Source organism: Hypanus sabinus, chromosome 6 (genome assembly GCF_030144855.1).
Source record: "Hypanus sabinus isolate sHypSab1 chromosome 6, sHypSab1.hap1, whole genome shotgun sequence".
Lineage (NCBI taxonomy): Eukaryota > Metazoa > Chordata > Chondrichthyes > Myliobatiformes > Dasyatidae > Hypanus > Hypanus sabinus.
In genome coordinates this window covers 55,543,607-55,687,785 of record NC_082711.1, presented here as the reverse complement: position 1 = coordinate 55,687,785, position 144,179 = coordinate 55,543,607, and the positions used below count along the sequence as shown (strand labels likewise).

General features: G+C 40.7%; 1 protein-coding gene across 1 annotated transcript; it reads left to right on the top strand.

Annotated features, from left to right (window-relative positions):
• The first annotated feature begins 32,665 nt into the window (after nucleotides 1-32,665).
• On the top strand, nucleotides 32,666-107,744 carry LOC132395152 (alpha-N-acetylneuraminide alpha-2,8-sialyltransferase-like). The gene is made up of 6 exons (XM_059971451.1): nucleotides 32,666-32,946; nucleotides 46,135-46,221; nucleotides 55,063-55,207; nucleotides 71,598-71,710; nucleotides 78,592-78,681; nucleotides 106,949-107,744. The coding sequence occupies exons 1-6, from the start codon at nucleotides 32,666-32,668 to the stop codon at nucleotides 107,418-107,420; spliced, it is 1,188 nt and encodes a 395-aa protein (XP_059827434.1). The 3' UTR covers nucleotides 107,421-107,744.
• The last annotated feature ends 36,435 nt before the right edge of the window (nucleotides 107,745-144,179 follow it).

The following is a 144,179-nucleotide window of genomic DNA, read 5'->3' as shown; positions in this document are numbered from 1 at the left end:
CATCTTCATCATCTGGTTGCATCATCATCTAGTATGGAGAGGCCATTATGTAGGATCAGAAAAGCTGCAGGAAACTGTAAACTCAGCCAGCTCCATCATGGGCACTAGCACACTGCTCACAGCATCAAGGACACCTTCAAAAGGTGATGCCTCAAAAAGATATTATCCATCATTAAGGACCCCTGTCAGCCAAGACATTGCATCTTCTCATTGCTAGCAACAAGAAGGAGGTACAGTTGCTTAAAGACATACACACAATGTTTCAGGAACAGTCTTCGCCATCTGATTTCTGAATGGACAATGAATCCTCTCTCTATCTGCACTACATAGAAACACAGAAAACCTACAGCACAATGCAGGCCCCTTGACCCACAAATTTGTACCGAATATGTCCCCACCTTAGAAATTACTAGGCTTACCTATAGACCTCTACTTTACTAAGTTCCTTGTACCTATCTGAATGTCTCTTAATAGACCCTATCGCATCTGTCTGCACCACCGTTGCTGCAGCGCATTCCACACACTCACCACTCTGATTAAAAACATTAACCCTGACATCTGCACCGTATACTTGTGTCCTCTTGTGGCAACCATTTCAGCCCTGGGAAAAAGCCTCTGACTATCCACACCATCAATGCATCTCTTCTTCTTCTTCACCTCTATGCTGCAGGGACAGGCAGCGCAGACTGAATTGTAAAAATTCATATTTGGCATCTTTAAGATGACTGTTTTAGTGGTAGTAGTGAGGTTAGGAGTCTCTTATGATACTGCCATCTAGCGCAGTGGTCTACATGAAGCAATACGGGATACTTGGAAGACACTCAGAGGTGCTCGATATGATAAAAAGATTATTAAAACAAGGAAAGAACAGACATTCAATCACAAAGTATAGAGCGCTGTTTGACCAGTGATGAGATTAGTTGGCAGTTGGAGAATGACAGTTGTTTATCATTGTTTAAATAAACACAGCCCCCTGTTAGCTGCAACTGTCCAGAACATACTGAGCTTAGTGAAGACAGGAACTGTAACAGAAGGACACGAGGTTACTATGAGAGCCAACCTCACCATCATGATGTGGATGCCCTCGGAGGATTCTGTTCTCAGAATGGGGAGGTCATCATAAACCTCTCTTGTAAAGTAGAAGTGGTACATTGCAAAACAAGCAAAGCCCAGAGGGAGTCAGCAAGTCACATGTCTGTGGATAGGTGTATAGAGACGATCGAACCTCCTATTCTAGTGCCTCCCTCCCTGTTACATGGGGCATGCCATAACACAGCTGCCTGAAGAAAACATTACATCTCATTTACTGATGGCTCCAGTCACTGGAAATCCAGTGCGGAGGGGTGGAAAACTGTTGTATTTCACTCAATCACAGAAATAACATTATAACCGCAGGTGCAGAGGAGAAATTGCCAGGAGAAACCATTTGTCTATGTTAGAAGGGGGACTGGCCCAGCCCAGTATGGCAGATTGGTCATGTCGGACCCTTGCCAGAGCAGCAATGATTTAAATACTTGCTCTCTATGATGGACACCTATTCTGGTCCTCTGGTGTTAATTTCTTGGACAAAAGGTGATCAGGGTCTTACTTTGAAGGGACTTCAGAAGTTAATATTTTGCTGAGGGCACCAAGTGATTATGGGTCTAATTTCTCAACATGACTGGACTGCCCAAGAAGGCATTCATTGAGTGTATCACATATTCTATTTGTCAGAATAGAATCATGACTAATGGAATGGACTATTGAAATAACAAATTTGCTTATTATCACCAATTCACAATTTACTGGGTTGTGTTACCCCTTGTACAATCTTGTACAACAGCGCCTCCACTTAAATTTGCAGATGTTTGACATGTCATCAAAAACTGCTATAGGTCTGTGGTGGAAAGTGTGCTGACTGGCTGCATTATGGACTGGTATGGGAACACCAATGCAATTGTGCAGAAAGTCCTACAAAATGTAATTGATTCAACCTTGTACATCACGGATAAAACCCTCCCAACTACTGAGCACATCTACATAAAGCATTGCCAAAGTTCATCAAATATCTTCACCACCCAGGCCGTGCTCATTTCTTGCTGCTGCCTTCAGGTAGAAGGTGCAGGTATCTCAGGACTCACACCACTAAGTTCAAGAACAGTTACTATCCCTCAACCATCAGAGTCTAGAACAAAAGGATATCTACACTCACTTATGTACTCTGTTATATTGTTATTTCAAGCTTGTTACTTATTGCTAATAATTTATATCTGCATTTGCACAGTTTGTTTACAATTCACAGTTCCTGATGTATAGATTGTTTACAGTTTACAGTTACTATGGTATAGATTTGCTCAATATGCCACAGAAAAAATTTCTCAGGGTTATATGTGGTGACATGTACATACATTCAAACAAACAGTGAAATGCAATGTTTGTGCTGAAACACATCAGCAAGGATTGGGCTCTGCAGCTCACAAGTATTGCCAGGCTTCCAACGCCAACACAGCAAGTGCACAACTCTTCAATCTGAACTGATGATCTTTGGAATGTGGGAGGAAACCAGAGCACCCAGAGGAATCCCAAGCAGTCACAGGGAGAACATGCAAATTCTTCACAGATAGCAGCTAGAATTGAACCTCAATCCTACAGATAGCACTCTAACAGTTCTATGCTAATCATTTTGCTATAATGCTACTCTATTCTATACAACTCACTGTGATTTCATAAAGTTATTGGTTTCCATGCACCATAATCATCCCTTGATAGTTTTAGTAGCCAATTTCTTTATGTGTAAGTCAAATTGCTGGCTTCTTTCCATGCAGAATGATCTTGAATTGATTGTGAAATGTTAATATTCCTTATCAAGCGTAACTATCACTAAATTCTCTCTGCAAGGGTATGACTAAAGATAATTGATGTTTACACCTGCCGAACTGGCAGAAGTTGTTGGACTAGAAACATTCTGTTTTAGAAAATTATCATGAACAGACGTGTGAAAACATGGCAGATGGCTTAAGGAGATATGTCAAATCATCCACCTTGAGACACAGAACACAAAACAGTTACTTACTTGGAAATGTTTGACTTTAAATGTACCTTGGTGTCCTTGTACAAACACTATTAAAAGTTAATGTGAAGATACAGCAAACAATCTGAAAAGCAAATTGTATGCTGGTCTTTATTACTCGGTAATTTGAGTACAGGACCAATGTTGTCTTACTACATTTATAAAGGGCTTTGTTGATTCCACATCTGAAATATGATTTACAGTTTTAGTCACATGCCTTTAAAAGGGATGTACTTGCTGTGGACGGTGTGCAGTTAATATTCATTGAACTTAATTTTCTTGTTGCTGTACGAGGAGTGATTGCACAGATTAAGCTTTTTTTCTCCAGAGTTTAAAAGAATGAGAGAAGAATTATTTGAAGACTAAAATATTCCTACAGAACCAGACAGGCTGGGTGGAGTGACAGCATTTCCACAGGCTGAGTAAACAAATATTAATCCTATGACCAATATGAGTAGAAATTTTTTAATTTGCTGATTGTTTATCATTATCTAGGGCTTTGGAGCCTCAATCATCAACGTTACTCAAAAGAATAGATTTCTGAACATTAACAGATCTGGGGATAAGGTGTGAGAATGGAGCTGAGGAAGATAGTCTGCCATGATGTGTAGTGGTGCTGCCTCTGATGGTCAGACAACCAACTTCCGGTTCTTTGCTTATGTTCCCATGCTCTCTTGACATTCCATGCCATTTGCATCACAGAATATCCCATCAGCAACATAATACTAATCATACAGTTCACCATTGACCAGATATTTACTCGGATCAACTAGAATTGGAGTATCCTTTGCCCACCTCCATATAAATTAACCAGAACTTGAATTGCCAAGAGCTGTGCATTAGTGCTGCCAAAAGATTTTACTAAATGGGAAACAAACCGTTTTCTATGATAAAATACTTTGAGGTTATGTTGTTACAGTAACCTTAAGACAATAGCTGATAGCCTTCCCTTTCTCACTGTCCCTGCCTGCTACAAGATGAACATTTGCCTGCGCAAGACATTAATTCATGAATGACTCCAATGATAAGTAAGGATTCCATTCCATACAGCAGTGCTTCAGTAGCTACAATTTAATACTTTTAAGATAAAAATCTTCATCAACAATAAAAGTAGCTATAAACACTAGACATTGCATACCTTTCTTTGATCTAAAGCTAGGTTTTCCACTGCTTTTAGTCTGCCACGGTGTACAACTGTACTTCAACACTCCTCTCCTTTTCTGCTAGTATCGGAACTAGTTCTGAATACTACTGAATAGAACTGACGAAGGGTCTCGGCCTGAAACGTCGACAGTGCTTCTCCTTATAGATGCTGCCTGGCCTGCAGTGTTCCACCAGCATTTTGTGTGTTATCTGAACCAGTTGTTTGATTCAGTTTTCATGCAATAGTCATAATTTAAAATTACATTCCAGATGTTGAAACACAATTCCTGTTGTTTCATGAACCTACTCTTTGTTGTTGAATGAAGTTATTGAGCTGAAACGCTATATGTACATATGAGATAAAACTGCATCAGAAGATAGTGCCACAATAAAAGCACCTAACACAGGACATAACAGATTGGAATAAACAGATAGTTGACTGGCTAACAGGAAACAGACATTACATGGGGACTTTCCTGCTTGATAAAGCGTGACAAGTGATGATAATCTATTTAAACAGCTTGGATGAAGGAATGAAAGGTATGCTTGTTAAATATGCTGTTGGCATTAAGTAACAGAGTAAATTGTGAAGTGGATGAAAGGAGCCTACTAAGAAATACAGGTTCAGTAAATAAATATTTGGCAAGTACTGTATATTATAGAATAATGTGAATTTGTACATTCTGGTATTATCTAAGATGAAAGAGTTTGCAGAGTTCCAAGATGTAGAAGGATCAAAATGTCCCGGTGCATAATTTGAAACAGACTATAACATGAAAAGAAAGTAATTATGAAGACTAACACTATTTCATTATTTATTTCCTGATAACTAATAAATAAATTAGGGAGGTTATTTTTCCATCATATGGGGCATTGTTGTGATCATATCTGCAGTATAGTATAAGACATATTTAAAGAAGGATGTTAATGTATTTATAACCATATAACCATACAACAATTACAGCCCTTCTAGTCCATGCCAAACACGTACTCACACCTAGTCCCACTGGCCCGCACTCAGCCCATAACCCTCTATTCCTTTCCTGTCCATATACCTATCCAATTTTACTTTAAATGACAATACTGAATCTGCCGCTACCACTTCTACTGGAAGCTCGTTCCACACGGCTACCACTCTCTGAGTAAAGGAATTCCCCCTCATGTTACTCCTAAACTTTTGCCCTCTAACTCTCAACTCATCTCCTCTTGTTTGAATCTCCCCTACTCTCAATGGAAAAAGCCTGTCCACGTCAACTCGATCTATCCCTCTCATTATTTTAAATACCTCTATCAAGTCCCCCCTCAACCTTCTACACTCCAAAGAATAAAGACCTAACTTGTTCAACCATTCCCTGTAACTTAGGTGCTGAAACCCAGGTAATCTTCTCTGTACTCTATCTATTTTGTTGACATCTTTCCTATAATTTGGCGACCAGAACTGTACACAATACTCCAAATTCGGCCTTACCATTGCCTTGTACAATTTTAACATTACACCCCAACACCTATAATGCTCTGATTTATAAAGGCCAGCATATCAAAAGCTTTCTTCACCACCCTGTCCACATGAGATTCCACCTTTAGGGACCTATACACAATTTTTCCTGGATCATTCTGTTCTACTGTATTCTTCAATGCCCTATCATTTACCATGTATGTCCTATTTAGATTATTCCTATCAAAACGTAGCACCTCACACTTAGCAGCATTAAACTCCATCTGCCATCATTCAGCCCAGTCTTCTAACTGGCCTAAATCTCTCTGCAAGCTTTGAAAACCTACTTCATTATTCTCAACACCACCTACTTTTGTATCAGCTGCATACTCACTAATCCAATTTACCACCCCATCATCCAGATCATTAATGTATATGACAAACAACATTGGACCTAGTACACACCCCTGAGGCACACCTCTAGTCACTGGCCTCCAACCTGACAAACAGTTATCCACCATTACTCTCTGGCATCTCCCATCCAGCCACTGTTGAATCCATTTTACTACTTCAATATTAATACCTAATGATTGAACCTTCCTAACTAACCTTCCGTGCGGAACCTTGTCAAAGACCTTACTGAAGTTCGTATAGACTACATCCACTGCTTTACCCTCGTCAACTTTCCTCGCAACCTCTTCAAAAAATTCAATGATTTGTCAAACATGACCTTCCACGCACAAGTCCATGCTGACTGTTTCTAATCAGACCCTGTCTATCCAGATAATTATATATTACCATTTCTAAGAATACTTTCCATTAATTTACCCACCACTGACAGCAAACTGACAGGCCTATAATTGCTAGGCTAACTCTTAGAGCCCTTTTTAAACAATGGAACCACATGAGTAATATGCTAATCCTTCGGCACCATCCCTGTTTCTAATGACATTAGAAATATTTCTGTCAGAGCCCCTGCTATTTCTACACTAACTTCCCCCAAGGTCCCAGGGAATATCCTGTCAGGACCTGGAGATTTATCTACTTTTATATTCCTTGATAACACCAGTACTTCCTCCTCTTTAATTGTCATTGTTTGCCTAACTTCCCTACTTGTTTCCCTTAACTTACACAATTCAATATCCTTCTCTTTAGAGAATACTGAAGAAAAGAAATTGTTCAAAATCTCCCCCATCTCTTTCGGCTCCACATGTAGCTGTCCACTCTGATTCTCTAAGGGACCGATTTTATCCCTCACTATCCTTTTGCTATTAATATAACTGTAGAAACCCTTTGGATTTATTTTCACCTTACTTGCCAAAGCAACCTTGTATCTTCTTTTAGCTTTTCTAATTTCTTTCTTAAGATTCCTTTTACATTCTTTATATTCCTCGAGCAATTCCTTTACTCCATGCTGCCTATATCTATTGTAGACATCCCACTTTTTCTGAACCAAGTTTCCAATATCCCTTGAAAACCATGGCTCTCTCAAACTTTTAACCTTTCCTTTCAACTTAACAGGAACATAAAGATTCTGTACCCTCAAAATTTCACCTTTAAATGACCTCCATTTCTCTATTTCATCCTTCCCATCAAACAAATTGTCCCAATCCACTCCTTCTAAATCCTTTTGCATCTCCTCAAAGTTAGCCTTACTCCACTCAAAAATCTCAACCCTGGGTCCAGTCCTATCCTTCTCCATAATTATATTGAAACTAATGACATTATGATCACTGGACCTTAAGTGCTCCCCAGCACATATCTCCATCACCTGACCTATTTCATTCCCTAACAGAAGATCCAAAACTGCCCCTTCTCTAGTCAGTACCTCTATATATGCTGCAAAAAACTATCCTGTACACATTTTACAAACTCCAAACCCTCCATCACTTTTACAGTATGGGCTTCCCAGTCTTTGTGTGGAAAATTAAAATCTGCCACAATCACAACCCTGTGCTTACTACAAATATCTGCAATCTCATCGCAAGATGAGTAAATAGTTCATTTGATGATTATATATCATTGTCTCAGTCGTCAACTTCACAGGTTCAAAGAACCAATTTCTCGTTCCTTGTTTATGTTGCTGTGCTCTCTTAACATTCCATGGCATTTGTATCACAGAATTTCCCATCATAATAGTGCTCATGTGTTCACCATTGACCAGAATTTACTCGAATCATCTAGAACTGGAGTACACTTTGCCCACCTCCATTTAAATTAACCAGAACTTGAATTGCCAAGAGCTGTGCATTAGTGCTGCCAAAAGATTTTACTAAGTGGAAAACAAACCCTATTCTTTGATAAAAATACTTTGAGCTTATGTGTTTACAGTAACCTTAAGACAGTAGCTGACACTAGGATCACCCTCCCTTTCTCACTGACCCTGTCTACTGCAATATGAACATTTGCCTACCCAAAATGTTAATTCATGAATGACTACAATGATAGGTAAGGATTCCTTTCCATACAGCAGTGTTTCAGTAGCTGCCATTGTATACTTTTAAGATAAAAATACTGATTAACTGTAGAGGTAGCCATAAACATGAGACATTGTATATCTTTCTTTGATCGAAAGCTAGATCTTCCACTGCTTCTAGTCTGCCACTGTATACAACAGTACTTCAACACTCTTCTCCTTTTCTGCTAGTATCTAAACTAGTTGTTTGATTCAGTTTTCATGCAATAGTTATAATTTTAAATTACATTCCAGATTGTTTAAATACTATTCCTGTTTTTTCATGAACCTACTCTTTGTTGTTGAACAAAGATATTGAGCTGAAATGCTATATGTACACATGAGATAAAACTGCATCAAAAGATAGTGCCACAATAAAAATACCTCACACAGACCATAACAGATTGGAATAAACAGATAGTTGACTAGCTAACAGGAAACAGCCATTCCATAGAGAATTTCCTGCTTGTAAAAACGTGACAAGTGATGATATTCTATGTAAATAGCTTGGATAAAGGAGTGAAAGGTACACTTATTAAATATGCTCATGGTACTAAGTAGCAGAGTAAATTGTGAAGAGGAGGAATGGAGACTACTAAGAAATATAGGTTTAGTGAATAAATATTTGATGAATACTGTATATTATAGGATAATGCGAACTTGTACATTTTGGTATTATCTAAGAGGTAAGAGATTGCAGAGTTCCAAGGTGTAGAAGGATCAAAATGTCCCAGTGCATAATTTGAAACAGACTATAAAATGAAAAGAAACTAAATAGGAAAACTAACACAATTTCATTATTTATTTCCTGATAACTCTAATAAGTAAATTAGGGAGGTTATGCTTCCGTCATATGGGGCATTGTTGTGATCAAATCTGCAGTATTGTATACAACATATTTATAGATGGATGTTAATGTAGTTGAACTAGTTAAGGTCCTTGACTAATACCACAGGGAGAGCTTGTTGCTTTTTGAGGAAAGCTTGGACAGGTTAGGCTCATACTTCATGTATTCACTGGAATTTAAATTAGATATTTCAGTCAAATCTCTCTGAAGCCCTCGATTTCAAGTTGCAAATAAAGTTTAGTGTAGAGAAATTTGAGGTGAAGCCTTTTTTGGATGAAGAAGGAATAGCATTCTTAAAGGGATACAAGGGCAGAGGGTCCTTTGGATGTGGGTCAACTCATTCTAGAAAGAATATGGAAGCACTGCAGAGAGTCTGCGGGAGATTTCTCTGCATGGTTCTTGGAATAAGGGATGCATTTCTGGGACGTAACTGTTTGGCAGGTCATGCAGAACCAAAGTAAAGAGAAAAGACTCAATGTTTTTAATTATGAACCCTTGATCAGATCAGGAAAAGTGAGAAGATAATTAGTAACTGACTTTTTTTCCACAGATGCTGACTACTGTTTCCAGAATTTTCTGTCTTAATTTCAGATTTCCAACATCTCCAAAATTTTAACCAAAGGTATTGTCTGGGATAAGACCAAATTTGTCAAGGCAACCATCATCTTATAAATTGGCATTTAAAAATAGGAACAAAAATACTATATAGTCAGAATGACACATAAAATATTGAAATAAAGTCACAGGTACATCTTCGTAAAAGTCACCTGGAAATGTTAAGTTCAGAACTAAGTCCTTAGGATTGTGATATCCTTAATTGGAAAATGAGATGCTGCTTCTCAAACTCACATTATGCATCACTGGAACAATGTAGAAGTCCTACAGTCTGCATTTGATGTCTCCACAACAGAAGGAGCAAATGTAATAAGTTCAACTTGAAAAAATACAAAATAATTGTTGCTTCATATTTGAGGACTGTTAATATCCATGGATGAGGTATAGAGGAAGAGTTTTATCTCCAGCATTTGGGAAAAATGCTGTGAGAAGTGGAATAGTTTGGTAAATTGGAAAAATGAATTATGTTGTGAATCCTCTGCAGTATACAAGATCTTTAAAAATGCAGTGGATCTTACACTGACTCTTAATTCATGCATACTCGAGTAAACTATCACCCACCTTTGGAAGTAGATCGACAACATCTTCTGTTATTTTAAAAATTCTTCAAGGTTCTGCTCTATAAATGATATTTATACCCTATCATGAATGGTCCTGAATGGCAATAAAATTTTGACTTTCATTGCAGCATTTCTGCAGCTGTGACCTGGAAGAGAAAACATTGAATCACAGAAGCAAACAGCACACCAGGCCCTCTTGACCCACCTCACCCAGGCCAACTATTCATCACTCAGTGTGTAAAAATACCCCTCAGTTCTCATTTCAATGCCTTTCCTCTCACTTTGAATCTGTGCTCTCTGGTTCAATACTTTTCTCCTCTGGGAAAAAGTACTCATGATGATTTATTCTATCTATATCAACCATGATGCCTGTCTCTACTAATTGTTAGACCTATATCCAACCCCTCGACTTTCTTTTTTACAGCTGCGCAGAAACATTTTTACATGGTCTAAAAACTGCACAGCATTTTAATAAAACATTATATAAAAGAATGTTCCAGCTACGTGGCAACAAACGCTATGTGTGGAGGAGCATTTCAGTGACTGCCTGGCTGCACACCCCTGCATCTTAGGGGGAATAGTGCCTGTATTCCTTTCCACCTTTCTTATCTAAGTATCTACATCAATCCATGTAACTGTCCAAATGCCTCATAATGATTGTAGCAGTATCTACCTTATTCAGTTTCTCTGGCTGCTCATCTGAAATATTCAGCAAACTCTACATGAAAAATTTAGCTCTCAGATCCCCTTTAAATTCCTCCCCACTTCCTTTAAACCCTTGCCTTCTAGTACTAGTATTGCCTGCCCTGGGAAAATTAGTCTACTTACACCTATGCCCCTCGTAATTTGATAAACCTCTATAAGATTACCCCCACAATCACTTATATTCCAGTGAGAATAAACTAAATCTGTCCAACCACTCATTTCAACTACAGACTTACATTACAGACACCATCAGGTCTACCACTTCCACACTGACTCACGTGCCACCACATCTTTACTGTAGCCTATTGAACAGAATTGTATATACTACACTATGTGTGCTCTCACTAACATTTTGCACAACTGCAACTTGATATCATTACATGTGCAATGTTGCACTATTTTCTGTTCACAATTTTCCATTTGGCAACACCATCACTTTTGGTCAGGAAATTACAGACTCCATTTCCAGTCAAGATTTCAGTCAAAACTAAGGTAACCCACTCATTGCAATGGGTGCTGGGATATTCACTATCAGATCTCTGTCTTGTGAATGCGTTGTTTCAATGTATAAGTTACAGGAACCAGTTTCCTGAGTACTTTTGATACTGGTTCCTGCTGTTCATTTTCCCCCTAATCTTGGTGTCAACCACAAATCTGCTGATCCAACTAAGCATGTTATCATCCAAATCATTTGGCAATTGGCTGGACTGTTTATTCTGCACTTCCTCGTGCAGATCTGGTTTCAGGATGTCTATGTGAGACAGCACTGCAGCTATTTGGTTTGTCATTGCACAGAGTTCCAATACTCAAAAAGCAAATTATCTACCTTGTGCTGTAGAGAGATCTTCTCCATGTCCATATCTTTAATGGATTTTCTGAAGGTTTGGATTAAACTTTTAGCTAAAGCCTTCTTTACTGGGTGGTGAGGAGATGACTTGAAATGCTTGATGCCATTTTTCCTCATTAATAGTCTGAACTTTTCTGACATATTGATCCACCATCAATAACTCTCAGAGATGGGAGGCAAAAGATAGGCTTTTATTAGCTGCAAACGTGGCCACAACATCTTGGAGACTGAGGGAGGAGCTGTGCCTTCAATCGCCTTTATACAGGGGTCTGTGGGAGGAGCCACAGGAGCAGTCAGCAGAGGGGCGTGTCCAGACAGGTATACATGGTTTACCACACATACATTGTTGTCATACTTTGTGGTTGATCTCAGTGGTATGACCTCCAGCCTCTTCAATGACCAGCTGCAGCAATCAGAAACATGGAGTCCATGAATGGCCCAGCAAAGTCAATAAGTACTCTTTGCCATGGTGAAAATGGCCTCTCTCACGGGGTTAATGGTGCCAGTTGGTGTGCACTTTGATCTTTTTGGAATCCTGAACAACTTTAGTTCAAGTCTTTAATCTGTCCATCTATTCCTGGCCACCACACGTAACACTGGGAGAGACTCTTCATCTTGACTGTATCCAGGTGTCCTTCACCCAGATTCTCTAACACTCTGATGCGCAGTTTTGAAGAAACCAGAACACAAGATCCACACAACAGTGTTCTTTGACATATTGACAGTTGGTCTTGCCTCATCGAGAACTATGGAAATATAGGATTACCATGAGCTGGCCATCTTTGCATGGTGATGTCATAGACTTTTAACACTGTCAGGTTATTCTTTGTTTCTATCGGTATTTCAGAATTTGTTTCCAGCAACGAGTCCACCTGTATGAAACACTTCTGCTGGCTCACAGTATAAAGACTTTTCCTCTTCAGTTCCCAGCAGTGGAAGACATGACAAGCTGTCAGCATTGCTGTCTTCTTTGGTACTATTAAGTCATAAAAGTGGGCTCCTAGGAACAGTGGCCAATGTTGTAACTGGGTAGCAGACATTACTGAAGTTCCCTTCCTGATATTGGAAATGAACAAAAGGGTCTGGAGAGGAGTCACTAGTGTAAGCTTTTGTCCATAGAGGTACCGGTGGAACTTCTTTATTCCCCATAACAAACTAAGGGACTCTCAGTCGACCTGTGTGTAGTTGTGTTGGTAATAGTTTACAATACCCAAGTATGACCTGAGTTGTGACACAGTTCCAGACTTCATGCTTGTAGTGCTACTTCAATCTTCTCTTGTGACATATGTAAGCCATCTTTGCTCATGACATGTCAACAATATGAGATTTCATTCTTGCAAAATGCACATTTCACTTTCTTTGCACGAAGACCATACTCACTGAGCCTGATAAGCACTTTACCAAGGTTCTGGAGATGCTCTTCATCATTCTTTCAAGTTACAATAACATCATCAAGGTAACGTTATGTTCCTGGGATATCTTGGAGCACTTGATCCATTGCTCTTTGTCAAGTTGCTGATGTGATGCTAAAGACTATATGATTACCCTGTGAGTGTTGATTGTGAGGAACTTCCTGCGTGACTCCTCAATCTTCATTTGCAGTTAGGCTTGTGACAATTCAATCTTTGAAGACCTCTCCCTGCCTGACAAAGATACAAAAATGTCTTCTACTTGTGGCAGGGTATGCTGCAAAGTATACAGTACTAGGTTTGATGCTCACTTTGAAATCTACAGATATGCAAACGGCTCTGGTTGTCCCTTCCTTGATCACTGGGACAATGGACATAGCCCAATCGCTGCACTCAACCTTTTTAATTAGAGACACTTCCAAGCTCATGATCCACTTAAGAATATAGTGCATAAGACTCTGGACACTCTTTATGGAATCTTGAGGTTGCTAATTTATTTAATTTAATTCTGGCCTTCATGCCTTTGAGTTTACCTATACCCTTCTCATGAGCACTAAGCAGCTGTGACAGTCTCTGTTTAGTGCTATCATTTGAGCTGCACTTGCTGGTTAATGGCATATTGAGAGCTTTGATTGTGTACCAATCTAGTTGCATTTTTCTAAACCATTTATGTCCAAAAAGTGTTGCCCCTCCATTTTTTAACACTGCTTTGTTTGGCCTCCATGTGTCATACTCACTTCCAGTTTGTCATTGGGAGACACTTTTTAGCTGCGTAGATCTTTAGCATCACCAAGGTCTCCTATAATGGTAGTTTGGAAAACAATTTGTTGTTGATAGTCTCTGAAATTATAGACAAAGCTAACCCTATGTCCAGTTCCATTTTCATTTTTACACCAGACTCATTTATTGTGACCTATAAGATTTTGTGTTCTGCTTCAGTCATATTATGTAGTTCCAGACACTCTTTCAACCTTTTTTACATCTTTTCTGCAGTTGGGTGACCAAAACTGCACACAATGCTCCAAATTAAGCCTCATTAACATCTTATACAACTTCAATGTAACATACCATCTCCTGTATTAAAAAGTTTAATTTATGAAGGCCAATAAGTCAAAAGCTTTCTTTATGACCCTATCTATTATATTTGCCAATAAGACAACTATTTTGACTCCCGGTTAAGACGGCAATGGTTTAGTATCTAAAAGCTATCGCTCTGTTTCATTTCTTATCTCCGCACTCCTTCTCTCCCTTTTTTTTCACTCCAAATTGTTAAATTCTTTATTTTCCCTTCTGCCTGTGAATAAGCCTGTTTTACAATTGCTTCAAAGGCCACCAAAACAGGGAAAAAATAAGTTCCTGCGGCTGGCCCCTCGGGCGAAAACATTATCTTGATTTTGGAGCTGCACCAACAGGAGCTTATAGCTGAATTTCAGTCTTCTATCAGTTCAGTGAATTTGAAATTGGATTACATTAAGTCCATAGTGGAGGGTCATGCCCAATGCTTATCACATCTCAAGCCTGCCACAGATGAGTTAGATTTTAAAGAGCTGGAAACCACTTGTTCTGACTTAAGAGATCAAAACAGCAAGCAGATGTCAAAATCTATGTAATTTCGGCTTCCCAGAGTCAATTGAATGTGGATCTCCCACTGCATTTTTTCACTACTCTGCCAAATCAGGTTATTGGGAATGATAAACTTTCGACTTCGCCTGAGATTGACAGAGCTCTTCGCACCTCAGGCCTTATGCAGGAGGCGGGGAGTAGGCCACGTCCGGTAATAGTTTGTTTTCATCGCTACCAGATTAAAGATCTTCTGATTAAGGAAGCCCATAGAAAACGGAAGTTAGAATACAAAGGTCAAGTAATTTGTGTTGTTGAAGACTATGCTCCCCATGTTCTGAGTTTGTGAGCTGAGTTTAAAGGAATAATGAAAGAATTATATAATCGCGGAATCAGGCCTTCCCTTTGATTTTCAGCTCACCTCCTGAATAATTCTTACTAGCGGAGGCAAAAAGTGTTTTAACTCAGCTTCAGAAGCTCAGAGGTTTATCAATGGCCTCCCTGTGGCTTTGATTCCCTCAGATTCAATTTGATTACTTATATTGGTGGAGAAGTACCTTTTTTCTCTCTTTTTTTCCCTGACCTTTCTTTCTTTGTCTGTAATTTTTTTTTCATAGTTTCTCGGGAGTAGGTTATTGGATAAAATCTATTTACTTGTTTTTATATATTTTTTTCTCTTAAACACTAGTTCACACCTTTTTTTGATTATTACCTTGAGATAAGCTTAACAAATTTTGGTGGAATGGTTTTTCGTTTTATTATGTATAACTTTAGTTTGTAGTGCTTAAAATTCTCTTCTTTTTTAAGTGATAAAAATGGAGTTGATGACAATGTTAAGAGATGGGAAGTCGGTTTATGGGGTAATTTTTTTCTGCTGTTGTTTTTCCGTAGCTCTCTTGCTGGGGGGTGGGGTGTTGTTGGGAGGGAACTCTAACACCAATTCTATTCATAGAACCTTTAGACATTTATATTATTCAGGACATATTTCTGTCCTGTTTCTCTTGTTTTATGCCTTTGCCCCTGAGCTGTTACTCAAATTTTTGACAATGCTTATGCCAACTATTCTCTATCTTTTTTTAAGGAACAGCTAGTCCGTTGAATTTTGTAAGCTGGAATGTTAAGGGATTGAACCATCCTGTTAAAAGAAGGAAGGTGTTTTCACATCTTAAACAGCTAATGCAGGAATTGCTTTTTTGCAAGAAAATCACATTCATAGTTCTGATAACTCTCATCTCATGTCTACATGGGTGGGCAGCAATTCCTTTCTATGTTTCAGGCTAAAGATGGGGGGTTTTCAATTCTTATCAATCAAAATGTTCCCTTTGAGCTTCTTAACAAAGTATATGAGTCAAATTATCATTTTATTATTGTCTCTGGGAAATTATACAACACACTGGTCATCTTGGCTCACTTATATGCTCCCAATTTGAACGATGTGGAGTTTTTTGATTGTTTCTTCTCTTTATTGCCAGAGCTGAATTCATATTCCCTCATATTGGGTAGTGATTTTAATTGTTCATTAGATCCAGTTTTGGATTGATCATCCTCTATTCCTAGACTACCAAGCAAATCTGCATTATCAATTCAGTCTTTCCTTTCTAATTATGGTATTTCTGATGTATGGCGTTTTCTCCATTCAAATGAGAGAGATTATTCTTTTCTTCATGTGTCCATTATACTTTCACTAGAATTGATTATTTTTAATTGATAATCTGCTGATTCCATCTGTTCGCTCTTGTGACTATCGGAGTTTCAGGATATCTATAAGAGACAGCACTGCAGCCATTTGGTTTGTCATTGCACGAACAGAGTTCTAATACTCAAAAATCAAATTATCTACTTTGTGTTGTAGAGAAATCACCTCCTTGTTCATATCTTTAATGGATTTTCTGAAGGTTTGGATTAAACTTTTAGCTAAAGCCTTCTTTGCTGGGTGGTGAGGAGATGACTTGAAATGCTTGATGCCCTTTTTCCTCGTTAATAGTCTGAACTCTCCTGACATATATTGTGGTCTGTTGTCACTCACAATTTGTTCAGGTAAGCCATCTTTGGAGAAGATAGTCCTCATTGTGGAAACAGTCTTTTCTGAGGTGGTTGACCTCATTGGTATGACCTCCAGCCTCTCAATGACCAGATGCAGCAATCAGAAACATGGAGTCCATGAATGGCCCAGCAAAGTCAATAAGTACTCTTTGCCATGGTGAAAATGGCCACTCTCACGGGGTTAATGGTGCCAGTCAGTGTGCACTTTGATCTTTTTGGAATCCTGAATAGCTTTAGGTCAAGTCTTTAATTTGTCTGTCTATTCCCGGCCACGACTGGTAACACTGGGAGAGACTCTTCATCTTGACTGTATCCAGGTGTCCTTCACCCAGATTCTCTAACACTCTGGCGCGCATGGGAAATGGGAACATTACCTTGAATCATTCTGAAATCAATGATGCATTCCAGAATTACTATTCTCGTCTCTATATTTCTGAATATCTAAATGATAATATTTCTGTGGAGCATTTCTTAAATAGTTTAAATATTCCTACGCTTTCTCCTAATCTTGAAACAAAACTGAATGAACCATTATCACTCGAGGAAATATCCTCAGCTATTTCTGTACTGTAGTCTAGTAAATCTCCTGGATCTGATGGGTTCTCTGCAGAATGCTGTGAATCATTTTCCTCTCTGCTTTCGCCTCAACTAATGTTAGTTTTAACCGGCTCGTTTAAACATAGTAAATTGCCAGCATCATTTATTGATGCATGTATCATTCTTCTAGCAAAAAAAGGTAAAGATCCAACAGAGTGCTCTTCGTATAGGCTGATTTCTTTGCTAAATGTTGATGTTAAAATTTTGGCAAAAGTTTTTGGTCATAGATTGGAGAACATTTACCCTTAATTATCTCTGAAGATTAAACAGGTTTTATTAAAAATCATCTCCTTTTTTTAATATGTGGTGTCTATGTAACATCTTATACTTACTATCAGCTGGGATTCCTGAACGTGTTATTTCCCTAGATGCGGAGAAAGCATTTGGTTGTGTGGAGTGGAATTATCTTTTTGCAGTTTTAGGAAAATTTTATTTTGGACAGAATTTTATCACGTGGATTAAATTGTTATATTCACACCCCACTGCTTCTGTCTGGACTAATTCTCATCAATCCCAATTTTTCAACTTTAAAAGTGGCACCCGGCAAGGGTGCCCTTTAAGTCCCTTACTTTTCGATTTGGCCATAGAGCCATTCACAATTGAGTTTCATTGTTGTGCTGAATCGATGGGGATTTGAAAGGGGGTGTTGAGCACAAAGTCTCTCTTTATGCTGATGATCTTTTACTTTTTATATCAAACCTGACTACCTCCTTATCCCCAATGTTTTCAACACGTACAGCATCCGCAGTGTACTTTGTGTTTACCCCAATGTTTTCACTCCTCAATAAATTTAGTCAGCTTCCCAGATTCAAACTTAATTTACATAAGAGCAGAGAAGCACAAATATTAGAATTTGAAAACCTCCCTTTTAAAATAGTAAATAATCAATTTACTTACCTTTGCCTTACAGTAACAAGGAGCTATAAGCATTTTTTGGAGAAAATTTCACAAATCTTTAAAATCATATAAAACAGAGTTTCTCTGTCTCTGATAGGTCAAATTAATGTTGTTAAAATGTATATCCTTCCTAAATTATTATACTTATTTCAATCTTTACCAACTTTTATTTTTAAAGCTTTTTTTGACTCATTGGATTCTATTATTTCACCCTATCCGTGGAAGGGCAAACATCCCAGACTAAATAAAGCTCACCTTCAAAAACCTAAAAGTGTAGATGATATGGCCTTGCCCAATTTTTGTATATACTACTGGGTAGCCAACATACGGTATCTTATCTTTTGGTTATACTTTTATCATCAGTCGGACTGCACAATACAGGTGGCAATGAAGTTGATCACCAATAAGAATCACTCCATCTCTGCACTTCCTTGCCATTTGCCTAAATTAATTGTTAATCCAGTTATTAGACAAACTCTGAGAATATGGGCTCAGTTTAGAAAATATAATGGGCTTCATGGTTTTTCTCTCTCTAATCCTATTCTACATAATCATCCTTTTCAGCCTTCTGTGCAGGATTTAACATTTCTAGACTGGCACAGAAAGGGCATTAGGTGCTTTGAAGATTTTTTCATAGACAAGCGCTTTGTAACTTTTGAACAACTGTCTGTAAAGTTTGACCTACCCAACACTCATTTTTTAGATGTCTCCCCATTAGATATTTTATCAACCCTTTAATACCAAACTTTCCTGAGGTACCTGATAAAAATGCTGTGGAATTGTTTCTTCCTATGAACCCATTGGGTAAAGGTTTAATGTTTACTATTCGAGATATGTTATCGATGTTGAGGTGAGTCCCCTTTGATAAAATTAAAACTGCTTGGGAGCATGATTTATGTCATCTTCTGTCCAACGAGGTTTGGAATTCAATTCTCAAGTCAGTTAATTCAACTTCTCCATGTTCTTGTTACTGTCTTTTACAGTTCAAGTTTATACACAAGGCTCATATTGTCTAAAACTAAATTATCGTGGTTCTATCCTGATATTAGACCCCATTGCAATAAGCGTAAAGTGGGCGAGGCTTCCCTTATTCATATGTATTGGGCTTGTCCTAGTTTGGAGAAATTCTGGAGAGTTATTTTAACTTTATCTCATATACTTAATTGCTACTTGGAACCTAACACTCTGATAGTTCTTTCTGAAACCTCGGGAGATGTTGACATCTATCTGACGCTGACTAAGCATCGTAAATTTTCTTTCGCCTCTCTTTTGGCCAGACATGCAGTCCTTCTTAGGTGGAGAGATGCCACCCACTCATGCTCAATGGCTCTGAGACATTATGACCTGCTTAGACCTTGAAAGGATCCATTACTCACTTCTTAATTCAGACATAAAGTTCCAAAAGGTGTGGGGATCTTTTCTTCAATATTTTCATAATTGCCATTTAGATTAAGGGTGCATCCCTCATTTTTCTCTTTTGCACTTAAATCCCTTACTTCCAGCTTCTTTCGGTTAAGATTTATGTTTCTTTTTTTGTGTGTAACCATATTATAGTTAAGGTAGAAGGCAATATACCTTATTTTTATAATTTCAGCTCTGTGGTGATAAAAGTTCTGATTAACATTTTATATATCATAAGGTTGGTTTGGAGTTGGATAATGGGAGGGTGTGGTGGTATCTAACTTTATATGATTCCACTATGGGTGCTTTTTCTTAATTGTTATGAACTGTACATTCGATACCTTTGTTTTGCACTCTATTAACCACTTTTACTGTTTTTTTGTTTTGTCGCATTTTAGAAACTCATAAAAATTAATTTTAAAAAAGACAACTATTATGGCAGAATTTCAGATGGTGGCAAGGAGGCATACAGAAGTGAGTTAGATAAGCTGGATGAGTGGTGATGCAACAACAATCTTGCACTCAAAGTCAAAACGGGGAAGTCAAGTGAATGCACTCTAGCCCTCATTGAGGGATTAGCAGTGGAAAGGGGAGGATATTCCTGGGAGTCAACATCATCTGTCTGGATCATCATCTAGTATGAAGAGATCAATTACATAGGATCAAAAAAAGCTGTAGAAAATTGTAAACTCAGCCAGCTCCATCATGGGCACTAGCACCCTGCTCACAGCATCAAGGAGACCTTCAAAAGGTGATGCCTCAAAAAGGTCAATTCAAGTCAAGTCAAGTCAAGTCACTTTTTATTGTCATTTCAACCATAACTGCTGGTGCAGTACACAGTAAAAACTAGACACCGTTTTCAGGACCATGGTGCTACATAGTCAGAGTAGAAATAGGAGGATATTTCAGATGAATACGTGACTTGAAAAATGGTGCAAGAGGGAGGGATTCAAATTTCTGGGGCATTGGAACCAGTTCTGGGGGAGGTGGGAGCTGTTTAAACAGGACAGTCTGCACCTGGGCTGGACTGGAACCAATGCCCTAGGGGGAGCGTTTGCTACCGCTGTTCAGGAGGATTTAAATTAATGTCTGTCATTATAGGATCATGACTAATGGAACGGGTTATTGAAGTAACAAATGTGTCTGTTAACATCAATTCACAATTTACTGGGCTGTACTACCTCTTGTATAAACATGTATGACAACATCTCTAATTAAATCTGCAGTGGTTTGACCTGTCATTAAAAACATTGGCAATCTGCCATAGTTCTGTAGTGGAAAATATGTTGACTGGCTGAATTTTGGCCTGGTATGGGACCACCAATGCCTTTGAGCAGAAAATCTTAGAAAAGTTAATTGGTTCAGCCCTGTAAATCATGGGTAAAACCCTCCCAACTACTAACCACATCTACTACAGCACAGTGTAGGCCCTTCTGCCCTCGATGTTATGCCGACCCATATTTTCCTCATAAAAAAAGTACTAAACCCACGCTACCCTGTAACACTCTATACTTTTCATCTATGTGCCTATCCAAGAGGTTCTTAAATACTCCTAATGTTTTAGCCTCCACCACCATTCCTGGCAAGTCATTCCTGTCACCCACAGCCCTCTGTAAAAAAAACTTATTCCTGATGTCTCCACTATACTTCCCTCCCTTAACTTTGTACACATGCCCTCTGATGTTGGCTATTTGTGTCCTGGGAAATAAGTGCTGGCTCTCCACCCCATCTATGCCTTTCATAATCTTGTAGACCTTGATCAAGTCCACTCTCATCCTTCTATGTTCCAAAGAGAAAAGTCCCAGCTCTGCTAACCTTGCCTCATAAGACTTGTTTTCCAATCCAGGCAATACCCTGGTATATCTCCTCTGCACCATCTCCATAGCTTCCACATCCTTCCTATTATGAGGTGACCAGAACTGAATACAATACTCTAAGTGTGGTCTCACCAGAGATTTGTAGAGTTGCAACATGACCTCTGTACTCTTGAACTCAATCTCCCTAGTAACGAAGCCTAGCACCCCTTAGGCCTTCTTAACTATCCTGTCAACCTGTGCAGCCATCTTGAGGGATGTATGGATTTGAACCCCAAGGCTCCTCTGTTCATCCACACTCTTAAGTATCTGACCATCAACCCTGTACTCAACCTTCAGGTTTGTCCTTCAAAAATGCATCACCTCATACTTATCTGGATTGAAGTCCATCTGCTACTTTTCTGCCCAACTCTGCATCCTGTCTATATCCTCTTGTAACCTTCAACAACCTACAGCTCCATCCACAACTTCTCCGATCTTTGTGTCATCTGCAAGCTTATTCACCCATCCTTCCACCTCTTCATCCAGGTCATTTATAAAAATCACAAAGAGCAGGGGTCCCAGGACAGATCCTTGCAGCACTCCACTAGTCACTGATCTCCAGGCAGAATACTTTCCTTCCACTACTAGCCTCTGCTTCCTTCTTGTAAGCCAATTTTTAATCCAAACAGCAGAGGTTCCATTGATCCCATGCCACATGACTTTCCGGATGAGTCTCTCATGGGGGACCTTGTCAAATGCCTTGCTAAATTCCATGCCTTGCACATGGATGAAAAACAAATGCCTTGCTAAAATCTACATCTACCACCCTACCTCATCAATTTCTTTTGTTATCTCTTCAAAAAACTCCGTTAGGCTCACGAGGCATGACCTTCCTTTCACAAAGCCATGTTGACTATCCGTGGGTAGGCTGTACTTCTCCAAATACTCATAGATCCTATCCTTAAGAATCCTTCCAATAGTTTGCAGACCACCTATGTAAGACCCACCTACGTGGGTCTATAGTTCCCAGGATTATCCCTATTATCTTTTTTAAACAAGGGAACTACATTTGCCATTCTGCAATCCCCCAGCACCTCCGCTGCTGCCAAAATATGATTCAAAGATCATAGCTACTGCTCCAGTGATCTTTTCTCTCACTTCCCACAACAATCTGGGGTATATCACTGATGCATCATCAATAACTCTCGGAGACATGAGGCAAGATATAGGCTTTTATTAGCTGGAAGAGAGCAGTCAGCAACAAGAGATCCCCACACAACATCCTGGAGACTGAAGGAGGAGCCGTGCCTCCAATCGCCTTTATACCGGGGTCTGTGGGAGGAGCCGCAGGAGCAGTCAGCGGGGGGGGGGGGGGGGGCGTGTCCAGACAGGTGTATGTAGTTCACCACAATCACATCCTGCCCTGGGGACTTGTCAATCTTGATGTTTTTAAGAAGATCCAAGACTCCAGCACACAGGCTTGTTCTGTTTTGACCTCACCCTGATCAAGGTCCTTTTCACTTGTGAATACTGAAGCAAAGTATTCATTTCGGACCTCCTCAACTTCCAGGCATATGTTGCCTTCTTAATTCTTTAGCAGCCTAACCTTCATTCTTGCCATCCTTCTGTTTCTTACAAAACCATAGAACGCCTTGGGGATCTCCTTAATCCTACATGCCAAAGCCTTCTCATGCTTCCTTTGAGCTCTCCTAAGTCCTTTCTTAAGCTCCTTCCTGGCTACCCTATATTTCTCATGAGCCCCTCCTTATTACTGCTTCTTAAATCTAACATATGCTTCCTTCTTCTTCTTGTCGAGTTGCCTCATGTGTTTTGTCAGCCAATGGTCCCTTTTCCTATCATTTTTCCCTTGTCTCAGTGGGGTAAAACCTATCCTGAATGCAGCCCAGTGGTCCCTAAACTTCCTCTACATTACTTCTGTGTTTTCACCCTTGAACATCTGTTTCCAATTTACTCTCGCTAGTTCCTGCCTCATCCCTTCATAGTTATCCCTTCCCCAGTTGTACTTTTCTATTTTGTCTGTATTTATCCTTTTTCATAGCAATGCTGAAGCTAAGGGAGTTGTGGGCACTCTCACCAAAATGCTCCGCCACCAAGAGGTCTGTCACCTGACCAGGTTCATTACCCAGAACTAGATCCAGTATAGCCTCTCCTCTCATCGGCCGGTCCACATACTGTGTCAGGAATCCTTCTTGAACACACCTGACAAATTTAGCCCAATCTACCCCCTTGCAGTCAAGAGGTGCCAGTCAATGTGCGGGAAGTTAAAATCACCCATAACTACAACCCTGTAATTCCTGCACCATTCTAAAATCTGCCTGCTTATCTGCACCCCGATGTCCCGAGGGCTATTTGGGGTCTACAGACTACTCCCAGCAGAGTGATTGATCCCTTCCTATTTCTGACTCCCACCCAACCCATCTCAGTGGACAATCCCTCTGCAGTGTCCTCGCTTTCTATAGCTGTGATATTATCCCTGACCAATAATGCTACTCCCCTCCTTTTCTACCTCCCATCCTATTCCTTTTAAGACACCTAAACCCCGGTACCTGCATCAGCCAATCCTGCCCTTCCTCCAGCCAACTTTCAGTAATGGCTACAACATCATAGTTCCACATACTGATCCATGCTCTGAGTTCATCCCCTTTATTCCTAATACTCCAAACATTGAAATAAACACATCTCAATTTATTTAACTGGCTACATTTATGTTTTGTTCCCTGCCTGCCCTTCCTCAACAACTCAGAACATCATCATGCCTTTGTCCTTCTATCCTAATCTCTGCACTCACATTCTGATTCTCACCCCCCACCAAACTCGTTTCACCGCTTTCCAACAGCTCTAGCAAACCTGCCCGCCAATATATTGATACCTTTCCAGTTCAGTTGCAGTCCATCCTTTTTGTACAGGTCAGACCTTCCCCAAAAGAGATCCCAAAGATCGAGAAATCTGAATCCCTGCCCCCTGCACCAACTCTTCCACCAACCAATCATCTGTCATAACTTCCTGTTCCTACCCCCTCTGTCTCATGGCACAGGCAGCAATCCCAAGATTACCACCCTTGAGGTCCTGCTTTTTTATTTATTTCCTAACTCCCCATCTTCCTTCTTCAGGAGCCCATCCCTACTCCTATCTATGTCATTGGTCCCCACTTGTACCATGACATCTGGCTGCTCATCCTCTCTCCTGAGAATACTGAGAACTCGATCCAAGATATCACAGACCCTGGCAGCAGGGAGGCAACAAACCATCCGGGATTCTTGATCTCTCTCACAGAATGTCTTTATTGTCCCCATAACTATCGAATCCCTTGTCACTACTGTTCTCCACTTTTCCCTCCCTCCTTTCTGAGCTGAGGGTCCAGTCTCGGTGCCAGAGATGCGACCACTACAATTTGTCCCTGGTAGGTCATCCCCACCAACAGTATCCAAAATAGTATACTTATTGTTGATTGGAACTGCCATAGGGGTGCACAGCTCTTACTGTCTACTCCCCTTCCCTCTCCTGACAGTCACCCAGTTACCTGTCTCTTGACTTTTAGGGGTGACTGTCTCTCTGAAACTTTGATTTATTACTGCTTCTACCTCCCGAATGAACTGAAGTTCATCCAGCTCCAGCTCCAGTTCCCTAACTTGGTTTGAAAAAGAGTTGCAGCTGGGTGCAACTTTTGCAGCTGTAGTCATCAGAGACATTTGTGCTGTCCCTGACTTCCCACATCTTACAATCGGAGCACTGGACTGCCCTGTCTACTGACTCCATAATCAACTCCTAAGTTAATTAAATTAATTAAAGAGACTTAACCGGCCTTACCTCACTGGGAGCAAGCTCGTCCTCCACCTCTTCTCGCCGAAGCCTCTTGAGCCAAAGCCTCAAACCTCCACTCCTTTACTGGCCCACTCACTCACTTACCTTCCTTTTGTTATTAGGGTTGCCACACATTGAGTCAAACAGAAGCACAGATAGTACAAGTGAATTATTTATCAAGTCTTCCAATCACTCACAAGTCTGTTTCTCTTCCCAACAGTCATCGATAAAGTAAACCATGTCCCCAGTGAAAAGCAGCTGAATTATAGTCTTAGATTAATATAGCAAAGAATCAGGCCCCTTATATCAACTGCTCCACAGCATCCATCCCACTAGTCCCAGTTACCCATGACTGGTGCTTAACACTCTAAGCTCTTCCTCTCCATGTACCTAACCAAATGCCTCTTAAATGATGATAATGTACCTGCATCAACCAACTCCTCTAGTAGCTCACTAACCTTGATGTGGAGAAGTTATCTCCCAGGTCTCTTTCAGATCTCTTCTCTTATGCCTGTGCCCTTTAGATTTATGTTGTGGTAGTTATTAGGTTAATCCTATGCCACAGAGTTAGTTGCTCCCACATGGGATAAGTTCATATACTGCACAAGTGGCATTATCAATACGGTTTATTTGAATAGACTGTGTGCTGCTGGCATTCTCGTATGCTCTACACTCTCTCTCATTAATGAACACAACAGTTTGAACTCCCCAACGCTGGGATAAAGCCTATTACCATCCATTTAAAGATTTATTTAAAGATACACTGCGGAGTAGGAGCTTCAAACTGTGTCACCCAGCAACCACGGACTCAACCCTAGCCAAATCACAGGACAATTAACATATAACTGTTATGTCTTTAGATTGTGGGAGAAAACCAGAGCAGCTGGTGAAAACACAAGGATGCACAGCTCCCTACAGATGGTGTCAGAATTGAACTCTGAACTCCCACACCCAAGCTGTAATGGTATTGAACTAACTGCTACACCACTGTAGCACCCCAATAAAATTATCCATATCACTCAAAATTTCCTAAACTTTGAGGTCACCCCTCATTCCCTGACACTCCACAGAATAGAAACCAATTTCTCCCTATAACTCTGGTCCTCTGGTCTAGGCAACCTCGTCATAAATCTCTACAGATATATCATGGAGAGCATTCTGACTGACTACATCTCATATGGTATGGGGGAGGGGTGGGGAGGGGTGCCGGCTAATGCGCAGGATCGAAAAAAGCTGCCGAGGGTTGTAAAGTAGTTAGCTCCATCATGGTCTCTAACCTCCGTTGTATCCAGGGCATCTTCAAGGAGTGATACCTCAAAAAAGCACACCCATCATTAAGGACCCTCATCATCCAGGTCATGCCTTATTCTCTTTGCCTACATCAGTAAGGAGGTGCAGAAGGCTAAGGACACACACTCAATGACGCAAGAACAGCTTCTTCCCCTGTGCACTCGATTTCTGAATGGACATTCAACCCATAAACTCCACCTACTTTTTAATTTCTATTTTGCATGGCTTATTTAATTTAACTATTTAATATACTGTGTGTGTGTGTATATATATATCTTACTATAATTCATATGTTCCTTATTATTATGCACGGATCGTACTGCTGCCATAAAGATATCAAATTTCATGGAATATGGCAGAGATCTTAAACCTGATTCTGGTTCTGAAATCTCTCCGCATCCTGTAGCTTTGCAATGTCCTTCCTCCAAAAGAATGATCAAAACAGTTCACAATACTCCATGTAACCTCAGCAAAGATTTATCTAACTGCAACATAATGTCCCCAACTCCTAAGCTTGTTGTCTTGATAGATTAAAACCGACATGTCTATTTGTGCAGCCACTTTGATTCTCTTTCCTACTCGACACTGCCCCGCCATTTCCATCTAGGTTCTACCCTGATTTAACTGTCTAAAATGCATCAGCTCACACTTACTTAGATAAAAATCCATTTGCCAATCCGTAACCCGTCTTGCTAATTGCTCAAGATCTCTTTGCAATACATTGCAACCTGCTTTCTCTACCGATGTAAGGTTTTCGAATGAACAACCCGTAGGCGTGTACAATTGAAGGCTTTGTAGGAGGTGGGTGGAACCACTCGCTGAAACACACTCGGTGAATTTTATCACTATCGTGAAAGGCGAGCGAAGTGAAACTGTTATTGGCGTCTAGAGAATCACCAAAGCAAACTTGGGTTTAGAATCTCTTTCTCAGACATTTGAAAGATAAACCATGCGAAATATATTATATTTCTTTATTCTACTAGTTCTATTTTGCTTCTGCTGCATTGCCTGGATGGAACGAGAGAAGACTAACTACTTAAGGTATGAATTCCAATATTTGAGGATATTTTATTGTTGTTGAAAGCCTCACGTGAATAGTTTGAAAGTAAAGTCCAGTACATAAATGCATTAAGTAATTTGGCTTGACCGCTCTGTTTCTCTACAAAGTAGTTGTTTTCTCTAATCCCCTCAAATCTTTTCATTCATCCCAATATTCAAGATGAGTTTTCAGAATACAATGTAGGGATAGCTTTTGCTGTCGATAAAAAGCTGTGGGAATTGGGGTGTTGGGTTGGACGACCCGCATCCATTTTAAACGTACACAAATATGTGTGCAATGTCAGAAGGCAGCAGAGGTTGGTAAAAAAAAAACTTAATGACTGGCTAAAAGACCGATACAAGACTAAACGAGCTAGAAATATGAATTGAACTGCCTTTATTACTTACATCCTACACGGTGAGAATAAGAATAGAATGAGGCGGAGGATAAATGCGTGGCTGAGAGATTGGAGCAGGGGTCGGGGATTCAGATTTCTGGATCATTCTGACCTCTTTTGGGGCAGGTGTGACCTGTACAAAAAGGACAGGTTGCACTTGAGTCCCAGCGGGACCAATATCCTGTCTGGGAAGTTTGCTAAGGCTACTGGGGAGAGTTTAAACTAGAATTGTTGGGGGTGGGAACCGAACTGCAGAGACTGGGGAAGAGGTGGTTAGCTCACAAATAGAGAAAGCTTGTAGACAATGCGAGAGGGAGGATAGGCAGATGACAGAGAAGGGGCGCGTTCAGACCGAAGGCTTGAGATGTGTCTATTTTAATGCGAAGAGTGCTGTGAACAAAGCGGATGAGCTTAGAGCGTGGATCAGCTCTTGGAGCTGTGGTTTTGTAGCCTTTACAGAGAATTGGATGGCTCAGGGACAGGAATGGTTACTTCAGGTGCAGCGTTTTAGATGTTTCAGCTAGGATCTGGAGGGAGGCAAAAGAGGTGGGGGCGTGGCACTGTTGATCAGCGACACTGTTACGGCTGCAGAAAAGGCGGACGACATGGAGGGATTGTCTACATAGTCTCTGTGGGTGGAGGTTAGGAACAGGAAGGGTAATTTCTGGGTATTTTTTATAGGCTGCCCTATGGTAACAAGGATATCGAGGAGGAGATAAGGAAACGGATCCTGGAAAGGAGTAAGAATAACAGAGTTGTCGTGATGGGAAATTTTAATTTCCCAAATATCGATTAGCGTCTCCCTAGAGTGAGGGATTTAGATGGGGTGGAGTTTGTTAGGTGTGTTCAGGAAGGTTTCTTGTGTTACGTACCCCATAACTGGGTGTCCGACCAGCAGAGATAGAAGTTTCCGTTGGAGTTTTGTGGTACTATATTTAAAGGTGTTTATTAATAAATTAAGCAAAACCATATCAATAATGCAAATATACATATAACACAAGGTAGCAGTAATAAACCTAAAAGTGTAGGAATAATAATAACAATCAATAATAAACAAGCTCTATCGATGTCTAGGGGTAAAGGAATTGTCATAGAATATAAAGTTCAGTTCAGTTCATGAGTGCTGAGTGCTTGTTATGTTGTAATCGTTGGAGAGAGAGAGAGAGCCAGATGTAACAGCTACAGCAGCCAAACCTTCCTTTGCTTTCTTAATCCATCGTATTGTTGTGGTCATTCAGTTATGACCCCTCTGGTCTTCAGCCAGACCGTTCTTCTATAGTGGACTCGTCACCCTGGCATGAGTGAACACACACACACAAGTCCCCACTGGCCCTGCTGTAACACTGAGTTTTACTGACCGATCTCCTGGTTCGGTCTCTGAAAGTCCCACCTTTCTGTGGGTTCCAACACTCAATCAGTGCCCACTGGCGTGTCTAGAGGGTGTCTCTCCAGACCTGTCTTTTTATCCCTACTAACGGGGTCTCAGCTATCCATCAATTCTGAATGACTGTGTCCATCAAATCAGGCCACTCCTGCAGTCCACTGAGGAATGTTATTGAGCAAACTATTGTCCTTGCAGTGAAACAGTAGGTAATTCAAAAGGAGTCACAATACAGTTAATCAGCAAACTCCCTCTCTCTCTTATCTGTCACAGATGTTCTTGCCTGTTTTTCATCTCTTTCTCATGGCCAGCATAGCAACAGTAATAGTTCATGGTTCCCGGGGGTGGGGGGATGGTTAACTCTTTACCCCATTGTCCATCAGGTCTGTTCATCACTCATGACACTTGACACAGTATGTAGATAAGCCGACAAGAGGAGAGGTTGCACTTGATCTGGTATTGGGAAATGAACCTGGTCAGGCGTCACATCTCTCAGTGGGACATCATTTTGCAGATGCTGATCATAATTCTATCTCCTTTACAATAGTATTATAGAGAGATAGGCATAGACAAGTTCGTAAAACATTCCCTTGGAGTAAGGGAATCAGACAGAAAATTGTAGGCTTAAATTGGAAACAGATGTTCTGAAGGAATAGTACGGAAGAAATGTGGCAAATATTCAGGGGATATTTGTGCAGAATTCTGTACAGGTACTTTCCAATCAGACAGGGATATTATGGTAGGGTACAGGAACCGTGGTGTACAAAGTCTGTAATAAATCTAGTCAAGAAGTAAAGAAAAGCTTTCAAAAGGTTCAGAGAGCTAGGTAATGTTAGAGATCTAGAAGATTATAAAGCTACTAGGAAGGAGCTTAATAAGGTAATTAGGAGAGCCAGAAGGGGCCATGAGAAGGCCTTGGTGGGCAGGATTAAGGAAGACCCCAAGGCATTCTACAAGTATGTGAAGAGGAAGGGGATAAGACGTGAAAAAATAGGTGCTATCAAGTGTGACAGTGGGAAAATTTGTATGGAACTGGAGGAAATAGCAGAGGTACTTAATGAATACTTTACTTCAGTATTCACTATGGAAAATAATCATAGTGATTGTAGTGATCACTTGCAGCAAATTGAAAAACTTCATGTAGATATTAAGTAAGAGGATGTGCTGGAGCTTTTGGAAAGTATCAAGTGGGATAAGTTGCCAGGACCAGATGAAATGTACCCCAGGCTACTGTGGGAGGTGAGGGAGGATATTGCTGAGCCTGTAACAATGATCTCTGCATCATCAGTGGGGACGGGAGAGGTCCCAGAGGATTGGAGGGTTGCGGATGTTGTTCCTTTATTCAAGAAAGAGAGTAGAGATAGCCCAGAAAATTATAGACCACTGAGTCTTACCCTCAGTGGTTGCTAAGTTGATGGACAAGATCCTGAGAGGCAGGATTTATGAACATTTTGGAGAGGTATAATATGATTAGGAGTAGTCAGCATGGCTTTGTCAAGGGGAGGTCGTGCCTTATGAGCCTGCATAAATTTTTTGAGGATCTGACTAAACACATTGATGAAGGAAGAGCAGTAGGTGTAGTCTATATGGTTTACAAGGTTGACATAGCTGGAGGAGATAATGAGGATAAGCTCTCACTACCTATAAAGTGCTTCCATATGGCTTGCGTCTCAAATAGTCTCTGTCAACCAAGTCCAGCTCCTGGCCTTCATGTGGCGGAACTGTTCTTACCAATGGGAGAAGTGGCAATGCCGGGTCTCTGGCGCCTCAAAACCAGATGCTTTGGGCGGATGAGGCTCATTAGTCCTGGTCGACTGCCCACCTAGGGGAAGGAAAACTCTGATTTTTAAACCTCCGCTGCCTTGCGGCCACACCCAATCTTAAGAAAAGCTATGGGAGTAAACCCTGAGAAGAAATGCGGAGCCGGAGTACCGTAGGTGGTTAATAGGGAGGAATTCATCAATTTATTGTCTGGCAACTCCTGCAGCCGAAGAGGCCATCATGTGTAACGATCTTCATGCCAGTGGATCCTGACCTCCGAGGCCGAGAGAGTGTGACTGTCTCCGTGCTAAGGCTTTTTCACTATAATATCTTTCATGCACAGGTCCTTGTGTTGTGCATCTTTGTCTTCTTTCTCTCTTCAAAAGTCTTTCGACGATGGGAGAGCAGCGAACCAACAGGTGGAGGTGACCACTGATTTGCAGTTGCAAACCTGCAACTAGGCGGCCCTTGGACAGATGGTCATTCTCCTCTGAACCCAGGGCAGTAGGGGAGTCCAGCACCATCTTTGGTGACTGGGCAGCTCTTTTTAGGATAGCGGTGCCCACCCTGTAATCAGGAAGGTGCCTAGAAAAGGTGGCCTAAACATCGTCTGCCTTAGATCATCTGGCCAGTTAACCGCGACTGACGGATCACCCAATCATTGTGGTTGAAATCAAAATCAAAAGAAAAAGATTCTCTGTCTAGGAGCATGGAACGTTCGCACCTTAATGGATAAGGAAAACACTGCAAGAACCAAAAAGAGAACAGCTCTCATTGGTAAAGAACCCTGATCGAAACCAGGGTTGCAGATGAGGGATCCATCACTGGGCTTGCCAGCGGCTACGACTTCTTCTGGAGGGGAAGGATGCAGAATGAAGACAGAATCTACGGAGTGGGCTTCACCATAAGGAGTACCCTGATGAAACAGCTCCCCGACCTGCCTGTTGGCATTTGCGAAAGTTTGATGAATCTGCGTCTGCCCCTCAGCCAAAGCCGACATGCAACTATCATTAGTGCCTATGCCCCCACCCTGACCAGCCCTACTGAAGCCATAGAGCAGTTTTACGCTGTCCTGCGCTCAGTGCCGGCCGGTGATAAGCTGATCTTCCTGGGAGATTCTGATGCCCAAGTCGACCAAGACCATGATCAGTGGAGTGGAGTACTTGGCAGGCACGAAGTCAGGAAGATGAACAGCAATGGCCTTCTGCTTCTCAGCAAATGTGAAGAGCATTGCCTCATTATCACGAACGGTGTTCAGAATGGCCAACAAATTCAAGACAAAATGGATGCACACTAGATCCAAACAATGGCATTTGATCGATTATGTCATTGTCCGTCAACGTGACATCTGAGACGTAGTCATCATACGAGCCATGCGAGGAGCAGAGTGTTGGACAGACCACAAACTCCTCTGCACCACCCTCAAGCTACACATTGTTTAATCTCATAAAATGCGTCCAAAGGAAGTACGGCCATCCTTTAACACCTCCAAACTTCAGCATCCTCCATGACTACGTGAATTTCAAAATACTCTTAATCAGAAACTATCAACAAACCAGCCACTCACGGGTAACCCAATCCAGAAATGGAGCCACTTCAAAAATGCTATAACAGAAATGGCAGAATCAACCCTAGGCCGCAGAAAGTGCACCCACCAAGATTGGTTCAATGAGAATAGCACCACCATCAATGACCTACTCACCAAGAAGAACAAGGCATTCAAAGAATGGCAGGATGACCCGAGCTCCACCTGCAAAACGGACAGATACAAGTCCTATCAGGCACTTGCTCAAAGGGAAATCCATATAATACGCGACACATCGTGGAATAAGAAGGCGGATGAGGTTCAGCACTATGCTGCCACAAACGACACCAAGCAGTTCTTCAACGCCATCAAGTCTGTCTTTGGTCCCTCAAAGTCAAGCATAACTCCTCTGCTTTCTGCAGATGGATCCTCGCTTATCAAGGACAAAAAGGGCATTAACAACAGTCAGCTCCTTAATCGCCCTCTACTGTCACCCAGTTCGACCAGATTCCCCAGAGCCCAGTCCATGAGCACCTGACAATCAGCCTCGGTAAAACAAAGGTCCTCCTGCAGCCTGCACCTAATAGTGTCCCGCCATAGCCATGCATTGCCATCGATGACACACAACTACAGAACATTGACAACTTCAAATACCTGGGGAGTACCAGCTCCAGCAACAGTGCCCTTGATAAAGAAATCACGTCAAGGATCCAGAAAGCAAGCCAGGCACTCAGAAGGCTCTGGGTCAAAGTTCTGCAGCACAAAGACATTCTCCTCTAGACTAAACTAAAGGTTTACAATGCTGTTGTGGTCTCATCACTTCTATATAGCTGTGAAACCTGGACATTGTATCCAAGACATGTCAAACAGCTTGAACAATTCCATAATCGTACTCTGCGATCAATCACGCAATCCTCTGGCAAGACCGTATCTCCAACCTGACAGTCCTGGACCGAGCTAATTCCACAAGCATTGAACCCAAGGTTTTGAAGGCTCAGCTCAGATGGACTGGCCATGTGATCCACATGGATAAGTCCAGAATGCCGTGTCAGTTGTTCTACGGAGAATTGGAGCAGGGCAACTGTGCCCAAGGTCACCCAAGGAAGAGATACAAGGACAACCTCAAGTCAAACCTTAAGTGGGCCAAACTTCAGCCCCAAGATCTCGAACACACTGCTGCTGATCGGTCCAAGTGGCGCAATCTATGCTCCAAGGCAGCAAACAACTTCCAAGCCAACTGGCGCATGCAGCGCTTCAAGGCGAGTCAAGATAGACACAGGAAGGCGTCCGCTCCTGCGCCTCAACAGGCGGTGTTTCTTGCCTCATCTGCAACCATTTCAAACTTTGTCCTCAGAAGTCCTATGCGTGCCCACAAACGTTAACTACACAACACATTTGTCTTCCTCAGACTTCGAGAGACTACTATTAAATGGATTTCAGCAAGGCATTTGATAAGGTACCCCATGCAAGGCTTACTAAGAAAGTAAGGAGGCATGGGATCCAAGAGGTCATTGCTTTGTGGATCCAGAACTGGCTTGCCCACAGAAAGCAAAGAGTGGTTGTAGATGGGTCATATTCTACATGGAGGCCTGTCACCAGTGGAGTGCCACAGGGATATGTTCTGGGACCCGTACACTTCGTGATTTTGATAAATGACCTGGATGAGGAAGTGGTGGGATGGGTTAGTAAGTTTGCTGATGACATAAATATTGGAGGTGTTGTGGATAGTGTGGAGGGCTGTCAGAGGTTACAGTGGGACATTGATAGGATGCAAAACTGGTCTGAGAAGTGGCAGATGGAGTTCAACCCAGATAAGTGTGATGTGGTTCATTTTGGTAGGTCAAATATAATGGCAGAATATAGTATAGTAAGATTCTTGGCAGTGTGAAGGATCAGAGGGATCTTGGGGTCTGTCCATAGGATGCTCAAAGCTGCTGTGCAGGTTTACTCTGTGGTTAAGAAGGCATATAGTGTATTGGCTTTCATCAATCATGGAATTGAATTTAGGAGCTGAGAGGTAACGTTGTAGCGTTATAAGGCCCTGGTCAGACTCCACTTGGAGTACTGTGCTCAGTTCTGGTCACCTCACTACTGGAAGGATGTGGAAGCCATAGAAAGGGTGCAGAGGAGATTTACAAGGATGTTGCCTGGATTGGGGAGCATGCCTTATGAGAATAAGTTGGGAACCTCAGCCTTTTCTCCTTTGAGTGAAGGAGAATGAGAGGTGACCTGATAGAGTTGTATAAGATGATCAGAGGCATTGATTGTGCGGGTAGTCAGAGGCTTTTTCCTGGGGCTGAAATGGTTGCCACACGAGGACACAGGTTTAAGGTGCTGGGGAGCAGGTACAGAGGAGATGTCAGGGGGTATGTTTTTTTTTACACAGAGAGTGGTGAATGCATGGAATGGGCTGCCAGCAATGGTGGTGGAGGCAGATACGATAGGGTCTTTTAAGAGACTTTTAAGGGGGACATGTTTGGCACAGGTTTGTGGGCCGAAGGGCCTGTATTCAGCCATAGGTTTTCTATCTCTCTCTGTTTCTACTGTCACATACACACAACCCTGCAAAAGTATCAGCAGCAATAGAACACACCTGGAGTCTGGTTTTGCCATTAACAAATCACTATTTTATTAGTAACTTAAAACAGGTAAATCAAGAGTTAACTGTGTTATGCACATATAGGTGTAAATAAAGTTCCCAAACTTATTCAAGCTCAGGTGGCAAGAGTTACAGTCTTATGATGGTATGTAAGAAAAGTTCAGTTCAAATGCACAGGTTAATTAATGCCAGATATTTGTAATTCAAAGGCGAGTGTTGTGAGAAGGTAATTTTGTCGATATTCCACAGATTCCATGACAGCAATACAAACTAACATTAGCAGTAGGTTTTATCTCTGAAGTTGGTCAATCCACACATGAAGTATCACCAATAGTGATCTTCAACGAATATCCTTTCAACACGTGGTACCATATTCAGCTACGGGACATCTCAAAGTGGTAGTAACAGGATGCTCAAACAGAATCCACATATGGATGATCACCAACAGTAGCTTATCACAAAGGGGACCATCTTCAAGGGAACCACCACCCAGGCAAGGGTCGAAACACTGGTAGATTCCACAAGGTTACCCCAATTACACAACACGATAGACACTTATCCAGTCCCATGACATACGAAATAACTCCAACCTTGATTTGCCACAGGAGTGCCTTTCTTCAGTGAATTACCACACCCAGACAAAGGGTAAACACACATGTGGTATTCACAAAGGTTTTCCCCCTCACCAGAGAACCTTCCCCTGTGGATTAACTAAGTGACAATCACACTTTCATATTCGAATGGAATCAAACTCACCCTCACGGACTACTTAGAGAGAGAATCCAAACAGTGATCTCTTTGTCACTAGGTTTCTTCTCTTTCAATCCTTCCTCTCCTCTCTGCAAACTTCTTCTAGTTGCAACAAACTTGTACACACACACACACACACACAATACATAATGAAGCACCAAAAAATTCAAGATAAATGTAGAAAATGATGAGAAAAACCAGAAACAATCCAACACATTACAGGATCCTGTAGCAGTTTAACACAATTTGATGTATTTACACAGGCACTATCAAATGTCGAACCTCATTCATTTAAAGCTTGTTTTAAAATACAAACTCATTAACGAAGTCACACCTTACTATAGGTACAAACCTGATTCAGCTTTAGAGTCAGAATGCCACATATTATATTATGGCTGATCAGTTATTACAGATAGGACAATCCATAACAACCATCTGTTTTAATAATACAGGATAAACAAGCAAGAACAACTTTTTTAATAGATATAGCCATTCCAAACACACGTAACTTACAGAAATCAATAAGTGAAAACACCAGGATTATGCCGAATTAAATGCAGAAATTAAAAGACTTTGGAAAACAAACAGTGTATACATTGTCTCAGTAGCAATATCTACAACTGGTGTCATCCCAAAGGCATGACACAATAGCATTAAACAATTAGGACTACACAGTAATATCTAAGTAAATCTTCAGAAAGCCACAATAGTTAACACTGCTAGAATAGTCTGGAAGTTCAGAGTAATTGACAAATGAGTGTCCTTGGATATGCTGTACCTTAGGTTTTACCAGCTTGAGCTGAGAAAAAGTAAAAATGATAATAATAAAATGGAAGGAGACGGAAGGCAGCAGAAATAGCAGAACATTTGTTGAAGATGTATTAGCAGGACACTCAGAACTATTGAATGATGAACAGTCCTGATGAAAAGTCTCTGTGGAAATGTCCACCTTTTATTCCTCTTCATGGATTATGCCTGACCTGCTGAGTTCCTCTACATAATAATCCGTATATATCAATGATCCTTTTCATGCTTTTGTAAAAGAATAATTTTAAAGGAATTATTTGAAGATGTAACTACACAATGGATAAAGGGGAACTTTTTCATGTACAAAGAATGTCAGTAGACGTTCAATAGGTGCTGCATCAAAGGTTAATATGGAAAGAAAAAAACTAATCTAGAATCATGGAATGCTTAGGCTACAGAAAACGACCATCATTTCCATAATGTCTATGCTGGTTCTTACCACAGCACTCCACCACCACTATTCTTTAGCCTTGCAAACTCATCTTCACCATAGACAGCACTTAAGATTTCCTTTTGGAAGTGGATAATGAAGCCTACTTCCACCACATTTATATTCCAGATTTCAGGCACACATTAAAAAGTATTTCCTTATTTTGCCTTCAACTTTGTTCCCTTGCTTTGAGTTGGTGGACTGGATAAATCATGGATTCATCTTCAAGTCTGAATACATCACAGTTGTCACTGATTTCATTAAGACTTGTCTGGCTGAGTGTGTGCCTGTGAGAACATGCTGTACACACCCAAATCAAAAGCCTTGAATGAACCAGGGGATTCTTAGTTCACTGAGGGCTAGATCTGCAGCATTCATATCTGGTGATCCAATACTATACAAAGAGCCCAGGTATGACTTATGGGTGTCATGGTCCCTTCTGGCAATCCCCCACCTTGCTATTTATCTCAGGAATTGGGCCTCAATCCCCTCATTTAGTTTCCAATCATTCCCAGGTTCCACTAACTACACACACCTGTTTTTCATCAGAAAATGCAGGATAAAGACCCTGTGATCACAACAAGGAGCTGCTAGTTCTTTGGTTGACTCCGATGTGAGTAACCTCATTTCATGTTTCTTAGGGCTGCCAGTTCTAAGTCTGGCATCACTCCTGGATACTGATTCCACGCTTGCTACATCAATAACGCCTCCCAACTCTATCTCCGTGCCTGTATGCTGCACTTGGTTTCATCCACTGCCACGCTCATGTAACAATGGGGGCACCTTCAAGAGAGAAAGAACAATTACAATTGAGTTTAGAGGCAGAATCAGATGCATGCCAACTCTGTCAGTGTTTGCAGGCCATTACGTCTTACAAAGCAAACCCTAACATCATAAATGGCAGTGATGCTTCACTCCTAGATGAGCTCAAAGCCTTTTATGCACCCTTTGAAAAGGAGAATAAAACTACAGCTATGAGGACCCCTGCAGCACCTAGTGACCCTGTGGTCACTGTCTAGGAGGCTGATGGCAGAACGTCTTTAAGAGGGTGAACCCTTGCAAGGTGACAGCTCCGATGTTATACCTGGTAGGGCTCAATACAATAGGTCTACAGTGAATGTGCTCTCAATAGCTCTTCTCAGAGCCTTGAATCACTTGGATAATACTAATATGTACATCAGGCTGTTGTACACTTACTACAACTCAGTGTTTAACACAATCATTCCTATAGTTCTGATCATAAAGCTTCAAAACCAGGGTCTCTGTACTTCCCTCTGCAACTGGATCTTTCACTTCCACACCAGAAGACCACAGTCTGTGTGGATCAGAAATAACATCTCCACCTCACTGACAATCAATGCTAGTGCACCTCAAGGAAGCACAGTTTGTGCACTGCTCTACTCTCTCTACACCCATAGCTCTGTGGCTAGACATAGCTCAAACACCATCTATAAATTCGTTGATGGGCCAATTCTTGGCAGAACTTCAGATGATGGTGAGAAGGCATGCAAGAGAGGGACAGATCAGCCAGTTGCAGCCAAAACCTTGCACTTATTGTCAGTAAGACCAAAAAAACTGATTGTGGACTTCAGAAAGGGTAAGGCAAGGGAACACACACCAATCTGCCTCAAGGGATCAGAAGTAGAAACAGTGAACAATTTCAAGTTCCTGGGTGTCAACGTCTCTGAGGATCTATCCAGGTCCCAACAGATTGATGCAGTTACAAAGAAAGCATGACAGTGGCTATATTTCATTTGGAGTTTGAGGAGACTTGGTTGTCATCAAAGTCACTCACAAATTTCCATAGATCTACTGTGGAGAGCATTCTAACTGGCTGCATCACCATCTGGTATGTAGATGATGGGATTGTTGCCACTGTACAGGATCAAAATATAGCTGCAGAAATTTGTAAATTCAGTCAACTCCATCATGGGCACTAGTGTCCCCAACATCCAGGACACGTTCATGGAATGATGTCTCAGAAAGGTGGCATCCATCATTAAGGATCTCCATCACCAACGACATTGCTACCATCAGGACCTCAAAGGTTCAGGAACCTGAAGACTCACACTTAACATTTACAGGAATTGCTTCTTCTCTTCTGCCATCACATTTCTGTATGGACATTGAAGCCACGAACAATATCTCACAACTTTGTTTTCTCTCTTTTTGCACTGCTTATTTAATTTTAACTTAAATATACATATACTTCTTACTGTAATTTACAAGTTCTACGATTATGTACTGCATTGTACTGCTGCCACAAAATACCAAATTTCACAACATATGCCAATGGTATTAAGCTTGTTTCTGGTTTGATTCTGATTCTCATTTCATAATTTTTCATAAACTGTGGCATCTAGGTGTTTACCACTCTACAAAAGGGAGCAGCCTCTTCATGTCCACACTGTTTTCACCTCAAAAGTTTCAGTAGGTACATTTAATGTCAGGGAAATGTATACAATATATGAGGGGTGATTGATAAGTTTGTGGCCTGAGTTTGTGGTAAAAGGAGTCAATTTTAGAAAACCTAGCACATGTATTTTTCAACATAGTCCCCTGTTACATTTACACATTTAGTCCAGTGGTTGTGGAGCATGTGGATCCCTTCTTAGTAGAAGTTGGCGTCTTGGACCTCCAGAAGTGGTCGACAGCATGGGGTGATTGATAAGTTTGTGGCCTAAGGTAGAAGGAAATGAGTTATACAGCTCTTGTTACATGCAAGTGCAGTTCAACTCTTTGAGTGATTATGCAGAAAGGTTGAAGTTAATAACTCATCTCCTGAAATACTTTTTCTTTGCAACCATCCACGAAAACAGAGCAGTGCCCCATGGAATGAACGACAGTTAAATTTTGGAACCCCAAAGTCCCCCCACTTCCCCCTAACACACATAACCAGCAGCAAAGCAATGATCCCCCCTCCCCACCAACAAAAATAAGCATTGATACCCCTCACTGGGCACTCAAGTGTGCAGCAAAGCATCAATAAAGGCACAGACTTGTACTATCCCAAAGACTACTCGTTCACCTGGTATATTTGACATAGCACAGTCTCTCTCTCTCTCTGTCTCTCTCTCCCCCTCACTCTCCCCCTTCTCCCCCCTCCTCTCCTCACTCTCTCCACTAAGGTAAAAGAGGTATCTCTGTTTCACAGTGAGGGGGGGGGTGACATAACAAAAAACTCATTAATTTATGACATTAAAAGTCTGTTGTGTCAATTTTTCCGAGCTCTGTGCCCAAAGAACTTGGATCTCTGGGCACACAGCCAGTAGTCAGCTTGCTGCTTTCGATCTTCCATCTCCCAGGACACATCGATTTCCTGCAGAGGCACCAACCTTCGATCCACCTGCCTCCAGAGCCACAAGATCCCAAAATTACGAAAGCAAGCTAATCTTCTAGGCTGCATCCTTAGCATATGGAATAGTGTCCAGACTTGAGACCCTGAGAGTGGGTCCCATTCCCGCAAAGAACCAAAGTCACCATGTAACTCCAGGTCAGGGTCTTCAAAAGAACCTTCAAAAGATAGAAATAGAGTTGTTTCTGAAGATGCAAGCAAAGGAGTTGCCACTATTGACCCTCCTAAGCTCCTTCTCATCTAACCCTCTTGAATTCAGAGGTCTCGATCTACATTAGGAAAGTCAAAGTCACCCACTATGACAAAACTGTTGTTTTTGCACCTTCCTCTAATCTGCCTGAATATCTGTCCCTCGGTGTTCTGATGGCTACTTGGTGGGGAAGTGGGTGTATAAATAACCTCATCAAAGTAAAGTGACAGAATAATTCTCTCAGAGTGCAACTGTGATATTGTTTCTGACTGGTAGTATATCTGCTCTCCCTCTTCCCTCTCTGTCCCTTCTGAAACATTGAAAGCCAGGATCATTAACTGTATCAAATGTTGATTCATATCAGTGACAGTAAATAACCATTATTCAGAAGAGGTAAGAATTGATATCTTATCCAATGATGTTCAGGATTTGCATGATTATGTCTAGATATTTTTAACATGAATGAGCACCAGATGAGCATCATTGTTAATTTACTAGTCTGTTATTCCATGCCTTGGACAACTAAACCAGCAATCCATGTTTTCACCTGGAAACCTAGTTCTTTATAAATATTGCAAATAAAATTAGTGTTTACTGAGTATAATTGCAATTAGATTCAACATTAATGTCCATAATAATGTAAAATATAATCCTAAAAGCCCTGGATGTCGGCGTTTTATTGTTTGACTATCTTTATCTTTCTTAACTGGATTTTTGTAGAATCGCAAAACAGATGAGAAAGCATCAACAGAAGCATATTTCACCAGAATGTATGGAACTGAGTAAAATCTTGACTCTTAAACCAAACAGGTAACAGTTTTTATTCTGTAAAATTTGCTATCTGTGACACGGACGTGGTGGGAAAACGAACCCAAGTGCAGGACTCCGACGTGGAGGCAGGAGCAGGAGGCAGAATCTCCGTAGCGGGAGTAGAATTGGGACTAGGCCGAGTCAAGACCTGGCAGACTTAGTTTACGAAGAGATACAGGGTTGAAGACTTGGAGCAAGGTCTCTCTCTCCCTCTCCCTCTGTGCCATTCCACAGGTGTCAGTGCTAGGTCCATTACTATTTGTTATCTAGTAGCGGTGATTTAGATGAAAATATACGAGGTATGCAGAACAAGATTTCAGATTACACTAAAACTGATGGTGTTATTGACAGTGAAGATAGTTACTAGGAATATAGAGCTGCTGATCAGCTGGGTAAGTGGGCTGAGAAATGTGAAAAGGAGTTTGATTGATAAGCATGAGGATTTGGACCTTGGAAAGATAGATCAAGTTAGGGCATTCACAGTCAACAGTTGGGCCCTAAGGAGCATAATTGAACTAAGACAACCAGGAATACAAGTTCATGGTTCCCAGAAAGAAGTCAATTTAGATACCATTGAAATAAACTCAAAGCCCCCTTAATTTCTACATCCTTAATAGGAGTATCCAATATCAAAAGATCATCAGATGATAATCTTGGAAAATTTAATTTCCCAAGAAAATCAGACATGGTATTATGATCTTGAGGAAATTCAGATTGATACAGGGAGGTATAGAAGTCTTGAAATGCCTTATTTATCTCATCATGATTAACTGTCAGATTCCCATTCTGCTGACCAATCTTAGTGATTTGACGTTTAACCAAAGCATTCTTCAATTGACTAGCTAACAGTTTACCAGATTTATCACTATGTATGTAAAAATCAGATTTAGATTTCATTAATTGATTTTCAATCGAGGATGTAAGTAATAAACTATGTTCCATTTGAAGTTCAACTCTTTGTTTGTAAAGCTCCTTACTAGGAGCAATCGAATATTTCTTATCAATCTCTTTAATTTTATCAATCAATAAGAGAGTTTCCATCTTAGTACGTTTCCTCAAACCAACAGAATAAGAAATAATCTGTCCACGTATATACGCTTTAAAAGTGTTTAGAAACTAAATCGGTATCAGCTTATGCTCTGGGTTCTATTTTAGGGACTTCTCTCCCTTTTGCTCTTTCTAAATTACCGAAACAAATTGACAACCCGATAGTTAAACATACTTTGCATATATGGTTTCAATTTCGGAGATTTTTTGGGTTGACACAATTCGTTTTAAATAGTCCTATTGTATCTAATTGTTTTTTTCACCCTTCCATTATAGATCAAGCTTTTTCGGCTAGGGAAACTAAGGGATTACTAAGATTTTCTGATTTATTTTTAGATATTTGTTTCATGTCTTTTGAGCAATTATCCAACAAATATAACTTACCTAGATTTCATTTTTTTAGATATTTACAGATTAGACATTTTTTAAGTTCTGTACTCTCTACGTTTCCAAATTTTTTGCCTTCAGATATTTTGGAGAGTTTATTTGAATTAGACCCTTTTCAAAAAGGGCTTATTTCAAAACTTTATAATATAATTATGAAGATACGTTCAGAGCCTCTTTATAAGACTAAAAAGGATTGGGAAAGAGAGAGTCTTAGTATTTCTAGTGAGAATTGGGATAGAATTCTTCAATTAGTTAATACATCATCGTTATGTGCCAAACATTCATTAATACAATTTAAGGTCGTACATAGGGCCCATATGTCCAAGGATAAATTAGCTCATTTTTACTCTCATATTAGTCCTATTTGTGATAGATGTCATTCTGAAATTACGTCTTTAACTCATATGTTTTGGTCTTGTTCATTTTTGGAGAAATATTGGAAAGATATTTTTGATATTATTTCTGCGGTTTTGAATATCGATTTACAACCTCATCCTATTACCGCAATTTTTGGTTTACCAATCTTAGACTCACTGCATTTATCTTCTTCTGCCCGTCGAATAATTGCATTTCTAACTCTGACGGCTAGAAGATCTATATTGTTGAATTGGAAAGAAATTAGTCCTCCCACTGTATTTAATTGGTTCTCTCAAACTATGTTATGTTTAAATTTAGAAAAAATTAGAAGTGGTACTTTTGAGACTTCTATTAAATTTGAAAAGTTATGGAGACCATTTATTCAACATTTTCATATGATGTAATATGACCCTGTGCCAAGTACATTTGATTTCCTAGCTTTTAGCTTATGTATTTTGAGAGGACCGGAAGTGACGGCATTGATGAATACTTATTTTTGTGAGATATTATAAACAGCCCCCTTTTTTTTCTCTCTTTTTTTGCTTCTTTTTTCTTCTATATTAGTTATTAGTTATTAGATTAGATTAGCTAGTTTGGCATTATATTTTTTTTGTTTTTTTTCTTTCTTTTTTCTGTTTTCTTTATATCTTATATTATGAAATATTTAGACTTACTATGTTCATACATATATTTTATGGCTTATGTTTTGGTAAACTCTTTTATATTGTAACTATTATGTATGTTTTTTTCATATGTAATGGAATTTATATGTTGGTAATTTCTTTATCAATATATCATTTGTATTCTGTCCATATTACTAATATTAATAAAAAGATTTAGAAAGAAATAAATAAACTCAAAGACATTGCTCAGTGGGACCCCATGTAAGTTTGTTCTCAATGCTCTTGTTGCTATTGTTCATCACACATCTTTGAGTAACACCATGATATCTAGTCTATAATATTGTGATGTGTATGGAGACGGCTGACTATACCAATATGGGCTTGAAAGTTTCTTTCACACAGATGATCAAAATGTGTGAATGCTGGAAGAACTCAGCATCTATGGATGGCAAAAATAGTTGACCCTTCATCAGAATTGAAACATTGACTGTTTTTTCCCCTCCATAGATGCTGCCTGACCTGTTGAGTTTCTCTGTGTGTTACCCAAGATTGCCCAGCATCTGCAGAATCTCTTGAGTCATGTATGTCATGAAGGCCTATGGACGATCTTGGCAAATTATGGTTGCCTCAAAAGATCTATCATAATTGTCTGACAACTCCACACTAATAAGAGAAGGAAGAATACACAGTACAATAACTTGACAGCAGTTGTGGACCACAGCTATGCATTAAATGGAGACAGTCACTACTTTGTGAGAGTCGGAATTCTCACTATCATCTACATACTGATTAACTAGTTGTCAATTCCCCCCTTCTATACAACAGTACAGTTACCCTTTAGGGCTTTATTCCATAGAATGTAGAAGATTGAGAGGAGATTTGTTAGAGGTATGCAAAATTATAGATAGAGTAACTTCCACCAGGCTTTATCGACTGGGGTTGGGTGAGACTACAGCTAGTGGTCATGTGTTAAGGGTGAAAGGTGAAATGTTCAAGGAGAACATGAGGGAAAACTTCATCACTCAGACAGTGGTGAGAGTGTGGAATGAACCGACAGCGCAAGAGGTACATTTCAGCATTTAAGTGAAATTTTAACAGGTACATGGATGAGAGGGCTACGGAAGACTATAGCCCAGCTGTAAGTCAATGGGATTGATGGGCCAAAGGCTTATTTCTGTGGTGTGGAGTTTTATGACACTATGACTCTACAGCAATCATGCAAGGTGGTGTTTTCTAGAATCGGTTCATGTTGTGTGAGTTATAAGTTGTAACGCAGCAAATATTGAAGAAATTCCTGTTCTTCTGTCTTCTAAAATCCAGCTGCTCACTAGCATGAGGCAACTCACTTACAATAAAACCAGACTGTAAAAATGAGTGAGGGCTGCAGACCGAGATACATTTCTGGAGATCAGAGGAGGATGGCCAGCAGAAAGGAAAATGAGCCCGTGTGTAACATGTACACATGCAGAAATCATCTTAAATAACAATTTAAAAAATATATATTCTATAGAAATATATGCATTATAACAAAAGGAATGCAAAAACATTGAAGTTAAAGATCACATTGCTGCTGAAAATACATTTTGAATATGAATTGCCTGAATTCTTCTTAAATAGCAACTAAACACAGATAACTCTAATATTTTGCAAATAATCTGCCAGTAACCATGCATGAGTTTTTGAGAAGGATGCAATTCAATTAATAGGACCTCTCAGCACATATTCTTGGAGTCCACTAGATCGTAGCACTTGATCACGGACAGCTATTTCAATGGGAAATCTGGCAGGATTAAATGGCAGTGCAATTCTGAGGGCTATGTGGCCTACTCTTGCTAATATTTTCCGATGTTTCATGTGTTTTGAGCAGATGCTAAGGTGTGTTTGACTGAGTTTAACGATCTTTTTGGTTTATATGATAGTAACGTCAAGATGCAATCAAAGCAACACTTTGTAAAGCTGCTAGGGGTGAGCCAGGACAGATACCAATGAAACTCCTCCACCACTTCTGGGCAAAGGAGCATTCATCAGGAGGTAAATGGCAAGCCTGTCCATATCACAGACTACATGGCAGCTTGCATTCATGGAAAATGCATGTTAAAATCCATCCTTTGGGATATACCTGTATTTCACTTGTACACTGAGTTTTAAATAATGCATGAGTTTTCCTTTGTATTTACCTCTTCATTATTTGATTTATGATCTTAGGTTAACTGAAGATGATTTTATCAAACTGTTCAAGAAGGTTCAGAATTGCGGATGGGTGAAAAATTCTACGGAGCACAGAATGATCCGGTAATTTTCTAGTGTTAAAGATCAGCAATTTATAAGAATTATAGCATTGCTGATACTTAGATTAAGATCAAGAAAAATATTGTAAAGGAATAGTAGCAAAATTCTTCAAAACCATCATGCCAGGAGGCCAGTTCCCTCGAGATCGAGGTTTCCATTAGCTGTGCTCTTTGACCATGTTTTTCACTGGTGGGGTTATCCATAAAAATGCTGATCTTTTAATTTCTAAACATCATGGCGTGAAGTGGAAGGTGCCTCTAAGCAGTTTCTTTTTTTTAGTTTGTAGGCTGCAGTGAGTAGAGTGCCCCAGACAATAGTTCTTGGCCCTCAGTTATTTATGATTTGGATGATGAGGCAAAACATAAGGTCTCCTGGTTGCTGATGATACAAAAATAAGATAGAAAGGCTTGGTGTAATCAGCTTGCCATGACCCTGCAATGGACTACAGATAGAGCGGACAAAAACTTGGCAAACAAAATTCATTGTGGGGAATTGTGAGGTTACGTACTCCAGAAGGATAAATAGAAAGGGAGATGACGATCTGAATGGAAAGTGATGACAAATGAGGCGTTCGGTTTTGCAAAGTTGACTAGACTGGGAGAGACTGTGCTATGTTCAACTGTAGCCCCAGTCCAACATGAAATGGTTCATCCCATTTTATTCTTGCTTTTTTGACATAGCATTTCTGGTACAACTAAATGGCTAAGGTGGCCATTGGGCCCATTGGGTCTGGGCTATCTCCTTGCGCAAAACAACATCAATTGTCACATTGCCTGTCATCTTATAGCTGTTGTATTGTAACTTACTACCTCTCACATGTACAGTGACTCTTCTGATACTGTTTCACACCTACATGTGTGAAAGAAAAATGTATAGAAGTCTGTTAACATTGCAGAATGCATGTGGGATGTGGGGAAAAAGATGGAACAAGGGCAGAATCAAATCTGTGACCCTAGCACTGTGAGGCCGCAGCACTAACTACTGCCTTGCCATGCCGAGATAAAGCTATTGCTCAGTCTGCAGGAACTCTTTGGCCAGATTGGGAAAGGATGGCAGAATTCCTCACCAAAAATGGGTTTCTGTAGGATTTTAATAACAGCCCAACAGTTCTGTGGCTGTCATTATTAATGCCTAGTTTTGTTCTTTAAATTCCAGATTATTTAACTGCTTTTGTGAATATTCAACAGCTACTGCAAGTTTTTAATAGGGCTTCATTTGTACAAGATTATCAACCTAAACTTTGCACCTCCGAATTATCCATGGAATCCAGGAAGTTTACACAAGAATCACACTGGGAACAGTAAAGAGATAAATCAGGTTTTGGGTTGCAAAATTTATTTACTGTACTCCTGATTCATGAGTAGTATCATTTACATCTGTTGACAACACCAACGTTTATAATGCCTATTAAATAATCTGTGAAATCTAATCGGTGTTGTAATGTGAGAAAAATACCAGCTTTTGTGTAGAGCAATATAAAATTAACTAAGAAAATCAGATGTGACAAGAGATTAGGAAGGTATTTTGTATGTAAGCCTTCTTGGTGAAAGATTTTGAGTACCAATAGAAGCAGATACCCTAATACTGATTAACACTTCCTGAGTACAAAAGGTTTTGACGGGTGGAATTTGTTAGCTGTGTCCAGAATCTTGACACAATATGCAAGCAAGCCAATGAGAGGAGAATCTACACTGAATCTAGTACTAGGCAGTGAACCTAGTCAGGTGACAGATTCGTTGGCGGGTGAGCATTTTGAAGACAGTGACCACGACACCCGGACTTTTAACATAGCCTTGGACAGGGATAGGAAAAAACAGTATGGGAAAGTACTTAAATGGTGGAGGTGGAATTACGAATCCACTGGGCAGGAACTTGTGACCGCAAGTTAGGATCAGATATTGTCAGGGAACTGGACAACAGAAATGCGGAGGTTGTTTAAGGAGTACTTGCAAGGGTTTCTGGACAGGGAAAGGCTGGTAGGGTGGAGGAACCATGGTTGATAAAAGATGTGGAGTCTCAAGTCAAGAGGAAGAATGTCTTGAACCTTGAGCTCACTTAAGGTTTAGTAAGCAATATTTGGACAGGGTTTTACAGAGTTACAAGGTGTTGCACGAGCGAGGCGGCGGACTAACCCAAGTGCAGAACACAGGCGCGGAGGCAGAGCTGGGAGGCGTTTTAAATGTAGCAAGCGTGGAATCGGTATCCAGGAGCGACGCTAGACTTAGAACTGGCAGTTCTAAGATCCATGAAACAAGGTTAATCACACAGGAGTTGACCAATCAACAGTTGTGATCACAGGGTTTTTATACTGTATTTGCTGATGGGAAGCAGGTGTGTGTAGTTAATGGAACCTGGGAATGATTGGAAACTAAACGAGGGGACTGAGGCCCATGTCCTGAGGTAATTAGCCAGGTGGGCAATTGCCAGAAGGGACCATGACAGTACCCTTCCCTCAACGGGAGCCTGCCAGCGATCCTCAAGGCCTGTCTGGATGGACCCGATGAAAATCCTGGATGAGGGAAGGGTCTAGATTAAAGGAGTGGGGGACGCAGGAATGCTCTTCTGGACCATACCTTTTCCAATCTACCAGGTATTGGAAACCCCTGCCCCTACGGCGCACATCCAGTAGTCTTCAGACGGTGTATGCCGGATGGTTGTTGGTGATACAGGCAGTTGGGGAAGTCGCAGCCAGGGGACACAAGGGGCTCACATAAACTGGCTTTAACTGGGAAATGTGAAAAGTCAGGTGGATGTGCATAGATCTTGACAGTTTTAGGTGGACCGCTGTGGGATTGATAACCCTTTCAACCTTGAATGGCCCAGGACGCGAGGGGCGAGTTTCCTATGCTCGTTCTGGAGCAGGATGTCCTTGAAGGAAAGCCACATCATCTGTCCTGGTTGGTACTTGGGCACCGGAGTTTGGTGTCGGTCAGCTATCTTCTTATTGTATTTTGCTGATCTGAGTAGGGTCGTGTGTGTCTCCTCCCAAACCTTCAGGCTCTGATTGATATGGTCCTGAACTGACGGTACTGCAATCTCCTCTTCTTGCATGAGGAACAGCGGGTGTTGGTACTCCAGGGAGCACTCGAATGGAGGCCCTCCAATGGCCGAGCTCACCAGGGAGTTGTGGGCGTGCTCAACCCACGGGAGGTGGTCGCTCCAGGTGGATGGGTTGTTTACCGTCACACAACGTAGCGTCACCTCCAGTTCTTGGCTGACCCGGTCCGTCTGCCCGTTCGTCTGGGGGTGGAAGCCCGATGACAGGCTGACTGATGCACCTCAGGATTGACAGAAGATGAATTGGGGACCACAATCAGAGATGATGTCTGCAGGGATTTCGTGGAGGCAGATGACGTGGTGGACGAGACGATCTGCAGTTTCTTGAGAGGAAGGGAGTTTAGGGGGGGCTATGAAGTGCACTGCCTTGGAGAACCGGTCTACCATGGTGAGTAAGGTGGTGTTCCCATGTGAAGGAGGTAGACCGGTGACAAAGTCTAGGGTGATGTGCTATCAGGGACAACCAGGGACAGGTAGAGGATGAAGTAACTCCACAGGTGGTTGATGAGAGGCTTTTCCCCGGGCACAGATGGAACATGCCAAGACATAGGAATGTGTATCCACCTCCATGGACGGCCACCAAAAGTGTTTTTCCAGGAGCGCTAGGGTTCGATCACTCCCGGGGTGGCAGGTGAACTGAGACATGTGCCCCATTGGAGAACCTGAGACCTGATGGAAACGGGCACATACAGGTGATCGCTGGGTCCATTGCCAGGGTCGGGGTCATCCCATTGGGCTTCTTTTACTTTTGACTCGATCTCCCAAGTGGGGGTGGCAGCCACGCAGGATGGTGGGGGGACAGTCCCTGGGCTGGAAGTGTCCTCCTTGGAGTCAAATTGGCAGGAGAGAGCATCTGGCCTCCCGTTCATGGACCCTGGATGGTATCAGATGGAAGACTTGAACCGTCCAAAACAAAATAACACCCAATGGGCCGGAGTTCAAACATTTGGCAGTCTGAATATACCCCAGGTTTTTATGATCAGTCTGTATCACAAACAGTTGTTCTGGCCCTTCGAGCCAGTGCCTCCATTCTTCCAATACTAGTTTGACCGCCAGGTGTTCCCGATTCCCCATGTCGTAATTCTGCTTGGTGGGGGATAGTCGGCGAGAATAGAAGGTGCAGGGGTGAAGCTTTCCGTCCGAACTTGACTGCTTGGGACAGGACTGCTCCTATCCCAGAGTCAGAGGCGTCCCCCTCGATAATGAATTGACGGGCTGGGTCCGGATGGACCAGGATGGGAACGGTGCTGAAATGCTTCTTTAGGTCGATAAATGCCGAGTCAGCTTCGGAGTCCCAACAGAAGGGGGTCGTAAGCGAGGTAAGCCGGGTATTGGGGACCGCAACTCGTCTGTAGTCTCTGATAAATTGGTGGTAGAAGTTTGCAAACCCCAGAAATCATTGAAGTTGTTTGCTGGTCATGGGCCTAGGCCATTCTTCCACTGCTTGGATTTTCTCGGGGTCTGCTCTCACCTGCCTGTTCTCCATGATATAACCCAGGAAGCTGACTGAAGGAACATGGAACTCACATTTCTCTGCCTTCACAAATAATTGGTTTTCGCACAGTCTCTGGAGGACTTGACGGATATGGTGAATGTGTTCTTGGGGGTGCTAGAAAAATATGAGGATATCAACGAGGTAAACGAATACAAACAGATTAAAGTCCCTCACTATGTCATTAACGAGGGCTTGAAAAACTGTGGGAGCACTGGTGAGGCTAACGGCATGACCAAATATTCGAAGTGGTGTATTAAAGGTCATCTTCCACTTGTCCCCTTCCCTCACCCTGACTAGATGGTACACGTTCCGAAAGTCCAGCTTTGAGAAAATGGTGGCTCCATGCAGTGTTTCAAAAGCCGAACTAATGAGGGGTAAAGGGTACTTATTCTTAACCGTTATACTGTTTAGGCCTCTAATCAATACAAGGACGAAGTGACCCAGCCTTCTTTTCTACAGAGAAGAAACTGGTGCCTACCGGTGAAGATGAAGGTCTGATAATGCACTCGTGGCGAGTGACTCACCGATGTACTTCTCCATGGCCTCTCTCTCTGGTCGGGATCGGTTAAAAAGATGACTAGTGGGTAGCGAGGCCCCGGGGAGAAGGTCGATGGCACAATCATATGGGTGGTGCGGAGGCAGGGAAAGAGCCTGTTGTTCACTGAATACCGGTCCCAGGTCATGGTAATTGTTGGGGACTTGGGACAAATCGAGGGGTTCCGGGACAGGCAGAATCGTGGTAGCTTCCCTGGGAGATGGGGCTGACTGCAGACAGTTGGTGTAGCAAGACTGGCTCCACTTGGCTATCCCTCTGGTAGACCAGTTGATGTGGGGATTGTTTTGGGTCAGCCAGCCATGGATGCTCTAGAACTACCAGGGCTTAAGGTGAACTAATAAGACTGAATCGTACCTCCTCCCGATGGTTGCCTGATAGGATCAAGGTCAGGGACGGCGTACAGTGGGTCCTCCAAGCAGGCAGTTTTCTGACCAGGACTTGGGCCTCCGGGGAGTAGTTAGAGGCTTGTGAGTTATTCCACCCTGGGAGGCATTGTCTTCGTTCAGTGGATTGCCCTCAGCACCGGAATCCACCAGAGAGATTAGAGACAGAGACTGTCGCTGGTAATTTACGGTAGCCAGGATCAGCATCCATGTCTGGGGGGGGGGGGGGGTGGCGGGTGGCTGAAGGGATTATCATCTGGCTCACCTGGTGCCCTCCCTTTTGGCCGCTGAGGGCAGGTATCCCGGAAGTGCCCTGGCTGGCCACAATAGCAACAATCCCCAGCTCTCCACCTCTGAAATCGATCCGCTGGGGAGAGCCAGTTCAGTCCCAGCTGCATTGGTTCCTCCCCCCAGGGTGGTGGGGAAGGTCAGAGCAGGACTTACACTTGGAGTGGCTGGGGAAGAGAGGCTGTATGGGACTGATAAGGTGGATCATGGGCTTCCCCGAGGAACGGGGCGACTGGTTCTTCTCTCAGCAGCTCTTGAAGTCGATTATCTAATCTAGTGGCTAGCAAGATCAGAGAGTCCAGACAGCCCGTGTCATCCCTCGCTGCCAGTTCATCCTTCATCTTCTCCGAGAGACCCAGTCGAACCACCTCTCGCAGGGCCTCATCATTCCACCCTGAGTCTGCGGCTAAGGTTTGGAACTCGATGGAATACCTTGCTACGCTTCACAAACTCTGACAAAGAGTCAGCAAGCATTTAGCGGCGTCCTTACTGTTCGAAGACCTTCCCCATTTCTGGTCTGTTATCCCATATTGCGTTTGCCCAAGCCAAGGCATCCCCTCGTAAGAGCCCCATGATATACGCAATCTTGGGTTTATCTGAAGTGCAGGTATGTGGCTGTAGCTCACAGACCAGAGAGCATTGTAACAGGGAAGCCCAACAATGCCCCTAGGTCCCCGGCACAGGGGTTGGGCTCAGGGTTGTATGGGTCACGAGGGGACTGTGTTGCTGATCCCAGGGGCAACGCCATCCCGGGCGGTGCAGTCTGGGTGGTTGGGATCCTTGGCGAGGACAGAGAAAGGGAAGCCGAAACTTGATCCGCCTGCTCACTGAACTTCCATACATTAATGCAGAGTGTCCAAAGGTCTTCCTTTACCTCCGTAAGTAGTTGGTCATGGGCACCCAGTAGGACTGGTGAGGGCCTGTTGTATGGTATCCTTATCCACTGGGTTTCTTTATGGCCAGTTCATTCTGTTGCAAGAACGAGGCTGAGGATGAACCCAAGTGCAGGACACAGGTGCTGAGGCAGAGTCGGGAGGTGTTCTTGATGTAGTGAACGTGGAATCGGTATCCAGGAGCGATGCTAGACATAGAAATGGCTTTCCTAAGAACCACAAAACAAGGTTACTCACACCAGAGTCAATCAAGGAACTGGCAGCTTGGTATAAAAACAGGATTTTTATACTGCATTTGCTGATGGAAAGCAGGTGTGTGTAGTTAGTGAAACCTGGGAATGATTGGAAAATGAGGGGATTGAGGCCCAATTCCTGAGGTGAATAGCTAGGTGGGGGATTGCTAGAAGGAACCTTGACACAAGGTACCTAGGAAGGAGTTTAGTAATGGATATAGGAAAGCTAGAAGGGCACATGAGTAGCTCTTGACAAGTAGGATTAAAGAAAACCCCAAGGTGTTCTCCACACTTGTGAATTACAGGAGGATGAGTAAAATGAGGGTAAGATCGATCAGAGATAGAAGAGGAAACATGCCCCTAGAGTCCGAGGAGTTGGGGTGGGGCGTTCTTATAAAATACTTCAGTGTTCACCATGAGAGGGACCTTGATGTTTGTGGGAACAGCGTAAAACAGTCTGATATGCCTGAATACATCAACATTAAGAAAGAGGATGTGCTGGAACTTTTGAAAAGCATTCTGATAATGAAGTGCTCAGGGCTAGATGGGATGCACTCCAGGTTCCTACGAAAAGCAAGGGAACCTTTGGCAATTATCTTTGAATCCTTACTGGCAAAAAGAGTAGTTCCAGATGATCGGAGGATGGTTAATGTCATTTCTTTATTCAAGAAAGGGGTTAGGGATAACCCTAGGAATTATAGACCAGTAAGTCTCACATCAGTAGTGGGTCAGTTATGAAGAAGATTCTTGGAGACCAGATTTACGAGCACTTAGAGAAGCATAGTCTGATTTGGGAGAGTCAGCATGAGTTTTGAGAGGCAGGTTATATCTCATAACCTTGAATGAATTCTTTGGCGGTATAAAAAATGCATTGATGAAGGCAGAACAGTAGATGTAATGGACTTGACAAGGTTCCTGGTAAGCTCATTCAGAAAATCAGGAGGCATTGGCTGTTTGGACTCAGAATTGGCTTTCCTATAGAAGCAGAGGGAGATTGTAGGTGGAGCATATTCTGTCTGGACATGGATGACTAGCAGTCATCCATAGGGATCTATTGAATGATCTCTTCTCTTTATGATTCTTACAGTATAATTGACTTGAATGAGGATATGGAAGGGTAGTTTAGTAATTTTTCAGATGACATGAAGGTTGGTAATGTTGTAGACATTGAAGGTTGAAACAGGACATTGATAGGATACAGAAGTGGAAGATGGAGTTTAATGTGGAAAATGTGAAGTGATTCATTTTGGGTGGCCGAATTTGAAGGCAGAACACCCAAAATGCTAAAGGAACTCAGGTCAGGCAGCATCTATGGAGAGGAATAAACAGTTGATGTTTTGGGCCAAGTCTCTTCATCAGGACTTGAAAAGAAGGGGGAAGAACTAGAATAAGAAGGTGAGGGTATGGGAAAGAGTACAAGCTGGCAGATGATAGGTGAAGCTAGGGGTGGGGAGAAGTAGTTTGGTAGCAGGGGGGGGGGCGTAGGGAGAGTGAGAAGGTGGAAGGTGATAGGAGGAAAAGGTAAAGGGCTGAAGAAGGTATCGGATAAGAGAGGAGAGAGTACCATGGAAGAACAGGAAGGAGGAGGGGCACCAGAGGGGGCTGAGAAGAGGAGAAGAGGGGAGCAAGAATGGAGAATGGAAAAAGAGAGAAGAGGAGAAATTACCGGGAAAAATTAATGTTTATGTTGTCGGGTTAGCGGCTACCCAGACAAAAATGAAGACACCTGTTTAGTGTACTGGGATGAAGGATGATTATGTTGGTCAAGACTTTAGGTATATCTAAGGCTACACTTCCTCAATAGTGTCTCTTGGTTCTGAAAATCGCTGTCTTGATCCCTTATTAAAAAGGTCACCTAGAGCCTCCTGAATGAGTAGTGATGAATCAGCTAAATATAAGATACTCAACAGTCATTGTCACAAAATGTTTTGCCTTCCAGATCACAGCTACAGAAATGCTGCAATGCATCAAAAAATTTCATTATTACACAACTCAACACTCCACTGGGTACAAAGATTGGTTATGCAATAGGATCCAAAAACAAATTTACAATTACCAAAGACGTCTTTGACCTGATTCCGAAGGTAAGTTTTGGATTGCTCAGATGTGCATGGAGGCTGTGGATAAGTTAAGTTTGAGGAGCAGGTAAAAAAGATATATTCATGGTACCTAATGTTGCACAACATAATTCAATTAAAATATTTTTATCCTTTCATTTCTGATTATTTGTGTCAAATTTGGTGACTGTTGCAATTTGAGTTGTTACTTCTGTTGTGATTCTTGCCATTGTCTCTGATAATTTCCCAGCATGATATATGCAATTTTTCCACGAATACCCAGATAAGTTAGACCTCCCAAGTCTACAGAATGACTTTGGTCTGATAATCTCCAAAACAATTATATATAATATATCCTCTCAGAATTTGGCCTGGGAAAATGCATGACCTCAATCTTGTTTGGATTTGTTGAGGAGAACAAGGTAGGGTCCAATATGGAAATGCTTCAGCTAGAATAGGATCTACTACTGATCAGTATCTCTAGTAGAGCAAGGAACCAGAACAATGAAACACTCACTTGCAGCATCACAGATATGTTAAAACAATACACAAAATATAAATTAAACATAAATTATGCAAGGTAGTGAAAAGAAAAGGAAAAGATTATGCCAAAGGAAGTTCGATATTGTCATTTAAAGTAAAATTGGATAGGTATATAGGCAGGAAAGAAATGGAGGTTTATGGGCTGAGGTCGGTGGGACTAGGTGAGAGTAAACATTCGGCACAGACCAGAAGGGCTGAGATGGCCTGTTTCCATGTTGTAATTGTTATATGGTTATAAATATTTCTTTTCTTAACTTACCTCTTAAATAACTAATTAAATCATGTTTAATTATCATTAGAAAAGCATATATAGATACAGCTGAGCAAGACAGTATTCCTCTAGTACCATGGTGTAAAACATTCAAAATAGCAAGAAAACTTAAAAATAGAGAGTAACATAATTCAAAATAGTGAGTAAAGAAACACTTTCACTCAAAAAAAACATACATATATATAGTCCAAAACTCTGAACAACAATGTCTGACAGTTGATGGTACAGTCTCCTATGACAGATGCAAGCAATCCAGCCTGTTATTCCACCGCTCAGACACGGGAGACCAGCTCTGGTGGGAGAGGCCAGTCCCCATTCGATTGAAGACGACACCCTGTAACACTTCCGCATCTCTCACCTGATTTGCAGCAGCAGGCAAGCCTCAGGTTTGAGGCTGGAGGCTAGATCCTGATGGACACTTGGAATTGGCCTGCCACAGAAGGCAGAGGGTAGTAGTAGATGGAGCATATTCTTCCTAGAGATCCATGACTAGCGAAGTTCCATAGAGATCTGTTCTGGGACCCATGTTTTTTGTTATTCTTGGAAATTACTTAGATAAGGAATTGGAAGGGTTGGTTATTAAGTTTGCAGATGACATGAAGGTTGGTGGTATTGTAGATAATGTAAAAGTTTGTCAAAGGTTATATTGTGACATTATTACATAAAGCCAGAAGACATAGGAGCAGAAGTAGGCTATTCAGCCCTTTGAGTCTGCTCTGCCATTCAATCATGGGCTGCTCTAATACTTCCAGTCATCCCCACTCCCCTGCCTTCTCCCCATACCCTTTGATGCCCAGGCTAATCAGGAACCTATCTATCTCTGCCTTAGATTCACCCAATGACTTGGCCTCCAAGTCACTCATGGCAACAAATTCCACAGATTTACCACTCTCTGACTAAGGTAATTCTTTCACACCTAAATGGATGGCCTTCAATCCTGAAATCGTGCCCTAGACTCCCCTACTATGGGAAATAACTTTGCCAAATCTAATCTGTTCAGGCCTTTTAACACTTGCAATCTTTCTATCAGAACCCCCTCATTCTTCTGAACTCCAGGGAATACAGACCAAGAGCTGCCAGATATTCCTCATAGGGTAAACCTTTCATTCCTGGAATTGTTCTCGTGAATCTTCTCTGAACCCTTTCCAATGGCAGTATATGCTTTATAAAATAAGAAGACCAAAACTGCACCAAGTGTGGCCTCACCGGTTTCTTATAGAGCCTCAACATCACATCCCTACCATTATATTCTATCCCTCTAGAAATTAATGCCAATAATTCATTCACTTTCTTCACCACCGACTCAACCTGGTGGTTAACCTTTAGGGTATCCTACACAAGGGCTCTCAAGTCCCTTTGCATCTCTGCATTTTGAATTCTCTCCCCATCTAAATAATAGTCTGCCCATTTATTTCTTCCACCAAAGTGCATCAACATATACTTTCCAACATTGTATTTCATTTGCCACTTCATTCCCCATTCCCCTAAACTATCTAAATCTCTCTGCAGGCTATCTGCTTCCTCAACACTACCCACTCCTCCACCTATCTTAGTATCAGCTGCAAATTTAGCCAGAAACCCATTAATCCCGCAGTCCAAATCATTGACATACATCGTAAAAAATAGCGGTCCCAACACCAACCACTGTGGAACTCCACTGGTAACCAGTAGTCAGCCAGAATAGGATCCCTTTATTCCTACTCTCTGTTTTCTGCCAATCAGCCAATGCTCCGCCCATGCTAGTAACTTCACAGAAGTTCCATGGGCTGTTATCCTTATCTTGCTAAGCAGCCTCATGTGCGACATCTTGTCAAAGCCCTTCTGAAAATCTAAGTACACCACATCTACTGCATCTCCTTTGTCTACCTTGCTTATAATTTCCTCAAAAAGTTGCAGTAGGGTAGTTAGGCAGGATTTCCCTTTCAGGAAACTATGCTGGTTTTGGCCTATTTTGTCATGTGCCTCCAGGTACTCCATAATCTCATCCCTAACAATTGATTCCAACAATTTCCCAACCACTGATGTCAGGCTAACAGGTCTATAGTTTCCTTTCTGCTGCCTCCCACCATTCTTAAATAGCGGAGTATCTTCTGCAATTTTCCAATCAACCGGTAAAATGCCAGAATCTATTGATTCCGGACAGATCATTGTTAGTGCTTCTGCAATCCCTCCAGCCACTACCCTCCAAACCTGAGGGTGCAGTCCTTCAGGTCCAGGAGATTTATTCACCCTTAGACTATTAAGCTGAGAACACTTTCTCGGTCAAAACTTTCACTGCACATTCTTCATTTCCCTGACACTCTTGAATGTCTGGTATACTGCAGATGTATTCCACTGTGAAGACTGGTGCAAAATACACATTCAGTTCCTCTGCCATCTCTGCGTCACTCATTACAATATCCCCAGCGTCCTTTTCTGTTGGTGATATATCTACCCTCAGCTCTCTTTTACACTCTACATGCTTAAAAAAGCTTTTAGTATCTCCTTTGATATTAGTCCCCAGCTTCCTTTCATAATTCATCTTCTTTCCTAATGAACTTCTTAGTTTCCATTTAAAATGTTTTAATAGCTTCCCAGTCCTCTATTTCCCACTAGCTTTGGCTTCCTTCCCCCCCCCCCCCCCCCACCCCGCTCTTTTGCTTTACTTTAGGAGGATTACAAGAGGAGAGCTTGCATCCTCTGCCACCAACCTCATAGTTCACTTACCCCACACTGCTCATTCTTACCTCATACCCAAGATCCACAAATCTGACTCTTCAGGTCAGCTCGTTGTTTCTGCTTGCTTCTGCCCCACTGAACGCATGTCTGAATATCTCAACTCTGTCATGTTGCCCTTGGTTCAGTCCCTTCCCACTTACACCTATGACACTTCATATACTCTTGATCCATTTAAGTACCTTCGGTTCCCTGCCCCTGATCACCTAATTTCCAGTTCTTATACACCTCTATCCCCCATCAGTCTAAGATAAACATGCACCTGCCACTTTATGTCAACATGTCAATCTTCAGGTCATACTACACAAGGACTGGTGTTAATATTATTTTGTGACTGTACAGTATGTGCTGGTTCATAACTATATGTGCTGTGCTTAACTATATACTGTATCTGTGTATGGCTGAATGATAATAACTTTGAAGTTGAAATTGAACTTGAAGGTATAGCCAATGGCACCTGCATCGGTTCTAGCTATGTCTGCTCTTTCGTTGGTGCGTGGAACAGTCCATATTCCAAGCCTTTCCTGACAATGCTTCCCAACTCTTTCTACACTATATTAATGACTTGTCAAAAGCACAAGTTCTGGAGTGGCATGTCTGAAGATGCTGAGCTTGTCATCGACTTTGGATCCAACTTGTTTGGATCAAAGACCAACACAATTGAAGGATGGTGCTGGGGGCCAGCCCACAAATGTGAGCCCACTTCCTGTTGCAAACATTGCATGTTCTCTTTAATAATATATTTTGTTATATCTACCTGATACGTTTTATAAACGTACTGACTCTCACTGCTATCTTGACTATACCTCTTCCCCAATCTGTCACTTGTAAAAATGTTGTTCTCTTTTCTTAGTTCCTCTGTCTCCATTGTATCAATTCCCAGCATAAGGCTTTCCTTTCAGAACATCAGAGTTGTCTTCCTTCTTCAAAGAATGGGGTTTCCCTTCCTCTACCAATGGTGTTGCCCTCACCCACATCTCACCCCAGGGCAGCATTGGCAATATAATTTTTAGGCAATTGGAAGAAAGCATAGGAGAAATGTTATTTTTTTGCACAGGTTGTGGTAAGTGCAACTCTAATTTTCAGTAAAGGAAACTAAAGGATATACAACAAATATGGGGGGATCTGAGGGGGATTGCTTACACCCAGAGAATAGTGAGTACCCAAAGTACAATGCCAGAGAGAGTGGTGGAAGCAAAGTTCTCAACAGTATTTGAGATGACATGTAACCATTTCAACTGATGTTACTATCTGAGTTGCCTAGGCATTGAATGATACATGCCAAATCTTAGAAGATTCAGTTAATGCTGATGGGTGCTTACTGTTTGGCATGGATCTGACGGGGTGCAAAGCCTGGCTCCATGCCCTATGGTATGCTTCTGTGACCCCTAATATTACCAAGTTGTGGTTTGAAAATGTTTCTTATACATACAAATATTTTGAACTGCACACAAAATCTGTGAGATAAAGAAATGAATTGTTCATCCTGTTGAAACGTACATGCAACAGAATAAAAGAACCAGCAGCAACAGAATACACCTGGAGTCTGGTTTTGATGCTAAAAACTACTATTTATTAGTAACTACTTAATATAGTAACGTAGACCAGGTAAATCGAAAGTTAGCAGGTTTATGCACATATATGTGTGTAAATATAATTCCCAAACCCATTCAAGCTCGAGAGGTAGGATTTAAAGTCTTATGATGGTAATGTAAGAAAGGTCAGTTCAACGCATGGAACTGGTGGGGCGCAGAGATGGGGAGGAAAATAGGAGAAAAGTGAATAAACTCAGGCAGAGACACTGTGGAAAACTGGTTAAGGCAACTGGTCAACCGTCGTTGGTCTTCCGTAGTCGGAGTCTGAATCCACTCTCGAGTTAACCAAACAGAGCTAATCACAAAGGGTACCATCTTCAAGGGTACCACCCAGGCAAGGGTAAATATATCAGTAGCCTCCACAGGGTCAGCCCTTCTACACACCATGATAGCCATTGATCGATCCTCAACCCGCCCTTGTGGGCACTCGCAAGTTTCACCCAGTGACTTTTCTGTCCCTGGCTTCCTTTTCGTTGACCAGTCACCTTAACTCTGTGTCTCTGTGAGAGAGTCATCTGACCTTGCTTAAACAAGCACGCTCATGAAGCATCTGTAAACATCAATTATTCATCATATAACTCCACCTCTCTTTGACCATAGCAACCCAGAAGCAGGCAGCAGTACTGTAACCAGTTTCTCTCTCTCTTTTAAAGGCACAGTCCATGTCCATCACACCTCCCTCTAAAAGGGAAAATTTTTATCAAGGAACAAAATTTTTAACTGTAGATTACAGAGTGTAAAGCAATACATATGTAACTACCAGATAACACATTACAGAAGTGTATACAAACTTTAATTTAACACCTGGATAAACAATCTGCGATAATGTTATCAGTACCTTTTACATGTTTTATTACCATGCCATATTCCTGCAAAATCAGATTCCGGTTTAGTAACACTGTGTTCTTGTCCTTGATCTTACTCAAAAACACCGACGGATTTTGATGAGTGTAAATCATAAGTGGTTTGTGTGCAGGACAAAGGTAGACATCAAAATGTTTCAAGGCCAAAATGAGTGACAATAACACTTTCTCGATGGTGGAATATTTCTTCTGATGTTCATTAAATTTCCTTGAAAAGTAAGCTACAGGATGTTCAACTTCATCATCATCTTTTTGTAACAGAACTACCGCAGCAGCTTTGTCACTGGCATCCACAGCTATCGAAAATGGCTTTGTAAAATCAGGTGCTCTGAGCACAGATTGTTAACATAGAATAGTTTTCAATCGATCAAATGACTTCTGACATGGTTCAGTACACACAAACTTTTTGCCCTTCTTTAGTTGATTAGTTAGGAGAAGGGCAATATCAGTAAAGTTTTTACAAAACCTATGGTAATATCCAACCATTCCCAAAAATCTTCTTAAAGCCTCCTTACCCATCGGCACCTCAGCAATTGCCTGAACCTTGGCCTGAACAGGAACCAATTGGCCTTTACCTACTACGTGGCCAAGAAAGGTAACAGTGGCATGGCCAAATTCACTCTTAGTAAGGTTTTCAGTAAGGTTGGCCTTGGAAAACCTGTCAATCAGTTTTTCTACTGCTGAGATATGTCCCTCCCATGTGTCACTCTTTACAACTAAATCAACAATTTTGGCAACCATATTTTCTAACCCTCAAATCACAGAATTAATCATTTTTTTGGAATGTTCCCGGAGCACTTTTCATTCCAAAGGGTAAAACGTTATACTCATACAGTCCAGAAGGTGTTATGAATGCAGAGATTTCTCTGGCTCTTTCTGTCAATGGAACACACCAGTGCCCTTTTAACAGGTCAATCTTCGTAAGGAATTTAGCCTTTCCAACCTTACCCCAATACAATCATCCACCCAAGGGAAAGGGTAATCATCTGTCTTTGTCACTGCATTTATCTTCCTGTAATCGGTACAAAATCTCACACTACTGTCAGGCTTGGGGACGAGAACACAAGTGGAGGCACAATCAGATGTTGACGGCCTAAAAATAACATTTTCCAGCATGTATTCAATCTCTTGCTCAGCGAATTTACTCTTTTCTAAATTCATCCAGTAAGGGTGCTGCTTAATTGTGTCAACTAGACCTACATCCATATTATGCAGAGTGGCAGTTGTTTGTATGGGTACATTGGGAAATAAATCCTCATACTCAAGTAGTAATCTTTTCAATTGTTGTTGCTGCTCCTGCTCCAGATGGCTTAATTTGGTATCAATGTTTTCCAAAATAACAGAATTTCTGAGCTGCACTGAGACTATGTTTGGCTTGTTAAAGTTTTCTGAAATGTCAATTACCCCTTTCTCAGAATCTCCAGTTTCATATGTTCTCACAACAATACTGACAGGTGCTGTTTCTGAGTCATAATAATGTTTTATCATATTGATGTGTATTAGAGTGGGCTTTCTATGGTCAGGTGTTTTAATAACATAATTCAAAGAGTCATTTTTAGAGATTATTTGGTATGGCCCACTAAAATTTGCTTGAAGTGGATTGGTCAATATTGGAAACAGCACCAGTACTTTGTCTCCCATGTGATATGTCTGCTCTCAAGCTTGTTTATCATACCAGACCTTCATTTTATTTTGAGAACTTTGTAGATTCTGTTTTGCAAGATTACATACCCTGTTGAGTCTATCCTTGAATTCCAAAACATAACTCAACAAGCTGATATCATCACCTTCTCATCAGACCACTGTTCTCTGAGCAACGTCAAAGGTCCTCTCGGTCTGTACCCAAATACGAGTTAAAATGGACTGAGCCCCAACAATTCCTGCACTGAGTCCCTTACGACAAACAGGAGCAAATGTACCCCCTCATCCCAGTCTATTCATTTCTCAACACAGTATGCCTTAAACATTGTTTCAAGGGTAGAATGAAATCTTTTTACAGCTCCCTGGGATTCCAGGTGATATGCAGATGATGTAAATGTTTAGCTCCCATTTCATAAACTATCTGCTGGAATACTCCTGAGGTAAAATTACTACCTTGGTCAGATTGTATCTCTTTGGACAGACCAACCAAAGTAGAAAAAAACCTAATCAGGTGCTTTCACCACAGTTTTAGCCTTAATATTCATGAGAGGGATTGCTTCAAGGAACCTAGACACCATGCACATAATGGTCGACAAATACTGATGGCCAACTGCAATTTTTGGCATTGGGCCAACACAATCCACTAGGATTCAGGAATAAGTTTCTCTAAAAGCAGGTATTGGCTGAAGTGGGGTCGCTGGGATGGCGTGGTTAGGTTTTCCCACAACTTGACAAGTATGACAGGTCCTGCACAAGGTCACAACATCTTTCCTTAAATTAGGCCAGTAAAATTCCTCCATAATCCTGTTCACAATCTTCTTCATCCCAAAGTGTCCACCTAAAGGCATGTTATGAGCCAAAGTTAAAATCTCTGTCCTATGGACTTTAGGAACTACAACTTGGAGAATTGCCCATTCCTCACTCACAGGTACAGTAGGTGGACTTCACTTCCTCATCAATACTCCATCCTTGACATAATACCCTATTGGCACTTTCTTAATCTCATCATCTGAGACAGCTGTTTCTTTTAAAGCTTCAATATCAGAATCTCAATTCTGTTCTGCTATAGACTCCTTCCCAGATAAAGATAAACTTTCTCTTCAGACTTACTACCTACATCCTGTTGAAACATAGAGGATAGAAAAGTCTCTGATAAATCATCATAACCTGAACCCCAATTTTGACTATAATGGGCATCAGAATCAAACCGCCCAAAACTGTCTGCTTCGACAGACCTTTTATTCATATATTGGGTTACTGCGCAGTTGGGATAAATATCAGAATCCACATATGGATCGTTAGTGACAGGTTTGCTTGTTAGCTGCATTGCTGGAAAAGCTTCACCACCTGCAAGGTCATTGCCCAACAACAAAGAAACATTCTTCAGCGGTAATTCAGGTTGTACCCCTATCTTAACCTGTCCTGATACCAATCTGGACTTCAAAATCACCTTATGTAGAGGCAAGGAAACAGTCCCTTTCCCAATACCTCTAACAATATTGACTTCACCAGTTTTTGTCACGTCACCAAACACTAGAACACTGTCCAATATAAGGGACTGAGAAGCCCCAGTATCTCGAAAGGCCCAGGTTGACCCCTCCTTTATGGACACAAACCCATCTGATATGAAACAGTTGACTCCCTTCTTAACTCATTCAGACCCCTTTGTCCTTAGTGGTGTCTCAACAAACTGAAAAGAGGCATTCTGGACTGCCTCCTTTTCCTTTTCACTTCTCTTCTTCAGAATGGAACAATTAGTCATCATATGACCCAGTTTCTTACAATAACAAGAAGTAAGAATGGAAGATTTCTCCCTTGACTGCTTCACTTCATCCTTACTTTTGTCACTAGTTCCCTATTTAATTCCTGTCTTACACTGTGGGTTACCCTGCTACTCTCTTGGAAGCTCTTATTCAGGGTAAACTTAACCTTGTGGGTTACAGCAAACTCATCTGCTAATGTAACAGACTCCTGTAAAGTGGTAGCATCATTTTCATCTAAATATGTCTTTATCTCATAGGGATACAACTTTTTGAATTCTGCAATCACAAACAACTCTTTCAAGCTGTTAAAATCATCTTTTATATTTTTAGAGGTGCACCAGCAATCAAAATGCACAAACTTTTCATAAGCAAATTCCACATGTCTGGTTCACAGATTTCCTCAAATTCCTAAACCTTTGTCAGTAAGCTTCCGGTATCAACTCATAAGCCTTGAGTACAGCCTCTTTCAGTAAGTCATAATCAGCTGCCACTTCAAGTGAGGGGGCCGAAAATGCTTGTTGGGCTTTACCCTTAAATACACTTTGTAACAAAACAGATATGTTGTCTTTTGGCCACTTTTAATTTTGAGCCACTTTTTTAAAATGCAGGAAATATTTATCAACTTCTGTTTGCTTGAATGGATGTACCAATTTAACTTCTCGGCTGGCACTAAACCTATTACTAGGGTCTAACAGTAGAAATCCTTGCTGCAATCTATCTATTTTTTTCAGCTCAAACTGCCACATTTTATCTGCCTCCTCAGCCTTGAGCTGTTTTAGTTGCAACTCATGTGTTCTTTGCCTATCCTCAGCCTCCATCTTGATTTTTTCTACCTGAAGCTGAAGCTCAGCCTTTGTAGGTTTACTTTTAGCAAACATTTCCAACACATCTCCCACAAACACTTTACTGGATACATAATACTCTTCTATTAATGTCTCAATATGAGCCATCCTCATTTCAGTGTTCACCTTATGTTTTAACTTTTGAGCAATTTCCAACAACCCAGCCCTCATAGCATCATCCAATACTTCAGAGGTGGGCTTTGCCAGAAATCTATCAACCTCCATTGCTACCGATTTTCTACTCAAAGAAATGAAAAGGGGTTTCCCCAAACCGATCGATCATTAATCAATGAATAAATTCTATTTTGTTTATCTCCCAAATGAGCCCCCAGTATTTTACATACACGCAACGGTTTGAATGAACTGGGAGCAATAGAATACACTTGGAATCTGGTTTTGATGCTAAAAACAATTATTTATTAGTCATTACTTAACATAGTAACTTAAACCAATCATGTCAAAAGTTAGCAGTGTTATTCATATATATGTGTGTAAATATCATTCCCAAACTCGTTCAAGCTCAAGTGGCAAGATTTAAAGTCTTACGACGGTAATGTAAGAAAGTTCAGTTCAATGCACGAAGTTGCTGGGGGAAATAGGTATCTGTAAACCAAGGTGAAATCCACAATAGGAGAAAAATGGATAAACAGGTGCCGTTGTTCTTCCGTCGTCAGACTCTGAGTCCACTCTCAAGTTAATCAAATGTAGCTTATCACAAAGGGTACAATCTTCGAGGGAAAACTACCACCTAGGCAAGGGTAAACACACCAGTAGCCTCCATTGGCTCAGCCCTTCTACACAACGTGATAGCCACTGTTAGATTTCCCTGAACGATCCTCAACCCACCCTTGTGCGCACTCGAAAGTTTCACCTAGTGACTTTTCTGTCATTTTCGTTGACCAGTCACCTTAACCGGTATTCCACTCTGTCTCACTGCGAGAGAGTCATCTAACCTTGCTTAAATTAAACATGTGACGAAGCATCTGTAAACATGAATTGTCCATCATATAACTCCTCCTCTCTATCACCATAGCAACCCACAAGCAGGCAGCAGTACTGTAACCAGTTTCTCTCTCTCTTTTAAAGGCACTGTCCATGTCTGTCACACTGTTATCAATTTTTTGGTACAAAATAAACATTATCAAACCCATTTTTTGGCCTCCCCACATCAAGTATATATATATTAATGCCTATTAAGATAATCAATGGGATTTTTAAATTCAACAGATCCTGAATGCATATTCTCAGCAGGCCAAGTGGCATCTGTTGAAATAGCAATAACCTATATATTTCCAACTGCTTAGAACTGAGAAAGTGAGAAAACAAGAAAGATTGGAAAGGACTATGGGAATATATGAAGAGAATTCCAGATTTGCTACAGTGATTAGCAGTGAAGAAAGCCATTAATAGTTTAATGACAACAGTAGAAAAAGTACAAACAAAGTAACACGGAACCTATTAATTTAAATCTGTCATGTGTACACAAGCATATAAAATATTTTAGCTTTTTTTCTATTCTGATGCCCTTATCAATCAGTCAACTAAATGACTTTGTTTACAGCTTATCCCTTTGTCTTTAACCTGTCCTCTTTATCCCTTGCCCATCATCACTACAACATAAAGCGAAGAATGTTTATTCTTATAGATCTGACAAACTGGTTTGTAACTTGAAATATCACCTGTTTCTCCTTCCTCCGAAGCAGTCTCACTCTCTAATGATACCAACATGTTATTATCCTCACTGTATTCAGATGCTCTTCCCATTTTTACCCTGTAAATTATTTTCAATTATCTTTTGAAAGCACTAATCAATTGTGTTTATTCTTAAAGAAAATGAGTTCCAAATTGCAGTATATATTTTTTTGAAATCTCTTCCTCCATGCTTCTATTGTCCTTTATAAATCTGTTCTCTGTCCTCACACTAATAGCAAATGGAAATATGTTCCCCTTCCTATTAGTCTATTCTATCCTGCCTGCACCCATCTTGTACGCACTTAAGGAATCTCCTCTCCCTCTTTACTGCTTTGACTTCTGTGATCCTGTCTTGTAATTGACATCCTTCAATTGTGTCATCATTCTTGTAATTCCCTTCTGTGCTCGCTTCAGATCCTTCACTTTCTTTCTAAAACTGTACAGTCAGAAGGTACAGAAACAGGCCCCTCGGCCCACTACATCTGTGCCAACCTTTGGTTCGATGCGCTCCATATCTTGGTAATTAATAGAATTTAGGACAGTACAGTACATAGCCAGGTCCTTCAGCCCATGTTGTCACTGCTGGCCGTGATGACAAGTTAAATTGCATATTTGCCTTCACATGATCTATATGCCATTCAGATGTTGTGAGAGTATTTTTCTCCACCTCCCTCCAAGCAGTGCATTTCAGATTCCAACTGCACTCCTGCACTCCAGGTATGAAAATTCCAATTAATTCAGCATCAGAATCAGAATCAAAATTAGAACTAGGTTTATTATCACCAAAGAATAGGTACACAACACTGGAAGAACTCAGCAGGTCAGGCAGCATCCGTGAGAAAAGAGTAGCCAATGTTTCGGGCCGAGACCCTTCATCAGGAAAGATGTCCTGATGAAGGGTCTCGGCCCAAAACGTTGGCTACTCTTTTCTCATGGATGCTGCCTGACTTGCTGAGTTCTTCCAGCGTTGTGCCTATTCTTTGATCCACAGCATCTGCAGCTATATTTTTGTGTTATCACCAACATGTGTTGTGAAATTTGTTAACTTAGCAGCAACAGTTCAGTTCAATGCATAATATAGAAGAAGAAGAAAAATAATAATAATAATAATAATAATAAATAAGTAAATCAATTACAGTAAATGTATATGAATAGATTAGAAACTGCAAAGAGCAGAAATAATATGTATTTAAAAAGTGAGGTAGTGTCCAAGGGTTCAATGTTCATTTAGGAATTGGATGGCAGAGGGGAAGAAGCTGTTCCTGAATCGCTGAGTGTGTGCCTTCAGGCTTCTGTACCTCCTGCCTGATGGTAACAGTGAGAAAAGGGCATGCCCTGGGTGCTGGACGTCCTTAATAATGGACGCTGCCTTTCTGAGGTACCGCTCCTTGAAGATGTCCTGGTTACTTGGTAGGCTAGTACCCAAGATGGAGCTGACTAAATTTACAATCCTCTGCAGCTTCTTTCAGTCCTGTGCAGCAGCCCCCCTCCCTCCATTCCAGACAGTGATACAGCCTGTCAGAACACTCTCCACAGTACACCTGTAGTAGTTTTTAAGTGTACTTGTTAATATACCAAATCTCTTCAAACTCCTAATGAAGTATAGTCGCTGTCTTGCCTTCTTAATAACTGCATCGATATGTTGGAACCAGGTTAGGTCCTCAGAGATCTTCACACTCAGGAACTTGAAACTGCTCACTCTCTCCACTTCTGATCCCACTGTCAGGATTAGAGTGTGTTCCTGCTTCTTACCCTTCCTGAAGTCCACAATCAATTCTTTCATCTTACTGATGTTAAGTGCAAGGTTGTTGCTGCAACACCGCTCCACTAGATGGCATATCTCACTCCTGAGGAGACTGAGGTCCTTTAACATCTGCCGGACGATACTGAGGATGTTCTATGAGTCTGTGGTGGCCAGTGCTATCATGTTTGCTGTTGTGTGCTGGGGCAGCAGGCTGAGGGTAGCAGACACCAACAGAATCAACAAACTGGGGGTGGAACTGGACTCTGACGGTGGTGTCTGAAAAGAGGATGCTGTCCAAGTTGCATGCCATCTTGGACAATGTCTCCCATCCACGCCATAATGTACTGGTTAGGCACAGGAGTACATTCAGCCAGAGACTCATTCCACCGAGATGCAACACTGAGCATCATAGGAAGTCATTCCGGCCTGTGGCCATCAAACTTTACAACTCCTTCCTTGGAGTGTCAGGCACCCTGAGCCAATAGACTGGTCCTGGACTAATTTCCAGTTGGCATTATTTATCTATTATTATTTTATTATTTATGGTTTGATATTGCTATATTTCTACACTATTCTTGGTTGGTGAGACTGTTAAGAATCCCAATTTCCCTCGGGATCAATAAAGTATGTCTGTCTGTCTATTTTCAGTGAACAGCATCCTGACGTTGGTGTTTATGTTGTCCAGGTGGTCTGTGGTGGTGTGAAGAGCCATTGAGATTGCCCTATTGTGGTGATAGGTGATAGGCAGGAGCTCAGTCTAGTCATCACCAACCTCTCAAAGCATTTCATCATTGTCGATGTGAGTGCTACTGGGCGATAGTCATTAAAGCAGCTCACATTGTTCTTCTTAGGCCCTGGTGTAATTGTTGCCTTTTTGAAGCAAGTGGGAACTTCCGTCCATAGCAGTGAAAGTTTGAAAATGTCCTTGAATACTACAGCTAGTTGTTTGGCACAAGTTTTCAGAGCCTTACCTGGCACTCAGTTGGTCCTTCCACCTTGCGAGGGTTCACCCTCTTTAAGGACAGCCTAACATGGGCCTCTGAGACAGATATCACAGGGTCACCGGGTGCAGCAATGAACTTCATAGCTGTTGTTATATTCTCCCTTTCAAAGCGGGCATAGAAGCCGCTGAGTTCATCTGGTAGTGAGGCATCCATCCTCCTTTCCACCTAATCTGCCTTAGTCTTCTATGCCAGGTTCAAGAGCCCCAGTGAGATACAGCACCTCAGCTTCCATCTGTGTATGTTGTAGCTTTCTGGGTTATAGAGCAAGAAACAATCTGGCGGAGGAACTCAGCAGGTTGAGCAGCATTTTTGGGAGGAAGTGAGTTGTTGACATTTTGGGTGCTGCTGATTGATCTGATCTTTCTCTACCATACAATTAAAATCATGCATCATACTTTGTTTATGCATAATTTATCTCTCAATTTTATCCTTATGTAACCCTCTGTCCAAACTTGCTCATTAACTAACTTGGCTGACAGCCATGTGAATCAGCGGTGAGAGGGCCACGTTTCATAAGCAGAATGTCTAGGGTCAGTATGATTTGGGTTTAATGAAACAGGAAAGTAAGGATGTTCTGATTAAAGAACATTAATAGTAGCAAAAGCTGTGTAAATACTCTCCTATACACAATCATCATTTGCCAGGAAATGGAAGATTGGAGAATGGCATCAAATTACAAAGCAAGTATATTTACCAAATTTTTAATGTTAGCAAACAGTTACAGAAAAAGAAAATAAATTTAAAAGGTCCCATTAAGGTTAAACCAGTTCAATATGCACATAAACGTTGGATCTCATTTTTGGAGTAGTTGGGTATTGTTTTACTTATGCGATGAACCCACATTCTGTGTGAAGGACTCCACCCATAGTTTGAATTCACCTCGATGACAATCTTGAATGAACGGGCTACCTCAGGAGCATTGGCTCTTCCTCCTTTAAACCATTCATCTGCACAATACACTTCTTCAAGTGGGATTCTCCAAGCATCTTTGCTTGTGCTCTCCTCTGCACCTCCTCAGAAAAGACCCCAAACCAAACTACTGTCCTTCAGAAATCTGACCATCCCAACGCTCTGGAATGACCCAAAAAATGCTCCGTATCTTTAACTGAAGGCAAAACAACAGTGTATGAATCTCACTAACAGGACACACAGTATTTGCAGAAAATTACTAAAATAAAAAAAATACCTCACAGCACAGCAGTAGAAATCTTAACCAGAGTTTTACACCTACTTTCCTAAGTTTGTGTGTTTTGTGTACGACTGTGCTTTACACCCTGGTTTGTAGAAACATTGCCTCATTTCACAGTATACACGTATAGAGTTAAATGACAATAAACTTGATTTGACTGAAATTGTGCATCAGGACTGAGAATGAGGAGGGCAAGCTGGCCAGAATGGATGTGGTGAGAAAGGAGTCTGGGATTCATTATCTGAAGAGCAATGTAAAATGGTAGGCATGTTTGCCATGCAGGGTAGGAGAGAAGTGTTGAGTTGGGAAATACGGTATGTGAATGATAGACTGAGGCAGAGGGAGATGGAGAGAAAAAGAGGGGGGAAGGAGAGAGAGAGAAAGAGAGAGGAAATGAAAAACAGGTAGAGAAGGCAGTGGGAGGGAAGAATGAAGATTGAGTATGGTTACTGCAGAGAGATTTGCATAAACAGAGATGACTCACAGCATTGGGCTCCAATAAATAGTTCTGAATGTAGCTTAATTTTCTAATTGAATGATGTTTATTTTGTTCAGACAGATCCGTTTAAAGATCACAAACTTAAATATTGCTCAGTTGTTGGAAATGCTGGAGTTCTAATTAACAGCAGCTGTGGAGCTGAAATCAATCAGGCCGACTTTGTATTCAGGTAAGATAAGAAAGAATGGAAAAAATATAGATATCTCAGAGGTTTCCACAGCCAAAGAAATATACTTAGCCATTCTCAGTGTAGGAGCCACTTTGATAACAATACACATCCACAAGCTATTATTATGTGATAATTCCTTCATAATCTGGTTTGTCAGAGTCAGATTCATAAATCATGGAATCAGGCCCTTTGGCCCAAAGAGTCCATGATGACCTTCAAGCACCTATTTACACAAACCCCACTTTTCAAGAAGGGAGGGAAGGAGAAAACGGAGAACTATCGCCCTGTTAGCCTAACGTCAGTCGTGGGGAAGATGCTTGAGTCCATTATTAAGGACGAAATAGTGGCACATCTTGATGGCAGTAATAGGATTAGGCCGAGCCAGCATGGATTTACCAAGGGCAAATCATGCTTGACTAATCTGTTGGAGTTTTTTGAGGGTGTAACAAGGATGTTAGACGAGGGCAAGCCAGTGGATGTTGTGTACCTAGATTTTCAGAAGGCATTCAATAAGGTGCCACATAGGAGATTGGTGAGTGAAATCAGAGCTCATGGCATTGGGGGCAGGGTTTCAACATGGATAGAAAACTGGTTGGCAGATAGAAAGCAAAGGGTAGCAGTGAATGGGTGTTTCTCGGACTGGCTGGAAGTGACTAGTGTGGTACCACAGGGCTCTGTATTGGGACCACAGCTCTTTACGATTTATGTCAACGATTTAGATGAGGGCATTGAAAACTATATCAGCAAGTTTGCTGACGATACTAAACTGGGTGGCAGTGTGACATGCGAAGAGGACGTTAGGAGAATACAGGGAGACTTGGATAGGCTGGGTGAGTGGGCAGATACTTGGCAGATGTCATTCAATGTGAATAAATGTGAAGTTATCCACTTTGGAAGCAGGAACAAGAGGGCAGAGTATTGTCTGAACGGTGTAGGGTTAGGTAAGGGAAAAATGCAAAGAGACCTAGGAGTCCTAGTTCATCAGTCAATGAAGCTGAATGAGCAAGTGCAACAGGCAGTGAAGAGGGCAAATGGAATGTTGGCCTTTATTACAAGGGGAATTGAGTACAAGAGCAAGGATGTCCTTTTGCATTTGTACAGGGCCCTGGTGAGACCACACCTGGAATATTGTGTACAGTTTTGGTCTCCAGGTTTAAGGAAGGACATTCTGGCAATTGAGGAAGTGCAGCGTAGATTCACTAGGTTGATTCCTGGGATGGCAGAGCTGTCTTACGCAGAGAGATTGGAGAGATTGGGCTTGTACACGCTGGAATTGAGGAGATTGAGAGGGGATCTGATTGAAACGTTTAAGATAATTAAAGGATTTGATAGGATTGAGGCAGGAAATATGTTTCAGATGTTGGGAGAGTCCAGTACCAGAGGGCATGGATTGAGAATAAGAGGTCAGTTATTTAAAACAGAGTTGAGGAAGAACTTCTTCTCCCAGAGAGTTGTGGAGGTGTGGAATGCACTGCCTCGGAAGACGGTGGAGGCCAATTCTCTGGATGCTTTCAAGAAGGAGCTAGATAGATATCTGATGGATAGGGTAATCAAGAGATATGGGGACAAGGCAGGGACTGGGTATTGATAGTGAATGATCAGCCATGATCTCAGAATGGCGGTGCAGACTCGAGGGGCCGAATGGTCTACTTCTGCACCTATTGTCTATTCTCCCAAACTTTCCCCTACATTGTACCACTTGTGACTGCCAGAATCTGGATCAGAGATAAAGGCTCTAGATGAAGATTCTCTACCGGAAGCATCAACTGTCCATTCCCCTGCACAGATGCTGCCTGACCCACTCAGTTTGACCAGCAATTTGTTTCTTCTTCATTTGGCTTGTTCATGGGATAAATTTAGACCTGGGATCTTCAGAAAAGATTGAATGAGATCACCTATATCTCTCCTCCTTGGTTATTGGGCATGGTGGTTGTTTAAAGAGTTCTTGTCATTTTCACCTTAAAGAACATGAACAGTTTATTCAAAAGAACGTACATCTTGCTTGGTTTTGTACCAGATTTTTTGTATTAAAGTTTCCAGAATAGGAAATGCTTCAATCCAAAACCTTCCAATCCAATCCATATCAATGCAGCTATTAAGAAGGCAAGACAGTGGCTCTATTTCATTAGGAGCTTGAGGAGATTTGGTATGTTACCAAAAACACTCATAATTTCTACAGATGTACTGCAGAGAGCATTCTAACTGGCTGCATAACCTTCTGGTGTGAGTGGGTCGGGGGCAGGGGGTGAGTGTTTGCTATGTTGAAGTAAGCTGCAGACAGTTGTAACATTATCAGCTCCATCATGGGCACCAGACTCTGTAGTATTCAGGGCATCTTCAAGGAGTGGTGGCTCATAAAGGTGGCATTATTCAGGCCATCTTCAAGGAACAGTGGCTCATTAAGATGCCATCCTTTTTTAAGGACCTCCACCAATCAGGACATGCCCTCTTCTCATTGCTACCATCAGAAAGGAGATACAGAAGTCTTAAGGCACACACTCAACAATTCAGAAACAGCTTCTTCGCCACTGCCATCTGATTTCTGAATGGACATTGAGTCGATAAACACTCCCTCACATCTTTTTTTATTTGCTATTTTTGCACTGCTTATTTAATTTAATTATTTAACCTATATTTACTGTAATTTAGAGTTTACTTTTTTCTCTCTCTGTTGCCTTGCATAGCATTGGACTGTTGCCATGAAGTTAACAAATTTCACAACAAATGCCAAGGATATAAAACCTGATTCTGATTCTGATTCTGATTAAGTAAGAGAGGAATCCCTCAGAAATTCTTAGTTGAACAAAAGAGTTTCACATCAATGGATGAATGGTAATTATAGGCAGAGCCTCATTCCTAGACTTTAAAGTGGAAAAGACAACAGGTTTAAGTGATTTTCTAGAACTGATCATTTCTGATAAATAGGTGGAAATTAATAAGCAGATGCCTTCTGACCAACAGAGCACTGAATAGAAAGCTTTTTGTAAAGTAATGAATCCTAGAGATTCATTGACCTAATGACAGGTTAACAACATTCCTGCATCTCATTAGGTACAATTCTGGACTAATCCCATTTTCCATTGCTTAGCTTATAGCTTTCTGTGTCCTGGCATTGTGGTTTATTCCTTTAGGCAGTGTATTCCAGATTCCCACATCCTCAAGGTGAAAACATTTTCGGTTATTTCCCTTCTTAACTTCTTAACACTTACTTTAAACTTGTACCCTCCAGTTTTATACATCTCTGCTCTGGGGAATTATTTGTGAATAAATTCCATCTATGCTCCTCAATCATGTCCTGTCTCATTCTCCTCCATTCCAAGGAATATAAACCCAGCCTATATCCTGGTGATTCTCTTTGCACACTGTGATTCTATGCTTCAATTATACACTTTGTTAATTACGTTTTGATGTACCTTGCAATTAATACAGTAAGTAATATTTTATAGACAAGCAACTGGTTCAAAATATTGTAAATGTATTCCAAACAGTATAACAGCATAATTGCATATATGAAGCTTTATAGTTGGTGTCACTGGCAAGGCCACAGATGCTTTACAAAGCAGCTATAATGATGCACACTCACCATGTGCAGAATGTACTGGTGATGGGCAAATTAATTTCCTAAACATACTGGATGTCATAAGGAGATATATCTTTGGCAGGGAACATATCATTGAGAGAATAATCCTGTAATATTGAAAAAAAATAAACAAGAACACCCAGGAATTTATATGATGCAGAATTATAGATCTGTATGAAATTACACTACAAATGGTCAATGACCACTTTTTAGGCTGATAAGTAGTAACATAGAAAACCTACAGAACAATGCAGGCCATTCTGCCCACAAAGTTGTGCCGAAAGTGTCCCTACCTTAGGAATTACTAGGCTTAAATATTGCCCTCTATTTTTCTAAGCTCCATGTATGTATCTAAAAGTCTCTTAAGAGACCTTATCGTATCCACCTCCACCACTGTTGCCGACAGCTCATTCCACACACTCGCCAGACTCTGAGTAAAAAATGTACCGCTGACATCTCCTCTATACCTACTCACCAGCACCTAAACCTGTGTCCTCTTTTGGCAACCATTTCAGCCCTGGGAAAAGCCTCTGACTATCCACACAATCAACCCCCTCATCATCTTATACACCTCTGTAATGTCACCTCTCATTCTCTGTCGCTCCAAGGAGAAAAGACCGAGTTCACTCAACCTATTCTCATAAGGCATTCTCCCCAATCCAGGCAACATCCTTGTAAATCTCCTCTGCACCCATTCTATGGCTTCCACATCCTTCCTGTAGTGATGCGACCAGAGTTCAGCACAGTACTCCAAGTGGGTTCTGATCACGGTCCTATATAGCTGCAACATTACCCCTCGGCTCCTAAATTCAATTTCAAGATTGCTGAAGGCCAATACACTGGACGCCTTCTTAACCACAGAGTCAAACTGTGCAGTTGCTTTGAGCATTCTATGGACTCGGGCCCCAAGATCCCTGTGATCGTCCACACTGCCAAGAGTCTTACCATTAATACTATATTCTGCCATCATATTTCATCTACCAAAATGAACCTCTTCCGGTTTATCTGGATGGAACTCCATCTGCCACTTCTCAGCCCAGTTTTGCATCCTAGCAATGTCCCGCTGTAACCTCTGACAGCCCTCCACACTATTCTCAACACCTGCAAGCCTTTCTGTCATCAGTAAACATACGAACCCATTCCTACACCTCAGCATCCAGGTCATTTATGAAAATCATGAAGAGTAAGGGTCCCAGAACAGATCCCTGAGGCACTCCACTGGTGACCAACTTCCATGCAGAATATGACCATTCTACAACCACTATTTGCCTTCTGTGGGCAAACCAGTTCTGGATCCACAAAGCAATGTCCCCTTGGATCTCATGTCTCCTTACTCTCTCAATAAGCCTTGCATGGGGTATCTTATCAAATGCCTTGCTGAAATCCAAATGCACTACATCTACTGCTCTCCCTTTATCAATGTGTTTAGTCACTTCCTCAAAAAATTCAATTAGGCTCGTAAGGCATGATCTGCCCTTGACAAAGCCATGCTGACTACTCCTAATCATGTTATACCTCTCCAAATGTTCATAAATCTGGCCTCTCAGGATCTTCTCCATCAACTTAGCAACCACTGAGGTAAGACTCACTGGTCTATAATTTCCTGGTCTATCTCTTCTCCGTTTCTTGAATAAAGAAACAACATCCGCAACCCTCCAATACTCTGGAACCTCTCCCATCCCCATTGATGATGTAAAGATCATCACCAGAGGCTCAGCAATCTCCTCCCTCACCTCCCATAGTAGCCTGGGGTACCTCTCATCCAGTCCCGGTGAGTTATCCAACTTGATGCTTTCCAAAAGCTCCAGCACATCCTCTTTATCCTCTACATCCTCAAGTATTTCAGTCTGCTCCAAGTCATCACTACAATCACCAAGATCCTTTTCCCTAGTGAATACTGAAATAAAGTATTCATTAAGTACCTCTGCTATTTCCTCCAGTTCCATACACACTTTCCCACTGTCACCCTTGATAGGTCCTATTCTTTCATGTCTTATCCTCTTGTTCTTCACATACTTATAGAATGCCCTGGGATTTTCCTTAATCCTGTCTGCCAAGGCCTTCTCATGGCCCCTTCCAGCTCTCCTAATTTCCTTCCTAAGCTCCATCCTATTAGCCTTATAATCTTCTAGATCTCTAACAATACCTAGCTCTCTGAACCTTTAGTAAGCTTTTCTTTTCTTCTTGACAAGATTTATTACAGCCTTTGCACACCATGGTTCTTGTACCCTACCATAACTGCCGTGTCTCATTGGTACGTGCCTGTGCAGAACTCCACACAAATATCCCCTGAATGTTTGCCACACTTCTTCCATACTTTTCCCTGAGAACATCAGTTTTCAATTTAAGCTTCCAATTTCCTGCCTGAAAGATTTCCCATTTCCCATTACTCCAATTAAACACATTTCTAACTTGTGTGTTCCCATTTCTCTCTAATGCTATTGTAAAGGAGATAGAATTATGATGACCATCTCCAAAATGCTTTCCCACTGAGAGATCTGACACCTGACCAGGTTCATTTCCCAATACCAAACCAAGTACAGCCTCTCTTCTTGTAAGCTTATCTACATATTGTGTTAAGAAACGTTCCTACACGCACCTAACAGACTCCACCCCATCTAAACCTTTGCTCTAGGGAGATGCCAATCAATATTTGGGAAATTAAATCTCCCATCACAACAACACTGTTTTTATTACGCCTTTCCATGATCTGTTTCCCTACCTGTTCCTCGATATCCCTGTTACTATTGGGCTGCCAATAAATAACACCCAGTAAAGTTATTGACACATTTCTGTTCCTAACCTCCATCCACAGAGACTTCGTAGACAAACCATCCAAGGCATTCACCTTTTCTGCAGCCATGACTCTATCTCTGATCAACAGTGCCACACCACACCTCTTTTGCCTCCCACCCTGTCCTTTATGAAACACCTAAAACCCGGCACTTGAAATAACCATTCCTGACTCTGAGCCATCCAAGTCTCTGTAATGGCCACCACATCATGGCTCCAAGTACTGATCCATGCTCTAAGCCTATCTGCTTTGTCCACAACACTCCTTGAGTTAAAATAGACACATCTCAAACCTTCAGTCTGAGCACGTCCCTTCTCTATCACCTGCCTATCCTCCCTCTCACACTGTCTGCAAATTTTCTCTATTTGTGAGCCAACCTCCTCTTCAGAAGTAATGCTAAGTTTTGTGCATTTACTGCTTTTCATTAGTGTTTATCATTAGAGTAATGATTATGTTTTTATTGTGCTGTATTAAATGGAAAAGATATTTGTATAAATTTATTTGCAGATCCAATATTCCACCAATCAAGAATTATAAAGATGATGTGGGAACCAAAACAGACATGGTGACATTAAACCCAAGTATTCTTAGAAACAGGTGATTATGTATAAATATATAAAACTAAACCAAAAGTAGATATAGAGAGAAGGATAATGTTAAGAATATTGAATGAGGAAAACAGGTTTAGTAAATAACTATATGATGTATTTTTCAACAATGCATTTTCAGCAATCTTACAAATTTTCTTTCACTCTTTGCCAGCTGGGATTTTCCTCTTTATTTTTGAGTGCTGGAACTTCCATTGCCTAAACCCCTCTGATCCCGATTTAGTTGAGTTCTGCCTCATTCACAGGCAGCTTTACATCGGGTGACCCATCTTGAAGAGAAGGTCACCTGTGATATGATGAACCATGACCGGTTGCGGCTGGGAATTGCTGCTATATTTAAAGCAGTCAAAAGATTCTCCAAGGGGACCTGAGAATTGGAAATTATTTGAATTTACTCTTCTCACCACCAAACGTTTTGTGAACTAATAATTTATTTGAGCAAAGGATCAACCTGAAAAGGGCTTGAATGTATCCGACTGCTTAATCAGTATCCATCATTACTGGCAGGTAACAGAAGTCGGTGTAACATGGCTGACCTCAGTCCAACAGAATGCAGCTCCATTTTTTGCATTGTTGAGCTCTGCTTAAATCCAGCCTTTGATCAGCTTGAGACAATCTGAAATCTTCAATGTAAAAAAGGGAATTTATTATACGATGCAAGATCCCGGTTTAATTATTAAGTTCAAAGTACAATTTATATATACATTTTACATCCTTGAGATTTGTCTCTGAACAGGCAGCCGTGAAACATAAAATAACCCATTATAAAGAATTAGCAAGTACTGGTGAGCATGTAAAGCACAAACTCTATTTGCACGGTGTCATGTATTGAAAAGGAAATTGAAATTGAAATGGTAAGGTTTGTTGATGTAGATTGAGACTAGTCAAGTACTGTGATGATGGGACAGAACACGTGAGGGAGCATGGAATTGAGAGTGAGAAATAAAGGCATATCCAGAGCATGCAGCATCGAACCATGATGTATGCACTATGCAATGAAGTGTTAAGATAGGTTGCAAATACACAACAGTGGGGTCAAGGATACAGACATTTAAAGTAAGTTTAACGTTAATTGATGAGAATGGAGAAATGTGGGTTCCAAAACTTCCAATGTTTTATGGAGCCAGTTACACTAGGTCTGAGATGGAAGTGGTGGCACTCCTCATTTGAACTTTAAGCCGACAGTAAAACCCAGTCTCTATGAAAAAGAGGTACCGTCTTGCAGAGCGGTCCTTGTGGGTTGTCGTCTGATTCATGTGTGTCAAAGTAGGAAGGCTTTGGCTGAAACAGGACTTCAGCAAGAACAGGCGGCATCTCGGTAAGTTCATTTCTTATTTCTTATTCAACTCTAGAGTGAATAGGGGGTGTTCCTTCTGTCAGTATTCTGTTCTGGGTTTCAGATCTGTGATTTCCAATGGAGTCCCAGCATCCACGATGGCCACATCTGTGCCAGGTGCATCAAGATGCAGCTCCTTAGAGACTGTATTGGGAAATGGAGCTGCAGCAAAATGACCTTCAGCTTGTTGGGAAAAGTGAGGCAGTGATAGACAGGAGCTACAGAAAGGTAGCCACCCCAAGTTATACAGGAGAGAGATAAATAGGTGACTGTCAGGAGAGGGAAGGGGAAACATCAGATAGTAGAGAGCACTCCTGTGGCAGTCCTCCTCAACAATAAGTACTTCATTTTGAGTACTATTGGGCGGGGGGAGAACAGTCTACCTGGGGAAAGCAACAGTGGCCATGCCTCTGGCATTGAATCTGGCCCAGCGGCTCAGAAGGCAGGGAACGGAAGAGGATTGCAGCAGTTATGGGGGAGCTCTATAGTCATGGGGACAGATAGGCAATTCGGTGGATTCAAAAAGGAATCACAGTTGGTAGTTAGCCTCCCAGATGCCAAGATCTGTGATGTTTCTGAAGACGTCCACAGTATCCAGAAAAGGAAGTGTGAGCAGCCAGAAGTCATTGGACATATTGGTACCAATGACACTGGAAGGAGAAGGGAAGAGGTCCTAATAAAACAAAATATAGAGAGTTGGGAAGGAAGTTGAGAAGCAGGACCTCAGGGATAGTAATCTCGAATTTGCTGCCTGTGCAACGCAAAGGTGAGGATAAGAACAGAATGAAGTGGCAGATAAGTGTGTGGCTGAATAATTGGAGCACGGGTCAGGGATTCTGATTTTTGGATAATTGGGATCTCTTTAGTGGCAGGTGAAACCTGTACAAAAAGGACCAGTTGCACCTGATTCCCAGGGGAACCAATATTCTTTTGGGTAGATTGACTAGAGCTATTGGGACTGGTTTAAATTAATATGGCAGAAGATAGCAGCCAAGGTGATAGAGCCGAGTATGAGCCAATAGGTTTACATGCAGATGGTGGATGTAATATGAATGTAAGAAAGGACAAACCAATAATTGGGTACACATGCAGAGAGAACAAAGTGTTAAATTGCACCACAGAGGCAAAATTGAAAAGGGTGCAGGACTAAAGGTGCTGTATTTAAATGGATATAGCATTTGGAATAAGGTGGACAAACTCACACAATTAGAGATTGGTCAATATGACATTGTGGGTATCACTGAATTGTTGCTGAAAGAAGGTAATAGTTGGGAGCTTAACATCAAAGGATATACTTTGTTCAAAAGGACGGGCAGTAGGCATAGGTTATGGTGTGGCTCTGTTGGTAAGAGATGTGGGGTTGAGATTTCAAAGGGAGTTTAGAAAGGAATGCAATAAGGGTAATGACAGAATTGTAATGGGGACCAATATGCAAAGGGATTGAGAAAAACAGACTGGTTTCAGATCACAAGAGAGAGAATTTGTTGAATGGCTATGAGATGTAATTTTAGAGCAGTTTGTGCTTGACCCTGCTTGGGGAAAGGCTATTTTAGATTGAGTGTTGTGTAGTAACCCAGAACTCAAATGGGAGCTTAACGTAAAGAAACCCTTAGGAGGCAGTGATGATGGACTAGAAGATTGCAAATGTCACTCCACACTTTATGAAGGGAGGAAGGCCAAAGGAAGGAAATTACCAAAACCCAACAAGGACATCAGAATGTGCCTAGGCACGTGAAGGGAAAATGAAGTAATTGTGATGGAGAGATATCCCATTCCAACTGTAGATGAGATGCTACAGGGTATGAATGGAGCTGCAGAGTTTAGTAAATAAAACTTGAAATGGGGCTATCTCCAGATAGAACTAACTCCAGAATCTAGAAGGATAACCACATTTACTGTGCATAATGGCATGTGTAGGTAAAAGAGACGGATATTAGGTGTGTCAACAGCCAGTGAGCAGTACCAGCATGAGATAGCAAATGCTTTAATTGGAATTGAAGTTGAAAACATCTCAGGTGATGTGATTTTACATGTACCTAACCAAAAACTGCATGATGAGAGACTGCATGCTGTCTTAAAGAGATTTGTAGAGTGTGGACTGACACAGAACCTGGAGAAATGTCAGTTCAATATGGGCAGACTAATTTTCATAGGAATTTTCTTGTCACAGAAAGGCATCAGTCCAACTGTGGAGAGAATGTGAGCAGTGATGGATGCTCGTGAACCACCACACACCACAGAAGTGACACACAGTCAAGTTTGGAGAAGAACAGAAACAAGCATTCAAAGACCAAAAAAGAGGAGCTAGCCAGAGCAAGTACAGTGGCATATTTTGATAAAGATGCGCCAACTAAATTAATAGCAGATGTCAGCCCAGTCAGATTGGGGACAGTTCTCATACAAAAACAAAATGAAGAAATGGTACCTGTCTGCTGTGTGAGCTGTGGTCTCACAGACTGTGAACAAAATACTCACAAACAGAGCGAGGAGCATTAGCACAAGTAAGGGCCTGTGAAGGACTTCATTCTTACTTGTATGAGTGAGAATTTTACTTGATCACAGATTATAAAACTTTGGAGATGATTTACAGCTCAAGATCCAAACTATGTGCATGTATAGAGCACAAATATGAGGAAATCTGCAGATGCTGGAAATTGTCATGACAAAGGGTCTCAGCCAGAAACATCAACTGTACTTCTCCCTATAGATGCTGCCTGGCCTGCTGCGTTCCACCAGCATTTTGTGTGTGTCGCATGTATAGAGCAGTGGGTCTTGAGATGCAACCATATGTCTACAGAGTCACACACATGCCAGGAAAACATAACATTGCAGACCCACTCTTGAGGCTACTGGAAGGGATTGCTCAAAGAGAGAGACACAAGCACGATTCAGAGGGATATGTCAGGTTCACAGCTGTGAGGGCTCTGCCTACAGCCCTGACAACACGAGAGATAGAGAGAATGTCAACAACAGATCCAGAGCTGCAGGAGGTGTGTAAAGCCATCATGAATAGTCACTTTGAGAACTGTGTGGCACATACACCCACAGCAAATAAGCTGTGTGTAGTGGATCATAGAAAACCTACAGCACAATACAGGCCCTTCGGCCCACAAAGCTGTGCCAAACAATTCCTTACCCTAGAACTACGTAGGCTTTCTCATAGCCCTCTATTTTTCCTAAAGTCCATGTACCTATCCAGGAGTCTCTTAAAAGACCCTATCGTTTCTGCCTCCACCACTGCTGGCAGCCCATTCCACGCTCTCACCAAGCTCTGAGGTAATCTTACCTCAGAGGGCACAGATTGTGTTACCTAAAGCCTTGCACATCCAGGCACTTGTCCTAGCTCATGAAGGACACTTGGGAATAGTTGGTACAAAACTATATCTCAGAACTGAAGTTCGGATAAAGCAGCTGAAAAATACTGCAAAATTTGTTACAGTTGTCAAACTGTATCAAGACCCAACCCTCCAAAACCACTAAAACTGACACTGTTACTGGATGGTCTTTGGTGGGAGGTAGCTTTTGATTTGCTTGGACCATTACCAACAAACCATTCCATTCTAGAACTTGTTGATTACTACAGCTGAATTAACTAATATGAATTTTTGGCCTCTACAACTGCAGAGAGAGTTAATCTGGAGAACGTTTTCAGTAGACGTGCACTGCCTGTATCTGTCAAATCAGATATTGGATCTCAATTCAGATCTGAATAGTTCAAGGAATATTGTGAGTGTAATGGAATAAAATACTTGAAAAAAAAACACCAAAGTGGGCTCAGGCAAAATGGTGAAGTGGAGCTCCAAAATGTATCACTGATGAAAAGGATAAGCATTGCTCAAGCAGAAGGATTTGACTGGAAACGTAAGCCGAGGATGTATGTCACTGCACACAGACGTGTGGAACATGCCTCTACAGGAAAAAGTCCTGCCAAAATTCACTACAACCACATAATGAGGGGGATGTTACCTGAGTTGACTGTAAAAGTTGGGGACACTGTGCTTATCCGTCAGGAGAAAGTGGACAAATTCACCACACCTTTCAACAGAAAACTACACAGGGTGAGGAAAACAGGAAATCAAGTGGCAGTTGAACCTCCATCTTGAGTGCCCTGTGCAAGGAACACAGCCAACACAAGAGAAACTTCTGACAAACAGAAGGAAATTCAAATATTTGACAATAAGGTACCGGGTCAGGAGGACAATATGATGGATAGTTATAGACAAGCTCAGGTTCACAGTGAACAAAAGCCATTACCAGACATTGAAAGCAAAGAGAAACCAGTAGAGAGACCTCAAAAGGTTAGAGAACAACCTGTGAAGTTTAATGACTGTGTATTGAAGTAGAGCTTTAGGTTTCATTGAAACAATGAAAACTGTTTGTAAGTTAAAAAATGAGTTTACAGTTACAATTGAAACAGAAAATGTGTTAGTTATAGCCATGCATATCAGGCAATAGGTGTTGAATTGAAATAGTTAAAATGGTGAGTTGAATGTATTCTAAAACATTGAAGTTCATTTCTCAGGAAAGGAGGGATGTCATGTATTGAAATAGTAAGGCCAGTTAATGTCGTTTGACACTTGTCAAATACAGCGATGATGTCATCATTCTGGGACAGAACAACAAGTCATGTGAGGGAGCATGAAAGTGAGACTGAGAAATAAAGACACGTTCATCCAGCCTTCGTATCTAAGTCACACTTGATGGCCAGGAGCTGGACTTAGCTGTCAGAGGCTGTTTGAAGTGCACTCCATTGGGAGCATTTAATAGGTAGTGGAGCTTGTCCCCACTACCACCCCGAGCGTTAACAACATAAAGAAACCAAAATATAAGAATGCAAGAAATAACAGAATGAGACGATTTGGTACATTAGTCTATCATACGATAAAATAATGGCTGTTGGAATCTTCGCCTCAACTCCACTTCTTGTCTGTTCTTTGTAACACGCAACTCCTCAAAATCTGTACAATTCAGTCTCCACAGCTCCTTGGGACAGAGAATTCCAAAGAATTATGACTTTCTGAGAGAAGATTTTTTTCTTCATCTGTGATAGCGAACCAGATAAACAGTTGAAAATATTGAAAGAATTTGATGGAGTGAATGCAGAGAAAACATTTCCAGTTGTGGAGAAGAACATAGTCAAAGAATATGAATAGTGGACATCAGTAATGCAAATCAAGAATTTAGAAGAAACTTCTTTACCCATAATTGGTGAGAGTGCAGAACTTTCTATCACAGAGATCAATTAGAATGAATAGAATAAAGACCGAATGGGTAAGTGGATGGGATCTACCCCAGGTTTGTGAGAATGGCAAAAGAGTGCTGGTGCTGGTGAGGTCCCAGAACACTGGAGAGTAGTTGATATTGTACCTTTATTTAAAAAGGACAATAGGGGCAAATGAAGAAAAATTTTGACCAATGAGCCTTAAATCAGTCGGTAGTAGAAAAATATTGCAGAACATTAGGCATAGAATTTACACACATCTGGAAAAGCATGGATTTATTGTGGATAGTCAATATGGCTTAATTTGAATGGGGTAGGAGAGGTCATGCACGTGTATAATTTAGAACTTCAATTCCTAGTGGGCAATGCGGACGGTTCTCCCAGAATCGGAAGATACGATGGTCAGAGGTTGCCTGTGGTCACTGTTGAGCAGCAGTTCAGTCATAAAGTGTTCTAATTTAAACCCACACCAAGCTTGTCTTTATTAAAAACAAACGTAACATGCTTACGTTGGCATGAGGCAGAAGACATTAGCAGAAGATGGCGTGAGGTCTAAATTTGGAGAGTAAATAAATACTGTGCATGAGTATAAAAAGTGCTAGAAGCAAGTAAGGTTGGATGCTAGTTACAATGGAGAGAAGCTGCCCGACAAGGTGAAAGAGCATGTTGTTCCCAAAGTTTAGCAGCCACCAAATTCACCAAGAGAGATTCAGATGAGAAGCCAAGGGTTCTCTTCATGGATAAGCTAAGTCCTTATGCAGTATTCCACCAATATATCTGATAACTGGAAACATTTCAAACAGCTATTCAATATATATTTAGCTGCTAGCAGAGCAGGAGGGACCGATGAAGTATTGAAAGTGTCTGTTTTTCTGCTTTTATTTGGTGCAGTTGCTTTGGACATCTATAACAGCTTTCAAATTGATGAGACGTCTTTTACGTTGGATAATCCCATGTCAAAATTTGAAGAGGGTTTTGTCCCAATTAAAAGCATCATGTTTGAGAGATATCAGGTCTTTTCCCCTCTGTAACCAGAAACAATGTGTTAGCTTTGACCAATCCTTAGCTGAGCTACACATACTGAGGGAGTCCTGTGAGTTTGGAAATTTGAGAAACTCACTAGTTAGAGACAGAATGGTTTGTGGAATTCCAGATAATAGTCTCAGAGAAAGACTGCTGCATGAAAAAGTTCTACCACCGGAAACATCTGTGAATATGTGTAGGTCAGCAGAGACCACATGAGCACAAGTTATGAAGCTGCACAGGGCAGACACAGCAGTACATGTTGTGAAAACTGAGGAGAAGTCCACAAGGCATTTCCCAAAGCAATCACAAAGCAAAGAGGAAGGCTCAAACTGCAAATGCAGCAAATGTGGAGGTAGTCACATTCCAAAGACATGCAACACACACAACACACAAAATGCTGGTGGAACACAGCAGGCCAGGCAGCATCTATAGGGAGAAGCGCTGTCGACGTTTTGGGCTGAGACCCTTCATCAGGACTAACCGAAAGGAAAGATAGTAAGATATTTGAGATGGGACGTCACATGATGACGTAGGATCAAGACGTGAAAATCCAGCTCTCCCATAAAAAAACTAATAAATTAATGTTTAAGTGAAAAAAGTTAGTATTTTCTAAAAACTATGTCTAAATTACTCAGGATTTTCCTTAGATATGCCTCCTAAACAGACAAAGAAGAAAACTCCTACATTGTAGACAGTACAAGCTGGGCCGGCCGCCATGAAGAAGCCTCAGACTCAAGTGCATCTTACCTCTGGCGATATAGAACAGGAATCGGCCACAACATCAACAGTCTCCAAGAAGGAACAACAGGAACTGTGCGTGCGCGCAGGAAAGGGCATGCACATACATGAGCAATTTGAACTACAAATCCCAGCTACGATTGGAAGTGGAAATGAAAATGAACCCGAGGTGGATTCGGATTCTCTGGAACATACAGATGAAGATGAGGAGGTAAAAGAAGAACAACAGGAAGAGATTGGAGGTGGAAGATATTCTGGAGACATAAGAGAAGCTTTGCACAAATAATGCATGAATTAAAAGAATTAAAAACATTAAAAATAATAAAAGAAGATATTAAAAATATGAAGGCTATGTTTGATAAAATGGTGAAAAAGCAGGAGAAAATGGACAAGAAAGTTAAAAAGCTGGAAGAAATAATGGGAGACACTATTGAGAGAGTGAATAAAATGAAAGATAATATTCTTGCCTGGACATCAGAAAGAAAACGACTGTTGAAAAAAATAGACATGCTTGAAAATTTTAGTAGACGACATAATACTAAAATTGTTGGTCTTGAAGAATGGATAGAGGGAGAGGATCCAATAAAATTTTTTCAAAAATGGATCCCGGGAAATTTGGAAATGGAAGAAGGAACCCAGTTGAGTGAAATTGAAATGGTCCACAGAGCCTTAAGATCAAAACCCCAACCTAATCAAAACCCATGACCAATCTTGATAAAATGCTTAAGATATCAAGATAAAGAAAAGATCCTGAAGGCGGTTGCCCAATGTGCCAGAAAGGGAAATGAGCCATTGATGATAGAAGGGAAAGCAGTTCTTTTCTATCCTGATATAAGTTATGACCTTTTGAAGAGAAAGAAGGAAATTAACCCAGTGAAAAAAGTTTTATGGGAAGAGGGTTATAAATTTATATTGCGCCACCCGGCAACACTGATAATTTTTTTGGATGACAGAAAAAGAAGATTTTTTACTGATCATCAGGATGCAGAGGAGTTTGCACAAGAACTCCCAAGTATTCACTAGACACAGTAAAGATTTAAAAGTGAAACAGATTAAAGATGAAGACGGGGACATTGAAGTAAGTTGATGGACATTAAGGACAGAAGAATATTTAAATATACTTATAATTATATGATACAGGGGGAGAAAGGTAAAAATTTGAGAAATATTAATCGAGAGTAGTGATATTATTTTTTCTTATCTTATATATACTTTTTTCATGTTACGGGGGAGCTGGGGGAACTTCGGATCGATTGCTACGGGATTCACGTGTGTAATCATGGCATTTGCCATGACCCACACAATGGAGGGGGATAATGTTGTGTTTTTTTTCATTCGCAATATTAGCAGGGGTTTTTTTTGTGTTTTTTTTCTTTATAATCTATTTTTCTTTTATCTTTCTTTCTTTGCCTGGATGATGGGAGGACAGACACCTAGCAACATGGAGAATTTTAAAATAATTCCCCAAGGTACTAAGAGAGTTGAGATATTATGTATTATTATAGACTGGAGTAACCCCGTTAAAAATAATGACTAATTTACTGAATTTTAAAAGTTTTAATGTTAATGGGCTTAATGGACAGGTGAAAAGAAAAAGAATTTTAACATACATTAAGAAAATGAAAGTAGATATAGCTTTTATACAAGAAACACAATTAACAGAGATAGAACATCAGAAATTAAAGAGAGATTGGGTCGGAAATGTTATAGCAGCTTCATTTAATTCAAAAGAGAGGGGAGTTGCAATTTTGGTCAATAAAACTTTACCAATTAAAATACAAAATGTATTAATTGATTCTGTGGGAAGATATGTAATTATACATTGTCAAATCTTTTCAGAACTATGGACTCTTATGAATATTTATGCACCAAATGAAAACGATGTAAATTTTATACAAGAGGCTTTTTTGAATTTGGCTGACGTACATGATAAAATATTAATATGTGGAGACTTTAACTTTTGTCTAGACCCAGTTTTCGATAGGTCAACAAAGGTTGTTACAAAACCAAATGTAGCAAAATTAACTTTATCACTGATGAAAGATTTAAATTTGATTGATATATGGAGAAGACTTAATCCAAGAGAAAGAAATTATTCATTTCATTCAAATAGACATAAAAATAATTCAAGGATAGATTTTTTCTTACTATCAGTGAATATTCAAGACAGAGTGAAAAATTTGGAATATAAAGCAAGAATATTGTCAGATCATTCCCCCTTGATAATGACAATGATAATGATGGATAAGGAGGAATCGATTTACAGATGGAGATATAATTCAATATTATTAAAGCGTCAAGATTTTTGTGATTTTATGAAAAAACAGATCCAGATCCAGTTTCTTTTAGATACAAACTTACATTCAGTTGATGATAAATTTATATTATGGGATACGATGAAGGCATATTTGAGAAGCCAGATAATAAGTTATACTTTTAAAATTAAGAAGGAATATATGGTAGAAATAGATCAATTGGAAAAAGAGATTACAAAATTAGAAAAAGAATCTCAAAGATATAAGACAGCAGAAAAACAAAGACAACTTGTTAATAAGAAGCTACAATATTATACACTTCAGACATATCGAACAGAAAAAGCAATCATGAGAACTAAACAGACATATTATGAACTTGGTGAAACATCACACAAGATTCTTGCTTGGCAGTTAAAAACAGACCAGGCTTCCAAAACACTGTGCAATTAGAACAAGTGTAAATAAAATTACTTATAAACCTTTAGAAATCAATGAAACTTTAAAAATTTTTTATTCTGAATTGTATCAATTAGAATCACAAAATGATATTTTTGAGATAGAAAGGTTTTTATTACAAACAACTCTCCCAATATTGAATTTGGAAGAACAGAAGGGATTAGATGTGCCTTTTACATTAAAAGAGGTCAAAGAAGCTCTAGGATCACCTCAGAGTAATAAATCTCCAGGAGAAGATGGTTTTCCACCTGAATTTTACAAAAAGTTTAAAGATTTATTAATTCCTCCTTTTATGGAGTTAATAAACCAAGCAGAAAGAATGCATAAACTTCCAGAATCTTTTTCGACAGCTATTTTAATAGTATTGCCAAAAAAAAACAGAGATCTTATAAAGCCAACATCATATAGACCTATTGAACACAGACTATAAAATAATAGCAAAGATTTTATCTAATAGATTATCTAAATACTTACCAAAATTAATACACATGGACCAAACAGGATTTAATAAAAATAGACAATCAGCAGATAATGTAACTCGGTTACTTAGCGTAATTCATTTGGCACAAAAGAGGGAAGAAATGAGTGTGGCAGTTGCTTTGGATGCAGAAAAAGCAATTGATAGATTGGAATGGGATTTTTTTCTTTAAGGTATTGGAAAAATATGGATTAGGAGTATCTTTTATAAAATGGATTAAAACCATAAATACTAACCCCAAAGCTAAAGTGGTGACAAATGGCCAAATTTCAACATCATTTTAGTTAACAAGGTCAACTAGACAAGGTTGCCCATTATCACCTGCTTTATTTGTGTTGGCGATAGAACCATTAGCTGAATTAATTAGAACTAACTCAGATATTATGGGTTTCAGAGTTAATCAGGAGGAATATAAGATTAACTTATTTGCTGATGATTTTCTGATTTATCTAACCAACCCATTACATTTGTTGCATAAATTATCTTCTCGATTGGAAGATTATTGGAAAATATCAGGGTACAAAATAAATTGGGATAAAAGTGAAATTCTACCCCTTACTAAAGGAGATTATAGTCAGTGTTGATTAATAACTCAATTTAGATGGCCGATAAATGGTATAAAGTATTTATGATTGATAATAATATAAAAAAAATATATAAATTAAATTATTTGCCGTTATTGAAAAAAATTCAAGAGGATCTTGATAAATGGATGATGTTACCAATAACATTAATAGGTAGAGTCAATAATGTAAAAATGAATATATTCCCTAGATTACAATACTTATTCCAAACATTACCAATATAATTACTGCAGAAATTTTTTCAAGAATTAAATAAATATGTGAGGAAATTCCTTTGGAAAGGTAAGATGTCAAGAATATCATTGGAAAAATTGACATGGAAATTTGACCTAGGAGAGTTACAATTACCAAATTTTAAGAATTATTACAAAGCAAATCAACTTAGATTTATTGCATCTTTTTTGATGAAGATAAACCGGCATGGATTAGAATAGAATTAGACAAAATAGGAGAAAATATACCAGAAGATTTTATATATAAATGGGAATCTAAATGGATACAGGAAAATAAAGAATCTCCTATACTAAAACATTTGATCGATGTATTGAATAAGATAAATGTTGATGATGAGATAAAGAAGTCTTTATTAACAAAGAGACCTTTAATTCAAAATAAACTTATCCCTTTTATAATGGATAATTAACTTTTATATAACTGGTTTCACAAAGGGATTAGATATATAGGAGACTGTTTTGAATGAGGTATATTGATGTCATTTGACCAATTAAAGAATAAATATAAAATATCAAATAGCACTGTTTTCTGTTATTTCCAATTAAGGGCTTATTTAAGAGATAAACTGGGTCAAACAATGTTATTGCCGAAACCTAATGGAATAGAAACTTTAATTCATAAAGGAAAAATTAAAAAAATGATTTCTGGTATGTATAATTTGAATCAAATCAGGCAATTAAACAAGGAATTCGTAAGTCAAGACAAAAATGGAAAACTGATTTGAATATTAAAATTGATGAAACAAGTTGGTCGAGATTATGTCTTGACAGTATGACAAATACAATAAATGTTCAACTAATATTAGTACAATTTAACTTTTTACATCAAATATATATTACACCGCAAAAAATAAATAGATTAAACTCAAATTTATCTGATGAATGTTTTCGATGTAATCAAGAAATTGGTACTTTTTTACATTCTACTTGGTCTTGTTCTAAAATTCAACCTTTTTGGACAAATTTAAGAGTTTTACTGGAACAAATTATTGGAATACAACTTCCACATAATCCAATATTATTTTTACTAGGTGATATTGAAGGGATAAAATCAAAATCCAAATTGAATAAATATCAGGAAGAATTCATAAAAATTGCATTGGCAGTAGCCAAAAAGGCTATTGCAGTTACTTGGAAATCGGATTCATACTTAAGTATAGATCATTGAAAGAATGAAATTTTTAGCTGCATTCCACTTGAAAAAATTACTTATAATTTAAGGGATAAATATGAAATATTTCTGAAAATTTGGTGCCCTTATTTACAAAAGATAGGATTAAATATATAGGTGCTCCGAAGATAAAATTATTGGTTATCTGAGGAAATAAATAAATATACATATTAAAGCTATTCTCAACTCCATGGAGCATGTGGGGATCTTCTGATATCCAGGCATTCATTCATCTTTCTTTCTTTCTTTCTTTCTTTCTTTCTTTCTTTCTTTCTTTCTTTCTTTCTTTCTTTCTTTCTTTCTTTCTTTCTTTCTTTCTTTCTTTCTTTCTTTCTTTCTTTCTTTCTTTCTTTCTTTCTTTCTTTCTTTCTCTCTTTCTTTCTTTCTTTCTTTTTTCTTCTTTTTTTCTATAGGGATATGTTAGGGGGAGGGGTTGGGGGGGGAAGGGTTGATAATTTTTTTCTTTCTGTAACCTATTTGAAAATTCAATTAAAAAACAATTAAAAAAAAGAAAGAGATTTGAAAGTAGTGGGGGGAGGGAGAAATGCGAAATGACAGGAGAAGACCGGAGGGGGTGGGATGAAGCTAAGAGCTAGAAAGGTGATTGGCGAAAGTGATACAGAGCTGGATTTACCCCTTGATTATGACCCCACTAAGGAGCACCAGGCAATTGTCCCCTATACCATCAAGAACATGGAGCATGTGGAGATCTTCCAACAACCAGGCATTCTTTCTTTCTTTCTTTCTTTTTTTTTTCTATAGGGCAGTTAGGGGGGAGGGGTTAAGGGGAGGGGGTATGGGTTATATACATTGTTTTTTCATACTTTGTAACCATTTAAAAATGCAATAAAAAAAGTTTAAAAAAAAAGAACCTTATCAACTCTGGGGATCTCCCATCCACTGCCACCAACCTCATAGTTCCCACATCCCGCACTTCCCATTTCTCCCTCCTGCCCAAGATCCACAAACCTGCCTGTCCAGGTAGACCTATTGTCTCAACTTGCTCCTGCCCCACTGAACTCATTTCTGCATACCTTGGCACTCTTATCCCCCCTTGTTCAATTTCTTCCCACTAATGTTCGTGATACTTCTCATGCTTTGAATTTTTTCAATGATTTTAAGTTCCCTGGCCCACACCGTCTTATTTTCATCATGGACATCCAGTCCCTATATACCTCCATCCCCCACCGAGAAGCTCTTCGCTTTTTTTTGGATTCCAGACCTAACCAATTCCCCTGTACCACCACTCTCCTCCGTCTAGCGGAATTAGTTCTTACTCTCAATAATTTCTCCTTTGGCTCCTCCCACTTCCGCCAAACCAAGGGTGTAGCCATGGGCACCCGTATGGGTCCCAGTTATGCCTGCCTTTTTGTTGGCTTTGTGGAACAGTCCATGTTCCCAGTCTAAACCGGTATCCATCCCCCTCTTTTCCTTCGCTACATCGACGACTGCATTGGCGCTGCCTCTTGCACGCGTGCTGAGCTCGTCGACTTCATTAACCTTGCCTCCAACTTTCACCCTGCCCTCAAATTTACCTGGTCCATATCCGACACCTCCCTCCCCTTTCTTGATCTTTCTGTCTCCATTTCTGGAGATGGCCTATCTACTGATATCTACTATAAGCCTACTGACTCTCACAGCTACCTGGACAATTCCGCTTCCCACCTAGTCTCTTGCAAAAAGGCTATCCCCTTCTCACAATTCCTCCGTCTCCGCCGCATCTGCTCTCAGGATGAAGCTTTTCATTACAGGTTGAAGGAGATGTCTTCCTTCTTTAAACAAAGGGGCATCCCTTCATCCATCATCACTTCTGCTCTCAAACGCATCTCTCCCATTTTCCGCACATCTGCCCTCACCCCATCCACCCGTCACCCCACTCGGGATAGGGTTCCCCTTGTCCTTACCTACCACCCCACCAGCCTCCAGGTCCAACGTATAATTCTCCATAACTTCTGCCACCTCCAACGGGATCCCACTACCAAACATATTTTTCCCTCCCCCCCCTTCTGCTTTTCGCAGGGATCACTTCCTACGCGACTCCCTTGTCCACCCGTCCCCCACAATCCCTTCCCACCAATCTCCCTCCTGGCACTTATCCTTGTAAACGGAACAAGTGCTACACCTGCCCTTACACTTCCACCCTCACCATCATTCAGGGCCCCAGACAGTCCTTCCAAGTGAGGCGACACTTCACCTGTGAGTCGGCTGGTGTGGTATACTGTGTCCGGTGCTCCCGGTGTGGCCTTTTATATATTGGTGAGACCCGACACAGACTGGCAGACCGTTTCGCTGAACACCTACGCTCAGTCTGCCAGAAAAAGCAGGATCTCCCACTGGCCAGATATTTTAATTCCATGTCCCATTCCCATTCTGATATGTCTATCCATAACCTTCTCTATTGTCAAAATGAATCCAAACTCAGGTTGGAGGAACAACACCTTATATACCGGCTGGGTAGCCTCCAACCTGATGGCATGAACGTTGACTTCTCTAACTTCCGTTAATGCCCCTCCTCCCCTTCTTAACCATCCCCGACATATTTCGTTGTTTGCCTGTTCTCCAACTCCCTCTGGTGCTCCCCCCCACTTTCTTTCTCCCGAGGCCTCCCGTCCCATGATCCTTTCCCTTGTCCAGCTATGTATCACTTTCGCCAATCACCTTTCCAGCTCTTAGCTTCATCCCACCCCCTCCGGTCTTCTATCATTTTGCATTTCCCACTCCCCCCACTACTTTCAAACCTCTTACTATCTTTCCTTTCGGTTAGTCCTGATGAAGGGTCTCGGCCCCAAACGTCGGCAGCGCTTTTCCCTATAGATGCTGCCAGGCCTGCTGTGTTCCACCAGCATTTTGTGTGTGTTGTTGTTTGAATATCCAGCATCTGCAGATTTCCTCGTGTTTGCTTTCCAAAGACATGTCCTGCTTATGGAAAATCCTGCAATAATTGTCGGAAGAAGAAACATTTTGCAAATTGCTTCAAAACTGGGGCTACCAAGAGAAAATTGAACATGGTTGATGAGGAAATGAAGGGATTCTTTGTCAGTTCTCTATAGACTGCTGGTGCTGGTGAAACAGAATAGGCCATTCCAGCGACTGTGAATAAGGCAGCAATTCCATTCAAGCTTGGTACCAGACCCAGGTGAATCTCTCATCTATGGATCATTACAAGCGTCTCACAATAAAGTGCAAGATTTACCTAGTTAAGTTATATGTGACAGGCTATACTGGAGAGAACATTCCAGTAAAAGGGGTGTGTATAGTGACCTTCAAGCACAAGGGGCAGCAGCTAAAGTCATGGCTAGAGACTTGAGCCAATGTGCATATGAAAATCTCGACCTGCTGAAAAGAATTTTAACAGTGACGTCACAGACCAAAGATGACCACACAATGTTCATGGAGGAGTACTCAGATGTCTTTGAGGGGCTTGGATGCTTACCTGGTGTACATAGAATTCATATAAATGAGACAGTGGTTCCTGTTGTCCATGCATACAGGGAAGTTCTGTTTCCACTTTGAGACAAAGTTAAACAAGAATTAGCATGCATGGAACAGATAAATATCATACAGAAATTTGAAGAACCAATAGATTGGATGAGCTGACTGGTCTTCGTACAAAAGAAAAATGGACCATTGTGGATATGATCAAGAGAAGTAAATAAAGTCACCAAGAGAGAGCATTTTAAATTGCCAACAGAGGCAAAAATCAATGTCTTGGTTTCTAGCTGCCAAGTGGTTTAGCAAGCTCGATACATCATCTGGGTTTTGCCAGATAAAGCCTGATGAGGCAAATTTATGATAGTGGACACTTGGCACAGCACAGGGAAGATCTCACTTTCTTTGCCTACTGTACAGAATCCTGCCTGCACCAGGTCTACTACAAAATGATCCATGTGATCTTTGAGGGCTTACCTAATGTTGAGACAAAAAAATTATGGAAGGTGTTTTCAAGGATGGGAATGTTGAGAGAGCTGAAGATCAAGCCAAAGCAGGAAATGTGTGGTATATTTCTCCCCAAGGAGTCTATCACCCTAGAAAGCCAAAAAAAATTAGGGTTGTGTTTGACTGCTCTGCTAAGTATGATGGCATGGCTCTGAATGATCACTTACTAGCTGAACCTGATCTCAGAAGTGGGCAGACAGGAGTGCTCTGCAGATTCCACAAACACCCAATTGCAGTCATCTGTGATGCAGAAAAAAAGGTTCCATGTAAGCCAAGAAGACAGAGATTACTTAAGGTTCAAGTGGTGGGAAAATGGCAATATAAATTCAGAGCCAAAAGAATATTGCATGAAGTTCCATCTTTTTGGAGCAGCATCCTCTACTGGCTGCACAAATTATGGAATGAAGTATCTTGGAAGCCAAGATGAAAAAGAGTATCCAGCAGTAGCCAACTTCATCAGAAAAAAATTCTATATTGATGATGGCCTCATCAGTGTAGAATCTGTGGATACAGCCATCAAACTGGTGAGAGAAGTGCAAAGTGTGTGTGCGAAAGGGAGATTACACCTCCACAAGTTCACCTCCAACAACAGAGAAGAATTGGAGTCAATTCTGGAAGTGAACGAGCTAGTGGAGCTCAGGATGTGGATCTCAATCATGATAAACTCCCAGTCCAGACCATGTTGGGAGTAAAGTGGAGTATGTTCAGTGACACCTTCTCTTTTAAAGTCTCCCTAGATGAGAAACCAACAACACGGTGTGGAATCCTCTCGACTGTCATCTCTAGGAAGCTAGGCTTCCTAGTTCCCTTCCTCCTACTAGGAAAGGAAGTATGACACAAAATGTGCCAGAAGGGCTTTGGATGGGACGAACCACTGTCTGGAGAATTAATGCCATGATGGGACAACTGGCTGAACGGTCTAAAGAATCTGCAAAAGCTCGAGGTTCCAAGATTCTTTGCTCCTGAAAACCAAGGGAAGGTCCAGAGAATTAAATTGCATCACTTTTCAGATGCAAGTAGCCATGGGTACGGTCAGTGCTCATATATCAGAGAACTGAGTGAAGACAAAGTGCATTGCTCCTTAGTCATAGGTAAGGCAAGGGTTGCACCCACAAGAGTTGTAACCATATTAAGGCTGGAGTTAATGGCTACAGTGGTCTCCTCAGTGGTCAGCAGTATGCTAAAGGAGGAGCTGGAGCTCAAAATTGACCAAGAGTATTTTTGGACAGATTCCTAGTTAGTTTTGGGCTATATTAACAATGAAGCCCGGGGGTTTCATGTTTTTGTTGCAAATTGAGTCCAAAGAATCAGCGAGGTAATGGATCCAGCACAGTGGTACTATATTGACACTGATCAAAATCTGGCAAATCACGCTTCCAGAGGCCTCAAGGTGGCAGAGCCAAATGGTTAAAATTGGCTTACGGGATGCAGGTTTCTGTGGGAAAGAGAGATTGTCACATCAAAGTCAAAATGGCATAGGTACTACAACCAAAGGTGGTAAAAGAGGACAATTTCTTGGAGAGACTTAAACAGTTCTTAAAATGGCATATAGCATTGAATGTGGTTGCCCGGATCCAGCAACTAGCAGAAAGAGCCAAAACAGCAAAACCCATAAATGTCAAAGACAGAGGAAAGGCCAGTCTTGTGCTTGTAACATTGGCACGAAGGGATGCTTTCAAAGAGGAAATATGAATACTGAGTCATGACAAACTGCCACACAGCCATCCATTGTTCCAACTTGACCCAATATTGCAAGGTGGTGTTCTCATGGTGGGAGGGTGACTAAAGAAGGCTTCCTTATCTCTCGACTTGAAGCATCCAGTAATTCTACCAAGAGATGGTGTGGTCAATGATCCTAGATTACTGTCATGGAAGAACTCAGCACTAAGGTAGAGGACAAACCCTTAATCAACTGAGAGAAAATGGTTACTGGTTTGTTGGTGACAGCAAATTTGTGGTGAAATACATTAAACAATGTGTTATGTGCAGGATAGCTTGCAGTCCAACAGAAATGCAAAAGGTGGCGGATCTTCCTGCTAACCGTGTTGATCCCTCACCAAAATTCTCATACTGTGGGATGGATTGTTTTGGACCATTTCACACTAAGCAAGGTCATAATGGGTACAAGAGATACGGTCTTATCTTCACCTGTCTATCCTCGAGGGCAATTCACATAGAAATGTTGGAAGCTCTAATAACTGATGCCTTCATAAATGCTTTACGGTGTTTTATAACTGTAAGACAAATCAGATTGGATCAAGGGACAGACTTTGTTGGGGCGAAAAATGAACTGACAAAAGCCTTAAAGGAAGTGGACAAAGACAGACTGACTGCTTACTTGGCCGAAAAACAATGTGACTTCACCATGAATGTACCTGATGCTAGTCACTTGGGAGGTGTCTGGGAACAGCAGATCAGGACAGTTAGGGGCATCCTAAGCTGGGTCCTCTCACACAGCACTGGAATATTAGGTGATGCTTCTTTGAGAAACTTTTTCTGTGAGGCCATGTCAATTATAAACAGCCACCCACTCACCACTGACAGCAACAAAGATCCCAAAGGCCTAGAGCCACTTACCCCAAACCATTTACTTACCATGAAAACCTCTGTCCTGCTGCCTCCACCAGGAAAATTAATATCAGAAGATCAATATGCTATGAAAAGGAGGCGCTGAGTGCAATATCTGACAGAGCAATTCTGGAGTAGATGGAAGAACGAATATCTAGCAAACATCACCCTAAGACAGCACAAGACAAAATGTGAAGATTGAAGATATTGTCATTGTAAAAGAGGAAAGAATTCCTCGCAGTGAATGGAGACTTGGAAGAGTGTCTGATGGTTGTGAAGATGAAGATGGACTGGTGCAGAGAGCCACAATACAATTAGGAAATAAAAGGCTAGGAAAAAAGGGTCAACGATTCATTAATCCATCCATTCTTGAACATCCTATTCATAAATCAGTTATACTCGTAAAAAACCACTAAAATATGTTCCAATGGAACTAATTTCTAAACACCTACATGTGTGGAGAGTTTAAAATTTCTGTCTTGATCTCAGAGTTTGTTACAAATACCAAGTATTTGGTTCTGGAAAATACCAGATTTATTCAAATATCTGTATGAAGGTTATCATAAATCGTAGTAATTTGGTGGGAGTGTAACTGTCTCAGAGACATTTTTCATTGGCATGTTTATTTTATGTTTCTGTCATAAATTCATGATTATTTGAGCTCATACAGCCATAAAAAGGGTTTTAAATGTAATAAATAAGATGTTAAAAAGGGAACATTGATAAAAAAATTGTTTAAAACATATCACCTTAAAATATTGTTTGATTAAGAGTTTTGTGCTCTTTATGTAAGGTTTTATTTAATGTAGAGTGTAACAGGTCACATGACCAGAGGTTAATAAGAGCATAACCGTGGCATTATGCGTCAGAACCAACATGGATGCAGAGAAAGACATATAGCTAAAATAACCACATTCTGCATGTGGTCCAAGAGGCGTACACGGTAATTGTTTTCATTTGTTCTACAAAGAATATTTCGTATAATGTTGTTGATGTGCCTTTACGTGGACAGTATGATACATTTTCGGTGATTTTATTCTACTTCAGCATACTTCTGTTCTGCGAATGTGTTTTGGGCCTGTTATTAGCAGACACCAGCTTGAGAGACTTTAAAAGACAGAGAGATGTATGCTTCAAACCTTTTATATCTTTTATTTTCTTACAGTTTTCACGGTGTCTGTGGAAGAAAAAGAGAGAGAGAGAGATACAAATAAATCTTCAAGGACATCTGTATGATGCGTGGCCATTATTTCATTGAACCAGTGTAGTTACACCCCATTTGGAGTACTGCGTTCAGTTCTGGTCACCTCACTACAGGAAGGAGGTGAATACTTCAGAGAGTGCAGAGGAGATTTGCAAGCATGTTACCTGGATTGGAGGGTGTACTTTATGAGAGAAGGGAGAGTGAACTCAGCCTTTTTTCCATGGAGCAACTGAGGATGAGGGGTGACCTGATAGAGGTGTATAAAATGATCAGGGACTTTGTTCGTGTAGATAGCCAGAGGCTTTTTCCCAGGGCTAAAATTACTCACACAGGGGGGCATAGTTTTAAGGTGCTTGGAAATAAGTAGCGAGGGGATGTCAGGGGTAAGTTTTTCAAACAGAGAGTGGTGAGTGCATGTAATGCACTGCCAGCAGCGGTGGTGGGAGTGGATACAATAGGGTCTTTTAAGAGCCTCTTAGGTAGGTACATAAAGCTTAGAAAAATAGAAGGCTATGTGCTAGGAAAATTCTAGGCAGTCTCTAGAGAAGGTTGAATGGTTGGCACAACAATGTGGGATGAAGGGCCTGTAATGTGCTGTAAATTTCTATGTTCTATGTATTGTTAAAACACGTGGTTATTTAACAGTTTGAACCAGTCAGGCCATTTTCCTCTGACTTCTCTCATTAACAAGGCATTTTCGCCTACAGAGCTGCCACTCACTCAAAGTTTTTTTTTTGTTTTTCACACTATTCTCTTTCAAATCTGAACACTGTAGTGTGTGGAAATCCCAGGAGATCAGCAATTTGTGAAAATTGTGGATAGTGAAGAAGGTAGTCAAGCATATTGTGGGATACAGATCAGTTGGAAAAATAGGCAGAAAAATGGCAAATGGAGTTTAATTCAGGCAAGTTGAAGATTCAGAGGTCAAATACAAGAGGAAAATATTCAGTAAATGCCCCTATAGGAGCATTGGTATAGACAGTAATCTTGGTTTAGACCATACCTCCCTGCAAGTAGGTGGGGTGGGATGTGATAAAAAAAGACAGGGAATACTTGTTTTCATTAGTTGGGACATTGAATATAAAAGGTGAAAACCCCTGTTACAGTTGTATAAAACTTTGCTTTGAAACTACTGTATGTCCAGAACTTCCAGACAAACTACTGGAGGAACTCAATGGGTTAAGCAGCATCTTGGAAGCAAAGGTGTAATTGGCCATCCCTACAAATTGACATTTGCCATACAAGGCAAGTTATCAAATCATGGAATATTGTGAGGAAATTTTACAGGAAACTACTATGTTGGGTACTGAGGTCAGAACTCAGAGAGTTATGAGCATACTGACAGATGGATGTTGTTGGGATTGGTTTGGGACAGTGGTGAGAAGATGCAGGTGTTTCAGACTTGTGTCAAGCTGGGAGTTTGGGGATTGATGGATGGGAAGGTGTCATTAGTATAGAGGGTGAACCCAAATGCAGGGGGCTTTGTAATGAGATTTAATCAATGGGGTGTAACCCAGAACAATTATTAAAATCATTTTTTTTCTGAGAGTAACTGAAAGGAGTGCCCAACTTTCAAGATCATGATATTTGTGGAATCGGTTAATGCCCTTAGAAGGTAAAAGCTCAAGGGTAAAAACAAACAAGATTATCCAATGAGATGAGTGACTAAAGCAGTTTTTTTAAAGTACAAAATTTGAAACTAACTTCTGGAAGAAATACAGCTGTACAAATCTTTGGTTAGATTGTGCTTGTAGTAATATGTGTAATTATGGTTTCCACACTATAAGACAGGTGTGATTAAAGGAAGAGGGATTGAAGAAGAAAATTAACAAGGATATTGCCTGGACTGGAGGGCTTGACTTGTAACGAATTGGGAAAACGGGGACAGTTTTCCAAAGAGTAAAGAAGGCTGAGGAGCGCTTTCTCAAGGATTGTAGAATTATAAGTGGCATAGATAAGGTAGAGAGTCACAGTCTTTTCCCAGGAAAAGGGAACTGAAAACTGGAGGACGTAGGTCTAAGGGAAGAAGGGGAAGATTTACAATGTACATGAGAGGCATGTCTCTCACATTGAAGCATCATGGGAGAAGGAATGTCAAGATTTCGTGGCAGCGGATGATGTGGATAGAGGGCTCTTCTCACGCAATCACTTCCACTTTCTCTCAATGGTGGGGACAGTTTGCTGCTAATTCTTGAGTCAGAGAATATCCAAATAAAAAGTGACGAGGAAGGCTGGAACATCATTACAGCAATTGTTTGTTGGTCTCCCCTTTTGTTCTGAAATGGGTGACATCTCTCTTTCCCTTGTTTATGAGAGAAAGTGTGTGGTAAATAATTGTTTTCTGTTGATTGCAGATCATGGGGGGCTTTGCTATTGCTTGGTGGGTGGTGGGCACTGACTGTACTGAACTGAGTGGGGGCTGTTGCTTGTGCAGGGAGGAGGGAGAGGGGGCTTTGGGGTTTGAACATTTTTCTCTCATTTATTCTTTTTGTGTTCTGTTTGTATGGCTGTCTGCAAAAAGTAAGAATTTCAGGTTGTTTACTGGATACATTTACTGATAATAAATAGAACCATCTGAACACAGCATTGCTGTTATATGAAATAAACTACCAGATAAGATGATGGAAGTAGGTACATTTAAAACATTAAACATGTATGTTTTGACAGTTTTTGTGGACAGAAGGGGAACATGGGCCAAATGCTGGCAAATTGGACTAGCTTAGACAGATATCTTGGTTGGCATGGATGAATTGAGCAAGGGGTCTATCTTTGTGTTGTGTGATCCCATGAATCTTTGAAAATGCATTTAATAGCATAACTTGATTGAACAACTAATAGTACTTTTGAAAGGGAAGCTTATAGAAAATGTCAATAAATGTCATTAAGAGTACATTATTCAGAAGAGGGTTACATGAACCAATGTGGGTCATCTGAAAAAGTAATGAATAGTTACTTTATTCCAATATTTACAGTAGGGAAAGAGAACAGCATCCCTAAATTTCAAGCAGAGAGCTCCAGAGATGAGGACAACAAGTGATGGTCGTGAGACACAGAGGAACAGCTATAGGATTGCTTTGAGTCGGTGGACTGGGCTGTGATTAAGGACTCATTTTTGGATCTGAGTGAATGCACCATAGTTGTCAGGGACATTATTGAAACAGCTGTAGATGAGTGTGTCCTCACAGAAACTTTCAGGGTCATCCCCAACTAGAAGCCCTGGATGAACTATGAGATTCACAATCTGCAGAGCACCAGATCAGATACATTAAAGTTTCGTGACCAATGAAGTTACAAGAGGTCCAGGTACAATCTTCAGAAAGCTACTGCATGGGTGAAGTGACATTTCTGGACTAAACTTTAATCAACGATAGATACTATACAGTTGTGGTAGGGCTTGAATGCTCTCAACCCTTCTAAAGTAAAATCAAGTCACACAAGTGACAGCAGGGATTCACTTCCAAAAGAGCGCAATGCCTGTGCTTGCTATGACTGTAAAAACAGAGGAACTATCAGAGTGTTCACTAAGTTCTTCAACCTCTCTCTTCAGCAGTCTTGAGTACCCACTTGCTTCAAGCAGGCTTCACTTATACTGGTGCCTAAGAAAAGCTTGGAGCCCTGCCTTAATTACTATTGTCTGCTGGCATTTACATCCATAGTGATGATGAGTTTTGAGGTTGGTGATGAAGCATATCAATTCCTGCCTGAGAAGTATCTTGGATGCACTCTAGTTTGCCTGCCGCCACAACTGGTACACAGCAGATGTCACCTCATGTGTACTTCATTCAACCTGAGAACACCTGAACAACAGAAGTGCAAACATCAGGATGTCAGTTATCAAGTACAGCTCGCCATTCAACACCACTATCCTTCAAAACTAATCAATAAGCTTCAAGACGTTGGCCTCAATACCCCCTTGTATGGTTGGATCCTTGGTTTACTCACTATCAGACCCCTGTCAGTTTGAATTGGCAACAATATCTCCTCCATAATCTCCATCGGCAAAGGTGGAGATTGCTATTTGCTTAGCCCGCTGACCGACTTTCTTTACACTTATGACTGTGTGGCCAAGCACAGCTCTAATGACATATTGACGTTTGCTAATGACACCGCTGTTGTCCAGGCTGAATCAAAGGTGGTGATAAATGAGCATATAGGAGAGAGATTGAAAATCTGGCTGAGTGGTGACTCAATAACAACCTCTTAATCAATGTCAGCAAGACCAGGAGCTGATAATTGACTTTAGGAGGAGGAAACCAGAAAGTCCGTAAGTAAGTCCTCATCAAAGCATCAGAGATGGAAAGAGTCATCAGCAAATTTAAATTCCTTGATGTTAACATTTCAGAGGATCAGTCCTGGGCTCAGCACCTCTACTTCCTTAGGAGTTTGCAAAGATTTGGCATGACATCTAAAACTTTGACAAACTTCTATAGATGTGTGGTGGATAATGACTCACCGCATCGCAGTCTGGTATGAAACAGCAATGCCCTTGAATGGAAAATCCTACACTGCTCACCACTGAGCAAATCTACACGAAATGTTGTTGCAGGAAAGCAACATCCATCATCAGGGACCCCCATCATACAGGTTATGCTCTTGTCTAACTACTGCCATCAGGAAGAATGTACAGAAGCCTCAGGACTGACACAATGAAGTTCAGGAATAGTTAATATCTCTCAATCATCAGGCTCTTGAACCAAAGGAGATAACTTCACTCAACTTCACTTGCCCCATCACTGAAATATTCCCACACCAATGGACTCACTTTCAATGACTCTTCACCTCTTCTTGGTATTTTTGTTTATTTATTTATGATTATTATCAATTTCTTTTTGTACTTGCAGAGTTTTGTTACTTTTTACATACTGGTTGAATGCCCAGGTTGCTGCCATCCTTCACTGATCCTATTATGGTTATTATTCCATTATGGATTTATTGACAATGCCTGTAAGAAAATGAATCTCAGAGTTGAATATGGTAACATACTGTATTTGTACTTTGATTAGCAATTTACTTTGAACTTTGCGATCCAGCCAGCACTAGCAGAGCAAACTAAGCATTAAGAAGTAAATACCATTCGTGCAGTGACAAATTCTGGTGTCAGAGATATTCTATTCCTATTAATAAAACAATGCTTAAGAGGCATTGAGAGAAGCACATGAATAGGCAAAAATGAAGTGATTTAGACCATGGTCAGCTCATGACACAGTGGTCCAAAGGACCTGTTCTTTTTCTGTGCTGTTCTATGTTTGAAAGGAAATCGTTAAGAAAACAAATACCCCCAGCCCCCTCATCACACAGGACATACCCTCTTCTCATTGCTACCATCAAGGAGGAGGTACATGAATCTCCTTGATGTGAAGACACACATGCAATGTTTCAGGGACAGTATCTTCCCCTCTGCTATCAGATTTCTGAATGGAAAATGAACCCAAGAACACTACCTCAATATTCTTTCCTGTCTTTTAGTATCACTTATTTAATGTTCTTCTCTGTGTATACTTATTGTAATCTTTTTTTTATTGATATGCGTTGCAATGTTCTGCTGCCACCAAGTAACAAATTTCACAAAATATGACAGTTATATGATACCAGATTCTGATTCTGAAATTGTAGCTTCTTCTCTAATTATTATTATTGTCTTAAATTAGGAATCATTCCTTTAGATTGAAAAATGTGCACAAGGAAAATCAAAGTGTTTTATATCAGTTAATTCAAATTAGCTAGGAGGACAAATTAAAAACAAAGTGACTGCCCATGATGATAGTTTTCAAATGAAATCTTAAATAAGGAAAGAATCATTCATGTCTGATGAGGTGTGGCTAGAGTAATTGGCAGGGCAATATCTATAGTCTTCCAGAGGGCACTCAATGAAATTCTTAAAAGGTCATCAGCTAAAGTTGAAATTGAGAGCTCATGATTCACTCAACTAGGAAATTAATTCACTGAACATCAGGAGACAGAGGATAAGGAAATGAAGAAATACTCAAGTTGACTTTGGTATCCTGCAGAGACCTATGTTGGGGCCACAGATATTGTAGTTACAACTGATTATGGAATGTATCCAAGTTTGGTGATGTCTTGAATATTGGAATCATGGAAACATAAAATTATGAAGTGACATTGAGATAGGGAAAATTGAACAATGCAGGCAAATTTGTAAAGGATTTAATGATGTTTCCAATTTTGGTAAGGAAGCAATTTTGCTGCTGCTGATAGAATAATAGTTTCACACATTCTAACAAAGTATGTGTTTGCTTTGATAATGTAATTTTGTGTCTGCTGGGGCTGTAAAGAGGTCACACTTTGATATTCTAAACAGCAGAGGACTACTTCAAAGAGGAGATAGAGCAGATGGGAATGGGTCACATTGCTGTGGATGTGAGATCATTCTGGGTGATGATGGTAGATATCTTTCTTTAATGGGCACTAGTAAACCAAATATTTTTATTAATAACATGTCTGCTGACACTGATCAAAAAGCAAAGTGCTTAATGCATGAAATTCTCAACAGGTCAAGTCACAGCTGTGGAGGAAGAAACAATATTACCATTTCAGGGCAAACATCCTTTATCAGAACTAAAAGATTGAAGAAAAAATCTCTCTCCATACCTGCTGGCTTGTTTGGTGAATATTTACAATGCTTTCTGTTTTAGTTCCAGGCTTCCATCATCTTCAGTTTTATCTGATTTTTGAATGTCAATGTTAACTTCGCATGTTTGCTAATTAACTAATTTAATATATAAATTTAAATTTGGCTGATGTAGGGATCCCAGTTAACATCCTGGATTCATTATTCCAGATCCCCAGATTCACTCTTCCAGTAACAAGAAGTCATGCAAGCTAACAGATTCCAGAATTATTATTGCCCAGTTGCAATTACATTCTGAAGCTGTGGATGGTATTATCAACACCTGTTTCATGGCCAGTATCAAGATCACCCAATCTATTTAGCCCCAGACTGCCTCCACAATTCCCTTAGGTTGTGTTGGCGATTAAAGTTACTTTGACAGACTGATAGTATTCCTATAAACAATACTGTTTATTTTACAGATTTCAACATCTGGATTCAAGGCGAAAGCCATTTATGGACCACATATCCATCTATGAAAACGCATTGATTCTGCTGCCTGCATTTTCTTATCCATCTGATTCTTCGATCTCATTTAAAGTGTCCTTCACACTGCAAGACTTTGGAGCAAAACAACAGGCAATATTTTTAAGTCCAACATACCTGAAATCGCTTACTCAGTTCTGGAAAGATCAAGGTATAAGCGAAATGTGCCTTTCTACTGGTCTCATAGTATTAAGTGCAGCATTGGAAATGTGTGAAGAAGTCTGGGTGTATGGGTTCTGGCCCTTCTCCAAAGATGTAGATGGAAACCAGTTGTTCCATCATTACTATGATAATATGATGCCAAAGAAAGTTCACTCATTTTCTAATGAATTTTACAAACTACTACTGCTTCACATGAAAGGGGTTGTGAAAGTGCAAGCTGGTCAATGTGGGAAATCTTCTGTGTAAGTCACTTTTTGGGATTTAATTTTTGAAAGGGGTTATAACTGACATGTATATTGGTAAATCTTCCCTAATGGTGAGTGATGTAGACAGAAAAAATAAACACAACTCAATTATTCAATGCTTGGTAATCAATCATCATTTCTTTGCAGTAATCCAAAATGTTATGATACCCTTAAAATCCAAAAATCTTTGATCTCTTGTTTGATGACACCTAGTGACCAAACCTGAGTAGTGGCCACAATGAGCACACTATGCTTCCTTGGATGACCGACTTCCTGTCCACTCGAATGTTAGTGCTGGTTCTTACCCACCCATTCCTGGCATCAAAACCAATCACCGGAGCGTTCTCTCCAATATCAGGCTCAGTCCAGCCCCACTTTAGTCTCCTGAATTGACCCATTCTCCATCCTCCAACGTTGACACTAAAAGTTTTCAGTTTTCTCAGTGGAGGAAAATCAGCAACTACAGTATATGAACTGCACCACCAAGGACCAGAATTGTAGGAAGCAACATAGTCTCTTTATCAGAGGCTACAGAAGTAGCTGGTGAAAGAGAATGTTGGCTGTGGCGATAGAGGGATGAAGTTAAGGGAATGGGAATGACAGATGTTAAGAGGCAGAGAGTGATGTGTGTAGAAGAAAAGAGTGGGTGTAAAGGGTTGGAAAGGAGATGGGGATGAAGGGATAGCAGGGTAAGGAACTAACGGTGGAAAAGTGGTGATGGGAAAGGGGAAGAGAGCCAGATTGGTGTGTGGATGTGATGAGCAAAACCAAGACGGACAGAAAAGAGAAGAAAATACAGTGAAAGAGAAATAAAGCAAAGAGGTGACAGTGGGTGAATGTGTGAGAGATGGAGGTAAAATTGAGGATAAGAGACAAAAGCTATGAAAAGGATTAGATGCACCCATCCCTTTTCTATTCTCAGATAGCTTGAACCTCTTTTTCTTTCCACACTCACTCCCTATCACTCTCCAACATTCCTTTTCATTCTGTTTGTCTCCCTGCTCATTTTCTCTCATCATGTTTCCGGGCTTATGAGAGAGCATCCAGGACAGCAGGAAAGTAAGGAAGGAGAATGGGACTGTTAGGACTTACTTCAGAGAACTAAGATGAACCTAAGAAACCCAATGGCCTGTCATAATTGTTTTTAAAAAATGCATGTGCACATCAGTGTTCACTAAATTCTAACCATTAAAAATGAATTAGTTTTGACCTTGTTTGAATTTCCTCTCACATCTGATCCAGGGTAACTGTGGCCCTTCTGTCAGTAAAATGATAAATAAAATCTGTTTCTTTCCCTAAAGTGAAGTCTCCAAAAAATGTCAAAGCAGCTCCCACATTAGATTAAACAGAGTGTAATAGTGTTTGGAGATGCGTATAGTGAGGAGACAGATGGTAAGATTAAATTATTTTACTGATTGAGGAAAATTAATCTCCACACCCAAGACTTCTGAAGATGTTTAATCTGATTTAATTAGGGTGTACATTGTGGTGCATCTGTTTCCACGGACTGGAGAATCCAGAACTAAGTTAAGGGATCAGCAACTTAGAATAGAAGGAAGGAGAAACTTCTTAACTCAGAAGTTTGTAAATGTTTAGAACTCTCCATACACGGGAACCCTGAGCATACTTTATAATGACAAATTTGGATGTCCTAGAAGTTTGGCAATTTTGATGTGGGGGAAGTAATAGATGAGCCACAGCTTCATTAAATAGAGAAGCAGACTTGAGGGTCCATGAGGTCATCTTCTGTTTGCTATTCTTGTTTCCATATGCTTTAGTTTTCAGAAGGACTGTAATTGTGGCTCGGTTGCTATGGTAAGGGATTTATAATTGGATAACCGGAAATGGATCTATTAAGACATATCTCAGCAATAACATTTCAACATGGGGTCTTCTATGAACATTATGGACATTTTTTAAAGACCTGAAGATCCTGAAAAGATCACATGCTATTCTTCAGGGTGTACAGTCAAACTTCTGTAATTGAAAGTTAAAAATAAACTACTGTTATGAAGGTACCACAGCTCTGAGGGGCCGAAGGAGCGGGAGCAGCCCCCTCCTTCCGGAGAATCGCAAGATCGCTATTAATTCGGGACTCGGAAGTGAGAGACAATGCAACGGTTTGGACCATTTGTTCTTAGAGGCACCTGTGTCACGTGCAAGTCCCGGCTACATGACAACTACCATGAACCTGAACACCCTCGGGCCATGTGGGGGTGGAGATTGCATCCCCCTACTTTGATGGACGGCTACAACTCTGCAAGTAAAGATAAAAGCAGACTGCAGGAGGCAGTACCCTAGCGATGCACCAGAGGAACTTGCTCGCTCAACACTCCCGGGAGAGCTGGAAGCCACTCAACGCCACGTGTGCTCCTAACTCCTTTGCCTGTGGAGCGGGTGGCTGATACTACTGAGAAGGACTTCGAACTAACAACGGGGAAACAACGCTTCCCTGATTTTAACGGAGTGGTCAAAAAGATACGGACAAGTCTTCTTTTCATTTTCACCGATCCCTCTAAAACACGTGAAACCCAGCCAGAGGGCAAAAGTCTGCAGACTTCTGAGTGACTTTTATATTTCCAACAGACAATATATTATCCCCTAGACAACAGCCGAGATTAATGATGATTATGACTATATCTGGGCTTTAGATTGCGTATTGGTGATGTGCATTATCTGAATGTTTGCATTAACCTTACTTTTGTGCCCCTTTATAAATAAAAACGTTTGAAAATAGTGACATCAGACTTCAACAGACCTCTCTATCTTTGCTGGTAAGTTATCCAGTTACGGGATATGTAACACTACAAACATTAGGAATCTGAAACAAAAATTCAAAATATTGGAAACAATTAGCAAGTCAGGCAACACTTAGGGAAAGAGAATCAGAATTAATAGAAAATTCTTGGCCAGAACTCAGAAAGAGAGAAAACATTTATTTGATGTTCCTGGGAGAGGTAGGATAACCCCAATGGGCTGAAAGGCCTCCCAGCCACCAATCGTCCAGAGAAGTCTGTCCAATTAATCTGTATAGCAGATACTGCCCAATCCAAGCAACATCATTGTGAACATGTTTTGCACCTTCTCCAAAGCCTCCATGGTGATAGAAACCGAACACAATACCCCAAATGTGGCCAAATCAAAATTTTATGCAGCTGCAATGTGCCTTCACAACTTTTATACTTAATTCCTTGATTAATAAAAACAAATTTGCCTCATTTACCACCCTATCCACCACGACAGGAAGTATGGACTTGCACCCCAAATTGCCTTCATACATAAATGTTCCAAATGTTCCTGTATAAAATTGATTAATTTTATGTTTTATACATACAAAATATAATTGATTATTGTATTATTGATATTTGTATGGCTAGAATTAGGTTTGAAAATCAATTTTGGTGTTTAATAAAGTGTAAAGATTAGTAATTTTCAAAAACTGACAATCAAAAAATGTTCATTTATTGTTTGTCTGACCTCTGCATTCTGAGTGGCTGGAATACTACACAAAACTCCAGCTATGGCCTAACTAATATTCTATGCAGTTCAAACATAATCTCTCCATTGTCTTTCAATAAATTACCCAATATATTATCAACATTCAACTATCATCAAGGGTCTGTGGACACGGTCTTTTTGTACAACATATAGCATCAATACTGCATTCCTCTGTCTTCCACTGTGATCCGTTGACAAAGTTTATCTATAACCAGCCTAATATGCTTCTGTCCTATTTTCTTTCAGGACATCCCACTTCACTTTTCAGCAGATACATTTGAAGTGTAGCAACTGCTGTAACAGAGGAAACTAGTAGCCTTGGTTAAATGGAGTAACACACACAAAATGGTGGAGGAACTCAGCAGATCAGACAGCATCTATGGAAGGGGAATAGAGTCAATGGTTCAGACTGAAACTTTTCAGTGTTTATGTGTGTTACTCTGGATTTCCAGCATCTACAGACTCTCTTGTGTTCTGGATAAAGTTTCCAGGTTCAAAATACTTGAATATCATTTCCTGTATACAAGTGTAAGGAGAATGAAACAGTTGTTACTCCCGATTCGAAGAACAAAAAAAAACACAAAATATAAAGAACAAATTAGTAATAAAACACACACACACAATAAATATCAATATATAGCATAGCTTATATACGGTACATAGTTTGATTGTAGGACCATAAAGTGAATCTAGGCTGTACATAAGGTGACTAAGGGGAAATTATAAGGTATTGTTGGAGTTAATGGGTGGAGATGTTGAACAGCCTCACTACTTGGAGGAAGTCTGGTGGTCCTGTTGTGGATGGTATATAGCCTCCTCCCTAATGGGAGTGGGACAAGCAGTTGAGGAGCGGGGTGGGTGGTATCTTCCATGATGTTTTTGGCCCTTTTCTGTTACCTTTCTATATATATGTACTTGATGGCAGGTAGGCTGGTGTAGTGATACATTGGACAGTTTTGACTGCCTGTTGTAGAGTCTTCCTGTCTGCCACAGTGCAGTAGCTACACCAAGCAGTGATGTTATAATGTTCTACTGCGCATTTGTAGAGTGACATGAGTATGAAAATGCAAAGTACAGCTCTCTTTAGTTTCCTCAGAAAATCTAGGTATTGGTGAGTTACTGTGACAGTGTAGATTGCGTTCTGAGACCATGAGAGATTATGTGTAATGTTCACTCACAGAAAATTGAAGCAAACAGTGGCGAAGACACATCTGCTCCATGGAATGTTTCCTTTCAGCCTGCCTCACTGAGTGAACAAACACTTGTTCCCTTACCCACATACAACTGTAGTGGTTGTTTGGTCCCTAAGGACCTCCACTGAATATCAAAGTGCTTGAGATTTTCTACTGAAAAGCTAAGTCCTACTGAAAAGCTAAGTCCCATTCTGAGGCATATGTTGAAAGCCTGTTCTATCCCTGGGCCAGCCGGCAATCAAGTTACTTCAAGCTTTAAATTGTTGCCAGTCAAATGAACTCAATTAATGCAAACAGAATGGAAATGACCAAACAGCTCACCTATTTTTTTTCCAAAGCTGCACTTCCCTGTGAACAGCTAAAACTGCAGTGTCTAACCTGGGTTTCTTGCAAACCTCCAGATACTCTCAGGAAATTTGTAGATTTCATGTTTACAATTCAGAACACCTCCCCTTGTAAAAAAAAGTTGCAATTTTCTAAATGCATTTAGTAAGGAGCCAGACAACAGTAATAGGATTAATAAAATTGCACAGTGGTTAGGGGAGTATGACAAGTATGCTTCAGCATTGTGCAAATCTATTTTTCCTCCATGTGCGCTACTAATAAATTTAGCATTTTTTTTACATTTGTGTTGGCAAAACCATTTATTTAAACATTTTATTTTCCTATTGACCATTTTTTATAGATACCTATATTATTGATTTAACTAATATCACTTCAATATGCATTTTGCTCATTCCAGACTGTGCTTTGACATGTTTATAATTCAGCGCAAAACAGCAAGTTGACTTTAATTAACCACTGGAAAGGCAAATTTAAAAAAAAAACAATTTGCCACATTCTTTGCCATTAACTTTGTCAGTCCTTCTTTACCCTGTTCATTGCCTGATGCAGAAAATTTATAGTTTAATATCTAAAATGTTATGTATTCATCTAACACCAAGAGTACCTCCTTGCACCTATGTAGCACAAATAGACACCTTCCCTTTTTAAATATATCTGCTGTTTCGTGGATGCATGCATTCTCTTGTTACTTCCTGAACCATGTATTCCAAAGTCTTCCAATGCTTTGTGCTGGACTGAAGTATAAGAACAAGATACCTAAAGTGAGAACCCCTCTTTGTAATTGTGATCTTTTCACTTGAAGTCAATTAAAATCATTTGGCTGAGTTGGAGCTGATGAGTGGACAAAAAGGGGGAAGAGAATTTGAGGTGGATTTTAAAGTACGAGTGCTGGGAAAAATAGCAAATGAATATTTATACCTTAGAGACACAAGAGATTGCAGATTTTAGAATCTGCACTTCAAGGAAGGAGAGAAGACTCTCAATGCCATTGTGGACAGATTAAGAGGTACAGCTGGGTGTTTCCAGCATATGTCTATCATCCCCCCACTAACATTGACCAATCACCTACCAGCACTTACTTGCATCACTTCTTTTTATATACATCTCCCCTCTTTCTTTCCAGTCCAGGTGAAAGGTCACAACCTAAGATGCTGATTGTTCATTTTCCTCTATAGCTGCTGCTCAACCTGCTGAATTTCTCCAGTGCTTTGCACATTGCTTCAGTTTCTGGCACCTGCAGTCTCTTGTACCTCTTCAATAGTGCATTCCTTACCTGGTGCAAGGTCAGGATGAGTCAGAGCTGCAGCAGGAAATCTAAAAAGGGGTAAATATCCAGAGGTTATAGTTCAGATTGTAACTCATGATATAGGTTTGAAAATAAAATGATGAGGTCCTACAATAAGTATTTAAAGAGTTAGACTATAGAACAAAGTGCAAAATGCCCATTATTATCATCTCTGGATTACTTTTGTTTCTATGTGCTCATAAATAAAGAAATAGGTGGTTAAACCAGATGGGGACCCAAGAAACCTCAGGTGCTGGAATCCAGAGCAAAATAAAACAAATTGCTGGAAGCAATTACAGAGTGGAACAGTTTCTGTAGGGGCAAGGGGATGAGGGATAGTGATGCTTCAAATCAGGATCTGCATCAGAGTTTGGATGTCTGGAGAGGGTGGATATGGGAAAGGGACAGATAGAGAATACAGGACATGATGGTTACTTAAAATTGGAAAACTCATTGCTCATTCCATTGAGTTGTAGACCAACTAGGCAGAATATGAGGTATTGTTCTAGTTTGTTGGATCTCACTCTGGTAATGGAGAAGGCTGAGAACAGGTGGAAATGGGAGTAGAGTTGAAATAACAAGAAGCTGTGTATATGGGATGGCCATGATGAAGGGAGAGTAGGTGCTCTGTAAATAAGTGTCCAATTCTGTGCTTGATATTGCCAATGTAGAGGAGGCTACATTGGAGGCACTGAATGCAGATGATATTAGAGGAGGAGACCATCAAACTTTACCTCACCTGAAAGATCTGTCTGGGTCTTTGGATCACGATAACAGTGCAAGGGCAAGTGTTGTGCCTCCTGTGATTACAGGCAAAATTTCCAGGAGTCGGGGGGGGGGGGGGGGGTTGAGTGGAGAGGGATAAGTATACAAGGGAACACAAGAGGGAATGCCCCTGCAGAAGGCAGAAAGTGGTAGGAAGGGGGAGATATGGCTTGTGGTAGAATCCCATTGCAATAAGCAGAAATGACAAATGATGATATGTTATATTGTAGGATAGGTGAGTGAAACATGATAACTAAGGAAACTATCTCAGTTCTGTTTGGAAGGAGGAGTGAGAGCAGGTCTGAGAAATGGATTAATCATAAGAGAATTTGTTCAGGATAAGAGCATGTTCATTCAGATACTTGAGAATGCTGGTTGTGGGAAACTGGTTAGATCTTCATTACTGAAAGAAACAGAATGATCTGGATATTCCTAATTGACGACTGCAGTGTACAAAGGCAGATGTATTGGGTGCCAAGAAGAGTATTGTCTATGGAACCTGAGATGACTACCTACCTGGCACAGCAAGATGGCTGAGTTAAAAAAAAAATAGTACACCCCTTTTCTGTTTGGAAAGATGACAGAGATAATTGACCAAAAGATATAGGAGCAGAATTAGGCCATTTGGCCCATCAAGTCTGTTGCTCCATTTCATCATGTCTGACCCATTTCTCTCTCAGCCCCAATATCCTGCCTTGACCCTGAATCCTTTCATTCCCTGTCTAATCAAGGATCTATCAATCTCTACCTTAAGTACTCAATGACTTGTCCTACACAGCTGCATGTGGCAAATAATTCAACAGATTCACCACTAACTGGCTAAAGAAATTCCTCCTCATCTCCATTCTAAATGGACATACCTGTATTCTGAGGCAAAGTCCTCTGGTACTACGGTCCTGCACCACATAAAACATCCTCTCCACGTCCAGTCTATCGAGGATTTCAGCATTCAGTAAGATTCAATGAGATCCCCTCTCATTCTTCTAAATTCCAGACCCAGAGCCATGAAACGCTCATCATTTCCATCAGCCTTTCAATCATCTCATACCTCTGTAAATCCACTTACTCCACTGTAACACTAATCCATCTGACGTTAGATTCTCCTTTTTAATTTGCAGGATGAATGCCTCCATGATGTGATCACTGTTCTCTAAGGGTTCCATTATTTTAAGCTCTCTAATTCCAATTCACAGCCCCAATCCAGAATAGCTGTTCCCCAAGTGAGCTCAACCACAAGCTGCTCTAAAGAGCTATCTCATTGGCATTCTACACATTCTCCCTCTTGCAATGCAGCACCAACCTGATTTTCCCTATCTACTTGCATATTGAAATTCACCATGACTATCCTAACACTGCCCTGTTGGCATGCATTTTCTATCTTGTTTGTAAATGTTAGTTACTATTTTGAGGTTTATATACAATCCCCATCAGAATTTCTTTAACCTTGCAGTTTCTTAGCTGTACCTGGAACAATTCATCCTCTTCTGATCCTATATCATCTCTTTCTAAAGGATTTGATTTCATTTTTTACCAATAGAGCCACTCCACCACCTCCCAACCTCTGTCTACCTGCCTGTCCGTTCAATACAAAATGTATTCTTGGATGTTCCGTTCCCAGCTATAATCTTTTTATCAGCCAAGATTCAGTGATGCCAATCTGTAACTGTGCTACCTGTTAAAATCTGCCTTATTCTGTATACTGTAGGCATTCAATACAGTATAACATTTCAGTTTGGTATTTATTGCCCTTTTTGATTTTGTCCCCCTTTGAATTGGAACATCCCAATGTCTGCTATTTTGCCTATCATCAGTCTCTCCGTCCTAGCAGTCTCATTGTACACTGCCTCTGTTTGTAAAAAAAAACTACCCATTCCTCAGTCCTTCCACTACTGTTCCTATCCCCTGCCAAATGGGTTTAATGCCACTGAAAAGTTCTATCAAACATGCTCGCAGTCATATTGGTCCCACTCAGGTTCAGGTGTAACCCCTCCCTTTTGTTCAGTTTGTACCTTCCCCAGACGAGATCCTAATGAAATCTGAACCCCTGCTCTCTGCAGTAGTTCCTCAGACACACATCCATCTGCCAATCATCCTATTTTTACCTTCATTGCCACATGGCACAGGCAGCAATCCAGAGACTACTACCCTGGAAGTCCTGCTGTTCAGCTTTCTACCTAGCTCCCTAAAATATCTCTTCAGGACCACCTCACCTTTTCTACCTACAGTACGTCATTGATGCCAATACGTACCAAGACTTCTGGCTCCTCACCCTCCTGCTTTAAAATGCCATGGACCTGCCATGAGACATCCCTGACTCTGGCATCTGGGAGGCACATACCATCCGGGTGTCTCTTTCACATCTCTGTTCCTCTAACTATGGAATCTCCTATCACTACTACAGTCCTCTTCACCTCTCTTCTCTGCTGAGCCACAGCACCAGGCTCATTTTCAGAGACCTGGTCACTGTGGCTCTTCTCCTGCCCCCCATGCCCAGTAGGTCGACCCTCTCAATAGAATGGAGTAAATGGAATGGCTAAATGAAGGGAATGGCTATAGGAGTATGCTGCAGTGGCTGCCTGTTTCCCTTCCTTCCCCTGACAATCACCCAGTTACCTATCTCCTTCAACCTGGTGCTGCCATCTATCATTTCCTTAGTCTCCTGTATGACCTGAAGATCATTGAACTGCAGCTCCAGTTCCTTAACACGTTCTCTGAGAAGCTGCAACTCAGTGCAACTAACCCTGCCTTATTTTTATTCACACTTTGGAATGAATCCCATTACTGATTGTGACATAAGTGAAACCAACACTGCATCTGGTGCTTCTATTCATTGAATGGGCTTAGTTTGAGTTACAAAAAAAACCACAGCATGTTTATTTTTAATCTTCAGAAAGGTAGAAAGATGGTTGAGTTTAAAAAAAGGCAGAAAAGGATGAAATTCACAGGGTCAGAACAGTGACTGGCTGCAAAAACATATTGCTTGCTTAGAAGTTTAACTTCTCTGACCAAACCAACTGACATGAGTTTTGCTGATATCATGAATATAATGCAGGAATATTTTGAACCATTGCTGATTGCAGAATACTTTAGGTTTCATACAAAGAATCAAAAGGAAAGGGAGCCCATTGCAGCATACGTGGCTGAATTGAATTAATAGTCTGAGCATTGTCAGTTCAGTAATGGTTAGAATAATGCTCTGAGAGATCATTTAGTTTGTGGAATCTTTCAAAAAGCATTCAAAAATTCTCTCTTAACTTAACCACAACTCACATTCAAAAGAACACTTGAAAAGACTATATCAAAGGAAACAGCAGGCAGATACACTTGTCAGGAATGTAAGTAAGCATGAACAAAATTGCAGCAACTAAAGAGAAATCCACCTGGCTGAACAAATTACGCTGCTGCTGTGGCAGTGGCCTACATACAGCAGACCAATGTGGGACAAAGGGCATCACTTGCAGAAAATGCAACAAATTAGGATATGTACCATCAGCATGTCAGGCTGACAGCAATAAATGTATTGCATAGGGAAGAGAAAAAGATATAAATAAGTCAAGGTGCTGTTTCAGAAAAGAAATAACTAAACTGTATGCTGTTGATGAAAAATCTGATAATGTTGAGAGTCAAACAAGACTGAGTAGCCTTGAGATTTACAATGGGAAAACTAACAGGAAAAAATTAATATGCCTTACACAAGAAGTGAACAGTAAATTAATTAAAATAGAATTGGACACTAGCTCAGCTAATGAGTTTGGATGGCGTTTTAAAGATATTGAACTAGAGCCTGCTGATATCCAAGTAAGAACTTATACAGGAGAAAAGGACATTCCTGCTGGAAGGACATTTATATGTTATGCACCAACAGCAATAGATATGAAAATTGAGTTGGGTTTTTATAAATAAACAACAAAATTTATTAACCTCTACTCAAAAACATAGAAAAGTAAACAAATGACTATCTTAAATGGAAGTTAACAGTGTTATCTGTCTATAGTTATCCAACAGTCGAACTTCAAGAAAATTCTTAACAGATCATACTCAAGCACAATCTTAAAGTGGTAATTTAATAAGTCCAAGTGATTCATAAAGTAACTAAGAGGACAGTCTTCCCGAACCAGCGATGATTGATGTTTGAAGAAAAACTGTTGATGCTGATTCGAGCCAAAAAATGCCTTTTCTGAAAAGATCACCAAGAATAATATTTCTCAAAGTAACTGACCTTTCGCTAGAGGTGGTCACCACACAACACCCAAGCCAAAAGTGTGTGCCACAATCCATTGCAATCACTTCGAGACACACAGAATGCCATTGATTCCTATCCAATTCTTTAGGTTTATACGAAGCTGGCAATTTTTCCACTCTCTCTCTACTTCTACGATGGCGTAACCATCGTCTGTGGCTCCCCAACAAAATAACTATGCAACAAACTGCGGTCTCCCCTTTAAACCAGTTGGAACATCGCGCACCACTATCACGACAATTACATCATGCCAATATCACAATTACATAATTTTCACGATTACCTCATGGGACTGGTAACACCTCCCACCAACAAAAGTTAACTTTGATCTATTAAGAGCAGAATTTTAACTATAATTTACAAAATATACAACTGTATAAAACTTACTAAATGCACAATACACATATAATTATCATACAGCACCCTAAAAACTAATATAGCATATGGCAAGAGTATATATAAATATAAAAATACCACTCCATAAAAAAATTATACTGCAAGTTGAATGTCTGGATGGACTCTCGGCAACTACATTATCTTTGCATTTAATGTGAGTTATTAAGAGATCATATTCCTATAAAATTAAACTCCAATTCAGCAACCTTCTATTTTTCTTTTTCAGTTTACTCAAAAGTACAAATGGGTTGTGATCAGTGTAAATCACGAGTGGTTTCTGATTCATGGCAACATACACAACAAAATGTTGCAGATCCAAAATAAGAGATAATAATTCCTTTTCTATTTTGAATAATTTCATTGAGGGCCATTAAATTTCTTAGAAAAGTAGTCCACAGGATGGTCAACATAATCATAATTATCCCTTTGTAGTAACACTACTCCAGCAGCCTCATCACTGACATCCACAGCTAGGGAAATTGGCTTCACAAAGTCAGGTGACCTGAGCTCAGGTTGGTGACATAGGATTTCTTTCTATTTATCAAATGTCTCCTCACAAGGCTCTTTCCAAACATACTTCTCACCTTTCTTTAGGAGGTTAGTGAATGGACGGGCAATCTTGGCAAAGTTCTTACTGAAGTTGCGGTAATATCCTACCATTCCCAATAATCTTCTCACAACCGTTTAACCGGTTGCAGTGGGAACCGCCAAAATTGCTTGAATCTTTGCATGAACAGGAGCCAACCTGCCTTGACCCACAATGTAACCAAGTTATGTCACAGTGGCATGGCCAAATTCACTTTTAGCTAAATTAACAGGTTGGCTTCTGAAATCCTTTCAAACAGCTTTTCCACTGCAGAGGTATGTGCTTCCCAAGTGTTATTCCCTGTGACTAAATCATCAATATAGGCATCTGTATGTTTTAATCCTTGAAATATAGAATTACTCTTTCTCTGGAAGGTTCCTGGAGCTTTCTTCATTCCAAATAGCAGAATACTGTATTCATATAACACAGATGGTATTACAAATGCAGAAATTTCTCGTTCTTTATCCATCAGTGCAACACACCAATACCCTTTTAACAGAATGATTTTTGTAAGAAACTTAGCTTTTCCAACCTTGTCCACACAATCATCTCCACTAGGGATTAGATAGGCATTGGTTTTTCTAACAGCATTCACATTTCTGCAATCAGTACAAATCTGAATACTACCATCTGGTTTAGGCACCATGACACAAGGTGAACTCCAATCTGAAGTACAGGGTCTAATAATATCATTTTCTAACATACCTTCTATTTCTTGTTCAGTGATTCTATATTTTTCCAAGTCCATTTGATATGGATGTTGTTTTATGGGTTTGGTGTTTCCAACATCCTCATCATGTGAGGCTACTGTGGTTCTTTTTGGAATGTTTAAAAATAAATCCCTAAATTTCATAATTAACTGTTTCATTTGCTGCCACTGCTGTGGCTGTAGATGAGTCAATTTCTCATCAATATTTTCCAAAATTGTCGAATTTGGTAGTCTGGTAGAAACAAAGTTTGGTTTAAAAAAACCTCAGATGTATCAGCTACCAAGTTCCCAGGGAATCAGACACATTGTTATTGATGACAACAGTCATAGTGGCAGACTGTTTTTCATAATATGAATTTATCATGTTTACATGACAAAACTACATTGGCCTTCATCAATCTGGTATTTATACCACATAGTCCACATTATTAACTTTAGACATAATCTCATAAGGACCATGAAATTTAACTTGCAAAGGGTTCAGTTGCACCGGGAAAAGAACCAACACCTTATCTCCCAGCTTGAATGACTTCATTCTAGTTTCCTTGCCATACCAAGTTTTCATTCTTTCCTGAGCAGATTTAAATCTTCCTTTAAATTTTAAGACATATTCTAACAAATTAGTATAAAGGTCTTTGATAACCCATTGTTCTTTTGACAATACCAAAGGTCCTCGGACTCTGTGCCCAAACACAAGTTCAAAGGGGCTAAAGCCTAGGGACTCCTGCACTGATTTTCTTACTGCAAACAGAAGCAAATGAACTCCCTCATCCCCTTCCTTCTCATTTTCAACACAAAACGTCCTAATGATGGTTTTGAGTGTAGAATGGAACCTTTCTAAGGCACTTTGTGATTCTGGATAGTACGCAGACTATGTAATCTGTTTGGCTCCCAGTTTATAAACTGTCTGCTGGAATAACCCTGACATAAAATTACTTCCTTGATCAGACTGGATTTCTTTAGGCAACCCAAATGAGTAAAGAATTTTATGGGTGCCTTCGTCACAGTTTAGCTTTTATATTCCTGAGTGGTATTGCTTCTGGAAACTTAGATGCTGTACACATGATGGTCAGCAAATATTGATGGCCAGCTTTAGTTTTTGGCAATGGGGGCACTGGGGTGACTTGATTAGGTTGACCCACAACCTGACAAGTGTGACAAGTTTGGCAAAATGTCGCCACATCTTTCCTCAACCCAGGCCAATAGAAATGTTTATAAACCTTGTTCGCTATTTTCTTCATACCAAGATGGCCAGCCAAGGGTATACTTGGAGCAAAAGTTAAGATCTCATTCCTATAGACTTTAGGAACTACTACCTGGTGAACAGCTGCCTATTCCTCAATTGCTAGAAGCTCAGGTTGTCTCCACTTCCTCATTAATGCTCCACTTTTGAAATAATACCCTAAGGGCACTTTCTCAATTTCACTATCTGGAAGAGCATTCTCTCTCAAGGTGGCATTTTCAGGATCTCTGCTGTGCTTTACTATAATCTACTTGCTAGACAAAGTCATTATGGTTAGACTTACAACAAGGATCTTGATCAAATAATGAAGGTAGAAAAGTTACTGACAAATCATCAAACTATGAATCCTGATTTGAGCTGTTGTGGGTAGCAGACCCATGCTGCACAGAACCATCTGCCTTGGCAGACTTTTTGGCCATTACTCGGGTTACTGCACAGGAGGGATACCTGTTAGAATCCATCTTTGGATCATCAGTGATTGGCTTAGTGGTTAGCTGCACTGCAGGAACAACTTTTCCATCTGCTAGGTCAGTCCCTAACATAAAGAAACACCATCCACTGGTAAACGGGGTCGTTGAGTCATAGTCCAATTTTAACAGTTCCTGAAATTAACCCTGACTTTAAAACTACTTTGTGCAGAGGTACAGACATCAGGTTGTTCCCAATACCTCGTATAAGATTTACCTCACCAGTATCAGTCTCATCAGTAAACTTTAGAACACTGTATAAAATAAGTGACTGACAAGCCGCAGTATCCTGAAGAACTTTTACTGGGACATGAGTGGATCCTACATTTATGGAAACAAATCCCTCTGACATAAAATGATCGAATCCCTTCCTAACTTGGTCTGTTGCAGGGGGGTGTTGGGAGTGGACCCAAATGCAAGACCCAGACACTGAAGTACTAGTAGCTGGACAAAGATTATCAATAATGCAAGGGTAGTCGGGAAGCAAGGATTGATCAGAGGGAGTTCAAGGAGAGAACAAAGCAGAAGCGGGAAGAAACGATGCTGGACACTGACACAGGTCCTGGACTAGAGAGTGACACAGGGCCTAGCTAAGACTTGGACTTGGAACACAGGACCTGGACAAGGAACTTGGAAGTTGGAGCCCAGACTGTGATCCGGGACCTGGCGACCGGGCCGGAACCCGGGACCTGAATCTGTTACATACCCTGTGATGGGTTAAAAGAACCAGCAGAAATGTAACACACCTGGAGTCTGGTTTTGCTATAAACAAAATGCTATTTATTAGCATCTACATAATATAGTAAAATAAAACCAGATAAATCAAACAGGTTAGTAGAGTCAATGCATTCGAAGTGTGTAAATATACAACCCAAACTCCTTCAAGCTCAGGTGGTAAATCACACAGTCTTGTGATGGTATGTGAGAAAGTTCAGTTCAATACACAAGGTTGTTGTTGTTGGTAAGAGAGAGAGATCTGTAATCCAAAGGCGTATGTTGTGAGAATGCAATTACTTCGATATTCCACAGATTCCATGACAGCAATACAAAATAACAGTAGCAGTAGGTTTTATCTCCGAAGTTGTTCCACTCCACACATGAAGTATCTCCGACAGTGATCTACAACGAATATCCTTCCAACACAAGTGGTGCCACACCCAAATTCAGCTACGGGACATCTGAAAGTGATGGCCATAGGATACTCAAAGAAAATCCACATATGGATGATCACCAACAGTAGCTTATCACAAAGGGGACCATCTTCAAGGGAACCACCATCCAAGCAAGGGTTGAAACACTGGCAGATTCCACAAGGTTACCCCAAACACACAATGTGATAGCCACTTATCCAGTTCCAGGACATATGAATTAACTCCAACAGTGATTTGCCACAGAGGTGCCTTTTTTCAGTGAACTACCACACCCCGACAAAGGGGAACCACACATGTGGTATTCTCAAAGGTTTTCCCCTCACCAGAGAACCCACTCCTGTGGAGTAACTAAGTGACAATCACATTTCTGTAGCTTAATGGAAACAAACTCACCCTTATGGGCGACTTAGAGAGAGAATCCAAACAGTGATCTCTTTGTCACTAGGTTTCTTCTGTTTCTTATTCTAGTTGCAGAACTTGTGGGAGCCATTTATCAATACTCTGGATCAATCTTAACTGACCCCTTTTGGGCTACTGAAAGTTCTAACCAGCAACCGACTCACTGGTGTCTTCCATTGACCGAATCCAACTTGACTTTAACTGTGTGTTTTTCATGTGTCTCATGTGTCTGTAAGAGGAATCATCTGACCTTGCTTATTCAAACCAAACCGCCACTTGTATAAACAATTGCTGCTCACCATAGCAACCCTGAAATTCTGCAGTCAGTAGAAATCCAAGAAAGCAAAAGTCAGTCTCAGCTATTTCAGCGTTTTAGAAAAGACTTGACACTCAACTGGAACTGGGAACACGAAGCCTTGACTTGGACTGGACTAGAACATGAAACATAGAGCCAGGACCTCTCCTTGGATACAGGACATGGGGCTGGGACTCCTCTTAGACACGGAACACAAAGAAACAAATCTCCACTCAAGGTAGCAGCAAATGGCCGTACCTACTTAGCGAAGGCAAGGACACAAACAGACAAGACCACACTACGACAGACTGTTCCTTATCTTGACACGACAAGGCTCCTGTGGGTTAACTTGATGGCAATTCTGGTGAAGTTGCAGTCGAGGTAACTTATGGGGTTCTGACAGGAATGGTCCAGCGAGGAATGTCTGATCCCCAGAGCTATTTATGTTGCCAGCCTGAAACGAGAATCAGGTGTCTCAATTATTGCACCCGATGGAACAAAGATAAAACAGAATAACTGGAGTATGGAATCCACAGACCAGACCGTAAACCGGAATACGGATTTTACGGACCGGACGGTGATATGGTTAGATCTTGACAGAGCTTCCTTTGAATGTCCTGAACCCTGCGGATTTATGGATGTTTCAAAGTGTTTCACACAGGCGTCTGGAACTGCCTCCTTTTCCTTCTTCAGATGGGAACAGTTAGCCATAACATGACCAGATTTTCTACAATAGTGACAAATAGGACCAAAATGTTTTTCCTTCACCTGTGCCCCTTCATACTGACCTTTAACACTTGCTTCTGATTTAATTTCTGGTTTACCCTGACTATCCATGCTACTCTTTTGGAAAGTTTTACTTGGAGTAAACTTACTGTTGTGGGTTCAAGCATACTCATCTGATAATTTAGCAGTCTCTCACAATGTTGCAGTGTCCTTTTCATCCAAATATGCCTTTATATCATTACGGATGCACCTTTTAAATTCCTCAATTAAAACCAAATCTTTCAAGTTGTCATAACTTCCATTCACATTTTCAAATGTGCACCATCACTCAAAACACATAGATTCGTCATAGGCAAATTCCACATAAGTCAGGTTCACAGATTTCTTCAGACTGCTAAATCTTTGTCTATAAGCTTCTGGAACCAATTCATAAGCTTTAAGTATAATGTGCTTCACAGTATTGTAATCAGCTGCCTGTTCACTGGTTAAGGCCATAAAAACCTGTTGTACTTTACCTCTAAAGACATCTTGTAAAAGGACAAGCCAGCCTTCTTTTGGCCACTGTGAACTTTCGAAAAATACTAGAAGTATTTATTTACTTCTGGCTCATTAAATGGAGGAACCAATTTAACTTCCTAACTAGCAATAAACAGTACAACTGGTTTCCTAGAACCATAAGCCAGATTCTCAAGCCTCACCTTCTGTATCTGTAACACAAATTGCCTCTGTTCCTCTGCTTTGTCTCTCTGTTTATCTACTTCTTCCCTCTGTTTATCAGCTTCTCTGGCATCAAACTGCCTCTGTCTGTCTTTCTTTCTACAAAATTTATTAACCTCTATTCAAAAACATCAAAAAGTAAAAAAAAGACTTACTTAAACAGAAGTTAACAGTGTTACGCATCTATAGTTATCAAATAGTCGAACTTAGAGACGATTCTTAACAGATCTTACTCAAGCACATTCTTAAAGTGGTGGTTTAATAAATCCATATGATTCATAAAGTAAGTGAGAGGAGAGACTTACTGAACCAATGATGATCGATGCTTAAACAAAAGACAAAACTGTTGATGCAGATCCCAGCCGAGAAGTGCCTTTTCCGAAGAGATCATGAAGAATAAGATTTCTCAAAGTAACTGGCCTTTCGCTGGAGGTGGTCACCACACAACAGTTGAGACCATGCAGGGTTTAACCAGAAATGTGTGCCACAATCCACGTCGAGCACATTTGAGACGCACAGAACACCATTGACTGCTACCGAATTCTTTGGGTTCGTGTGAAGCTGGTAATTCTTCACTCACTCTCTCTCTCTCTCTCTCTCTCTCTCTCTCTCTCTCTCTCTCTCTCTCTCTCTCTCTCTCTCTCTCTCGACTGTCTCCATGTACATAGAGCCATAGAACATTACAGCATAGAAACAGGCCTTTTGGCCCTTCTTGGCTGTGCCGATCCATTTTTCTGCCTAGTCCCATTGACCTGCAGCTGGGCCATATCCCTTCAAACCCCTCATCCATATACCTGTCCAAGTTTTTCTTAAATGTCAAAAGTGAGCCCGCATTCACCACTTCATCTGGCAGCTCATTCCACACTCCCACCACCCTCATCATGAAGAAGCCACCCCTAATGTTCCCTTTAAACTTTTCCCCCTTCACCCTTAACCCATGGCCTCTGGTTTTATTCTCCCCTGGCCTCAGTGAAAAAAGCCTGCTTGCATTCACTCTATCTATACCCATCATAATTTTATACACCTTTATCAAATCACCCTTCATTCTCCTACACTCCAGGGAATAAAGTATAATTACGTAACCACCAACTAAATCCCAACAAAACAACTACGCAACAAACAACAGTCTCCTTTTTTATACCGGCTGGACCATGCCATCACGTGACATCACATCACCCTATATCATGAGACAATTACATCATAACAATATCACAAGACAATTACATCATGCTCACGTGAAACTCACGGGACAGGTAACACCGCAAACTCCTAAGGAAGTAGAAGAATTTGATTTTCATTTGCAATCTGAGATTTGGCACCTGAAACAGACAGTTGGAATTTTGAACTTTTTTTACTCATGTAAGTATTTTGTATATATTGATTTTTTTAAATCAAGAAAACTTACCTCCAGAAGTGTTTTCTCAATTCACTGCCTCTCTCCAATACCCAGAGTAAAGCTTCTGATGCTGTAGTACTACGTAATTGGATTTTTCCATTAGATCAGACTAGCACTACACAGATGATACACAAGTTAAAATAAGCTTTAAAGAGTAAAAGTAGTGGAAATAGAAGAGGCAGACTTGTGTTTAAAGACCAAATAGAGCCTGTCCACTCTCAAAGGGAAAACACAACGTATTTCAGAGAAATATTTTTTATGCAAGTTTTGGAAAATTTCAGTGGGAAGCAGTGGATGCTATGTCCAGTTGCTTTGCTGGAAATTCTCAGTTGGGCAGCAGTCCATAGGTTTCACCACAGATTCTTCAAATTCAACTAAGACAAGTATCAATATTTTTTTAAATTTTATCAAAAGCTGGGGTTATAAAATGTGTGCAGAATGATCTTGAGATTAAATGGTGAACTGTAGTTTTTTTGAATGGCAGAGCAGGCGCAACAATTTCTCGCTATCCTGTTTCTTGTGTTTCATTGTAGAGCTTAGTGTAATATCACACATTCATCTTTGCTGCAGCCTTTTGACCACAAAGAGACTTGAGGTATATTTGCATTACTAGAAGTGGTTTTATAGTCAGACATGAAAATAATCTGCTCCCGTTGTCTGTTTGTAGGTCTCTAGAGCAGCCGTTATCATCTGTTCATCCTCTGAATATTGCCAATAAAATAAAGAAACGTAATAAAGGCTGTGAATGATCACTCCACAGAAAGCTGTTCTGGGCCAAATGCACAGCCTTGAAGCCAATTGACTAGCACATTTCCAAATATGTTGCAGTGCCACTGAAAACAATTCCTCAGTTTGTATTACAGAGCAAAATTTATGCTTATTAAGTATTATTAAGTATTAAGTTAAGTATTATTTATGTTAATTTAAATATATGATATCTAATGTTTATCATGTTTATAAAACATGTTTATAAAACATGTTTATAAATAGCTGCTGCAAGTAGCTATTTTATGCTACAGGCATGTGTATGCATGCCTGTAGCAATAAACTTAAACTTTGCACTTTAAAGAAATGTTAGGGCAAATACACAAGTCTAATCAAGACTTGGGCTTTAGTGTGAATGTTTAAGAATAAATGAAGAACCAGAGATGAAGATTAAGGAGAGAATTCATAACTTATTGCATGGCAGCTGAAGGGAAGACAATTGTTAGTGGAGAAATAAAATATGGGATGTTTAAGAGACTTAAATTGTTGATCCCATCTATCTCTGAGAATGGAGCACTGTATGAGATGACAGAGACAGAGAACAACTCAAAAATATTTTGAAACAAGGTTGGAATTTTTTACAGTAGAAGTATTTTTAAGCAAATGCTTAGGTAGATCAGCAATGAGTAATGGGAGAAGGGTGAAGGGGTAATGACATATGGTTGAATCATTGCCTTCCCGTTTGGTTTAGGAGTAATAACAGTACTGCTGCACCGAGAGTGTGTTTGTTTCTTAACTTCTTTTCTCATACATTTTCATGAAGCCAGGTTTTAACACATTTTAAATTATAGAATCAAGACCACTGGAAAATGATGCTGGTGAAGCAGTAATGGGAGAGAAAGAAATGCCTGATAAACTTATTGGGTACTTTGTGTCTGTTTTCACTGTGGAAGACACTAGCTGTGTGCCAGAGTTCAGTGAACATCAGGGAGCAGGAGTGAGTGCCATTGTTATTACAAAGGAAAAAATGCTAGGTAAACTCAGAGGTCTTATGGTGGACAAGTCACCTAGACCAGATGGACTATGTCCCAGAGTCCTGAGAGAGGTTGTGAAGAGATAACAGATGCATTGGTCATGATCTTTCAAGAATCACTTGATTTTGTTGCAGAGAACAGGTGAACCCAAATGCAAGACACTTTCAATTGGGAGACATGGGATGTAGGACGAATGTGCATGGATCTGGGTAGCTTGAGTTTTATGTTGTCGGCTTTTGCATTTTGGATTTGCTTCTTTTTTATGCCTTTTTTAAAAATCACAGGATATGGTTGATTTCTTGATCTTGTAACTGATAACTGTGCTGGAGATTTTCCAGACTTTAAATCAGTTGTTGGTTTTTCTTTTGAGGAAGTCAGTGAAAGCTTTACCTGCTCAGTTACAGACAAATGCTCAGGAATGCTTATCTTTCTTGGCTGCACGAGTGGTTGGTTTCTTTTAGATACTTACATCACTGGTCAGGTTTCTTGCTTTATCTTCAACCTTTGTAGCCTTTCTTGCAATTGTGTTGGACTGTCCTCCTCTTGTGCTTGAACTGGTACGGCTTCAACAGGTCCATCCACTACAGCCAATTTCTCCTCTAACTTGTCTTCAGGTTTTATCAAATTTTCAATTTGCACCATGTTTCCTGGAGAAGCGTGTATAATTTCCTTAGTATCCGGACAGCTTTCTTTAAAAGGCAACTGGGAATTTTCTATATCAGTTCCTTCATTATTAGACTGATCATTTTCAAATTTTTCACGACTTTGAGAATGTATTTTCAGATTTTTCTTCTATATTATTTGTTTCATTTTCTCCTAAATGCCATTCCTTTAACTCGAAGTGTACAATAACTTTTTTTCCTTCTACAATTTCTTCATTTTTAATATCTGTCTGGAGGTGAGTTTTTGATCGGGACTGATCATACTCCACTTTATGAATCTCTTTTTCTTCTGATTTCTCATTACAAATCAGATCTGGCACTTTATCCTTAGAACGTGACTGAGTTGTTTCAAAATTACCCTCTGCAGATCCTGTCTCACCACGTTGTGCCCTAACTTTGGATTTTGCTTACTTGCTTTCTGGACAGGACAGGCTATACAGCCGTCTGGTGGCTAATGAGGGTCCGGGGAGAAGGTCAATCATGCGATGTAAGGTGATGTAGAAGAACAGAAAGGGCCTGTTGCTTCCGTTGCTTACTAAACACCTCCTCAAGATCATGATGTTCTATGGGAACGGTGGACAAGTCAGGGGGATCAGAGGCGGATGAGATAGCAGTGACCTCCACTGAGGGAAGGGCTGATTGCAGGCAAGGGGAATGGCACAACGAGCTCCAGCTATCTTTCCGGTGGACCAGTCAATGTGGGGGTTATGACGGCTTAGCTACGGGTGGCCGAGGACTAAATGGGCCTGAGGAGAGGAGATTAGATTGACCCGTACCACTTCCCGATGGCTTCTGGAGAGAAGGAGAAGCGGGGGTTCTGGGCAATGCGTGACATGGGCCAGGAGTCTTCCATCTAGCACATTGACATCCAGGGGGCCCACGAGAAAACCCGGCTTGGAGGGCTAGATTTTCGTCCAGGAAGTTTCCCTCTGCGCCGGAGTCCACTAGCGCTAGCAGAGGCAAGGACTGTTGATGATGATACAGAATTCCTTGAAGCTGCATTCGGGTTCGGGGGACGAAAGAGAAGGTTGTCTGGCTCACCAACGTCCCCACTGCTACTGGTGACCACCCGCTTTTGGACGAAGCAAGGAAGTGGCCGGACTGACCGCAGTATAGACACTCGCCCGCTCTCATTCTCCGGAGACATTCCGCGGGAAAAAGGCGGGCCCACCCCAGCCGCAGGGGTTCCTCTCCCGCGGCAGTCGAAGCAACAGGGGTGGGAGCTACTCAGGGTGCAGGAGGGGGAGAGAGGCTTGCTCTGGCGAGGGGCGGTAAAGAGAGCCGAGAAGTGTCAAAAAGAGGTGGGTGACCAGTTCTGTCTCTACGGCGGTCCCGGAGGCAATTGTCCAAGGCCAGGGAGATCAGGGAATCCAGACGGTCAGAATCTTTTCTCGCCACCAACTCATCCTTCACCAGGCTGCTGAGTCCTCCCCAAAATACCCCCTGGAGCGACTCATTAGAGTCGGCTGCTAATGTACGGAAATGTACTGAATATTCAGCAATGCTGCGGGAGCCCTGGCGGAGAGTGATTAGGTGCTTAGTGGCATCTTTACCGCGGTCTGGGTGATCGAAGACCTTGCTCATCTCTGCAATGAAACTGGCGAAGGATGTGTAGATATTGGGTTGGTTGTCCCAAACTGCAGTGGTCCATGCTAGTGCGTTTCCCCTTAACAACCCAATAACATAAGGGACTTTAGACTTCTCTGTGGAGTAGGTCGAAGGCTGCTGCTCAAACACCAGGGTGCATTGAAGGAGGAAACCCCGGTACTTCCCCAGCTCTCCAGCATAGTGCTCTGGCTCTGGTACGTGAGGCTCTCCGGGCAGATTTCCAGCAGTGGTTTGAGTGATATGTGTGGAGACACGGTCCACCGGGTTACTGATCTGTGCGACGTGAGCAGACAGAGAACAAAGTTTCCCCATGAGCTCCTAGAGAAGTCGGTCGTGCTGCCCCGGTTGGGATCCTGTCTGGCGAGGACTTGTTGGATGGTGTTTGTGTCCACTGGATCCATGATGGGGCCAGATTGTTCTGTTGCAGAAAACGGGTGAGCCCAAACGCAGGACACTGGCACAGAGATACAGTTGGGGTGCAGACAAGGGTGTGAGTGGTGCTGGAGTTGACCGGCAAACGGAAAGGCAGATGGCAGGCAATACTTCTCTTGACACGGAGAGACAGAGTTACACAGATAAACCTCGGTACTGATGTAAAACTTAGAATACTCAATCGGAAGTGGCCGGGAATGATGAGAATCAGGTGCTGCAATCAAGGAGCCCGGGAGAACACATGGACAAGGGAACTAGGAGAATATGAGGAATTAACGGTCGGGACCCTGACAGATTTATAGAGGTAAGGAGGAATTTTTTTAGCCAGAGAGTAGTAAAACCTGTGGAATGCTCTGCCACAGACTGTGGTGGAGGCCAAATCCATATGTATATTTAAGACGGAAGTTGATCATTTTCTGATCAGTCAGGGATCAAAAGATAGGCAAGAAGGCAGGTGTATGGAATTGAGTGGGATCCAGGATCAGCCATGATAAAATAGTGGAGAAGACTCATTGCGCTGAATGGTCTAATTCTGCTTCTATGTCTTATGGTCTTATGGCATTTCAAAGATAATGAACTGAACCCTGCTGGTATTCAACTGACAACTTATATGGCCAGAAAGCCTTACACAAGTTCCGCAGATGAGGCTGCTTAACAAGTTTCGAGCGCATGATATTACAGGAAAGATTATAGCATAGGTAATGCAGTGGGTAATTTTCAGGAAATGGAGTGGATATAAAGGGCGCCTTTTCTGGTTGTTCGCCGGCGACTAGTGGGTTTCCACCGGGTCTTGCGTTGGACCGATTCCTTCTAAGTTATCTGTCAATTACTTGGATAATGGAATTGATGGTTTTGTAGCTAAGTTTGCAGAAAGATAGGAATTTGCATTAGTTCCTCCTCCTCTTTTTCCCTCCCCATCCCAAATGTCTTAAATTTATAAATTTCCATGTAATAATGGCGGGTACATGGTGGTTCAGCGGTTAGTAGTCAGGGTATCGGAGGAGCCGGTTTGAGTTCAGAGGAACTGGCCTGGCTCCAGACCGTGTTGTTGCCCACAGGAAAGCATCGGAGTTGGTGCAGTATAACCGTGGGAGATTGCCTCAGATATTTCACTTGCGATCCCAAGACTCTACCGGACAGTGATGACATAAGTTGCTGCAGGTCTGTTACCCTTTTCTGCTGAAGGGACAGTCCAGAACTAAGTTTCATGCTTTAGACATGGAAGCTCTACAGTGTGTTTGAGCTCAGCTGGTGCTGCCCTCCTGTGTTCAAGAGGTGAAATGATGGGATGGATGCATGTTTCTGTACACTGCTGGATTTGTTGCTCAGGGTCTTGGACTATATATGTTTTTTTTAGTGAATATGCTTCTTTACTCAATATTTGAATTATGTTACTCATTAATTTTGAATGTTTGCTTGCTATTTTGGATCTTTTGCACCTTTGCCATGCTCTCGTTCAGCTGTATGTTTATATGGTTCGTATGATAATGAGACTTGAATTGATTTTAGTTTTTGATTTTGACACACAAGACAATACACCTTTGGGAATAAACATCAGTTATAATGAAATTGCTAGAAGATTTTTTTTTTAAATTACAGACGTTGTAGATCTGCTTCCTAAGGTCAGTGATAGTTTTGCTCAAGTACACATGAATTAGGAGTGTGGGATGGCTGCATTTTTTAAACCTTGTAAACTGTAGAGGGTTCATAACACCCCAGTTCATTTTTCCAATTCACCAATTGTTTCTCTTCTCCCAGCACTTTCCTATGCAAATGCAGGAGAAGAAACTCCTGCATCATCCTTTCTCATCATCCGTGGATCCAAACAGTCCTTTAATGCGAACTACAACTTTATTTAACAGCAAACAGCAACCACGTTTAATATACAAGCTTCTCAATCATTCTGTCAATTCTGTGCATGCTCATAGCTCCATCCAAACACGTTCTTACAAGTGACATGTGATATCACCACATCTTCCTTTCCTTAAAAAGAAAAACAATTAGCAACATTAATCAAAGCAAATGCATAATTTAACAAGTCTCTATCAGTCTCTCTGGGGATTTCAGAACACAAGTAGACCTTCTAAGTGGTTTATACAGTTCTTGTGTTTCATTGTTATTTTCATTTTTCGTTTGATCTACATCAATTAATGGAGATCTGAAGTTGGCTCTTTCTTGAGGTCTTTGTGATTTCTTTTTAACACTGCTCCTTCTGTTTGGACCATGTATGATCTGGGTTGTACTTCTTCAAGTACTGTATCTTTATGCATCCGTGTCTTGTATCCTCACTTCATCTCCTTGGCGCAGTTCAGGTATTGGACAAGAATGTCTGTCAAAGTATGTTTTCTGCTTTGCTTTGTGTTCATCTTTCTATCTTTTCACTTGTTCACCTCCCTCTGTTCTCAGAAGGCTCTCATTTATTGGCAGATTGGATCTCAAACAGCGTCCCATCAAGAGCTGAGCAGGTGAAAATCCACATTCAAGTGGAGTACCACAATAGGCTAACAAAGCTTTATAAAAGTCACCTCCACTATCATTTGCTTTGTGCATCAGCTTCTTGATAATTCTTACTGACTTCTCAAGTAATCCATTGGACTGAGGGATAAAATGGACTAGATGTTATATGAACAAAGCTTCCATTCCTGAGCAAAATGTCTCATGCATTCATCATTGAATTGTGTACCATTGTCTGTGAAGATTTCATCAGGTACACCATGTCTGGAAAAAAACTGATGTCATACATGTAATTACATTCTCAGCTGTTTTTCTGTCCAAACCATGCACTTCAGGATACAAGGAGTAGTAATCTGTTATTAATAGATAATCTTTGTTGTTGGTTACTAACAAATCAATGCCTACCTTCCGATAAGTTCTCTGAGGACTAGGATGTGGATGCAGTGGCTCTTTAGGGTTGCTAGGTTGGTATTTAGAGTTTATTCAACAAGAAGTCACCAATTCTGTAATTCCTTGATTCATCCTGAGCTAAAACATCACTTCCTGTACCTTTGTCTTACACCTTGCAATACCTAGGTGGCCTTCATGAATTTTTCCAGGCATTTCTTTTCGGAGATTTTTAGGAATTACAATTCTGCTATCTTTGTCCAATATCACATCCACAATAAAAAGTTCTGATCTATGGTTCCAATATTATTGTACTTCTGAGGTACAGTCATGCCTATTATCTGGCCATCCATCCATCACCATTTGTATTACCTGACTGAGAATTTTGTCCTTCTCAGTCTCAAAACGCAACAGTTCCAACTTTTTGGAAGCAACAGGTACAGTTTCTATGACCATATCAATAAATACCTGAACATCAACAATGTACCTGTGACTGTCTTTTGTTGTTCAATCCACAGTTCTAGAAAGTGCATCAGCCATGCACCTGAATTTTCCAGGTGTGTATGAAACATTCAATGCATATCTTTGCAATTTGATCATCATTCGCTGAATTCGCAAAGGATGGTCACTTAATGGTTTGTTAAACAATGCAATCAATGGCTTATGATCAGTTTCAACATCAATAGATTGCCTTGACACAAACTGATGAAATCTCTCACAAGCAAACAGAATACTGAGCAATTCTTTTTCAATTTGGCATACCTTGTTTCTGGATTGGACAATGCATGAAATGCATATGCCACTGGTAGCCATTCCTGATCATATTTTTGGAGTAATATTGCCCCTGAGCCTGCTTGTGATGCATCACATTAGATTTTGATGGGTCACTCAGCATCAGAGAATTTCAACACAGGTTCTTTAGTGAGCACTTTCTTGAGATTTTGCTATGCCCTCTCCTGTTTATGATTCCAGCTCCATTCATTTTTCTTTTCTGTAAGCTGCCTCAATCGAGCAAGCTGTTCTGAAAAATTGGGTATGGATTTTCCCATGTAGTTGACTATTCCCATGAACCTTTGAACATCCTTTTTATATTGCGGTCTTGGCATTTTCTCAATAGCAGAAACCTTCAATGAATCAGGATGCACATCCTCTTTGCTGATGACATCACCCACAAAAGTAATTTCAGTCACTCCTAGCTGATATTTGTCTTTATTCAACTTCAGGTTTGCCTTGTTTGTTGCTTCAAAGACTTGTCTGAGTCTGGCGTCATGCTCTTGTTTAGATGATCCCCAAACAACAATAATATCGTCCATGGAGGTATCTACACCCTCAATGTGCTCAAATAGCATGTGAATAGTTTTATGGTTTACTTCAGGAGCTGATGCAATTCCAAGTGGAAGCCTCAAAATGGTATCTGGGAAAAGGAATGTTAAAGTTACACAACTTTGAACTTGGTTCACCTGGTTTAAGTTGCCAGAATCCAGAGGATGCATCTAATTTACTGAAGTACTTTGAATTAGCAAATTGTGACATAATTTCTTCACGAGTAGACAATTTGAAGTGCTCTCTTTCAATGGCCTGATTCAAGTCTCTTGGATCTAAGCAAATCCTCAGTTTTCCATTTTTCTTATCAACAATAACAAGCAAATTGACCCATTCAGTCGGTTCATCAATTTTCTGTACAACTCCTAACCGTTCCATTCTGTCAAGCTCTGTTTTCAGTTGATCACGTAATGCAAAAGGCACTTTTTTATATGGATGTACCTCGGGTGGCACTCTGTTGTCAATTTCAATTGTGTGCTCTCCTGGAAAACAACCAAGCCCTTTGAACAAGTCCTCATACTCTTTCACCAAATCACTGTATTCTGACTCTGTGTCATTGGCCAGGACTGAGACTCTTTTCACCAAATTCACTCTCTCACAGGGAGATAAACCCAATAATGACTGTACGTTTTTTGGCACCACCACAAATGAAAACGTGTGCACCATATTTTTGAGCGATACTTTGCCACACATGTTCCTTTAACTGGAATGTCTGCACCTGAATACCTAGTCACTTTTATATTTGCCTGATGTAACTTTGGTCTTGCTTTAAAGCATTAAACTCAGATTCTGCAAGAATATTTAATTGTGCTCCAGTATCCAGCTTAAACAGAATATTGTTTGGGTTCACTTACAATAGAATAGTCCAGTCATTCTTACTTTGATTATTTTCACAGAGCACATCGAGATAAAACTCCTCACATTCATTTTCAAGCACTGCATTTACATGTTTTATTTCCTTTCTACTTCTGCAACAGCGTGATAAATGATTACTCTTATCACAGTTGCTGCCCATTTTCCAATACACTGGACACTTTATAGGTTGGTGTTGCCACCCACAGCAATCATAAAAGTCTTTTTCTTTCAGATGACATTTTGTTCTCTGTTGGTTTTGTTGTTGCTTCATTATTTTTTCTAATAGGTTTGCGCTTTACAAAGTCTATGTAGCTCTCAATAAAAGCTCTTTAGCCTGCGACATCATGATCTCTGAAGCTTTGCAGAGAATCAAAACTTTTTCCAAATTTACATCTGGTTCTCTTAAGAGTCTTTCACTCAGAGCATTATCCAGAATGCCGCAAACAACTCTGCTTTTAACAAGAGAGTCCGTCAGCTCTGCAAACTCAAACATTTTACTGTGATTCTCAATTCCATAACAAATCGATCAATCGTGTGATGAGCTTTCTGCTTGCATGTAAAGAATTCATACCATTCATACATCACATTGTGCTTCGATATACAAAATGTTTCAAACTTGTCGATAATCACTTTTAGATTCAAATTATCTCCATTCTTAAAAGTAAAATAGTTGTATACCTCAATTGCATCGTCCCCAATGGCATGGAGTAGGATCGAAGCTCTCAGTTTTTCTGATTTATTTTCTGCTCTGATCACTGATAAATAAATGTCAAAACACTGTTGCAAAATTTCCATTCTTAAAGCTGTTAGCAAACAACGAAAAAGTTTGCGCTCTTTTTTTTTCCATTATCTTCGCTTCTCCTGTGCTAGTGAAACAAATTATTCTTCTAGCCCGACTTCTGACACCATGTTGTGTTCATTACATTAACTGTGGGTGACTAAAAACAAACCATATTCCAGAAGAATTAAAACTAGAACTTTTATTTAACGGCAACCACATTTAACATACAAACTTCTCGATCATTCTGTCAGTTCTGTGCCTGCTCCTGACTCTGTCCAACCACAAATTAATGTGTACTTCTTGTTGTGTTTATTCCATTTGGTGCCGCTGTTGTGGAGAAATCAAATGCAGACTTCTATATTATTCTAATGATGCCTAATGTAAGTTTGAGAACCAGCATCTCATTTCCTAATTAAGGATATTACAAGCCTTGGGACTTGGTACTGAGCTTAACAGTTCCAGGTGACTTTTATAAAGATGTACCTGTGACTTAATTTCAATATTTTATTTTTCATTCTGTGTCCATACTATTTTTAGTTCTAAGTGCCACATTTAAGATGATTGTTGCCTGTGGAATTTGTTGCCGCTAGTGGCTATGGAGGTCAAGTCATTAGATGCATTTAAGGCAGAGATAGAAAGGCTCTTGATTAGCCAGGGCATTTAAAGGGTATGGGGAGAAGGCAGGGGAGTGACGATGATGGGAAGAATTGGATCAGCACAAACGGAATGGATTTGATGGACTGAATGGCCTACCTCTGCTCCTACATATAGCTGAAGGAACTTGGCTTGTAAGGCAGCATCCGTGGAGGGGGAGTGATGGCTGGGATTTTGAGGTGAGAATATGCATCAGGGGAATGGCTTTCATTCCCTTCCATAATTGCTATCCAAAACTGAGGACTGTATCCTAATGGGAATATAATAAATTTCTAAAGAAGTATGCTGATTTGCATAGCTTTATGTCTCTGCACTCACACTTTCAAGGAAATAGCTGCTGTCATCCGAGTTTCTGTTTGTTCACCTTAAATTACACTCACCTACACATTCTCTGAAGCCTTTTACAAACACCTCTGTGGCTGGCCATTGACTATAATGTCATCCTCATGAACAAGTCCAGATCGCTGAATCCTATAAGGAAAACACAATGTATTTTATGTGCAGTAATTTCATATTTGAGACTGGAGAACATAAGCAATGACACATTCCACTTGATCTTCTATGTCACTGCAACCGGCCCTTTATTCCAAACACAAAACATCAATTTAAGTCTGAGACTGATTTAATGGAAAATTCTCTGTTACTGAATGATAGAGCAGTGATCTTCAGTTTAAATGACAGAAGCAAATGTAAAATTTCAAAGTTTAAAATAAAGAATAGCTGAGCATCTGTCTATGAGTTGAACAAAAGTGCAGAAAACAGGTGCTGTTTTCCTACTTTATACAAGATAGTGTCGGCTGTCAAGCCAAGAATGTGTTTGAAGAGTGACTAAAACTGCTAGATTTATTAAAGCTACAGTTCCAATAAGACTGAGGGAACAAAGACGGAAAAGGGGTAGTCTTCTTATGTTGATTGACAACCACCTGCTGGAAATGTTAGTGGGAGCTCTATCATTACTTCATTTCTGCAGGTAACTGACAACTTACATGACAACTTGAATGCATTTCTATATTTTATAAGTAATTCTGAGATCTTTTCTGCTTTATGTTTACATTTCAGTAAAAATATCTGGAGTCGTCGATTTATTCATGTAGCTTCGATGATAGTCACCTCATTGTGGTGGAAAGGCTTGTGAGTTCCTGAGATCTTGAGAGCGATGCTGTCTGGCGTTTCACCATCTGGCGCTTAGCTCCTGTAGGATAACCAATGGTGGTAAGTTCATGGGGGATGTTCCATACAAAGAGTGGTCCAACTAAGACCTCAACAGTGGAGCTGGCAGATGATGTCCCATCACAACAGCAGTGAAGACAGGAGAAGGCTTCAGCAGGGAAGGGTTCCCAGTCGTCTGCATTCCATGCCCCTGGATCTTGACCCCGATCTGTTTCAAAGGTTTCAAAAGTACATTTAATGTCAGAGAGATTTATATAACATACATCCTGAAATGCTTTATCTTCTCAAACATCTACAAAAAACAGAGTGCCCCCAAAGAATGAATAACAGTTAAATATTAGAACCCCAATGTCCCCCCAGCTCCCCTTTCTCCCATACATATGCGGCAGCAAGCAATGTTCACTCCCTCCCCACACCAACAAAAAAAGCATCGGCACCCACCACCGAGCACTCAAGCGTGCAGGAAGAGCAGCAAAGACACAGACTTGCAGTACGCCAAAGACTACTCGCTCACCTGGTAGTTGACATACCACAGGCTCTCTCTCTCCCCCTAATAAGGGAGAAAGAGGTGTCTCCATTTTACAGTGAAGGTGGTTTACGATGTTAAAAGTTCATTTCGTCACTTTTTCCGAGCTCTGTGCCCAAAGATCTTGGATCTCCAGGCTCACAGTGAAACTCTCGGGCCGTGCCCTTGGTGTGCTGAATAACGGCCAGTTGTGAAACCTCAAGAGCGGGTCCCATTCCCACAAAGAACGGTAGTCAGTCTGTAACTCCAGGTCAGGGTCTTCAAAAGAACCTTTAAAAGGGAAAAACAAAGATATTAAAGATAGAAATAGAGCTATTTCTGAAGATGCAAGCAAAGGAGTCACCAATAGGCACCACTGATTCTACTAAGCTCCTCTTCCTTTGTCACGGACCATTTAGTGGCTGCCCATGCTTCAGTCTCCCATGTTAAACAATATCACACAGAGGCGTTCTCCATTAAGAGAATCCACCCTAGCAACCCAGATTAAGTCCATGGTGATAATATGTGGATCACAGATTGGCCTCTATAGCCAGGTGAGGACCCACCAATGGACAACTCCTTAGGAGAACATCATACTGTACCTGACTTGAGTGGTCATAATACTATTATAGCTGGGAGATGAGTTCATAAAGTCAACTCTTGATGTAACTTCAGTCAAAGGTAACAGCTGTATAAAATAACCAATAATTGCCTTGCATCTGACTTGCTGTGAATCATAACCAAATGCCTTTAGTATCTGTGGAATGTGGCATTCCTCCAGATTTCTTCAGTAAGGATCATATCCACCATCCTCTGAAGGTGCAGGTCAAATCCATTGCATCTTGTTTCACTATCTGTCTGCATTATAAAGCTGGTAAGGTATCTTTGAGGAGGTTAATTAAACTCTGGTATCTTTGGGCAGCTGCAAAGATACTTTTGCTCTTAGTTCATTCACTTTCTCATCTTTACACAGCTAGCAGCATTTAGCTTAAATTCACATTAAATTTTATAATTTACTTACCAAGTTCTTACACCCTTTTTCTCTGCATAATGTAATTATTCCCTAGTTAGGTTAATCAAGTAGATATTGAATTTTGATCATTACATAAACACATGAAAGGACACGAGGCATCAGTCCTTTATACTTTTATCTATTTTCATCCATTTGCAGATTTTATATAAATATATTTACTTTCACGGTGAAGGTTTTTATTGATATCTTTGGTTAAACTATATAGTTTTAACCACTTAATTATATTATTAATGGATTATATATTTAAGTTCAATTTTATTTCATTTACAAGGACTGTCATTACACCTAATTGCATATAAATAAAAGCAAATCTCAGAATTATAACAACTGCTGTGTATAGCACCTAGCAATTTTATAAACCACTATAACCCCTCCAGACTCCTGCATTCCAATTAGAATCAACCCGGTCTATCTAATCTCTGGCTCAAGTTCAAGTTCAAATAATTCAACCATACATGATTACACGAATACAGTCAAATAAAACCGTGTTAGTCTGGAGTACCAACACTCACACACAGCACAAGGCACATATAGTACATATCAGTAAAATACAGTCACATTAAAAAAAACAGTCCAAGATCCTATGATCCTATGGGGGTCAGCACCAACCCCAGCTTGGATGCCACAGCGCAGCACCTCTGGTGGAGTGCACCAACATAGACGCCTGCCTCCTGAACAGGCGACACTGACCTGATACCTAGTTTTTGCTATGACCAAGGCTATGCAGCTCTCTTTCCCTCCACTATTAAATCAGTGAATTCAACTTGCAGCATTCCACGTTAGCAATGTCTAACATAATCTTGCAATCACAAGAACAGCAACTAAAACAATCACTTGCTGTTAGACTGCAAACCAGCTTTGTTCACCGCCTCTCTGATGCAGGCAGCAGCATGATCTGCACTGGCTCTTTCAGTTTCTTTGCCAGCAAGCAACTTGCTGATGCAGTAGACCTGCCATATTTTAAATTAATGTCCAGCAGGGTCTTGCGATCACAAAAAAATGTTTCAAAAAGCCAATAACACCTTTGGTTGACCCTATAGAAGCCACTGCGATAAAACGCACTGCCATCTATGACTGTAGCTCTGTATTCAAGAAAATATCCCGGTGAATCTCTTCTGCACCATTATGTTCTTTTACCTTGGTAGCTTTATCAGCTAACAGTTTAGCCAGCTGTCAGAAAGTTTAACCTTTGCCCCAAGATCCCTACAAATCAGTTACTTCCAATCTCCCTAAATCTCCAGACTGACCCTCTATTCAATGCTTAGCAGCCAACTACCTACTGACTTCCAGAGATACCCCGCTTGTCCAATTTTAAATGTAAGATTTTTTCTTTCCTTATTTTGCCTCAGCAATCTACAAATTAACTTTTCTAGTATGACTCTTGATTTCATATTCTGGATTATTATCAGTTTTCAAAACAATTAGAAAACTAGATTCCTGTTCCCTAAGCTTCTTCTTATTCTTATTGGCCTCAGGCCCAAAATTTAAACTCTTCCAATACTGTCCCAGCTCATAATGGTCAGTGACTGGAGCTCCTGCCTTCCAGGATTGTCCCAAAATCCACAAACCACTGTTGCTGAGGTTTGAAACAGTAACCAGTCAGATGCCAAATTGCAAGGGAGCTTTCATGATTTATTATATAATCAGAAGTATTAATGATTAAAAGTTATGGTTGTTTGTCTCCTCCTTCAATATAATATTTTTAAGTTATGCATACAAAACGCTGGCTGAAAATGTCGACTGTTTACTCATTTCCATAGATGCTGCCTGGCCTGCTGAGTTTCTCCAGCATTTTGTGTGTATTACTTTGATTTCCAGTATTGGCAGCTTTATCTTGATTTTAAAGGAATGGTTGTTAACAATCTCATTCTTTCAGGGTTCTAAGTTTCCCTGGCATCCCCTTAAACTGATGATTCTTTATCTCATGATTTTATGGATCTATTAAATCTGGGTAGTTTTAAGATAATTATGCATATCACAAATTGCTTCTCACCATTTCTTTCATGAGCATAGACTAAACCATAGTCTTTGGTAGTGATTATTTACTACATAAATTATAAGATAAACTGCTCTGAAATATACTTCCTACATTGTATTCCACATGTGCTCTTTTGCTATTTATAAAGAGAGTTCACAATATGTGGAATATCTCAGCTCTTCCATTTTGTTTGGCATTAAAGGAGCTAAATCTCAAAATGGAGGATAATGAGTTGCCTTAAGGATTAAAAAATTGAAGTTGGAAAAGAGGCAAAGGAGATGGTGGAACTATATAGCTCCTTGTGCTTCTCCACTCCAAGCTTATACCATCTTTCTCATGTTTGTTCTTGATCTGTGATGCACCATCAATAACTCATTCTGAGACGTAAGGTGAGATATCAGCTTTTATTGACTGGAAGAAGAAACAAGCAGTGGTTGACCACCGTACTACATCCTGGAGACTGAGAGGCCAGGCTCAGGCCTTGATCGCCTTTGTACAGGGGTCTGTGGGAGGAGCCACAGGAGCAGTCAGCAGGGGGCATGTCCAGAAAGGTATATGTAGTTCACCACATTCACCCCCCCTTTGTTTTAAAAGAGTCCCCATGTGGCGAAGTTTCTTACAGGTTAAGTCTATCAGGTGGTCGAATCTGTCGCTGCGATATACGTAGCACCGGCTGTGAGTGCACAGGTGCCGGTGCGGGTGGTGGAGATTGCACAGGAGACGGAGGTTGTGCTGGTTCCAGCTGTGTGCTAGCACATGTTCCCCGGGATAGGGCATCAGGGGGCTCATTGTGTCTGCCAGGCTGGTACAGAATATCATAGTTGTAGGTGGAGAGTTCTATTCTCCACCGCAAAATCTTATCAGTTTTGATTTTGCCCCGCTCTTGGTTGCTGAACATGAACGCAACCGAGCGCTGGTCGGTCAGCAAGGTGAACCTTTTGCCAGCGAGATAGTGCCTCCAGTGCCTAATAGCCTCCACTAGGGCCTGGGCTTCTTTCTCCACCGCGGAGTGCTGAATTTCAGAGCCTTGAAGGGTACGAGAAAAGAACGCTATTGGCCTGCCTTCCTGATTGAGGGTAGCAGCCAGAGCGAAATCGGAAGCGACACACTCTACTTGGAAGGGAATGGTCTCATCCACCGCATGCGTCGTAGCTTTGGCAATGTCCCCTTTAATGCAGCTGAAGGCCGCGCGGGCCTCAGCAGAGAGGGGAAAAGTGGTAGATTTGACCAGGGGGTGGGCCTTGTCTGCGTAATGGGGGAGCTATTGGGTGTAATGGGGGACCCATTGGGCGTAATAGGAAAAAAAACACAGGCATCGTCTGAGGGCTTTGAGAGTGGTGGGAAGAGGGAGTTCTAACAGGGGGCGCATACAGTTGGGATCAGGGCCAATGACCCCGTTTTCCACGACATACCCAAGGATAGCGAGGCGGATGGTTCCGAACACACACTTGTCCCTGTTATAAGTAAGGTTCAGAGCTTCGGCCACTTGGAGAAATCGTTGGAGGTTGGCGTTGTGATCTGGCCTGTCGTGACCACAGATGGTGATGTTATCCAGATAGGGAAATGTGGCCTTCAGTTGGTACTGGTCCACTATCCGGTCCATTTCCCTCTGGAAGACAGAGACACCACTCGTGACACCAAAGGGGACGCGCAGGAAGTGATAGAGCCTGCTGCCCGCCTCGAAGGCGGTGTAGGGGTGGTCCTCTGGGTGGATGGGGAGCTGGTGATAAGCGGATTTCAGATCTATTGTCGAGTACACCTTGTACTG

Bases quoted from the DNA above. Each gene is read 5' to 3' on its own strand.
- LOC132395152 (XM_059971451.1), top strand. From the start codon at position 32,666: ATGGCAGAATCAACCCTAGGCCGCAGAAAGTGCACCCACCAAGATTGG. The intron at 32,947-46,134 runs GTCTGTCTTTGG...TTATGATCTTAG, and splicing joins CAGTTCTTCAACGCCATCAA to GTTAACTGAAGATGATTTTA. The intron at 71,711-78,591 runs GTAAGATAAGAA...ATTTATTTGCAG, and splicing joins CAGGCCGACTTTGTATTCAG to ATCCAATATTCCACCAATCA.